This window comes from Taudactylus pleione, unplaced genomic scaffold (assembly GCF_031769625.1).
Source record: "Taudactylus pleione unplaced genomic scaffold, aTauple2 ptg000007l, whole genome shotgun sequence".
Classification (NCBI taxonomy): Eukaryota; Metazoa; Chordata; class Amphibia; order Anura; family Myobatrachidae; genus Taudactylus; species Taudactylus pleione.
In genome coordinates, this window is record NW_028284410.1 from 20,624,312 (window position 1) to 20,748,421 (window position 124,110).

The following is a 124,110-nucleotide window of genomic DNA, read 5'->3' on the forward strand; positions in this document are numbered from 1 at the left end:
TGAAGACTCTTTCTCAGGACTGTGTGGACTGATCAGGCATTGACCTGTTATTTATGTGTCTAATGGTCATTAGATGTGTCTAATGGTCATAGCCAGTAATGAATACACCTGTATACCTGCTAGGTCACCTTCAAATTGTGAACTGTGTGGTGTCCTGAGGACCGTTTGAGAACCACTGTCCTAGATTGTACTGATAATTGCAGGTACCCAAGGAACTTGTATGTACAAATCTGACGGTGGGGCATCTGTGCATGAATAGGACCCATTCTGCACATGAGCAGAGCAGGTCGTGCTTGATCACTTGCCGTGCCCAGTTTGGGGGCAGGAAGAGGGCAGCGACCGGGTCTGTTCCACAAATTGGAGCTATGTCGCCTCTGTTATGTGGGAATGCCAAGGTCCGGACCTGCATCTTCCAATGAAGACTTCCTGGCCCAGCAGCTTGAAATCCCCGACCATTCCACATAACCTGAATTCCCACAAAACAGAGGCGACATGACTCCGGTTTGTGGAACAGACCTCGGCCGGCTGAGTGATGATGGGGTCTCTCAAGCCGGCAATCAGAGATGCACAAAAGAGGCCAGGAAATATTTGTCAGCTGACAGAGATCCTGGCCTCTTACCACCCCAAGGGCAGCGACAAGCCTCTCTTTGGGGAAACTGAGGCCGCCACCGCCTCCTTCCCACCCAGAAATGGCAGCAGACTTTCAATCACTGACAGTGTGCTGCCGTACTGCATGCAGGCACAGATCGGGTCATGCGCTTCTGCAGACCACTTACAATCGGAGATGTGTGCTAACAATTGGGTTAGTGTACATCTCTGGATCACTCCCAGAGTTCATAAGAATAAAGGTTGATGCTGGCACTTTCAGAAGTCAGTTAATAAATTTCAGTTCATGTATTAAAAAGGTGTAAAAATGGAATCAAAGGCACGCTCAGTGCATTCCAACAGTTGGGTCCCTACTCCCTTGTATTGAAAAATTGGAATATCCTAGATATCACCAACAGCGCCATAGCTAGGGTAGTGCGGCCGGTGCCATCGCACAGGGCACCACAGGTCAGGGGGCGCTGTTTGGGCCTGTCAATTTTCTGTTTATTATCATTCTTGTTTGTAGCTTCCTCTTATTTCATCCCCAGCATCTCCTGGCCTCTCCTATCTCTTCCCTGGCCCTTCCCCATGAAGCCATGGCCCTTTTTTGGGTGCATTATGTCCATTTGAAAAATTAGGGGGGCACCAATGCTCCTTCTGGCATAGGGCACCAGAAAGTCTAGTTACGGCTCTGATCACCAATTTAATTTTCAATGCAAGAGGAGCAAACTGCAACCTGCCTGGAAAGGTGCTCTGTCCACAGTGAAGCTGGAACAAAACCCAAACATCAGGATGAACCATGTTAACTTAATAGTTCTAACTAAATAGAGTGATGTACCTTTTGGCAAATGTTAATGCTAGTCAATTGTTGGAAACATTATAGGTTAAGTTTGATCTCAGTTTGGTTAGTAAAGAAATTAATTCTGTAATGCAACAAATGAGAATAAGCCAAAAAATACTTAGTATAAAACATACATATTTTATTTAATGAGGTAGGTGCTCTGGGTTAATGGTGTATATAATTAATAGATGCACGAGTAATCTAGTCTTCAAATTGAAAGCGATAAATTAGTATCTTACACAGACGGCTAATGATGTTAAAAACCTTATATAGAACCGGCATACTCAGCAGAACTTTACAATTTGGAACAAAGACATTAATAAACATTAATAAAACAAGAGCCCTGCTCTCAAGCTTACAATCTACAGGAAAATAGGAGTTTGATACATAAGGATAAGTGCTACATATTGCACATTGGTCCAGCCAGAAAATGGGAAAAGTGGGTCTCATTCAGACCCGCTCGCGAGCGCAGGACGCTCGCAAGCGGGTCGATGGTACCCAAATGCGCATGTGCACGACGGAGGGAGCTCCGTCGTGCGCATGCGCGAGACCAGGCGAGCGACGGGGTAGCCGTCGCTCGGGGTCTCGCTACAAAGGGGGCGTGCTGTCGATGGTGAGTGACAGCACGCCCCCTTTGGTGGGCGTGCCGGGGGCGTGGCTGCCAGACGGAGGCGTTCCCATGGGAACGCCTACAGTCTGGGTCCGGCCCCACTGACATCACTAGTGATGATAGAGCCAAAATCACTCCAGGGCTTGCGGTCACCGAGACCCTACCGCAGGGTCTCGTCGCAAGCCCGATGGTCTTGACCATCGCGACCATCATCATGGATGCTCGCATAAGCTGTGGGTGGTAACCCACAGCTATGCGAGTGTCCAAGAGGCCGCTCCAAGTTTAGGTAGGAGGGCCCTGATTCAGAGCGAGCGCTCTGGTCAGAGCGTCCGGCTCTGAATCAGGCCCAGTGCTTGTTAGGGCTATATGATCCAGTCACTCAGAAATGCAGTCTATTGTTTGTATGTACAAAATGTTACATGAGGGTGGTAATCAGGTAGAATATTTAGAAAAGGTATAATAAACATCTGTCTGTCACTGTACAAATGTTTTTTTTTTTTCTGACTGTCAGTTGTCATGATTCTGTCTCTCAAAGTGTTCACTGCTGTGTAGGAAGCAAAGAAAAATTCTACAGATTACAGAAATGCTCTGTACAATATGGTAGAGAAAGTGATGCTTATGTTGTCATTAACACCACATGAAAAATCATCTCGCTTTTCCCGGAACAGTCCTGTTAATCATGTGTGGTGGGGTGAGCCTGGGGGTAGCCCAGCAGCTCGGGGGGCACCTGAGCATACTCCCAGAGTGATAACTATGGGGACGTGACTATGCCCCCTTCACGTGAGGCCACGTTTCACATCTTCAACTCCACAATCCCATATGTTGGGAGGTATGTAACAGGGTCATTTATGAAGCCATTCAATGACTGAGGTAATTCTCATAGCAATGGCATGGAATGGGTATGAAATACCGGGGGTCCCTAACCCTCCCTCTTTGGTGCCTAACCCTGATCTCCCCCCCTAGTGCCTAACCCTAACCTCCCCCCAGTGGTGCCTAACCCTAACCCCCCTTGCTGCACACTTAACCTCCCCCCAGGGGTGCCTAACCCTAACCCCCCCTTACAGCACCCTTAACCCTCCCAAGGGGATGCCTAACTCTAACCTCCAGTCAGGGGTGCCTAATTCTAATCCCCTCTCCCCGTAGCCTAACCCTAACCCTCCGGGGGAAGGGGGGGTGCCTAACCATAATTTCCTCTCAGGGGTGCCTAAACCTGACCTTCCCATACCCAGGGAAGCTGCGATACTTACTACATCCACAATGGCACTATGTAAGGATAAGTTTGAACAAAACAGTTCTCTGTCCTGACATTCAATGGATGGCTATAAAGTACGATAAAGTACAGTTCATCCTCTAAAACATATCAAAAAATTATTTCAGGCTCAGCTGTACATTAATTGTACATCAGCCCATAAATCTACTGTTAACATATTGGTTTTTTTTTGTTATAAAAAAATATTGCACTGATATTGTTTCGCCACTTCATACATGGAGAAACTCACAACAGTGTCATTCAATAGATTTTAACATTTTAAAACTCTATGTAGGGAATCTCACATGATCACAGGTGAATTATATCTGAACTATATTTAATTCTCAGAACCATTACTATATGTCATTTTTTAAATATTAATATTAGTAGTTATTCCATATAATCCTAGTTCTATTTGAAGATTATGAATGTGTTAGTTGGTCCTTGTTACACATACGGTACATGTCTTGATTCAGAGTTAGCAGCAAATAGAAAAAGAGCAATTTGCACCTTGGCTAAACCATGCAGGTGGTGTAGATTTAACATGTGCAAAGAGATTTGAGATTTATATTTGCGAAGGGTGCGTCGTAATTTTATCCATGAATGTCAATGTAAAAACAAAGCTGCCCAGTATTTGTTCATTACATGCAGAAGAGGCTTGCATGCAATAAAATATAAAATGCATTTACACCCCTTGTATTGAAATATGGTTTGTTCCAGGAGCAAATTGTTCCTATGTTGCTCATGTTTTTCTTAATTGCTCTCATCTCTGAATCAGTCCCATAATGAGTTTTGTCAGCGCTCAGCTGGGAAGAGTTAAAGACAAGAGGGGGTATTCAGTGCAAGAGATTGTGGCATCTGGTTGTATCATTCTAAACTGCTTACAAGTTACAACGCAATGCATCTCAATAAGACACTAACCACTCTTTATCCTTTCCAACATCTTCAGCTAATCTCTCTCAAAAAGCAGCCATCAACAGTTGCTGCATAGATATATACTAAACTTCTTCAGCTATGTTAAGCATTACCCTATTATAGCATTAGTTCTGGTGCCTTACCTCAAGTACTATTATTACAGTATTACACATGTAATCTAAATTTGTTTAGATTACATGTTACCTGTTCTCACACAGGGCGGGATGCATCAAACATCGCATTTTGCACGTGATGCATCCCACCAGTCATTGCATGCATACTGGCGTAAATAACACCGGTATGCATGGATTCAATCATAAAGGACAGCTCTCATGGTAAGAGTTGTCCTTTGCGAAAGAAGGACTTCTGGATTTATGACCCAGAAGTCTTTCTGCACATGCATCGAGTGGCGAACGCGCCACCGGGGGGTGGGGGGGACTGGGAGGGTGCCGATTGGATCCTTCTCAGGGGTAGTCGCAAACAGAAGCCCATAGACATCTATTGGGCAACGCCATCCAAAGACGACGTTGCCCAGCGCATCCGAGCCCTGGAATGTATCGCAATCCGGAACTTGATGCATATGTGGTGAGCAGCCAAACCTCTGAAAACATCATTTTTGAAGGTTCGACCGGATGCCTGCAATAGTGCATTCTGCCCACAATGTAATTATCAAAACATAACCTTCTGGAAGTACACAACTTATGGGTTAATTACAGATAATACACACTTCTCCACCATCCTGATTTCGGTAGGACTTCTCCGTGAGAATATGTCAATGTGTGTTGATCAGGGCGGTGTCTGGATGGACACCGCCAATTTTTTTTTTTGTTCCAATTTTTTTGTATAAAAGTTTACAGGTTTAGATAATAAATTACTTTAGGAAAAGAAAACACGCATTTAAAATTTCCTTGTCGTATTATTTCTCTGTTCATAACCTGAGCTCCATTTTTTTGGTGGTTTTCCATCTTTAGCAGTTCTGTTGGAATGAAGTATGTCAGTAACGTCAATGCTTAGTTGCTCAAGGGAATCTTCAGATTCTGTAAGGAGCTGTTTAGAAGAATCATCATCTGAAATTTCCTGCTGGTCATTATTGTCAGCTATGCACAATGTATCAAAGTTCACATTCCCTAAGTCATTCAAGACCAGTATGCAAGGACTGGTAAATAGGTGGTGCTTATGTCTGTTTGTAGGTGACAGAGTTTTAATTCCCACAGAATCAATTATATTGCTCTCTTGTTGGATATCATTTAATTGCATTTTATCCAATTTCACTGATATTCCTGTATTTGATCCTGATGTATTATCACAGTTACAGTCAGAGGAAGACTTATCACTGTTGGAGAGACCATTAGAGGACGTATAATCACGAAGGGAAGAACTTCCAGTCTGATGCATATTATGTAAGTTATCTTGCATAGTACGTCGCTGCATGTAACTACAGACACTGAGTGGATAATCTTTTTCACCAACGCCTTTCTCACTATGTTGCACAAGTACGGCTGATGACACTTGATCCAATTTATCATACTTGGTAACCCCGTGTTCATTCTCCAAGGACAATTTTGAAGCCTCCAAATGACACTTTTTTAATGGAAAATCCTATTGAAAAAAATAAGATAACTATATTTAGGAAATTAATATTAGGCATGTAACAATATTGTATGAATTTCATCAATTATTTGCTCCCTCCTATTATTTTTTTAGTTTACATTAGTCTTACAGGAAAATGTGATTGGTTGGGTTGTACATATCCTTATGCAGCTTATACTAAATACAATGTTTTTCTGGTCTTCATCAGGGGCCTTGGAAATGACATGCTATGCTATGCTTTTTCATGCTTTTTATACAATGGTATTCCATGTGTTACAGGCACAGATAATGAAAATAAACACATGTGAATGTGTTCGTAACAGTGGGCCTTACTCAATGCTTAGTAACAATGGGCCTTACTCAAAGCTTAGTAACAATGGGCCTTACTCAATGCTTAGTAACAATGGGCCTTACTCAATGCTTAGTAACAATGGGCCTTACTCAATGCTTAGTAACAATGGGCCTTACTCATTGCTTAGTAACAATGGGCCTTACTCATTGCTTAGTAACTATGGGCCTTACTCAATGCATAGCAACAATGGGACTCACTTAATGCTGGAGGCAAATGAAATACGCAGAAAAACATATTTACGTGTGTACATGGAGTCAGACATGCCTCAAGATGTGTCCAACTCAAAACAATAGCAAGCCACAGACAGCAGGTAAAGTGTGTATATTTACACCAAATGAAAGCATAGAGATGTGGCTTTGTTAATAGTAAATGTCACACTGTTCTATTTATACACAACAGAAAAATGTAATGACGTATCATACACACAACAGAGATTAGTGTCTTAATAAATGTGAGATGTATTTTTCATATAAAATGTATGTTACCCAAATACTCATGTATAGGACTTGGGGATGAAGATTTGGAGGCATATTTGACAAAGTGATATAGGGTTATGGGCATATGTGAGAGGGTAAGGACATACTACTGTGTTGTAGGTTGGGGGAGGGGCTGCATGTCACATGTACATTATGGACCTGATCCTGAATTTGTGTACGGCCAACGTATCCTATGGACGAAGATGTGCTAATTAAGCTGCACGTCTAAGTGCATTTTTGTTTGAATTCATGCATCCTGGTGGCACCGTCCACTGTAATTTTGCATCCTTTCTTCAGCCGTCATCATTGGTGTCTGCACTTGCGCCAGTCCCATGCTGGGTGCAAAAGATTTGCTTGAAACAGTTGTCATAACTGCATCCGAACACCGAGAACGGAAGTCAGACTACATGCCCACATCACTCCCATCAGACACAGCCACTCGGTGCATTTTAATATTAGCCGCTCATTAATGTCTACTAGACCTTAGTCATTGCTCACGCTCATCACAGGGCCGTGCTCCAGTGGGTCCAATGTGATCACCCTACCTTTAAAACTTCTCCTCTGCCCAGTTCCGCTGGCCACTGTATATCAGTGCAGCGGCACATCAGGCAGGGAGAGAGAGGAGACTGCTAAACAGTGGCCAGCGGTAGTGGGCAGAGGAAAAGTTATACAGGTGGGGGAGATCGCACTGAACATCCCTCCCCTTGGTCCGTCCCTGCCTCAGCAGTGCTGCAAAGAGGGCCAAGTTACACTTAGCAGCTCACCTGGGCCCCTCCAATCGGCACTGGCTGGGTAGGTAGACAAACTTCACCACCCTCTCGGTGCTTCTGCTTGCTACACTACAACAGAATGCTATCCCACGTTGTGTATTAGGACCACTCACACAGCTCATGAAAGGTAAAGAATCCAATCAGCAAGCAACATCAAATGCCACATGCTTATGATTTTATGTAAAGAGTGTACAGTAAATATGACATTCATTCTTCCTTGCAGTGGCGTATCTATAATTGGTGCAGGGTCTAGGGGGGCCCCGCACCGCACACACTGCACCCATATTATTTTAGACTTACCTGTCCGTGGTCCCATGTCTGCGCTGCTCAGATCACAACGGAAAATGGCCGCTGCGGCCATTTTTCCGGTGTTCTACGCATGCGCAGTAGACTCCGGTGCCCGGAGTCTAATAAGGATCGGGTGGCTGGCTAGCTGCGTCAGTCGGCTGCCGGCCACCGGGGAGAGAGGAGGGGGCCCCGCACAGGGAGTGCACACGGGCCCCCTCCTCTCTTAAGACGCCCCTGCTTCCTTGACTGTACTAGGGGAAAACATCAGTAGATGCTGATTTGCACTGTGAGCTGTGAATAAGAGTAGACCAGGCTATGTTTCTGCGGACGCTGCAGTTGGTACATACAGTAGCTTTCTGAGCAAAATTGCAGCATTTCCTTATTTTTTTTGTTTAGACCAGACTCAGTTATCCCTAAGCAGCAAGTTCAGTAGATATAAAGTTCTCCTTATACAAATTGCGCTCATCTTTACAGTCCACCCATTTTTCGTTTTTATTTTTTTAATTATTATTATGCAGTACTATCATAAGCCCATAACCCAGTTTATTACCACCATTAGTTAGAAAGGTGTAAATTACCCAGACAATACATTATGTACTAACTGCAGTGTTTTTTTAAAAGTGGCTGCTTTAGTCATTAATGACAGTGGGCTATGTAGGTGTACAAATATGCAGACAACACATAGTATAAATACACATATATATTTTTTTTTTCAGACCACACTGACTGTTACGGAGATAATAAGATGTCAGGCATGGTCAGATAAACGATTAAACAAATCATAGAATTTTATGTTTCATGCAGATCCTACGTGGGAGGAGTCAGAATGCTTAAGAGGTACCAGGGCTCAGTAAAGGAAAGCTGCTGCAAGCTAGTCAGAGTGTCTGTGTGTAAGTTTGTATGTCCATATAGGGGTGGAACTAGCGGTGGTGCAACCGGTGCCTAGCACCAGGGCCCGCTGTGGTGTAGGGGCCCATAGTCCCTGCATCCAACAGCGCCGCCGCCGCTACCCGCCGACCCGGTCCCCATTAAGTAAATGGATGGAGCCAGAGCGGGCGCGCTCTGGCTCCACTGTCGAAGCTGGATTAGTGGCTGAGATGGAATCAACGTAAAAATTAGCGTGCGCAACGCCATCTTGCGAATTGCAGCTAGACTCCATTTTAGAAACAAGAATATGCAAGACGCCATTTTGCGACCAGGGCCATTTTAAGTTACAACTCATGAGCTAAGTACAGATGGCAATGTTTTTGATAATCTACCAAAAACAATTAGAAAAACAGCCCCTGAGAAAAGTAAATAGAATAGACAATACACCAGAATACTGTGAGTGTTTTACATACAAATTGGGAATCCCTGTATATAGACAAGTATAGTTGTGGCAATTGTAATATAATCCAGACATTGATCTACACAATTGAATTTGTCTGAATCCTAAACAGGTTTTAGTCCCACACCCAGACAGAATGGCCCCGGCTTCACAGCTGGGGTTAACACATTTGCATTACAGTTTGAAACTGTAAGTAAGGAATGAGATATATGTGTGTGTGTGTGTGTATATATATATATATATGTATATATATATATATATGTATAGAATCTCATGCATAAACACCGCACATTATGCACAGTTGAGCTGCTAACATGACGCTCAGTAGCGAATGCACAATACCCTGAATGCGAACGCTGTTTATTAGCTACATGCGTGCACATCTGCCCCAAATCAGATAAACCTAACTAGCGTCTTTTCCCATATCCCTAATACTTACATAATGCACACTTACACAAAAGGTTCCATAGCTATAAAGTAAAAGATCCAAGTTTTATTCATTTATTACAAATGCTGTGAAATAAAGACTATTTTGGTATCTAAGGTTTAATACATGATAAGTAAGCCGTGTTTGATATTATACTGATCCGCACTTTATCCACAGCTTTCCGGTATCAACAGTGTGAAGATCGGAACATGCGTTCGCAACTTATGGACCGTAAAGACATAAAGAACCAAAATGTATTTTTGTGCATGCAGGGGAAATAGAGGAGGCAACAAGCTGTTAGAGGCTGTTCTGTGTCCATTTGAACCAACCTGTTAAATGCCCTGTAACAAATGCACCCGCACTGGGAACCAATTGGATCAGCAACAAACTCCTCTATTGTGTTGTCTATTTCTGGGGGGGTATAAATATGTGTGCTCTGACCCTGGGTGTCTAGTCTTGTTGCTGATTGACGGAGGTTATCTTGCTGATGCCGGGATCTGGCCCACAGCGCTTGCGTATGTATAACTGCACTTGGGTCTGTATAAATTTCTTTGCGCTAAATTGTACTTAGATCATAGCGTGTAACTGACTGTACTTTTACTTGAATAATACTTTGTGCTTTGGAACCACAGGTTCAAGGTCTGGAGTCTTTATTTACTGTATGACTGCATACGCAAAATAGCGTCATCCTTAGAGGTTTATAGGAAGGATATTAGAAGGTATAGGCAGGAGTGTATAGAGGTTTAAATCCAGAATCCTTACCACCAACATGACAGACACCCACCGCGGGCCGACTCTTGTTTTGACAAGTCATGACGTCATGCACGCAGCTGGTGGGAGAGGGATAATAGCTACGGATCTAGAGGAGCAGCGCTGGGGAAGAAGCAGACTCTGACAAAAAGAAGTCCAAGGAAACAAGGTAAGTGTAAGTGGTAAAAAAAAAAAACCTGGACGGGCGCAGGGCTGGGGGATAGCGGACGGTGTAAAGTGTGAAAAAAAGGCTTGACAGCGGGGCGGTTGCGGTGTACAGTGGTAAAAAAAAAGGCTGGGCAGCGGGGGGTTGCGGTGTACAGTGGTAAAAAAAAAAGGCTGGGCAGCGGCGGGGGTTGCGGTGTACAGTGGTAAAAAAAAGGCTGGGGAGCGGGGGGGTTGCGGTGTACAGTGGTAAAGAAAAGGCTAGGCAGCGGGAGGGTTGCGGTGTACAGTGGTAAAAAAAAAAGGCTGGGCAGCGGGGGGTTGCAGTGTACAGTGGTAAAAAAAAAAGCTGGGCAGCGGGGGGGTTGCGGTGTACAGTGGTAAAAAAAAAAGTCTGAGCAGCAGGGGGGGGTTTGCAATGTACAGTGGTAAAAAAAAGTCTGAGCAGCAGGGGGAAGAGAGTTGCGCATTGAGGTGGTAAAAAAAAAAGGCTGGGCCATCAGGAGTCAGGACAGGCATTGGATTTGATGACTGGGGGGGGAGTGAGGTGGTAAAAAAAAAATGGCTGGGCAGCAGGACAGACACTGGATTTAATGACTGGGGGGCAGGGCTGGATTAAGGCTTGTGGGGGCCCTGGGGCAACTGAGTTGTGGGGGCCCCTACCAAGCCACATGGAGCTTCCCCCCTTCCCCTCCACATGAAGCCTACTGCTACCCCTCCTGATTATTTACCTTTTGGCTCTGTGTTGTGAATGTAGCACATACATACATACACATGAACACATATATACACACAAACACATACATACACATAAACACATACATACACATGAACACATATATACACAGAAACACATACATACATATGAATGTACACAATACACATACATACACATGAACACATATATACACATAAACACATACATACACACATATACATATACATACACATATATAAACAATAAAACAGTACATACACTTACATTTTATGGAGCTGCTGGTACCTTCAGGCTCCGCCCCCTCATGCAAAAATCCCGTGATTTGAGGGTCATATGGGGGTGGGGCTTGATGTATTAGCTCCACCCCATTTTGGCCAGGATAGCAGGGGAAATTGCTCCCGTCAGCGTGCCGTGCTCTAGTGGTGGGGGCCCCTCTGTGTGTGGGGCCCCAGGGACGACCACCCCTGTCGCCCCCCTTTAATCCGGCCCAGCTGGGGGGGGAATGAGGTGGTGAAAAAAAAAGGCTGGGCAGCAGGACAGACACTGGATTTAATGACTGGGGGTGAAAAAATAAGGCTTGTTTTTCTTCTGTGGGTTTGTGTCAGATGTTGGGGTGCGGGGTGCCAGGAATGGGGGGGGGGGTGCCCAAAGCATATTCTTGCACTGGGCCCGCCACTCTCTAGTTCCGCCACTGTGTCCATATGTGTGTATTCAATGCATTAATACTTTTAAATATAAGCTTATGAGAAGTAAATTTTAAATTCTGTTTCTATGTATAAGAGCACCTTGCCTAGTCTCAAAAAGTGATTTAAATGTTCTTCTGGGCTAAAGTAGGGTGTGCATTATTTCATATATTCTGTAGGCAGCTGTAAAAAGAACATTAGCTCACATTATAATTATACATTTTCATTAAAACATTGTTCTCAGAACTCATGCAGTACTTACCAATACTTTAGGCATCTTATTTTTTTTGGTTGTTCTAAACCAGATTACGTAACATATAGCTAAGACACAGCCGATAATAAACAGTATAACTGCATTTCCAACCAGTAGCTGGTAAGTATAGCTTTCTAAAAAGGAAAAACTTACATTTAGACTCATATTAAAGGCAAGATCTTAATGCACACTGTGTAATATGGACAGGCATTTTAAAAATATATACTGAGGGCATATTTACTAAATGTATTTCTCCCTAAAATGATGAGAAAACAATAAATTCATGCATAAATTAATAAATATGCCACTTATAGACATTCTCTAAAGATTGCTCATCTGAATATATCAGTACATGTTTCTCTTCTACTACACAAGTTGTCCTGACATGGAAGAAGTTAGTCCCTGCCCATATCAAATTAAAGCTAATAAATCATGTCCACCTATATTTACAGATCAGCCAAATTTATAAACATGTAATTGTTTGGATTCAAAATAATGCACCCCTGGTTTTACGTCCCCGATACAGTGCTGACATTGATATGGGGATCACAAACCAAAATGTCATATTGATATTGGAAACATTATTACGAAATAAGGGGATACAAAATGTTCCAAATGAATTAAACAATTTGTTTCCAGCATTTGCTACTATTATTGTGGTACATCTACAATATGTTAGATACAGTATGTCAGGATAACTCCCACCGGTACCCAATGTGACACTGACTACCCTCAGCATAATGTGAAAATGCACAATTTTCATTCGTGAATTAAAGGGCTCACTTAGAGGTGGTCTGTATATATTCAAAATGAACGAAGGGAATATACATATGGTTAAAAAGTGTATTTACCTTCATACTGCATGTTGAGTGGGCTCAAAAGTGTGTTTACTAACACTCTGCTACAGTGTAAGTAAGTGTCCTGAAAGTTCTTGTAAGAAATACAAACATCTGTTTCTTCTATACATGCTGTAGTGTAAGATAAAGTCCCTGGTAGGCGTCTGTCTGTGTGTTCCGGCTAATCTCGGGAACCTCTAGACTGATTTTGATGCAGTTTTCATTATTCTATAGAGCATTTGTCGAAGATGGTTTAGGTGTATGAAATATTATGTATGACAAAAGGGAGCCGAGCAGTGATGATTTTAATGAAGCAAGTCAATGAAAAAATGGTCGTCCAAGAGCTTTCTTGGCTTACGCTGCCTAAGTCACAACGATGGACTTTATTTTATACCATGTAGAGATTGATACGTATTATCCTGTTTCTCCAGAAACTGATGTAAGCCCTGTTTATTGATACAAAATTTCAGTTTTTCCATTTTTTTTATACCGTTCCTATTTCATTTATGTGTAAAATTAATCTTTAATTTCAAACGAGTCCAACTCCCGGTAAGAGTCTGCTTTGACATGACAATAAATAAAGCACAGAGACAGACACTTAATGTGGCTTGAGAGACTGTTTTTCTCATGGAAACTTTACGTGGCCTTTTTGCATGTCACATCAAAACTAATGTTTTCATGTTGACGCCGGGATGAAAAACGACTAATGTCGTCTAAAAAGAAATCTTATAAGACCTCGGTTCAAAATAGACTATAGTCGTAAATTCAAAATAGCTCCCGAGTGAAACAGGTCTCTCGTTAAAAATAAAATATTCATCTTCTTTTATAGGTAATAGTTGGTAAAAATGCCAAGTAATGCAAATATAGGACAGTAAGCAATTTAGGATCAATATGCCAGTATGCAAGTAGCCAATCAGAAAAAGCTAGATATTGCTGCTGATAGAAATCATCATCATTGCACCTAATACACCTCCAGGACCTTCACATCCTAAAAGGTATATCTGCAGATGCATTCACATCTTATTGACTCACGATTATGTGAGCTCGTCTTTACTGTACTCAACCAATGTCTCCTTGCCCTTGTCTGCCCCTGTTTTGCACAAACATATACAGTATACAGGCATATGCATTTCAGATGCACATGTGCAGTGCAGAATTAGAAGTATCTTATGCAAACAAATAACATATGTCAGCCCTAAGTGGGCCCCTTAGTAATGAATGAGACATTTTAGCAGGAAGTAAATAAAAAATAGAGATGATGGGTCACTATTGTATAGCCAAGTGCTCAAGCATTGCATATGTGGTATTATGCAAACGGAATGTCTCCGTACAGAAAGTCAATATTCACAATGTAGAGAGCAGAAGGCCGATATTGATGTCAACATGGTTAAAATGTCAATATCATTAATGTCGACACCTGTAAAATGTCAACATTGAAAATGTTGAAATTTTCTTAATGTCAATAATTCAATTAGCCTTAAGGTTAGCTTTAGTATTAGGGTTTTCGGTAAGCTCAGGTTTTCCACTAGCGTTAGCTCTACCATTAGGGTTACCATTAGGGCTTGGGTTAGCATTAGGGTTACTGTTAGGATCTGTGTTGAGGTTACTATTAGGTTTTGGTTAGCATGAAGATTGCCATTACGGTTAGGGACAGGATAACAGTAAAAAGACTATGTTGACATTTCAACAATGTCGACATAACATCAGTGTCAACATGCTGAATGTTAATATTATCATGTCGACACAATGACTGTCAACATTGTGAATGTCAGGAAAATATACCACACCCGCATATATAGTACATGGATAGCTGAAAAATACAGTTAGAACTTTACCTAGGCTTTAACATTAAGTCAGGTTTTAAAACCTGCATGCCAGCTATACTTATACAATTAATTACAAGGGTTTTCAGTGTATTTCTCTCCTTATTATCAGCAATACTTTGATGCAAATCGTTATCTATCATACAAAAGTTTATGGGCACTGGGCCTGATGCTGAGACGGACGGTAATGCAAATGCAACGGCATACTCTCAAAGTTCGCAGTTGCTAAAATATGCTAATGCTTTCCAAGCACAGCCGAGCATAGAGATGCCCAATGCTGCCTTCTCATATCCATACAACGAAGTGCAACAGCGTCAACATCGGTACCATCATGGACAGCAGGCAGTCACGCAACATGTCAGGCAAGTCTGACCAGCCGCAAACACTGCAGCTTCTCCTGACTGCGAGGTCTCATGCTGCACAGAAGATATGACTAATTTATGAACACCTACAAAAAGGCTTTTTAAACTGTCAGACACTCCTACGTTTTTCTAACCCAACCCCAAACCAACCCCAAACACTGACCACCGGTCACTCATTTTTTGAGTGGGTACTACACATTAGCAAACAATCGCTTGATCTGTGTAAAAATCGCCATTGCATCCATCTCTGAATCAGGCCCACTGTACATATTCTCTTTGTATTATGCTGCATTAGCCACTTGCCTATAACAGTGATACTGACCAGTTCACTTTTGCCATTTGGTTTTGAGGGGTGCCGTTCTCATTAAAATTAGTGTTTTTAAATATATATTATAACTGTATAATAACTTGCCTCCACTCTTGGGACCTCCAGGACAGGTAGCGAATCTCAGGTGGCTCTTCAGGATGCTGGGAAACGTAGGAAAGTCTCCCGGAGGCCCCCTGCAGCCGCCCGCTGCCATCCACTTCCCGAGTGAAGTTGGTGGTCCACGAGGCTTGATGATGCAATTTGTGCTGAATCTCATCATCTTGGCCTCACCCCTCGCTTTACAATGCTGGTAATAGCGGCATTGTATACAGGGGCCAGAGACGCGATGATGCCATTGCAGCCATGCCAAACCGCACATTTCACAAGGCTGTCCCTCTCCGAGATGTCAAGTGTAATTATTTGTAAACACGATTTATGAAAAGTATGTTAGTATACTTTTTCATATGCACCAGGATCATTACTCTGTTCGCAATCAAAATCCTTTAGTATGTATCAGTTTAAGCCTGAACACATTTAAGCAGCTTCTTATACAGCTGAAACATGGACGAACAGTCTTGTGAATGCTTGTTACTGTATGACTCACAAATGTAGCTAGTTTTTTTTAATCATTGCACCAAATTTTTAGATTGGTATACATAGGAATGCACACGGGTGGTACCTTGTGTGTACAGACACACCCTAATGTCAGGCACCACCCACACGCCAGGCAGCCTACTGCATCTATGAACAGCGGCACAGCAGCGAGTGCCAACCCTGCGAGCAGGTCCGCCCCTCGGTGAGCAATATAAGCCACCACCTGACATCATAATGTCATGTAAGGGCCAGACAGAGAGAAGAGCAGCAGCACACAGCACAGCCTTCCAGGATACTACCGCCACAAGAATGCAGACTTGGGAGGTACAGTATATAGGTCCTGATTCGGATGTGGACGGATTTAGCATTGCATCTTTAGACATATTCAAAAGCAGCAGAAGGCGTCTGTAGTAGAAAGTGATCTGCAGCTGCGTCTATGGACATAGCCATTGGATCACTTGCGTGAACATCGGCCACCTAAGTAACCCTCAGGTAACGCAGGATGGCCGGTGGTTTAACGCTGCTGGAGCAAGGAAGTCTGTGTCAGAAGATGCAGACTCTGGACTCAGCACACCCACAAAACAGAGGTGACAAGCTACATTTTGTTTAAAGGACTCGGTCGCCGCCTCCCATCCCGTCAATCAGGCTGCGGATCAGGGGGCACTGCGAGCGTTCACACAGGACGCGCTCTGCACATGCACAGACACCCCACTATTGGATTTCTACAGTACATAAGTCATCGGGTTTGCATACAAATACAAATCATGCCCATAATGACAAAATAGCGACTGATGCTGGTGAGATTTTTGCTAAAAAAGGTTCTATAAAAAAAATTTACTTTAATATTCTCAATTCTAGATTTTGGTAGCATGTTATTCCTTTTAGTTTAAAATAGCAAGCTATATCATACAGGGCCTCATTTAGCAAGTGCACCGCTGAACGCAGATTCCCGATTATCGGGAATCTGCGTGTGTGCATGACCCATTCAGTGCATGTGTAGAATAGGTCCTGCATGATCGTACGCAGAGCGGCAACAGACTTTCAGCGATTGGCAGTATGCTGCCGTTTGTGGGCAGGGAGGGGGCAGCGACGGCCTCTGCTTCCCAAAACGGAGGCGTGTCGTTGGGGGGGAGGGAAGAGGCCAGCGTCTCCCTCGGCTGACAGGGATTTCCTGGCCTCTTTCTATCAGCTGCGACGACCAGCTACTGCAACACCATGGTCACTCAGCCTGCCGCGGATCACGCGGAACTGCAAAGCTACTTGTGTGTGGCTTTGCAATTCCGTCCTTTGCTGAATCAGGCCTGAAGTTTGCTAATATAAACTCTAATAACAAGCTACCAATATAATTATATAATTGAAAATATTAAAGTGTTATTATTTTGTTATAGGACCTTTATTTTTATAGTACGGTACCTTTTTAATAAAAGTGTTATTTTATAGAACCTTTTCTATTGCATCTCTCTCTCTCTCTCTCTATGGGCTCTATTTATTAACATTATTTTTACTAAAATAAAGTGAAAAAGGGTGTTTTCACACCCTTTTCACATTATTTTAGTATCACCTATAGTTATTACAGGGCAATTGGAGTAGAATTCCTAAAATTCTACTCCAACCCCTAAGTATCACTTATTTTTAGCAAAGCAGATTGCATTTCCCATAACTGTAATGGGAAATGTGATCCAACCAGAGTTACTAAAAAAAAATGTGAAAAAAATATCGGGGAAAGCCCTGTGATAATAACGCCACCTGGAGGTGGCGTTATCCAGGGTCTCCCCCGGTTACCGGACTCCTGGCCTGCTCTAACGGGGAGAGCAGAGCCGGGAGTCGGTGCCAGTAATCAGCTGTGTGTTCTAAACAGACCGCAAGCTGATTACTGTAAAAAAAAGAAAAAAAAAATAGTAAAAAAAAAAAAAATTACTTACCTGACTCCAGGGACCGGTGATCGGGCCTCCGGTGATGACTCCCCTCTGGTCAGCTGGTCTCCCATAGTGCACTGCTGCCCGGGCATCAGGTGATCGGGTCCCAGTGCAGTATGGGAGATAACCTGACCGGAGGAATGGAGAACATTACCGGAGGCCTGGAGCATGCAGGTAAGTGTAAGTAAGGGAGAGGGGGGTCCCGGTGGGGGGGAGGGGGGGTCGCAGGGGGTCCGCGATTGCGGGGAGCAGGACTTAGTGCCGGAGGGCGGGGCTTAGCGCCGGAGAGGGGGGGTAGCAGCGGTGACCTGTCGGCGCATGCGCGGGCACTTAATCACGGTATTTTTTGTGAAAATACTGTGATAAGGCTCCGAAGGGGATTCGCAGGGACAGAGCTTTGTCACAAGCTCTGTCCCTGCAAGGGATTTGTAGTAAATCCCTGTGATATTCAGTCAGTAATATCATACTACAATCTGCATTACAAATGCGGATTGTATTAAATAGAGCCCTATACGAGGGTAGTTCAATAAATAAGCTAAAAAGACCTCTCATTGCGTAAATTTATTCAACTCGTACATTTATGTATAATCAATAGTATGGCCTTGGTACAGATTATTTTCCCCATACTTGTCTAAGCATTTGTTCCAATGGTACACCAAGGCATTTATCCTGGCATAGAATTGCGAATCACCTTCCACCCAAGTGCTTCTTCAATTGTCCAAAGAGTTGGAAATCACTCGGTGCTAGGTCAGGGCTGTAGGATGGTCCAGTACCTCCCAATGGTAACGCCGTGCCAACTCACATGTGAGGTTGGCTGAGTGTGGCAGGAATACAATGCCTGTTCGCAGCAATAATTGATTCACAGTATCTCCTTTGGTATGGAAATCAAAAAGAAGCACGCCATTGTGGTCCCAAAACACTGTCACCATGATCTTTTTTGCTGATGGAGTAGTTTTGAATTTCTTTGAAGGTGGGGACGATGCGTGTTTCCATGTCATGGATGCTTGCTCAGTCTACGGTGCCACATGATGCACCTGTGTTTCATCGCCTGTAACAATACGCTGCAGGAACTGCACTCCCTTCTCATGGTATTGCATCAAGTGCATGAGGGACAGTCCTATCCCATTAATTTTGTGAACATCTGTGAGTTGCTTCAGTACTCAGCGTGAACGCTCTTTCCTGTACCCCAGTTGCTCATGAACGATGCTGTGCACAGAACCCACTGAGATGTTCAGTTCATCAGCAATATCACTAACTGAAATGTGTCTGTCCTTTCCGAATCAGACCTTCAATGCAGCACAAATTGTAATCTGTGGTGGACGTGCTTGGCCAGTTGAATTGCTGCTCATATTGAAGGTCTGTACTGCCGTTATCAAAGGCAGTGCACCAAACCCAAATCCGTTTCTGTGACATGACGTTATCACCGCACACCTCAACAAGTTGGTGACGAACTGCAGCTGCTGATGTGCCCTTTGCAGAAATGCAGAAATCTGATCACACTACCCACCTCAATGTTTCCACCAGCCCCGCCATCTTACAACTGATGTTGGGACAGTATGGCTGATATGAGGTGCAGTCTGATGGCTGTGAGGGGTAGTAATGGTCTACCTGCTATGGCCTGGTGTGAAATTATAATGAAATAGAGAACATTACACACGTGGGAGGTCTTGTTACCTTTCTTATTGAACCAACCTCATATATACATCCAGTACAGGATATAGTTACGGGATGAACAGGAACAGAATGTAGGTGTCGGCATGTTGACAATGTTAACATGTTACTTACAGCAAGTTAACCAGACTGCAAGTACAACTTTAAATATGCTATCTAATCAGAATGTTTACAGCTCTAAAGTAACTGCTGTAACCCACCCTTATAGGGTAAATTAATGTGCCTCTACACAAGCTATATAGTATTAATATATGATTATCTAGGCTCACCTGGGTAAGCCTATCTACACTATACTATGGATTTGTGACTTTCTCTATTGTGTAGAGTGTACAAATATTTGCATAATCCAATACATCACAGTGTCCACAAGACATTAACCACCTGTTTCTCTTTCCTCCTCAGATCCAGATGAAGCTGACTACGCCTTAGGTAAGTAATATCGCAAAAGAAAAATATCACTTTACAACATACTACTGTTCATACATAGCTTAATGAAAATTGTCAATATACAAAAAACAGTGCCTCAACCTTACTACAATGTATATTATTTGTCTACTTAACTGGAATAAACATTTTAAATTAAATCCATTAATAAGTTACCTTTTTGAGCAAAAAACTTGCACACTGGTTTAGATAATGAGCTTTCTTTAATGGCGTGCATACTATATATTGTCTTGGCGGCAAAACAATATTCTCCTTGATATCCATGAGTTTTGATTGTGATTAACGATCCATTGTTTTGTTTGTCCTGTATGATCTAATAGGAATACAAAGAGAAAATCAAATGCAGAGAGAGTTTTTAATGGAAGAGACTACAAGGCAATGATTGATTTAAATTATATAATTTTAGTATGTTTCAAAATTCTAATTCTATGGGGGAGATGTACTAAGTCTTGCTGAGAGATAAAGTGGAAAGAGATAAAGTACCAACCAGTCAGCTCCTAACTGACTTTTTTCACAGCCTGTAAAGTGACAGGAGCTGACGCACCGCTTAGTCTGAAAAATGACAGTTAGGAGCTGATTGGTTGATACTTTATCTCTCTCCAAGGCTTAGGGCCCAATCCAATTAGCCCCGTTAATTTAATGGAGGTGAAAAAGGGTGGTAACCTCTGGCTTTAACATCTGGAGCTCTTTAACCACTTAACTGACGAATTCTCTCTCCAAAAACCGCTCCGAAATTGTCTGTTTTTTTTATGATTGAAATAGGTCAGTAACAGCTTTTTAAAACTTATCCAACACGATTTTCTAAAATAAAATAATTTTTTTAAGCGCTGTATACCATAAAAATGGCAGTTTTTATGCTATATAGTACTGTTGGCCATCAATAGAAACATCAATTGTGACCACAGCTACCAATGTTTCCTTAACATCGGTTGGGGGCTGCCATCTATATACGTGTATATATATATATATATATATATATATACACACATGCATATATATACATACATATACATTTACAAATATATGAATAAGCGCCAGGCCAATCGTCAAGGCTCCTCTATACTGGCGTCCCTAGCATTAAGGGGTTCACATCCGAGAAGCAAGGCACCCCAAAAAATTCCAGCCAAGGACCATCCCCAGGGCATCACACAAAAAGGGGAAAAACGTGATAGTGAAGTGTAAAGAATAGATGTGTAAAGATAAATCAATAAGTGTTAATGAAATGATAAAGAATTAAAATTACATAAATAATGTACAAAAATTAGAGAAGTGATGTAAGTATTCTATGTGAATTAAGTGGTGATGCCATGAGAAAGGCCCAGTCAGAACCCCCCCGGGGGCACCACTCCCAAACGCTCACCCCAAAATAATTATTGCTACATAATGGTAGCACCCACTCTGGGTCATATAATTACAATTGATGTACTGCATGATAACAGTACATATATAAGCTGAGAGCTAACTTACCTTGGAGGTACCACAAAAAACCTCCACATGGCACTATAAGCATCAGCACCTCCTTCTAATGCTGACTGCCTTCATGCCTCTCCAAACTTACAAAAAAAATGGTAGTTGCTCAGATCAGCTTAATTGCATAACACAGGTGCTTGTAAAGGGCGTTTGTTTTTTTGCGTATCAGATACGACCATGTCACGGAAAGCCCAGTCTGGTATGGTCGTATCTGATAAGACCATGCCAGGCAAGTGGTTAATTCCAGACCATTTTTCACCTGAGACGCTTTTTAACGTCCATTAAATGAACGTGTTAACAAACATTAACACATGTTAACGGGCGTTAACACATAGAATCCGTGATAAGTTCACGGACCTAAGCATTAACAGGGTCTTTCACCCGTTAACATGCTACTTATCCAGGATTTCTTTTCAGGTCTGATCAATTCGATTTTGCATTCAATTTTATGTTCGATTGAACTCACCTGAAATCGAAGCAAATCAAATGTAGATATCACTCTCAAAATCCCACATTTTCAAAAAATCGATTTTGTAATACTTTTCTAAATCGAATTAGATATGGTTTGACTTTGACTAGTGATTTCTTGTTCAGTTTTGGATAGAGATGAGCATTTCAGATTACCTTAAATCCGAAGTGCTCCGAATTTGGGGATCTGAGTCCAATCTGAGCCCTGGCTCGGGTGTTCCCATCAGGCTTGGATTTCACATCAAGGCTAAATGTCATCCTCCTGATGTTGGTTTCTAGCGGGTTTTGAATTCTATAAAAGATGCCTCGGCTCTGCTCCATTGCTGCGCTCTGCTCTGCGGTGTCCATCAAGGCTGTGCTGCTGTTAGTGTGTCCATCAAAGCGGCAGTGCTGCTGACAGTGTGTTCATCTAAGGGGCTGTGCTGCTGTCAGTGTGTTCATCTAAGGGGCTGTGCTGCTGCCGCTGTGTCCATCCACAAGATTTGTCCAGTATTCTAATTTCATCACAGGCCCCACCCACTGAGTTCACATATTTCACAACCAGGACCTGCTCAGGAACCCCGTGCTGGTTGTGCAAAATTACGGGAGGCCCTTACTCTTTTTGTTCCCCGTACTTTCACAACCAAGGCTGGCACAGATGATAAATCGCCAGCAGGAAACAGGTCTATTAGTTTGGGAATGTTGTGTTAGATTTTGTGTTCGATTTCAATTTGAATATTAGTAAATCAGGGGATCCTATGTTGGTCTATGTAAAGGTACCGAAGTTTAGACGATATTCGATTTTGAAGGGGATTCTGTTTTAAACTCGATTTCCCATTCGATTTTGACTTTAGTAAATCTCTGATGATCAACATTTTTGGGTAACCCCCCGCACTCCCAGATAAGAATAGTCCTATCTCCAACATTCTGCCCACTGCCTAGTGAAGTGGGCAGGATGGGGAGATTGTAACGTGAATTTTCGGGTTTGCGAGTAGGGGGAGGGGCTACAACTATGCAAATCACGTAATTTAGCCCCGTCCCATACGTGCAGACCCGCAAATCACGGCGTTTCCCTGTGGTGGGGCGGGGCCTAATGACGTATTCGGTCCAGCCCCGTCCCCCAAATTAGTCAACAGAATCTCCTCCCTGTGCTTCTCCCGGGGAGGAGATATATGAAATCAGCAACTATGAATCAAATGCAAAATCACCAGATATGCTAAATCAAACTTTGATAAATATACCCCCAAATGTTAATTAGTGATCATCTTCATCCCATGTTGCAGAGCATGCTTGATCGCCCAGTGGTTTGAGGAGCATGACTAATTTTGGGAAGAGTTACCATTCAACAGTATCAAAGTATAGACATTTCTACATTTTACAGTTCTACTGCTAGAGGTTAACACTGAAAAATATGTTACATGTACCAGATTGTTATTTCTTGTCACTTCCACAGAAAACTTCAAATGAGATAGGGAAAAGATTTCTGGCAAGCAAGTTGGTCTCAAAACAGAGAAATTAATAGATACACTGCTTTCACCTTGTGTTAGGTGTAGGGATGGTGGGTCTGGCTCCACTGTAAGAAAGCAAAAAAAAAAAAAGCATAGAATGATAAAACATGTCTCCTTCATCTGTGAACCTGTGCTATACATTCTATTTACAACATGCACAGTGTTAAAGGTATACAGTCGTATAATCTGTTTCTCATGTACACCTAGATCAGTTCAGCTTCTGATTGAATACAATATTTTACAGTCCAGTAGATGTACTAAGCCTTGGAGAGAGATAAAGTACCAACCAATCAGTTCCTTTCACTTTACAGGCTGTGTTTGAAAAATGACAGTTTGGGCTTAGTACATCTACCCCTAGTCTTCTATTTGTGGCTATATCTAACAACCAGTATTTTCTATGCCAAGAATACACATGCGCAGGGGAGTACAAGGGACGTCAAAACATAACAGGAGGGTGTGACCACTTATGGTGGCGTGTCCATGCCTTGTTGGAGGCCCTTGGAAGAAGCCAGGAAAGGACTGGGCCAACAGGGATTCGGTGAAATCCCCGTTGGGCCCCGCTGATCTATAGCCATGCCCACTATCGCGGGAGGGTGTGGCCTACAGCGCCATTCATTCATAGCAGGCTGCAGTGCAGCTGCTTGCCGGGCAGTCATCAAGGCTGTGACTGACACGGACAACTACTACATCCAGGGGACTAGAGCAGTGGTGGTGAACCCTGGCACTCCAGCTGCTGTGGGACTACATATCCAGGCATGCACTGCCACAGTTTTAGCATTCCCAAATAGCAAAACTCTGGCAGTGTTAGAGTTTGTAGTCCCACAGCAGCTGGAGTGCCAGGGTTCGCCACCACTGGACTAGATCATACCACAGTCAGACTCAGCACTGCAGTGCACTACTGGATAATACATTCCAGTAGTCTCTGCAGTGGGGTCAGAGGAGCATGTGCTGAGCTCTGATTGGATGAACCTATCACATGCTCCTCTTACCCAAGAAGATCAGCAGCAGCACAGCCTCATGGGAGTGACTCATTGTGAGGCTGTGACTGCTGCTCTGCCGGCTGCTGTTGCTTCTGGTGTGTTCACTGTGTGGGCACTACAGTGTGGCATAATGTGGGTGGGGGGCACTACAGTGTGGCATAATATAGGGGGCACTACAGTGTGGCATAATGTGTGAGAGCACTTCTTTGTAGCATAATGTGTGGAAGCACTACAGTGTTGTATAATGTGGGGGCACTACAGTGTGGCATAATGTTTGGGCACTACAGTGTGGCATAATGTTTGGGCACTACAGTGTAGCATAATGTGTGGGTGCATCACAGGTGGCATAATTGTGGGCACTACAGTGTGGTATGTATGAGTACTACAGTGTAATATAATGTGCGGGTACTACAGTGTGCTATAGTGTGCGGGCACTATAGTGTGGCATAATGTGTGGGCATTAGAAGTAGCATACTGTTTGGTCACTAAAGTGGTATGTGGTTGGAGGCACTATAGTGTGGTATAATGAAGATGCACTAACATGGGGGGCACTACAATGTGGCAAAATGTTAATACATGTGTAGTGGTCTCATTTACCCACAATTGACCAGCATTGCAAGGGTTACTGGGTGGCTTACCACTACCTCCCTGACCCCTCCATACTCACCACTACCTATATGCACTACTCCCTTGACCCTTCCATACCAAACACTATCTCTCTGCTGTTTGTACTATGCCCCTGGCCCCTCCATACCAAACACTGCACTGCCTACATGACCCCCTTCATTCCCACCACAACTGACCCCTGCCCACATAACTGACTGACATGCACAGGAGTAGATCACTGACCTTTCCCACTAATAGAGACATAGTTTTATAATGTTCTATTTTTAGTATATAAATGGGTAATAAATTAGACCAATAACTTTTACAATTATAGTTGGCCACACCCCCTCCAGTGACTGGCCACACCCATTTGTGGGCCTCTATTATTGCATTCCAATGTGGGCCCTTCATGCTCCAGTCCAGCACTGGAAGAAGCTAAGGTGGTCAACTTGGCACAAATATATTATTAATTTCCAAACACAGTTGTAAGGGCCATGCTGATAATCATTATCATCAGGGATCTTAAGGTGCGTACACACAGTATGATAAAAATGCACGATTTGAACGATAATGATATCGTTCATATCGTTATCATTCAGATCATTAATTTTTTGGTGCATCCAACCCTCAAAGACCAGGGATGCGCGGGCACGTATGGATGATAACGATATCGTCCATCGGCTGTGCATGCAGGCCAACCTGGTCAATATAGAGCAGCTTACATAGGGACCCGCGATCAACGATCGCGGGACACTGGCCCGTCGTTGGTGGGTTGGTGGTGTGCTGGATGATCGATATCGATCATCCAGCACACCGGGAAGGTGCAGGGAGACCAGTCAGCGATATCGTTATCGCTGACTGATCATACCGTGTGTACGCACCATTACACAGAAGGGAAGTATCAGCAACAGGTACGCTTCCCATGTTCTGCCTCTCTAGACTTAGAGAAGTGCAACGAGCGGATACAATTTGCACTTCTGTTTTGGACTTGAATCCAACTCTACATATACACACATTATAACTTGTAATAGCAGACTAAAATAAGATACTGCACTTTATTAAAAAAAATGCAGGGAAGAAACAAAACAATTACAAGTAAATTGCAGAAATAAATTAATCAATATACATTTAAAAAAATCATATTTTGACACCACCCTATAATCACACAAAGGTATTTGCTCACTGCCCCTAATAAAGTTTTTAGGGTTATTTTGCAGCATTTTGAACAGTATGTTGACAGACCAGGCCTTGTCTTGTGTGCTTAACTGTTTAGCAGGTATGCGTTCGGCATCCCGGCGGTCTGGATGCCAACACGCGTATTACCGGCGCTGGGATACTTAAGGTAAGTATCGGGGTGTTAGGGGGGAAAGTTAGGGTTAGGCACTAGGGGGAGGATTAGGGTTAGGCATGGGGGAGGGGGAGGTTAGGTACACGCACTAGGGAGGGAAGGTTAGGGTTAGGCACCAAACAAGGGGGGTTAGGGTAGGGAGAGGGGAAGGGATAGCATACAGACCAACAAGTGTCGGTATGTTAACCCTTTCAAGATGCCGGCTTCAGGATTTCAACCACCGGAATCTCGAGCACCGGCATCTCATACCAATTCCGTTTAGCAGGCTTTAAGCTGTCCTAAAGTATGTTTCTGCTGCATATAAATGCCTAATAACTTAAACTGAAGTGTTTTAGAGGCCTATGTATCAAGCTGTTTGTTACATAAAAATATGCAGAACTATGTACTAATGGCACAATGCAGGAGATTTCAGAGAAATCTATGGCACTGCAGATCGCAATCCCCATTGTTATAAATGGGGAATGCTATCTGATCCCTTTGTACCAAACTCCAAAAAGCAAAACTTTTCAGAGTTTGGCATATGTAGTTTACACTATCTTTAGATGGTGTCAAATGCTTTAAGCCTATAGGGGCTACAGGTGCAGGAGAGAGATTTATCGGTCTCTCTCTCGCAGCCCCTGGCCAGGCTTCCGAAGCTGATATTGTGTGCAAGACTTCTACAATTTGCAGGGGTTATAACTCGCAGGGACAGCGGTTACCGCAACTGCAAGTTCCCGTTTGTACATAGTGGGGATATTTTCCTTTTTAACGAAAATATCCCCTGTGATATGGATAGATAATACTCACTGCAGTTCTGCGATTATTGGTACATAGACTCCTTATAAGCAGAATATTAAATTGTCCATTTGTTGATTTGTAAAAAATAGTGATCGGGTGCTTTGGTGCACTAACACTCACCTGTAAACATGTATGATATATTCACATGTTTGACCCATGGAGAGCTATGCAGCAAATGGGAGACAGCCCTTACCCGCACCATATGTTGCCAATAGCGTTCCTTCATAAGGAAACAGGTAAGATCACACACTGGCACAGTGATATTTTTGCATGTGGAGACACTTTTCCATCTTAAAAAAGGATAAAAAAAAAAATTAATTCAAGGGTAAAAAAAAAAAAAAGATATTAATTCAAGACAAATTGCTAATTTCTACCTACAAAATCAATATCTCGAATATTCTGGAATGGATGAAATATAATTATGGCTTTCAATAGATAACCTTTGGAGTAATTTAAGACCTTATTACACGGACTAGCAAAAATGTGTTTAAGACATCCCAAGATCACTTTATAATGGCATACAACATCACAGTACAGTTTGCATCATAAAACAATACATTATTTTTTAATGTGATAGAGATGCACAGGTTTGGATCCACAGGAATTTTAGGTCCAGCAGCCAGAAGTGTTTGTGTCGTGAGGTGATGTTCACCTTGGCTGAATCTAGGGGGAGGGGATGCTGGGACATTATGTTTTTGTTATTAGAATTGATATTATTATTATTATTATTATTAATAATAATAACTTTGGTTGAGTTGTGTCCATTTGACCTAAACTTTAACCAACCTCCAGTACCCTTTGGTATGTCCCTCGTGCTTTGCATTAGTGGGTGGGTTGCTATGGGGCCCAGAGGCTTAGGGGGCCCATACCCATGTCATATAGTTGTCTGAGCTAATCAGTGAGGTACTGTTGGAACGTAGGCTTCTCCTTGATTACAGCCTTTATGAAATGAGCGAAGGGGGTAAGTATGAGCTCTAAACTTAGGACTGTCCCAGAAAGGGACAGCGTGCCAAAATTAAGAATATCTCCACTGAAAGTGAAGTTTCCCCCAGGTAGGAGCTGGTAGGAAAAAAGCTACGAATACAGATGGGACACTTGAAGCGTTGACACTGGCAAATAAGGTGAGATAAGTGATTATATCCAATTGACCTTTTATCTTATCAAACTTCTATTTAGGAAAAGGCTGCCTAATGGGGAGACATTCCATTTTCAGTGAGTGGTGTGCGTATTGGATGTTATAATGTTAAGGGGTGGGTAGTAGTGATTGTTCTGCTGGTAAGCAGGGTGTGTGTAGTGGCTGTTATAATGTACTGGGGTACTGTAACATAATATGAACTTGGAGGCACTGTAATGTTACATAATATGAACTTGGACACTATAGTGTGGCATAATATGAACTGGAGGGCACTGCCATGTAGAACAATATGAATTGGAGGCACTATAGTTTGGCATAATATGTACTGGAGCAACTGTAATGTTGCACGGTATGACCTGGGGTTACTGAAATATTGCACAGTATGAAATGGGGGCACTATAGTGTGACAAAATATGAAGTGAGGGGACTACAATGTAGCACAATATGTTCTGGGGACACTGCAGCATAATGTGAACTGGGGCACTGAGTGGCATAATGTGTATAGGCAGACCTATATTAATACATATTGTGGACTGAATGCACTACAATGTGGCATAATATGATGGCCAGAACTGTGTGGTGTAATGTGAACTAGATCACTGGGGCATAAAATGAACCAGGGTACTACTATGGGCATTATATGAACTAGAGCACTACTATGGAGCATAAAATGACCTAGAGCACCACTGTGCGGCATAAAAAGACAAACCACTGCGGAGAGAGGTGTGTCATGGAAACAGGGGTTTATTTATTTATTTATTTATTTTTAATCCAATTAATTTTTATTGATTTTTAAATGCATAATAAATTTACACTGTAAAAAACATTGTAAATAATACAATAAAAATTTCTAAATACAAAAATCAAAAAGGTAAATGTGTGTGGTCTCACTTCACAACATTTAAATTACAAATGAATTATATTCCTTCCTTCACATGACTTGCAAATAGTAAATATATAATTTGACATATACGGCAATGCCTTTTCACACAACAATATTCGCGTATTATGGTATCGTAACTCCCTGGAGTTATGCACTGAACAAGTTAGGCACAGTCATCCTTGAACAACTATGTGGTGAATCGAGCCATCTTTCCCAGGTAGCATAGTATTTCTGTACTGCGTTTCTGGCAGTATAAACATACTTTTCATGTGCAGCAACCGCCCCAACCAAGGATAGCAATGTTCCCAGGTTTGGCCCAGAAGTCGCCATCCACTCCCTTGCTATACATACTTTGGCAAGCGTACATAGGTTATTAGTGTATCATATGGCATGTTTATCAATTGTGTCTGCATCAATCACAGCCAAAATGCATGTCATAGGGGTAAGGATATCTTGAGGTATACCCGTAGAAATAATAACACAAAGTACCCCCTGCCAAAAGGAATTTACCAGAGGACATGACCATATTAAATGCCAAAAGTTACTCTCAGATGAGTTACATTTAGGACATTTTGAGTCCGTCCTGCCCCCTATTCTCATTAATCGGACAGGTGTCATATATACTCTGTGTATTATAAAGTATTGTATCTGCTGGTATCTAACGGACGTGGTAGCAAAACGAGGGCTAGCAAGAGCTGCTCTCCAGTCATCCTCCTCCATTACTCCAACATCATTTTCCCATTGCAGTTTTAAAGATAATAACTCAGACTTATGATGCTTGTTCAACAAGTTAGAGTAAATCCCAGATATTAAGCGGACAGAACCAGCAGATTGCAATAAAGTTTTAATGGGAGACTCCTGTAGAGATAGAGGAACTTCAGAGAACTGGGCATTGATAGCATGTCTAAGCTGGAGGTATCTAAAGAAGAAATGGTTGGGGACATCAAACTCTAGACGCAACTGGTGAAAGGACTTTAGCCTTTCTGCCTGAAATATCTGCCCAATAGACACTATACCCCACTGGCCCCAGGCCTCACGACCTGAAGAGCAGAGAGCTCCCTGAGACAATTAGCATTAGGAAGAGGAGTATCTGGATCTATGCCCTCTGCTTGTAATAGACGTGAAACCAGTCTCCAGATAGTGATGGCCTGCCTAATTAAGGGCATATTAACTATATGTATATTATCACTCAGCAATAGTCACAATGGAGATAGGCCTGTCTTATAGTGAGCCAGGACAAGGTAAGGCAAGGAATTATCAGTGTTGTTAGTAATCCATTCCCATACATGTGTCAATTGTGCAGCAAAATAATAAAATTTAAAAAAGGGTAATGTCAAGCCACCAGAATCACGAGGCCTAGTTAAAGTATCTAATTTGATCCAGACTCTTTTGTTGGCCCACAGTAGAGAGGATAAAAGGCCATCAATCTGTTTAAAAAAAATCTGAGGAATGTACACCGGAGAATGACAAAGATTTTAGGTTGGAGAACCATTTTAACAAGGTTCACCCTTCCCGTTAAAGTTAGTGGCAGTTTACTCCAAATTGGGACACGAGACTTAAGATAGGCAATTTGCGGCAGTAAATTCAGTTAGAAACAGGGGTTTATTGCTTCGGGTCAGAGATGCTTGGGCTAGCTGTATGAGCTGGAATGTGGATGAAGCTGTATAGTTTAATAATTTTTTCCTCATGTAGGTTTAATAACAGTAGAAGAATGATGTTGGAGATTGGTATTGAGAACAGATGCAGACTAGCAGGATTAATTTGCGGCTATAGAAGTGTGTAGAATATTCAAAGGCAGACTGCAATGAACTAGAACTGGGAGCCGGAGGCACAAATGATGCAGGCCACAATAAAATATGGAGCAGGTTTTCTGGTTAGCACTTGAGCTGAATGCTGTGAAGCAATACTGGAGCAGGTTTTTGGATAGCACTGGAGCTGAATACTACAAAGCAATACTGGAACAAGTATATTGAATAGATTTGGAGCAGAATGCTTGTGAAGTAATTACTAAAGCAGGTGTGCTGAAATACACTGAAGCAGAATGATTGTGAAGCAAATACCAGAGTAAGTTGCTGGAACACACTGAGGCAGAATGCTGAGAAGCAATACTAGAGCAGAGACTGAACCAGGAGCCAGGGTACCGATCCTCATAGTGAGATGTTGTTCTGGCAATGTGCTGTTGGCAATTCTTGGGTTAAGTAGGGTGCGGACTGGTTCATAGAACAGGTCATGTGATCACTACCAAGAAGGCAGCACCCATGGTTCAGAAATTCAGAAACTCCAGCCACATTTGCACATGAGTGACCACAGGTCTCAGGGATGCTGCAGACAGATGGCAATAAGGTGACACCACCAGACCCGGTAACTGGGACCCAGGCTTAGATGTGTGACCTTACTCACTTAGGAGTGGCCACTGGACACTTGGCTTGCAGCTTTGGGAATGGAATACAACATATTCAGACCAGTCCTAGTGCATGCACGTGGGAGGTGACCCAACCTCTCTCCTCTATCCTTTCCAGTCTATGAGGTACTGAAGATGACAATGTCTAAATCTGGAATCATGGATGTTTTTGACCTTATTATCCTCTAAACGCAGAGTCTGAATTTTTGAAAAACCCTGATAGAGAGAGTAAAAGCGGTTCAGCACCAAGTGTTTCAAGAGGGAGATATGATAAAACAAATTGGGAAACCGGAGATAAGGGGCAAACTGGAGCTTGTTTAAGATGGGATTAATCACCTGAGATATATAGAATGGCCCGATATACAGAGGTGCAAATTTCATTAATGGTACCCAGAGGCGAAGATTATGGACCTCATTCAGAGTCGGTCGTTGCGGCCGCTTGGTCGTAGGGGAAAGGGGCCGGATATGCAAATGAAGTGATCGTAAGTTGCATCGCTAAGATGGGTTCGACCGAGGGTAAGAAGCGGTCGTAAGACTAAATACATGCCCCCTTCTTGATCGCCACACACTTCATCTCCGGGGATATAAGGATTAATCAAGACCATCGGGACCTATCAGAGCTGATCGCAGAGCTAAAGGCTGACCATACCATCTCTTAAGCACTACGATCTAGTCAGTGTAATAACCACCCATGTCACGTGTGCCATGACACTACTTTGTTATTATGCACTCCCATTAAACTCCCCTCGCATAGTCAGGCACGCCTGCGTTCGGATCTCCACACCCCCGTTTACAAGCACCTTCCCCTTTTACCACCCACCAACGGCTCATTCTGTCACTCAAACTAACGACCTGGCTGTGTTCAAGAAGAGAGCAATTTCTGATCGTAACAGCTAGTTTGCGCACGCGCATTGCAAATTTTATGCATGCGCAGTTTAGCGAACATCGGTTGCGTAGACCGAGCGTCCAGAACGACCGACTCTGAATGAGGTCCTATGTGTGGACAGCCGAACTGTTGTCTTTAGGTTGTAGACTTATAGATAGTTCTTCACTTCTTTTCTGCATGGCATTTATAGCATTGAGACACTTTAACAAGATAAGTCTTTAAGTTTGGAGGAAAGACTGAGAGGCCAGAACATAGGCTGATGGCATAGGAGTGATTGATGGTAAGCAAGGGTGTAGTCCACATAATGTATGAAATGGAGTGGATGCAGAGGACTTGTGATAGTAATTATTTTGGCCGAATTCCGTGGCCAATTGAGGATTACCTGAACTTTCTCTGGATCCATTTTCAATCCAGAGCCAGAGATAATATACCTGAGGAAGGGAGAACAGGTTGTTTTGTCTTAACAGAAGAACTTCATTTACATGTTGCAATGACACTCAACGTTTTGAAAAAAAGAGGATGTCATCCAGATACAAGGCCACAATTACATATTGCAAGTCCCAGAAGATTTCATTCACAAAGCTCTGGAGAACAGCGGGAGCATTACACAGACCGTAGGGCATCACCAATCACTTAATGTCCATCCTGGGTATTAAGGGCTGTTTTACACTCAGCACCCCAGCGGATTCTGATGAGGTTGCATGCACCTCTAAAGTCTAACTTTGAGAAGATGGTTGCTCATTTGACTAATTGTGAGATCAGTGGAAATGGATACTGATTTTTGATTGGGATGTCATTCAAGCCACAATAATCACTATGTGGACGTTGACCCTCTTTCTCTTAACAAAGAAAACCCTACTCTGGAAGGAGAGGTACACCGGAGGATGAAACCTTTTTCCAGATTCTCCTTTTCTCAGATTCTCAGTCATTGCCTGGCTCTCTTGGAAGAGATAGAATACACCCTTCCTCTGGTCAAGAGGGAGAGACTTGCCCGTTATCAGATCTATAGGGCAATCCCAGCCTCAGTGTGGGGAAAGAGTATCTGTGGCTTGTATACTGAAAATATATTGGAACTCCCTGTAAAGTGGAGGAATGGTAGGACTCTCAGTAAATGAAGTGGTGCATTGAGGAAGAATCTGAGGCACCTCCTGGTGCAAGAGGGTCCACAGGACAGGACCTGAGGAGTAGTCCAATAAGCATGTGGATTATACTGCTGTAGCCAGGGAAACCCAAGGATGAGCTGAGGCTTTTGATATGACTAGGATAGAGATGGTCTCAGAGTCGAGTATGCTTACAGTGAGAGTCACTGGGGAGTCTGCTGAGCGATGACGGTACCATCCAGAATGCAACTATCATCTACCATGGTAAGTTAGATTGGATGGAAGTGAAGGTTAAGGGGATGGCCAGTTTCTTAGACAATGCTGCGGTCATGAATTTCTCAGCTGCTCCAGAGTCTAGAAGAACAGGTAAATATTCAGACTCCATAGGGTGTTTAAGAGTTGTATGAATGACATAGTATTGTTTGCATTGAGAGTGAGTAGACACTCATAAACTGACCTTTGCACTATCAGCTAGGAGTGGGCATTTCCTGACTGTTTGGGAAAAGATCCAAGCATGTGGCCAGGACAGGCACAATAAAGACATGGGTTTCCTCGGAAGCGTCTTTCTCATTCTTCAGGCATGACCTATTTATATGGGTAGCTCAGACTTAGGAGGAGAAGCCTGAAACTGTGGAGTAGGACAAACTTTGGGACAATCCACCCTACCCCTTTCCTGGGCAATTACATGGAAGCGGAGGTCCACTCTCTTGCAGAAGGATATCAGTTCGTCTAGGCTAGTGGGCAAGTCTCGAGCAGCCACTATGTCTTTAATTCTGTTAGAAAGGCCTTGCCAGAAGACTGCGACAAGTGCCTCATTATTCCACTGAAATTCTGATGACAGAGGACCTGATTCATATTTGGGAATAGGGAAAGAAAGAGCAAGTAACTGTGCATCTTGGTAAAACCATGCTGCACTACAGGTGGGCAGATGTATAATGTGCAGAGAGATTTAGATTTGGGAGGGGTGTGTCAAACTGAAATCTAAATTGCAGTGTAAAAATAAAGCTGCCCAGTACTTGTGAACTACATGCAAAACCAACCAGTGTTTACCCTGCATGCAAAATAAAATGTGTGTATTTTCACCCCTTGCATTGCAACATGGTTTGTCCAGGTACACAGTTACTTGCTCTATCTTACTCTATTCCCAACTCTGAATCAGGCCTAGAGCTCGGAATTGCACAAAGTATTGTCCCACAGTATGTGAGTCTTGCCGAAGTCACAAAATGTCAGATGCTGCAGAGGTGGTCTGTCTTAGTCTAATAGGATTGGTTCAGAAATTTCCCAGAGCAGAGATGCCCATGCCTGGGGTTGCTCAGAGAGTAGCTAAAGTATGTAAGCAATGTTAGTTCTTGCTGCACTGGTTCAGAAATCTCCAGCATGTTTTGGGATCACCATTGTACCTATTCAGAGTAGGTAAGCTGAGCCTGGATGTTGAAGCCGGAAAACAGGACCTTATTGAGCCAAGCAACTCTGGAGTGGATAGATCCTGCAGGAATTGCATGCATTGACCTTGATTAGCTTCTTGCTCTTCCAGTCTGCTATCCAAATATTGGAGTGGGTCCGTCTTTGGGGTTGGTTGCCCTGTGAAGCCATAATGGAGCTGGCTTTCTGGATAGCACTGGAACAGAATGCTGTGAAGTAATATTTTGGCAGGTCTTCTCGATAGCACTGGAGCTGAATGCTGTGAAGCAATACTGTGAATACAAGTTTTCTGGATAGCAGAATGTTCATTAACCAATTAGTGGAGCAGTTGTGCTGGAACACACTGAGGCAGAAGCAGAGGCTGACCCAGGAGCCAGGGTAATGATCCTCATAGTGAGATGTTGTTCTGACAATGCACTGTTGGCAGTTCCTGGTTCCTCATATCCTGGGTAGGACATGTGACCAAGGCTGTGGAAGCTGGTTCGTAGAACAGGTCATGTGATCACTCACAAGATGGCGGTGCCCATGGTTCTTAACGGTGGGAACTGCCAAGAGGAGAAACGCAAGCCACATTTGTACGAGTGTCAACAGGTTTCAGGGCTGCCGCAGGCCACAAGCTGGGGACCCAGATGGCAGTAAGATGACACCACCGGATTCAGTAACAGGGACCAGGATCCCGATGTGTGACATGGTGTCTCGCTAGAAGCATTGGTGTGGGGCATCTTCAAAATGTTGCTATAAGGCCCACAAAGTTCTGGCTATGCCCCTGTTTACAGCTATTCTGTAGCAATGAAAAAGAGGCTTGCTTGGGCCATGAAGTAGTCCCAGTGGGACTACTGAAGACTACACAAAGGTCTTATGGACTAATTAATCAAAATTTTAAATCTTTGGTTCATCACGCAGGGTTTTATACACCATTAAGTAGGCGAAAGGATGCTGTGTGTGGGTTTAAATATATTTAATTTCAGCATTTAAAAGGCCAATACTTTTAATAGCAAAACATCACGTTTTGTGGGTTGGGTACGGGATCCTGTACGGGATCCCAACGGCCAGGATGCAGACAGATTTTTGGTAGTATGATAACCCTTACCATTTAAAAAAAAAAAAAACAGAAAATGCACACCTAGACACAGCTTTGCATTCCAAAATGTCAAAAATATATTTTTACTGAATTTGCATAGTAAAAATATTTTGAATGATTTGTTTCCCATAATAGAAGAATATGTGTCTGCTATTTCCTCAAGACTGTAATAAATATTTCTGAACAGTGCAAAGTTTAAACCTGTCATAGAAACCCCTAGGGTCCTCCTCCCCACTGTCTCACAGCCTTCTTCTCTAGCATTTCTATGACAGCCTTCACCTTCCCAGCTGTATTGTGCATGGAGAATTGTGTTGCTAATTGTTACTTGTGCTCTGTTTATAAGTTGGTTACTGTATTGTAATGTAATGTTCTGTGTACCCTTTACTGTATGTACGGCGCTGCGGACCTCTTGTGGCGCCCCATAAATAAAATGTAATAATAATAATAATAGAAAAAGTGCAAGATGGGGACATTTATACCTTTGATCACTACATTTTGTATCATTACAGACAGTAAATCATAAAGGTGATGTCTAATAATTATCAATATGAATGCAATTAAATGAACCTTCTGCAATCTAAGATACTCAAAAACTGACAGATTTTAGTGAGATTGTATAATGAACCAGATGGGTTCATTCTATATAATCCTCTCCTGCTATCAGTTTTTTCACCTGTTTTAACAGGTTAGGCTCTGTATATACAATCACCTGCAGCAGATTTTTCTTCATTCAACATTGATTTTTTAAATAGAAATATAATTTGGGCCTATTTTTTTCTAACGTAAATAAATACTTTGTGACTTATATAAATTTTTACTTTCAGTAGCATTATCCTCAATTTATAAATAAATCATATAAACATTATTGTATAAACCAGCGGTAAAATAAAAAGTTGTAGTATGTCCACAATTACCCTTTTTGTGTAGCTGCATCGTAACCAGTTTTGCACTGTACTTGGTAAGTTACAGTAGGTGGATTTGCAGGATCTGGAAGCCATGTTAGATAGAGACTGAAGTTTCTGGATTCCACTTTGAGATTTACGGGTTTATGAAGATTACCTAAAAACAAGAATAGTACACCATTATAACGACAGAATTAGTGTACCCTTATATCCGCAAAAAAACCAGTGCAATTTTTTTCTCTCTTTTTTCTTCACATTAACCACTGTGTGGCACTAACGCAAGTGGTGTATACAGTTTTCCACAACTGTGACATAAATTATACTCTTTGGACAAGAAGTACTCTATGAAAAAAAGCTATTCTTTAATGCTATGCTTTATATTGATAATGCAAGATTTTATTCAAATTATTGCCTATCAAACCACATTTTTGTACCCTCAATTCTGTAGGTAGAGATGTTTATATTAATATTGAAATATTTGTTTATATCCTGTACAAATATGCTAACTGCACACCCTGGTTTAAAATGTAATTCAGAGTTGGGAATAGAGAGAGATCTCTCTCAACTGATCATCTTGGTGAAACCATGCTGCACTGCAGGTGGGGCAGATTTAAAATATTCTGAGAGATTTAGATGTGGGAAGGAGGTGTCCAAACTGACATCTAAATTGTAGAGTATTAATAAAGCTGTGCAGTATTTGTGGGCTACATGTAAAAGCAGCCTATATTTATCCTTCATGCAAAAAAAAAAAATTATGTGTTTACACCAATTTCATTGCAACATGGTTTGTCCATGTACTCAGTTAAGTGCTATCTCTCGCTCTATTCCCAACTCTGAATCAGGCCCTATGTCTGTTAGGTAATCCTGTTGAAATAAAGCCATTTAAATGACATGGATTTTGTGTCTGTTGTCTGAGAAGTTGATTTCCTGATAGACATATTTTATAAATTTACATATAGTTGAACAGGTTATAGTTCTGGAGAAAAGGTATACAACAGTATTTCAACTAGTACTTGGATATATATATGGCATATCTGAAATAATCAATTGAGATAGGCAAATAGATTTGGGCCATTCTGAATTTCTCGATGGATTTCAGAGATTCAAAGTAAATTAGCAAATTTGTAGTGTATGTTACATCTCATTGTAATTTCAATAGAGCTAGACACACCACCATGGGACATGCTAGACCTGCCCCCAGGTTGGTGGTAGACAGTTCCTCCGAATCTAGATTTCCCTGGCTGCACACCCTGGTGAAATGTGCTGCGCATTCCTATGCCGCATTGCCAGTGCCTGAAGCCTGAGTAAATGAGCAATTTTCTTTTCCACCACTGGCAGTGTCAAGGGAACCACTGTGCTCACAGGGCATGCCATGTCAGGAGGCTCCCACTGTGTACACCACTGACAATGGGTTCCTGGCTTTCTCCCAAGATTCTTTTTTTGCAGCAGTTTTCCTCTCTGAGTTGATATGTCTGTGATATGCCTATCTACAGTGGAGTCACAAACCCAGGATAAACCAAGTACACAAAGGTATCTTCTTTAGCTCTTGTGGAATAGCACCACCCTAACAGCCACCTCCAGAACCATCCACTTAGTCAGTCAATCATGTTTCCCTCCATCCATCTTACAAGCAAGGGGTGGCCCTAAGATTTCATTACAGACAGCTGTAACCCTTCCCACATCTTTAAATCGCACCCTGATTGCATCTGATACAGGCAAAAAAAAGCTGAAACTTTTGTCAATACAGTATCTGTATGAGGATACAATAGCATATAAGGAGCATTAGAAAGAGAATGGTTTTCTCACAGATGGGGCAGATGTAAGTGGACATCTGTTTGTGCCCACCTGTGATGTTCTTCTCAGGCTCCCTTTGACTTACCCAGACTCTCTTCATCCCTGGCCTGTGTGGGTGGAAAGGTACAAATGGATCCTTGTACATGCATATTTGGAAACCGATGGAAAGTGGGACATCATAGACAGATTATTACAGCTCACAGTAAAGGTGGTATAACCATGGTGACCAAAGACTTGTGGGTAATTACATCCCCTTTACCCCAGTTCAATACCCACCATAGCAGCTTTCTCTCCTAAATTCCCACTCATAGGTGTCTATTTCTGAAAATCTGCCCAGTCCAAAATATGAACATTGCTAATAGGATCCCTCATGCAGTAACAAAGTCTTACCTGCTTACCAGGCACTATCTGCTAGTCCGTGTATGCCAGGACAATGATTAGAGGTACTCAACTCTGTGCACTCGAACCTAGAATCTCATCACTTACTGATTGTGATGTCAGATGCCTAGTGCAGTAGCGGGTGCAGAGTGAGGTGCGTCTGAGTATTGTCCCAGCAAACCCGGACCCCGCTATTTGTTGGAAGTTGGAGAGCACAATTAAATGCAGTCTTAATGATGCTCCTTTAGGGAGGTTTCAGTACATAACCCTTTAGGGAGGTAGCAGTACATAACCAAGATGGCCGCCGTTTGTGAAGAAGCACCACAGTGGGACAAGGACGTGTTCCACTTAGCTTAGTGAGACCCTGCAATATACTTCATTCCACACCGCCATCACCACTTGCATCCTGCACCGCTACCAACATACAGTCACCGGCTGGTGGTCTGTATACTCCGCTGAAGCACCATTCCTTGCTGAAAGTTTGTAAAGTGCAGAACTGTGAGTACAGCTGTACGTCCAGATTACTCCACTGGTTAAGCACTGGGCTGTTTCGTGACTTTGAAGGATCCGTTGGTGTATACTATTACTCTGCTATCACCATCGCCAATTGTACACACATATTTCAACAGTAATGTAGCCTATAGGCAGGGCACCCATAAAAATAATGAGCCCCTGACACATTTTGATCTTGGGCTCCCCCCTCCTTCAAAACTAAGCTTGAAAATTGTTATCTTTCACAACCCCTCCGCCCTTGTAGCATTATCCCTCCTCCCTTGTAGCATTATCCCCCCTCCCTTGTTGCATTCTCCTCCCTGCCCTGTGGCATTATCCCCCCTCCCCTGTTGCACTAACCTATCCTATCACCCCTGCAGCAATTCCATCCTATCCTGGTGACCAAAGATCACTATGTAACATTATCTCACCCACCCCAGTGTTCATAGACCCCTCGGTAGAATTAGATTCCCCCTCAAATATGTCTTCTCAGCAGATTCACTAGACAGTTACAGACATGGACTGTACAAAAGTATCATACGATCCCATTTTTCAAGTGTAAAGAGAGGAATGCATCACATATTTCAGATTTGGAGGTGTCCCCTTGTTAAATAGCCCTGATACTCTAAAAGCCTGATTAGAGGTGTACACTGCCGATGTCAGATGTAGCGGAGCAATTTTTTGCTACTGCTCATGCATCTAAGTCACACCGCGCATGCGTCCCGATTGTGTCCATTCAGAGTCTCAGTTGTGATTTCAGGTGCACACAGGAAGTAATGTACTGTTAATGTAGTGGTCTTTCCTGGGCTGTGACAGGGAGGTGTCTTAGTTCACGCACGGAGATGTCCATCTTATGTTATGGGGAAGCTGCGAGCGTGTCAGTGAAAGTGGTGGCGTACACAAACACTCGACCACTCACCTAGGAGGCCATACACGGACGGAGAAACTGCACCTGCCATTAGGCTGGTACAAGTTTCGATGGTGCAACCGATGTTGGCATCTAAAAATGCACCAACCGGTATTACTGCATGCACGAATGCTGAAAGTGGGTCAGATGCACAGATTTACACAAGGGAAGGTCTCTGGAGTGGCATTTGCACCAACAGCCAATAGACGCTGCTTTGATCTCTTCGGCGTCCCCCTATTGGTCCCAGAATGCTTGCTTATGTGTTCAAGCCTCTGCAGTTCTTTGCAGTTTTCAGGTAAGCTCCCATGACACTAGTGTTTCCCCAGACTGCACCATAATAATGTGCTTGGCACCTGTACAGATCATTAACCCAATGTAGATGTGTAAAGCTGTATTGGGGGAAATATAGTATGACCTCTGGCACTTTGTAGGATCATATTTTCACAAAGGTTGAACTTGTTCCAGTTACATTTGGCTATTAGTGGTTGTTGCTTATTTGAATGAATGTCAGGGTCAGCTCTGGTTTAAACCAGCACCGCCAACAAACATTTTATGTGCTTGAAGAATACAAATTCAAATTGTCACAGTTCTCTAATATCAGTTACATAACACTTATTGGTTTTTAAAATTTCAATTCACATAGTATGCCTGTGTGTTGTATACCACAAGACTCATGCTACAAGTATTTTACAATAAACAGAAATAACCAGCGCAGAACATAGCAACATGGGGCCACACCTCTCTCCACAATGACAGTTCATTTTATGCTGCTAGTTAAACTTTATGTTTGATAGTAGTGTCATTTTCAACGGTATACCATATAGTAGTGAACTAGTTACTGTTATACCCCATAATAGTGCCATGGTTCATATTATGTCCAATACTAGTGCCCTAATTCACATTATACCTCACAGTACCCCCAATTCACATTGTGCCACATTAGAAAATCCACTTAAACCCATTACTATGATAACATCCACTTCACACACCACTCAGTAACCCCATTAGGCAGCCTTACCCTACATAGAAGTCTCATAAGAGATTTCTCTGTGGGGCCGCATGGTTGGTGTAATGGTTAGCATTACTGCCTCACAGCACTGAGTTCTTGGGTTTGTTTCCCACTATGGCCCTAACTGTGTGGAGTTTGTATATTCTCCCCGTAGTTGCGTGGGTTTCCTCTGGGTACTCCGGTTTCTTCCCACACTCCAAAATATACTGGTAGGTTAATGTTGACTCCCAACAAAAAAATTAATCCTAGTGTGTATGTGTGTGCAAGTATTAGGGGCTCTAGATTATAAGCTCAGCTGGGGCAGGGACTGATGTGAATGGCCGAATATTCTCTGTAAAGCGCTGTGGTATATGTGTTCGCTATACAAATAAGTTAATAAATAAATTATCTCGCATTAGCTGATGATTGAAGTGCTGTAAGTGCTCCATCCCTATTGGCAGTTTATGAATCTTACAAGGCAGGGAGTATATGGACACATGAGGGTAAACCGGTCAGCTCCTTCCTGTGTGGGATATTTCCTAATGCGTTAAGTACCACTTGACTGGAGATCTTCATTAGGTCTCCATTGACGTAACAGGGAAAACACAAGTGTGAAAGCCAACAGACACAGTTCTTCATACACAGTAAATAAATGATAATATTTAATGCACTGAAAAATATTAAGCTATTTTTCCTGCATGTTGGAGTTTAACCCACATTAGATTGTGAATGGACAAGAATCTGCCATCTGCAACAACCATTAAGGCTGCTCTGTTTTGCAACTAGTTTAAGGGTGGTGGGATCACAGGTGACTTTTCCTCTGGTAATGTGTGACACAAAATATTTACGTCTAAAGATTACCTTTCCCCTCCTCACACGTTTGAATGTGTGCTCCAGGAGCGGAGCCACGTATTGTCTAGTCAGCTGTTTCTGCTTGTGGCTTTAGAAATATTTGTTCTGTCCAAAGTGATGGAAGCCTATGTGCAATGGGGACAGGGGCATCAGAGGTTGGTGTCCCTGTAGCAATGGTTCATCCTGCACACACTGTGGCTACGCTTCTGGAAATAACATTCCCCAATATTGAACAGGAAAGAGACTAGACTGCTAACCCTAAACTCAATTTAACCATCATGAAGATCAAACACTCAGAAGCCAGTTTCTCCCTTATCTTCTTATCCCCTTATCTATAAAGTGATGCAAACTGAGGTTTGACTTAAAGAAAATTCTATGCACATTCTTCATTGAAGGTCAAATTACATCTTCGCATTTACTAGCTAATTGTCTCATGGAAACTTGCTCTTCCAGATATCATGTAGTGTTCAATCACTGAGCAAAAGGTTAACACTAAACATCAGTACAGACTCACTTTAGCTCTTCCTTTACATATATAATTGAACACTCGAGGCAGTAAATATCTTTCACATGAGTGGGAAGGGTGAGGTTGGAAACAAGGTTTCACCAGTCAAAACTATTTTTTAAAACAGAATAGAAAGATAATAAAGGTTATTTGTATAACAATAACCAGAACACACATTAGTGGGCATGCACTAACTTTCTCTGTAACATAACTTTCACAAGCGTTCATCTGAATTTGCTCACAACGTTCAGGCTGGTTATATTACGTAACAGTGGTAATTATGGTTAAATTCCACACTAGTATACTTTTTTTTTATTAAAATGTAACTTAAATGTTCAATGACTAGTTTGATGTATATAGCCACATACATGTAGGTAGTTTGCTTTTAAATAAAGGAGTTATGAAAATCTTATAGTAGGTAGGCAATGTCAAATGGTATCAGTATCTGCAAATTCAGATCCATTTGTACAAATCTTTATGTTAAAAATAATTTTCTGTTAATAATCTAGCATGATGACTTAAAAAACTGTTCGCTCACACACCCTCGGTTAAGAACCACTGACATACAGTAGATACTATTTGGTAAGGTACAGTCAGGTCCATAAATATTGGGACATTGACAGAATTTTCAGATTTTGGCCTCTATTCACCACCACAATGGTTTTGAAATGAAACAAACAAGATGTGCTTTAACTGCAGACTTTCAGATTTAATTTGAGGGTAATTACATCCAAATCGGGTGAACGGTGTAGGAATTACAACAGTTTCAATATGTGCCTCCCACTTTTTAAGGGGCCAAAAGTAATGGGACTATCAACTCAAAAGCTATTTCATGGACAGGTGTGGGCTATTCCATCGTTATTTCATTATCAATTAAGCAGGTAAAAGGTCTGGAGTTGATTCTAGGTGTGACATTTGCATTTGGAATCAGTTGCTGTCAACTCTCAATATGAGATCCAAAGAGCTGTCACTATCAGTGAAGCAAGCCATCATTAGGCTGAAAAATCAAAACAAACCCATCAGAGAGATAGCAAAAATATTAGGTGTGGCCAAATCAACTGTTTGGAACATTCTTAAAAAGAAAGAACGCACCGGAGAGCTCAGCAACACCAAAAGACCCGGAAAGACCACGGAAAACAACTGTGGTGGATGACAAAATAATTATTTCCCTGGTGAAGAAAAACCCCTTCACAACAGTTGGCCAAATCAAGAACACTCTCCAGGAGGTAGATGTATATGTGTCAAAGTCAACAATCAAGAGAAGACTTCACAAGAGTGAATATAGAGGGTTCACCACAAGATGTAAACCATTGGTGAACCACAAAAACAGGAAGACCAGATTAGAGTTTGCAAAACAACATCTAAAAAAGCCATTACAGTTCTGGAACAACATCCTATTGACAGATGAGACAAAGATCAACTTGTACCAGAGTGATGGGAAGAGAAGAGAAGGAAAGTAACTGCTCATGATCCAAAACATACCACCTCATCAGTGAAGCATGGTGGTGGTAGTGTCATGGCGTGGGCATGTATGGCTGCCAATGGAACTGGTTCCCTTGTATTTATTGATGATGTTACTGCTGACAAAAGCAGCAGAATGAATTCTGAATTGTTTCGGGCAATATTATATGCTCATATTCAGTCAAATGCTTCAGAACTCATTGGAAGGCGCTTCACAGTGCAGATGGACAATGACCTGAAGCGTACTGCAAAAGCAACCAAAGAGTTTTTTAAGGCTACAAAGTGGAATGTTATGCAATGGCCAAGTCAATCCCCTGACCTGAATCCGATTGAGCATGCATTTCACTTGATGAAGACAAAACTGAAGGGAAAATGCCCCAAGAACAAGCAGGAACTGAAGACATTTGCAGTAGAGGCCTGGCAGAGCATCACCAGGGATGAAACCCAGCGTCTGGTGAGGTCTATGCGTTCCAGACTTCAGGCTGTAATTGCCTGCAAAGGATTTGCAACAAAGTATTAAAAAGTGAAAGTTAGATTTAGGATTGTTTAGTTTGTCCCATTACTTTTGACCTCTTAAAAAGTGGGAGGCACATATAGAAACCGTTGTAATTCCTACACCATTCACCTGATTTGGATGTAATTACCCTCAAATTAAATCTGAAAGTCTGCAGTTAAATCACATCTTGTTTGTTTCATTTCAAAGCCATTGTGGTGGTGAATAGAGGACAAAATATGAAAATTCTGTCAATGGGGGTCATTCAGACCCGCTCGCAAGCAAAGGACGCTAGCAAGCGGGTTGATGTTCCCCCACTGTGCATGCGCACGACGGAGGGAGCTCCGGCGTGCACATGCGCGATACCCGGAGAGCGACGGGCTCTCCATCGCTCCGGGTCTCGCACCAAAGGGGGCGTGCTGTCGATGTTGATTGACAGCACGCCCCCTTTGGTGGGTGTGACGGGGGCGTGCCTGCCAGACGGAGGCGTTCCCATGGGAACGCCTACCGTCTGAAGCCGGCCCCACTGACATCACTAGTGATGTCAGTGGGAGTGATTTTGGCTCTGATAGACTCCTGGTGTCATCCTCCTCTACCAGTTCTGCTTCTGGGAGCACAGTGTATGTACTCAGTACGTCATCCGAGTACAATCTCCTAGTGTCATCCTCCTGGCCAGTTCTGCATCTGAAGTCATAGTGTGTGTACTTAGTCCATCATACAATCTTCTAGTGCCATTGTCCTGTGCCAGCCCTGTGTCTGGATCAACAGGGTGTGTACTAGTACATCACCCAAGTGCAAAACTTCTAGTATCATTCTCCTGTGCTTTCCTTGTGAAAGTGTTCTTCCATTTCTCACTTGTGCCGGATACCTGAGCTTCCTGCTTGCTTATATCCAAATCCCGCTTGGAGGGGGTCACTGGTGAACACCTCCCAGTAAGTTATACTCTGCGCCTTTGGTCAGGTCTAGCTAACATCTGGTACTTGTGGATGAGAAAGACATAAATCCAGGCCCCTCGCCTCAGACTCTTTTCTCAACCTGGGTCCACGTCTTCCAATACTTCTACAGAGGACTACCATAGCCCAAACGTGACACATCTATGATCTGGAGAAGAGATTCACTATTTGAGCGTGGAGAGTTTGTCAGAAGATATTATGCAATGTTTGCACCATCGCACAGAGATGTTGGGCAGTATATGGGAGCAGGCTCACTGAAGCCCACTTGTGTGTGTCCCATCCTATGTGAACCAACCACCTTAAACCTGATCACCTGAGTGATATCTGCAGAGCACCTGTCGTTAAAGCACAGTGAGGGCAGCCATTTTGTGCCACATCCTGATTCAGTTCATATATGCTGTATTTTTTTTATACATCTTATAGAAATGCGGTGGCCTTGTTTATGCAGTTGCACACTGTAAACAGACATTTACTTTGTGCTCAGGGTTGTTAGGGATAATGGGTCCAAGACTTGCTGTTTACATCAGAGGAAAGCAGCCTGTAGCTCTCCGGCTGAACTACAACTCCCAGCATCCGTGCTGTTTGCCGGGCCTGCTGGAAGTTGTTTGTCAAAATGGGTGGAGGTACTCAGGTTAACTCAGCCTGCTTTACACACTGTATGTGCCATGTAAATATGTATGTATGTTACCAATATACACAACAAATTTTTGTATTAAACATATGTGATGTGCGCTTTATTGCACATATCCTGGCAGGAAGATGCTCTGTGTTGCTGCTCATATTTCTGGTCTCTCGCATGACACCCACCATCTATATTATCCAGTTATTCTGCTTAGAGTCACCTACAAAGGAGGCAGGTGTTTATTGAGCTGAACCGTTATAACAGCCTATCAATTCACCAGGGTCCTAGGGCAACCGGTTGGGAAGCAATTAAAAAACTGGGTAAATTTGAAAATCTACCATGTTTTGCCCACCCAATCAACTTGGTGGTTCAGAATTTATTTTTTTAAATGAAAGGGGCATGCAGGAGATGCTGTCTTTGGCCATAACAATTTCTGGACATTTTTTGGATTCATTAAACGCATTTAAAAGATTTCATGCTGCTGTGGCAGCGCGACTTCCAACATGGCACATAGGAAACAAGAGTGGCACTGAGTGGCAGACAGGATGGCAGTTTAATAAACTATAAAAATGTTTGTCATCTACGCAAAAAGACAGTCAGCAATGTTCCAAACAGTGCATAATGCAAAGAAAAGAGGTGCAAGATGGAATTGTCCTTGGCCCCTCCCACCAACCCTTATGTTGTATACAGGGCCACAACTAGGGGGGGGCTGGAGGTACATGTCCCCCGGGTGCACCACTGCACCCGTTGCCAGTGTCCTCCAGCCCGGCACCGCAGGGGAGCTCCAAGCCGGGCACCGCTGAGATTTTATTACCAACGGGCGCCCAGCTCCTTCCCTGCAGTGCTACGGTAGCCGGAGCCTGGACTTCTCTCCTGAACTCTAGCTTCTGGCTCTCCCCGCAGGCACTATGGGAGCAGCAGGCATAGCGCTCAAGGATTCTTTTGAGGAATCCTGGATAGGGGAGGACTCAGTTAGCCTTATCACTTCCGATCATGGTTGAGGACATTGTTGATGAAGGGAAGGTGCTGGTGGTGGAGATGGCAGGTGCTTGGATCTAGCAGAGAGAAGGAAGCTAGCTCATGCTGTACTGCTTTACTTTTTTAGCCAGTTTCTGGTTTTCCAAAAAACTTTTCATGCATGCTCTGCAACTGATGCAACAGGAAGGAGGTTCCTAAATGGGTAAGGTCTGCACCTCTACTTACTGTGGCTTTGCAAATGCTACAGATGGTTTGACAATTGTTGTCCAGATATGGGTAGAAACAATTCCAAACATAAGAGGTGGATTTTTTTGCCTTATGCCCAGGCATGACAGTGGCCTTTTTCCAATCATGGGAAATAACTGCTTCACTTACACAAAGAACATCGAAATCATCAACATTCTCATCATGAATATCCTCACTAGTGTCTGCATCAGCTACACAAATATCCCCCTCATCCTGTTGCACTTCTGCCGTAGCGTCCTCAATGTTTAGGTCAGCAACTTCTTGACTTGTGTTGCTCATCCCCACATTGGCAGAGGGTGCATAAATGGAGAAATGAAGCTTCTCTATGAGGTCATAAAGGTCAGGCTTACACATAGCACTCGCGGACACACTAAAAGCTCATACACACTAGATGATGTGCTGTATGAACAATATTGGTGAAAGATTTCCCTTGAACTTTCTGTAGTGCAGAACAAACTATATTGGGTGTACACACTGAAAGATATCTATGATATATATCTTTCAGTGAAGTCATCCTGCCACATCTCTGAAAAGGCAATTCTTGACGATATCGTCAGATTGGCCTGCATGTACGGACAACAAAAGACATTGTTAACAACCCGCGGGGACGCGTATCGTTGGTCGTTTACTGCATACACACTGAACGATATGAGCGATATATCTTTGAACGATATCGTTATCATCCATATTGTTCATAAAACTTGTCTAGTATGTATACGGCTTTAGACTCACCTCAGGGATTTGTGATATTTCTGTTTCTGAACACAGTTTGTTCTACTGCTTTAGTGGTTTTCATCTTTTTGACACCTCTTCAAAATCGAAATGAAAAGGTCTTGCATCCTCGTGAGAAGCAGAAGAAGATGCCTCACTGACAGTTGCAGAACCACCACTAATAAATACAGGCCAAGGCCTCAGCCTTTCCTTGCCACTGCGTGTGGTGAATGGCATGTTGCCAATTTTATGTTTTTCTGCACTAAACTTTCCCTGTGTTAGAGGTGTTTTTTCCTTTACCACTGTAAAATATTATTTACTATATGTCCTGACTGAAAGCCTCTATAACCTTGAGCATCGGCTTTAGTAGATGATATTGAAGCAGTATCGTCACAATGACTGGTGGTGGGAGCAGCTGCAGTGCTAGATTGCTGCTCCTGCTGTTCTTTTGATTGATTGTCATATTCCATATGGATGCTTGAATTTTTTTTCACAAAAAAAACCCTGTGCCAACTGACTGTGACACACTGTGTGGTAGCCCTTGATCTACTGACCGTTACTGACTGTTATATCTCACATGGACAGTATCACGGATTAAATTTTATCACAAACAAAATATATTTTTTATAAAATAAAAAAACATGGCCACAGACTGCGACACACTTCGTGGTGACCCTTGATATACTGACCGCTACTGACTGTTATATGTCACACAGACAATATCGCGGCCTGAATTTTATCACAAACAAAATCATTTTTATTTTATTTATTTTTCACAAAAAAAAACCTGCCCATTGACTGCGACACACTGTGCAGTGGCCCTTGATGTACTGACCAATACTGACTGATATATGTCACAAGGACAGTATCACAAACAAAATAAACAACATTTTTTTTTTCACAAAAAAAAAAACATACCCATCGACTGCGACACCCTTGACCTACTGACCATTACTGACTGATATATGGTATTAAGGTCTGACGTTACAGCATCAAATAAAAAAAATTAATTGAGCCACAAATACAACTATATTAAAATTATGTTCCTGTAGTATAAAAAAAACAAACAATGAATTGCTAACTGCCTATCCACAAAACTAGCTTAGTAAGTATTTATTAACAGTTTATTTATTAACAGTTTCTTATATAGCGCAGCATATTCCGTTGCGCTTTACAACTGTAAACATTAATAGAACAAAACTGGGTAATAACAGACAGATATATAGGTAGGAAGGCCCTGCTCGCAAGCTTACAATCTATAGGGAAATAGGCATTAATACACAAGGATAGGTGCTATATATTGCATTTTGGTCCAGCCAGAATGCACAGTTGCATGACCCATATACAACGGAATGTCGGCCAAATGTCATGAGGATATGAGAGAAAGACGATGTGTGAGGTTGTGTGTGGACTGTGAAAGGGGATGTAATTACATATGGAGGCTATGAAGGTTATGTGGGTGGTTCTGGGATCTGATAAGCTTGCCTGAAGAGGTGAGTTTTCAGGGATCGCTTGAAGGATTGGAGACTAGAGGAAAGTCGTATTGTGCATGGTAAGGCATTCCATAGAGTGGGTGCAGCCGAAGAAAGTCCTGTAACCGTGAATGGGAGCAAGTAATGCGTGGGGATGAGAGACGCAGATCTTGTGCTGAGCGGTGAGGTCGGGTAGGGAGATATTTAGAAATGAGTGAAGAGATGTATGTTGGTGTGGTTTGGTTAATAGCCTTATGTGTAAGTAAGAGTATTTTGTATTGAATACGGTAGAAACCGGCAACCAATGGAGGGACTGACAGAGCGGGGCAGCAGACGATGAACGTTTGGTAAGGAAGATAAGCCTTGCAGCTGCATTCATAATTGACTGTAATGGAGATAGCCTGTTTTTGGGAAGACCAGTAAGGAGGCTATTGCAATAGTCAATACAGGAAATATTAAGTGCATGGATTAGAGTTTTTGCAGTGCCTTGTGTGAGATATGGTCGAATTTTGAATATGTATTTTAGATGTATGTAACATGATTTTGAGACAGATTGAGGACCTCATTCAGAGTCGGTCGTTGCGGCCGTACGCCACCGATGTTCGCTAAACTGCGCATGCGTAAAGTTTGCAATGCGCGTGCGCAAACTAGCTGCTACGATCTGAAATTTCTCTCTCCTTGAACACAGCCAGGTCAGTAGTTTGAGTGACAGAATGAGGCGTTTGTGGGTGGTAACAGGGGAAGGTGCTTGCAAACGGGGGTGTGGAGATCCGAACGCAGGCGTGCCTAATTATGCGAACGGCGTTTTATGGGAGCGCATAATTAACAAAGTAGTGTCATGGCACACGTGACATGGGTGGTTTGTACACTGTCCTGATCATAGTGCTTAAGAGAGGGTATGGTCAACTAGTGTTCCCTCTAGCTCCGGCGGGAGGCAGGGTGCTGGAGCTAGAGAGGGCATGCCCGTGTGCGCGCCGAAGGCGCGCCCACGACCGAGAAGGGGGCGTGGTCATCGGAAAAGGGGGCATGTCTATAAGACGCGTCCCCTTTTCGTCACTCTTGGGGGCGTGCCCGGCACTTACGGACACGCCGGGCAGCCCCCAAGCCCTGCAGACAGGGAGAATAGATGCCGGGCGCATGCGCCCAGCGTCTATTCTCCGGCGGTGACAGGGTCACCGCATGTTTCTCCACCCGCGGGACACAGAAGGAGGGCAGGGAACGCTAGTCAACCTTAAGCTCTACGACCAGTTCCGATGGTTCCCGATGGTCTCGATTAATCCTTATATGCCCGGAGAAGACGTGTAATGCGTACGAGAAGGGGGCATTTTTTTTGTCTTACAGCTGCATCCTCCCCTTGGTCGGCCAGCTAACGATCCGATCTTAGGGACGCAACTTGCGAGTCCATCATTTGCATATCCGGCCCCTTTTCCCTTACGACCATGCGGCCGCAACGACCGACTCTGAATGAGGTCCTGAATGTGGGGAACAAAGGACAGTTCAGAGTCAAGGATGACACCAAAGCAGCGAGCTTGTGGGGCAGGGTGGATTGACGAGTTATCAACAGCGATAGAGAGATCAGGTTGTTAACTAATTACCTAGGAGACTATCAATGACACTGTATGCGGCACTACCCATCATGGACAGTGTCACTAAACTTGACTGTCACTATCACTGTCACTATTAGACTGTCACTAGACTAGCTAAGCTAAGCTAACTAGCCTACCTTCCTTCCCCTCCCGCGGTCCTGTGACAAATGACGGAATCACCGTCGGAGGGACATATCGGATCCAAAACTCGCGAGATCCGATGCCATGAAGATGACGTCGTGCCTCATTTTCAGATCCGAAAATGGCGCGGATATCCGAGGAGTGGCTTGGATCTCCTTGGATTACGCAAGTTCGGGTGGGTTTGGTTTTCAGATATACAGTATGTGCCTACTGGAAAAGGGGACCAATTGGCGCCAGGGAGAAAGTGTAGTGTGAGTGAATGTGTAATAAAATAAAACATTCTGTGTGTGTGTGTGTGTGTGTGTGTACTGTCACTATTTTAATATTTTCTTTATAGGGGAACTATATGTTCCAGCGGGCTCTTAATACTCTGGCTTGCTGACACTTGTGGTTATTCAAGTGCCAGCAAGCTGGGCAGGCTTGCTGGTATCAGTAGTAAAGAACAATATTAGTATAAATCTAATTTTTACACACATTAAGCCCGCACCCACTGCCCATGGTGTGGGAGATAGCCCCTGGGTTCAGCCCAGGCTTGGGGTATACTTGGGAGGGGGGATCCCTTAATTGGGGGGGTCCCCACTTCTCAAAGAATCTCCGGCCTGGGCTGACTAATTGGGGGCTGTTTAATACTTTGTCCAGGGACCCGGTCAAGAGGGCCCCAGCTGTGGCATTACCCCCCCTCTCCCATGCTAATTGAGCCTGGTACTGGTTTATGGAAATACAGGGGACCCCTGCGCAATTTTTTCACCAAAATTTCCAGAACTGGGAATGGCTCAAAGAGCCCAGATCTGTGCATGCTTCTGCTAAACATGCTGCTGGTGAGGTGGTGTGTTTGAAACTTCAGTTTTGGATCGAGTCTGCTTAATTTACACCCGTGTTTGCAATCATGATTCCTGGTAAATACCTGTGTTGTATTCTTGCTAATGGAAAGTACTTGCGAGTTTGACCAATGGTGTATTTATTTCTATTTGTATTTTCACCTGTGTTTTACAGAGAGAATCATGATTTTACACCAGTGTTTGCCTTTAGTAAATCCGCTTGAAAATCAGGGGAAACTGTCACTGGAATGCAATCTCGGCCAGACACGATTCTTAGTCAATTTAGCCTTTAGAAGCTGATTGGTTAGTACTTTATCTCTCTCCAAGGTTTGATACATCTCCCCCGAAGTGGAGCGAGATAAATTACCATCCAATCAGCTTCTGTCATTTTTCTAACACAGCCTGTAAATTGATAGGAGTTGAATGGTTGGTACTTTATCTCCCTAAACTGTATCTTTCTCCTTTACTTGATAAATCTCCCCCAATGTCACTAATAGCACAAAGTACTGAAACTCACAGTCATACACAAAGTAATCACTAGTACACCTGACGTACTAAGTAAAATACAGGATGTAATACTGAATAAACATACGTGGCTTATAACATGCGATATAGAGAGTCTATATACAAGTATTAATCATGGATATGGCCTAGGAGCAGTTGATTATTTCTTGAGTATGGGCCAAAAGACGGACTTCAGTAAATTTCTGATATCTCTCTTAAAATTTGTCCTCACCAGAAACTACTTCGTATGCAACAACAGTTTCTACCTCCAGGTACGAGGGACTGCGATGGGGACCACGTGTGCCCCCACGTACGCAAACCTCTACCTGGGATGGTGGGAGAGAGAGATGGTTTTTGGTGAGGAGAATGATTTCTATACCAACCAGATAATACTCTGGCTGAGATATATTGACGATCTCTTGATTTTGTGGGAAGGTGATATACAAGTATTCCAGGAATTCTTGACAAAATTGAATAACAACAACTTAAATCTCAAACTAACATATGAAGCAAGCAGAGAGAGCATCAATTTTCTGGATATCACTTTAAAAATGGAGGAAGATGGGCATCTGTCCTCAGATCTATATCGTAAAAAAACATCCACAAACAGTATACTGCATAAGGGGAGTTCACATTTCCCGTCGGTATTAAAGGGCTTACCTAAAGGGGAATTTCTCCGAATGAAGAGAAATTGCTCCGAAGAATGCACTTTTTTGAAAAGGTCAGAAGAACTAACAAGAAGACTAAAAAGTCGAGGATATAGCAACAGAATGATTAAACGAGGGTATAAAGAAACTCATCAATACACAAGAGAACAACTGCTGACACCTAAAAAGAAAAAAGAACAAGATGAGACTGTCAGATTCATAGGGACCTTCTGTAGAGAATGGCGATTTATTCAGAATGTTCTACAGAAACATCTCGGTATACTGAAAATGGATAATGATTTGGCCACAATTGTTGGAGAGAGAATATCAGTGAGCTGGAGAAGATCAAAGAATTTGAAGGATATTCTAACTAGAAGCCACTTGGAAGCACCGGCCAAACAAATTTATTTCAAGAAAGGATCCCGCAAATGCGGAACATGTAAAGCCTGTCTAACTATGATACCAATGGAATCATATGTTGACAGGTTTAACAAGAAATGGTATATTAAGGATTACATTACTTGTAATACAACAGCTGTAATCTATAATCTGCAGTGCCCATGTCACAAAAGCTATATCGGAAAGACCAAAAGACCTTTCAAAAAGAGGATATTTGAACATCTAAACAGTATCAAGAATGCAGAAAGAGACCGTGGAATGTTTAAACCTTTGACCCCAATAGCGAAACACTTCCTAAAATATCATGGGGGGAACCCCAGTGGATTAAGAGCATACGGAATGAAGAAAATCAATTTGAACATTAGAGGAGGGGATGTGGATAGGGAATTATTGAAACAAGAAACTCGTCTGATTTTTCTTATGAATACACTAAATCCTATGGGTTTGAATGAAGAGAATAGCTACATACCTTTCCTGGGGGAGTAAAATATAAAAAGGATACTTGAATGTCATTAGAATATGAGGCAGTAGTAAGAACTATGATGGAATCAATTAATTGATAAAAACTGGTTCATGGAATTAGAATCTGCAATAATGAGATCAATGGGACTACATTTCTAGATTTAAGAGTATATCTACATCACCAGATATATGAGGAACTTAAGATTTATGATTTATGATTTTCCTCTCTTACGAACATTAGGCACTTTTTGGCTAATTATTAATTTAGGGTCTTGTTATCAATATCCTTTCACTTTTTTATTTATTTATTCCTTATTTATTGATTTGGTCTTACACATTTTCACACTTTTAAGTTTTAGAGATGAGTACATTTAAGATAGGTATTTTTCTAACAAACTTTTGACACTTTAATGGGTAATATGCAGCAGGAATATATATATATATTTGTGCATGCCTATATTTATAGAGGTACGTACTTATGTGTAATATACACTTACATGTGGTATGGGCCGAACACGTATATATATGGACACTAATAATTCACACACGTTGATGTGGATGGATATATTAATTAAAATCACAAATGGAGATTAATAATCACCTTACTAAATACGATTGAACCTTTATATTGATCTATATGGGTGTGTAGAAAATTCAAATTATAAATGATATATTATATTAAATAATGGGATGGGAATTATATTATTTTATTATGAGTTATCTATTTTATTGAGATATCAAATCGAAATGTTATGAACTAATTTACAGGATAAAGTATCATTACATGAAGTAGGAAAGAAGCTAAAAAACTCCCTGATCTTATTATTAAAAATAATAAAAAATTATTTCATTACCATAGGAATAGATGTATTATAGATTCTCCTATGAGAATGATGAAATCCATGTATCTGCAATCACCTTACCAACCTGAATAGACCCTATACTGAGATAGACTCCATGTACTTAATATTTCCACTTTTATTTGATAATGGAGATTTCCATAGCAGATAAATAGGTTTGGAGACATTCAGTGTCATCATAATACATATAGAAATAACTTCTTTATAACACAATTATATGAGTAAATGTAAGAACTGAACAATCAGGATTTGATTAATCTGGTCTGAAATACGTGAACAAGACTCATTAATATTCACTGAAATGGAGTGAGTCTGTCAATCTAATAGAAGAGGGGAGGTATTAGGAAACATGGAGCTACTGGATTGGAGAAGCACAGTCTAAGGAGCTTTGGATTGGATATGTGAAACTTGGAAGGGTATTTAAGACACTTCCGGTAAGCAGCTCGGCTTACCTTGATAAAGCTACCTAGCGAAACGCCGCGTCGGTCAGCGGCGCTCCTTATACCACTATGTCTAATTAAGATACCATGTTAGTAAATGCTGCAAGATAAATAATGTATGTTTAACTGAAATATGTATGTACAAACGGCAGCGCTACCTGCATGAGACTGTCTGTTAGCTAAGGGCTGTACACACTATTGAATAGCAAGTGGGCATGACTGTGGAATCTGTTGAAATCAGAGGCATGAAAAAATGAAAAACATGCCTATATAATGGAATACTCTGATTACTGAGGACACATTGGTTTGGTGCGGTGCTGAGTCACAGAGGGAACCCCCGGACATACCAGAGAGATATGTGAACACAGCACAATAGTGTGAATCACAGACATGCACTATCTGCATAAAGTAATTCCCAGCAACACTTGCATATAGATTGATGAAAATTTGTATGATGAAAATACACTGAATAAAGTTGAATAAATTTATGTGGGTGATATATATATATATCTATTTTGAGAGCCAAGATACTAAATGTGGCTGAATATTGAGGATATAAGCATGGAAGCCTATCACTATAAGAATGGAAGATAGTGAGAAGAATCACATCACCAATGTGCAGAGATAATTAAGTGTTAATATCAGAAGTAAAAACACCATATTTGTGTGTAATATTATAATAGTGGATCGCTTCTCGGCCTTTTGGCTAAGATCAAGTGTAGTATCTGTTCTTATCAGTTTCGACTGACTGGACTGTGACTGCACTCGGGCTCCAGAGGACCTGCTGCTGCTTTTTTTCTGGACCTGCACCGGCCGAGGAAGCTGAAAGAGGACTGCTGAGGGGAAGAAGGATTCGACTTGCCGAGGGTTAGACTTGCTGCTCTGCCCTCTGAAGAAGCGACTGCCAAGCTCCGACCAGCGTCCCCCAGACTGCCGACTGCGGCGAGGAAGGACTACAAGTAGCAGAGGGTCAGACTTGTTTGCTCTGCCCTCTGTGAAACCGACCTCCGACCAGCGACGACCAGATCCTGCGACGAGGAAGGACTTCGACCAGCATTGGGCTAGACTTGTTTGCTCTGCCCTCTGCGAAGCCGTCTCCCGACCTCCGACCAGCGGCGAACAGACCCTGCGACCGCGACGAGGAAGGACTTCGACTGGCATTGGGTTAGACTTGTTTGCTCTGCCCTCTGCGAAAGCGACTTCCGACCTCCGACCGCCGCAGACCCTTCTCCAGCCCAACTTCGACCCCGGGCAAGAAGCAGGAGAGATGGCCTCAGCTGCCCCAACCCCGGTGCCAGCCTCAGCCTCCACTCCAGCCACCTCCGCCAGGAAGAAGACGGGAAAGAAGGGACCGAAGCCGGCCGAAGCTCTGCCCGACCAGGTCCCATCCACCTCCAACGCCCCTCCAGCAACAGCCCCCGAGAAGCCCAGCCAGACCCAGCCCAAGGGTACCCCAGCCTTGGAGCCCTGGATGAGGCAGACCGTCGTGATGAAGCTGAAGGAGGTGGAAGGAAAGATGCCGGACATGACGACGGAGACCTTCGGCAAGAAGATGGTCCTTGAGCAGGGGTTCTCGACTGCTGAAACCCTCAGCATACAGAACTACCTCAAGGGGATCTTTTACGTGACCTTTGCCTCCATTGCCATTTGCAAGAGGTATTGGGAAGCGGTGAAAGCGGCGAGGCCTGAATCCCCTTTCTCTCGCTTTGTGGGCAATTGCCCTATTCAAAGAGAGGAGAGGCGGGTGACGGTTTCAATGCGGAACCCACACACGCCTGGCAAGGACATCGCCACCTTCCTGGGCCGTTTCTGCACGGTGATCAAGGAGCCCTCCAAGATCCTGGACAGGAATGGCTTCTGGACAGGCAAGTGGGCTGTCATCGTCAAGCTTCTAAAAGACAACTGGAGCCCCGATGGAGTTGTGCACCTGCCACAGTTCTTCTCCCTGGGCGCATCTGCTGGATTTCTCAGTTATCCGGACCAGCCGCGGATCTGCAAGACCTGCGGTGGGAAGGATCACATTGGGAGAGACTGCAAGGTGGCAGCCTGCAAGAAGTGCAAGGTGGCGGGACACGACACCAAGGATTGCCCCACCCAGAAGACATGCAACCTCTGTGGGGAGGTGAACCATGTCTACAGAGACTGCCCCAATAGGGCAAAATCCTACGTGGCAGCAGTGACTGGACAAGGCCAGCAGAGGCGCCAGGAGGGTAAGAAACCTTCCACCCCCACCCCACCCCCCCGCACCCGTCCTACCCTTCCTACCCCACCCCTTCCCACCCATCCTACCCCACGCCCTCCTCCCACTGTGACAGCAGCTCCCACCCCCACTGCTGGCACAACCCCTCCCCCCTCTCCCTCCCGCTCCCTTCTCCATCCCACTGTCTCTTCCACCCCCCCTGTCTCTCTCCTCTCCGAGGAAGAGTTTCCCCCTCTTGTATCCTCTGCAGGCACTCAACAGTCGAGCAGGAAGCGAAAGGAGTTTGACAGCCCAGCTGCTGACCCCGACCCTTCCAAGAAGTTGGCGGTAGAACAGGTCGAGAACCCTCTTCCACTAGAGGACGAGATGGAGGCGATGGTGGAAAGCCTCGTAGAGGAGGTAGTACCTGACCTGAATGCTGACAACTTAATCGAACAGCTGATCCAGAGCTGTATGCAGCCGCCCCAACAGGGCGACCCAGCAACCGTTCAAGAGGAAGCACCGCCCGACAAGAGTGGTAGCTAAATGTATTTTCCGTGTTCTAACCTTTTTTCTCCCAACTAATGGTGTCTTTTTCCCTTTTTACCATTAATGTGAGGAGTATTAAGGATAAGTTTAGAAGACAGTCTGTGTTTGCATTTTTAGATACTCAGAAATGTGATGTTTACATGTTGCAGGAATGCTCTATTCCTTTTTCCAGGTCTTATAGACATCTGGGCCGGCAGTGGTCTCACGGTCCGTCCTATTGGTCTGGTGGGGGTGAGTGTAAGTCTGCAGGGGTCGCCATTCTTATTAGGGGGAGCCTCTTCACACTAGATTCTGTTCAGGAGCTCGTCTGCGGCAGATTGCTTATCGTAGACGGCTCCTGGGCAGGTGAGCCTATTAGGCTAATCTGTGTGTATGCACCCCCTGGTAAGAATGAGCGTTTGGAGCTTTTCCAGACCCTGCGGCTGCAGCTCGCAACCACTAGGGCAGTAGTGATGGCCAGAGATTTCAACTGCCCCATGGAGGAGGATGGACGCAGCACCTGCAACACTGCTAAGCTTGATTTGACATCTAAACTGCTCATAGAAATGGTAACCGAAGCTTCTCTGCGGGATGCTGTGGGCTCCATGGGGGCTGGCTCCGTGAATTACACGTGGAGCCGCCCCGATGGCTCGGTGCATTCCCGCATTGACTTTGTGTTTTCCTCTAGAGCAGTGAAGCAGAATAGGCATGCTATGGTTCCCTGCTTCTTCTCTGACCACAGAGCCATTCTCTTCCAAGGAGACCTGGGCAATGGTTTTCCTCCTGGCCCAGGCTCCTGGAAGTTGAACTGTGCTCTGCTGGAAAGGGAGGAGGTGCTGGCCGAGCTGAAGGATGCCTACATCACATGGAAGAATGATAAATGTTATTTTGAATGCATGAGTGATTGGTGGGAATATGTTAAGGCTAACATTCGCAGTTTCTTTCAGGTCAAAGGAAGACAACAGGCGTGCGACCGAAAGAGGAACTTCAAGGGACTGCAGAGACAACTGCAGTCCCTGCAGGACCTCCAACGGTGCGGCTGGGACGTGAGAGATGATCTGGAGGAGACCAAAAAGAGCCTGAAAGGGCACTTCGAGGAGGAATCCAGACGCATCGTCTTCCGTTCCAAGGTGGAGAACCTGGAGAAGGGTGAGAAATGTAACTCTTTTTCAGGAAGCTCCACTCTGGCCACACGCCCCTGACTGAGCTGCGAGATGAGACCGGTATTCCCAGGCAGGGGAAGGAGGGCGTCATGAAGGTCATCACGGACTACTATGGCGACCTCTACTCCCCAAAGACGACGGACAGTGCTGTGGCTGATGAGTTCCTGTCAGGTATCACTAACACTATTGATCCTGCAGGTAAAGCAGCCATGGATGCTCCCTTGGTGTTGGAGGAGTTGCACTCTGCCGCTAAATCCTTTAGGCAGGGCAGGACCCCGGGCAGTGATGGTCTCCCAGCAGAGCTCTATGTAGCGCTGTGGGACCTCATTGGCCCGGACCTGCTCGAGCTGTACAAGGAGATGGTGGTGGAGGGCAAAATGCCTCCTTCACTGAGGGAGGGACTGATCACGATCTTGTATAAGCGTAAGGGGGAGAGATGTGAGCTGAAAAATTGGAGGCCCATCTCTCTCCTGAACGTGGACTACAAGATCCTGGCCAAGGTACTTGCCAACAGGCTGAAGGCTGTCATCGGACAGATCATTCACCCGGACCAGACCTGCGGCATTCCTGGCCGCAGGAATGCAGATAGCCTTGCCCTCCTCAGAGACACGGTCCATTACATCAAGGACCGGAACGTGCATGCGGCTCTGGTCAGCCTTGACCAGGAGAAGGCCTTTGACCGTGTCTCACATGAGTTGATGGGTAGGGTCCTGCAGAGGTTTGGGCTTGGTGAAATGTTTTGCACGTATGTTAACCTGATGTACCTTGATATTCACAGCTCGGTGTTGGTGAACGGCTGGAAGACTGACCCCTTTCCTATTCTATCCGGGGTCAGACAAGGCTGCCCTCTTTCACCTCTTCTTTTTGTTTGTGTTATAGAGCTCCTGGCTGTATGCATCAGACGGAAACCAGAGATCAGAGGGGTCATCGCACCGGGTCCAGACCGTAGAGAGGCCAAGTGTTCGCTATACATGGACGACGTCACTGTCTTCTGCGCTGACCAGAGTTCGGTGACAGCACTCGTCCAGACCTGCGAGAGCTTCGGCCGAGCTTCAGGGGCAAAAGTCAACTGCGGGAAGTCAGAGGCTATGCTGTTCGGGCAGTGGCACCTGTCATCCTCCGCTCCATTCCCCTTTGCTGTCAAGCCGGACTTCATCAAAATTCTGGGAGTCTGGCTTGGTGGTGAAGGTGCGGCCCTGAAGTGCTGGGACGAAAGACTTGCCACTGTAAGGCAAAAAATTGGACTGTGGAGCCTCAGAGACCTTACCATCGAAGGAAAAGCACTTGTACTGCGCAACGAGATCCTTCCCGTTCTGCAGTACACAGCGCAGGCCTGGCCACCTCTGGTCACGGTCTGCAGGGCCATCACAAGGGCAGTGTTTCACTTCATCTGGGGCTCCAAGATGGACAGAGTAAAGCGGACAGTTATGTACAAGGAGCCCCTCAAAGGTGGGAAGGGAATACCAGATATCCCCACCATGCTGCGAGCCTTCTTTGTTTGCAACTGTATCCGCAGGACTTTGTGTGAGACTGATAATGACTCTGCAGGAAACTCCATGTCTCGCTTTTTTCCTCCTACCCCTTTGGAGGGCCCTAGGCTGGGCTAAGTGGGACAGCTCCATCCCTTACAACTGGAACACTCCCTGGTTCTACCTGGATGTGTCCAAGTTTGTGAGGGAGCACCAACTGGAGGGAGTTAAACCTGACTTGTGGAAACCAAAGACTATCCACAAGCTCATCAGAGCAAAAGACGTTATGGAGCCTATTCCAGGGCTCCCTTCAGCAACTGCCAAGCAGGTATGGGACAATGTGGCCTCCAAAAGGCTCACAAATAGACACAAGGACATGTCATGGATGGCAATCCAAGGGGGTCTGCCCCTAAGGACATTCATGCACTCCCGTAACCTGTGCAGGTACAGACATTGCCCCTGGTGCATCTCTCACGAGGAAACATCTATGCACTTGTTTTGGGACTGTACTTATGCACAGTTGTTGTTAGATGCCCTGGAAAATGAACTCAAAGACTGTGTGCCAAGGAGCAACCTTTCGTACCACTCGGTACTTTACGGACTGTGTCCTGGCACCCACACCTATGGGGCAATCCAGGAGGCCTGGCGCCTTATGAACTGTGTTAAGGACGCTTTGTGGCTTGCCAGGAATCCCCTCATTCTGCGGAGGGAGAGGATGTCTATCCAGGACTGTCGCAGGCTGATTCACAGCCTGCTAAGAGACTATTCCATCATGGACAGCCCTGAGGAAGAAGAGGACTAAACCCCCCTTCTTCTGCCCCCCCCCATGCTTGATTGTCCAACAAGGACTGGGACAGTGGCCCCTTCCCCCATTTTTCACAGAGACTGATGTTTTGTTGATATGTCTTTCTATTTATTTACCCTTCCCATATATGTGTCCGTCTTTCAATAAAAACTTCAGTTCTGTGATTCCTCCCTCCCTTCCCCTCTACCCTCCACACCCATAGACCTTGTTGATTGTGGTTTTTGTTTAAGTAGTGAATGAATAATGCAAAGTACTATGTATAGTATAGGATGTCTTGTGCTATATGTTTTGCAATGCATTATATTGTATGTTTGATTATGTTTGATAGTGTATTGGGTTTAGGCTGTGCTGCGACACAGTACACTTGTATGTGTGATTTATGTATGTTTTTTGCCATCTTTATGTTAATAAAGAATGCTTTTTTCAATCAAAAATTATAATAGTGGAAGTTTTATGAACTCTATTAGAATTGGGTGATAATCTATGAACAAACACCAATAAGAGAGTTATTCTGCACATATCATCATTTAAAACAGTGAAATGGCAATCCTTACATGCTCCAATTGATGATACAATTCAGGTAGCGTAGGCTGTGATATTAAAAGGACAGTATTATATTACTTGCTATAAAGGGAACAATTTAGTCCTTATTGGAATGTAGATAATTCAACAAATATCTGCTAGGGAACTAGATCCCACATGTCACGCCAATATTAACCTACATGATATAGATTATATAATATTCCCATATATGGATCCTAGTAAGAAGAGGATAAGGTTTTTACCTACCCTGGATTACACTTGCTAACCAGTCTAATAATACCAACATCAGGATACATAGTGTAAAAGGAGCGCACGCTTTTTTATTAATACACTCATTCATAACACACATATCACCATTCCCTTTTTAATATTTCGCTTTTTAGTCCTTATATTATTCATTAATTAATAAAAGTTATGTTTTATGTTATGTTGTTTGATTAGTGCACCGCAATGGACATTTCCTTCTTCTTTTTTGTATTATTCTGTGGTTATATAATTATACACCCACACACAGAGATAAATCATTGTGAGTCTCTATTTTTAAACTTTGCTCTGTGCAGAGATTAAAAGAAAGTGGATTCACCTGGTCAAAGGTAGCTTTACAAACATAACATGTTAGAAGTTTAATAACTGAAGTGAAATACATTTTCCCAGAGAACCTGTACATACATGTGGGAAGTCGCTGGAGGTTCCAGATTTTTTGTATAACCCCCCGCAGCCGCGGAAGGGTAGGCACTTCTCCCGCATTCTGCCCACATCCTATCCTAGTGAAGTGGACAGAATAAGGAGAATTTTCTTGCGGACCGGTAGGTCCGCAAGTAGGGGGCGTGACCGAATGACGCGATTATATGAGATTTGCGTCATTTGGCCCCGCCCCTTATTTAAATATTTGCTGTTTGCGGCAAATTGATGTGAGGGGGTGGGGCTTAATTACACAATCTGTCTGGCCCCACCCCCAACACCTTCCACCTGCATTCTCCTCCCCGGGCTTCTCCTGGGGAATAGAAGTCAATTATCGGCAAGTATGGATATGCATATTTAGGTTATACTCATAGAATGAATGGCTTGCACAATACTTTTGGTTAAAAATTAAAACATCATTTTATGTAGGCAAATAGCAATCATCAGCCTATTGTATTCAATGTTCAGTAATTCCTACAGAAAAAAGTAAGCACAATTGTATTTGTATTCAGGGCCGCCAGGCAGGGGGGACTGCCGTCTCTAGAGTCCGGTGCCCAGCAGACATTTGCAGAACTGGAGGGGGCCTGCTCCTACCACTGCTGCACAGCCTGCACTACCCCCCATGGACCGATCCCCCTATTCAGTCTACGATCACAATGGGGTGGAGCCAATGTGACAAACCCCACCCCCATACACCCACAAATCGATGCATTGCGGAGGGGACAGGGCCTAATGGCGCGATGTGCAACCTGCTGGTGCATTAGAAATTTATGCTAAGTTTAAAAGTTGAACAATGTGTCAATTTGAAATTTGTAGTAAATTGTTTTCCATATCAAGGGTGTAATTTTGCAAGAATGGGTTCCAGAAGGCACAACAGTTAACCAGCATTATTATAAGGAAGTTTTGAATAAGCTGAGAGAAGAGTCAGAAAGAAACGGCTACAACTGTGGAAAATGGTTTCATCCTTCACCAGGACAATGCGCCTGCTCACCAGGACAATGCCCCTGCTCACACAGCACTTTCTGTGAAGCACTTTGTGACCGACAATCACATTACTACACTTCAACATCCTCCAGATTCGCCCGATTTAGCACCTTGCCACTTTTATCTTTTCCCAAAAGTTAAATCAGTGCTAAAGGGACACATTCTGAATCAGTTGATGCTGTAAAGAAGAAAACAGCAGATATGTTGAAACAACTAACAGAAATTGATTTGCTCCATACCTTCGGCCAGTGGAAAACAAGACTACAGCGATGTATTAGTGCAAATGGGGAGTACAGTATATTGAAGGGGACAAACATTACATTTGTAATACCAATAAATAAAGATGAGTTATTTAATCAGTCTTGTTATTTAATAGACATACCTCGTATGTATGTGTTTTAGTGTGTGTATGTTAGTGTGTATATATGTGTATGTTAGTGTGTATATATGTGTATGTATGTATGTGTCAGTGTGTATGTATATGATAGTGTGTATATATGTATGTATGTTAGTGTGTATATATGTGTCAGTGTATACAGTATATTTATACATTAGAACAGCCCCCCCCCCCCCCCCAGCCAGACCTGGAGGAGAAGAAGCCAGAAGGAAGGAGCATTCTTCAAGGCGATAAGGTAAGTTATGACTCATGTGACTTAGTGGTAGCGGCAGAAGGTGGAGGGGGTCCCAGGGGCCTTGTCTATTTTGGCAGTACCGGACACCACAATTTCTGATGGCAGCCCTGCTTGTATTTATCTTATGCTTATGACACCAAGGGCTCTATTTACTACAATCCACATTTTATATGCAGTTTGTAGCGTGATATTACCGACTGAATTCAAGCAATATAACAGGGATTTACTAAAAATCCCTTGCAGGGCCAGAGCTTGCGATAAAGCTCTGTCTCTGCGAATCCCCTCCGCACACTTATCACGGTATTTTCGCAAAAATCACCTGATGACCGGGTCCCGGTGCAGGGTGGGAGACCAGCTGACTGGAGGGAGGACATCACCGGAGCACCGATCTCCGGTCCCTGGACTCAGGTAAGTTATTTTTTTTTTGACATTTTTTTTTTAGCAGAGATCACTAGGGTCAGCTCCGGGCTCTGCTCTGCCTGTTAGAGTGGAGCAGGAGTCCGGTAACCGGGGGAGACCCTGGATAACGCCACCTCCAGGTGGCGTTATTATCACAGGGCCTCCCCCAGTATTTTTTTCACAATTTATTTTTAGTAACTACCAGGCAGATCGCATTTCCCATTACAATGATGGGAAATGCGATCTGATTACTAAAAATAAGTGATAATTATGGCTTGAAGCAGAATTTTACGAATTCTACTCCAATTGCCCTTTAGTAATTTTAGGTGAAACTAAAATAATGTGAAAAGGGTTTTCACTTTATTTTACTAAAAATAATGATAATAAAGACCCGTGGATAATCCTCAATATAGGCTTGTATTTACATGTATCCCATTCACTAATGTTCCAATAAAAAACAAACCTCACAAAACCTCACAGTGATATTAGTGTGTGATACGAACAAATATTAAATCCCAGGTGCTGCTAAGTGGTCCGGTCCATGCACTGACCGGCACATCCTCGTTGTGATGCGTGTTACGCATATTTGCCAACTTTCCCTCATTGTCAGGGAGACTCCTGAAATAGTAACAATCTCCCTGACTCCCTGAAGAGTCTGGCAATCTCCCAGATTTCACCTTACCCCCATTATGAAGCTGTTATATTTAAAAAAACAGATATATACAGTACATACAAATGGGAGTATCATTTCCCAGCAATGGTTATAGAGCACAATAGGGTAGATGTATGATAGCGGCACTTAACGTGCCGCTATACCGCTTCCTGCTTCGCCTTTTTACCGAGGCGAAGCAGGAAGCACTACCGATGAGATGTAAGAACATCTCATCGGCCGGAGTGGGGGAGCGTTAACTCCCCCCTCCGGCGCTAGCCGCTCGAGATAGCAGCGCATCAGCCTAGTGCGAGATTCCCGCGTGCAGCCCTGGAGCCGGCAGCAGCCCCAGCAGGGACATCGCTGTCCCTGCTGTGGGGATAGGCTAGCGCCAGGCTGTAGCTGTCGATAACGACAGCTACAGCCGGCCGAACGATCATACGGTATGACCGTTCGTACATGGCCCTGCCACTCGGCGATGCTATCTTGTAGATAGCAGCGCCGATAATGACAGGGGCGCATAGCACCCCTGTCATTTACCGCCCACACTCCCGATCATACATCGGGGAGAAGCGGTATCAGCGCACATAACGTGCTCTGATATCGCTTCTAGGCTTCGTACATCTACCCCAATGATCCCTATGGCTACATGCATTTTCTGAAAAGTATCAATGTGTTTTCACCAACAAGTAGATCTTACTAACTGCTTTGGGTCTCATTTACATTTGGATATAAGTCAATTTTATGACACGCCTCTCATATGTTGCACTGTAATGTGCGCTCATAGGTGGTGCTTTCACAATCTCCCTGAAATGCTTTTTCAAAAGTAGGCAAGTACGGCGTTTCGCCAAGCAGTGGCTTGTTCACACTGCCCTCGTTGGGGAGCGGGTATCCTCCTTATATTCTATTGTCAGACAATGACATTCGTAAAAATCTGGATTGAGCCTCAATCAGGTAGTGCTCATTTGTTGCTTGGCAACCGCATCAACTGGCCAGTCGGCAATAACCTCGCCCCTAGCCAAGGCCACAGGAACCAGTACCTATAGTGTTATGATGGTAAAAGTCTGGCTCGCTCCACAATTCACAAGTATTGAGCAGCGGCTGCATTCACCTGTTCTGATACAAATCTCTGGCTATCAGCCAGCTCCACTGAGTCCACTCCACAAACTGTAGGGGAAAAAAGAGAACTAATGGCATGAAATAACATATTGTATACCAGGGCCGGGATGCATGAATCTCCTGGCCGCCGAGCTCCGATGCGGAGGGTAACGCCAGCTATTGCTGGCATTACCCTATAGAAGCCTATGGGCTTCTACCGCATCGCGCTGCTATGAGGGATCCGATCAGATCCCTCCCAGCATGCCTTGCGGCCGTCGCGTCACTGCGCATGCGCAGATGGACTCCCGGTTCATAAACCCGGAAGTCCACTATGCAGGAGAGATCGCAAAGGACAGCTCTTATCGGAATAGCTGTCCTTTACTGTACAGATCACATATGTTAGTGCATATGCGATCTGTACATTTGCGATGTCCGGCGGTTAGTATTAGTGCATCCCGCCCCAGATGTTTAAGCCCAGCCTGATAGCCGGGTATCAAAGATACCTGAAACTCATTGCTGTTTCCCTTTATCAGTAAAAGAAAGTTGACAACTGTAAGCAATCTTGAAAAGAAATCAGAGTATACACAATGCCAAAACCCTGGACTGGGTGGTTCAGCGTTTTGTGGGCATCAAAATAACACAAAAAACAGGAGGTTGTTCCGATACATTAGCAAAGGGCAAAATAATGATGTGATTTGTAAAGACATCCCAGGCAATAAAAACTTGCAGGATAGGTTAGGGTGAGGTATGTATTCTTGGAAATAAGCTGTTGCTGGTTCGTGCTTTCAGTCAGTAAAGAAGCCCAGCCCACACAGTATATCTCCCATTAGTGCTAAGGTGTCATAACACACAAAATGTCTCTCAACTGTACAAGGTGCCAGATTATGTCATGGCTATGACACTGCACTATGATCAGTAACACACAGCTCACAGCAGAAACTGAGAGAATGACTGTGACACATCCTCTGACTGACTGTTTTTCCAATATATTTATAGAAAACATAAGGATAAATAGGAAATACAGTACCACAGGTGTGAATAGACAAGGCACAATATATACTGTATACATAAAACATACAGCCTGGCTTTGTTAATAAACTCTCACACCTTAAAGTATAAAGAGGAGGAGATGCACCATGAACAAGCCTGTTCCAGAAGATGTCCACTGTTGCTGTATGAATGGAGACACACTGTTTTGGCTATTGCTGTAAATGGTCACTGCTGTTGTCCTAGACAAGGGGGAGACACTGTTATGTGGGCTTAGGGGTCTATTTACTAAGCCTTGGATGGAGATAAAGTGAACAGAGATAAAGTACCAGCCAATCAGCTTCTAAATGCCATGTCACAGGCTGTGTTTGAAAATTGACATTTAGGAGCTGGTTGGTTGGTACTTTATCTCCATTCACTTTATCTCCATCCAAGGCTTAGCAAATAGACAGCTTAGTGCCGGAGGCTGCCACTGCTGCCGTCTCCGTATGATGGCACTCAGAGGAGGCACACTGATGCGCTTAGAGGAGGATAACTATAGTGAAAAAGTACCCCTCCCCGATGGCCATGTTGGGGAAGGAGACAGCCTAATCCAGAGGACGGCACTCTGAAATCTCTACACAAGAGCCAGCTGCGTTTTTTTCTGTCTAAACTGAAACCACCGTTGATACCCTTCGGTTCTAAACGACAACACGCCGTGGCTTGTTCTACAGTATATGGCAGCGATTGCTATTGAAACCACTGTGGATTACAAGATATTCTATTCATATTCATTTAATGATGCTTTTAAACAGAGGAGTCACTAGAGTTAGTGTCACCAGGTGTGGTAACTCATGGTGTCTCCCCACTTTTTAATTCACTTCTCCCAGGTCACATTTTGTAGAAAATTTGCAACCCCTCACCACGAGTACCGCAATTAAGCATTTTTAAATGGATTTCGCATTTCTTAGGTATACACATTAATGCGAAAAATGCGTGTTTCATGACAAAAATTTTCAGACTTGCACTTATTTGAATTCCCCTAAATGAGGTAAAAAAATGAAATATTGACTTAAGCTGGGTACACACTGGACGATATGGCGTCCAAACCGGCATATCAGACCAACATATTATTCACCTCAGCGCATAAAGGGCAGTGTGTATACCCGATATGCGCGTCCCCGCCATAGTCAGCAATGTCTTCTGTACGGCCCTGATGCAGAGCCGGCCAGCAAATGTCGCTAGTTATGCCATGCTGCCGAATGCAGCATGGCTTCCCTCATCGCTCTCCTGTATCGGCAAGTGTGTATGCACTTGCTGATGCACAGTCACCAACGCCAGCGATGTCGGATTGGACACATCATCTAGGGGTGTGCCCAGCTTTAGTCAAATATATAGCTTTTGTCAAATATTTTTTTTTCTGAAATAATACTGGGTTAATATTGAAATTAACCATTTCTTTGTTACAAACAAATGGTAATTTTAACACAATCCACTTTTACTTCAGGAAAAAAATATATATGCCATTAAATGACAGTATAGTATACATGGTAAACTGTAAATATTATTACTAACTTTCAATACATACTTAACACTAGCAGGCAGCTGAAACGGCTGACAGCTGAGCCAGACAGGGTCTGGGATTGACAGAAGACTGAGGAGAGCACTGGGAATGCAGGTCCTCCCTTTTGGCAGTGTTCAGCCTCCTCCCACTTCTCCCTCCCAGAATGACAAGCGGAGCCAGCATGCGTGATGACATCATGCGGCATGACGTTACTGCGGCTGGCGTCCTGAGAGGCTACAGGAGTATAGACGGAACCCCGGTGGCATGAAGGGCCAGCGGACTCGATTGTAAGTGAGTCTATCAAGCTCATGGAGTCGGCAGGGGTGCGGACGTTGCACTTGTTACCGGGGAAGGGGGATGGGGAAGCGGATGTGTCTGTAAGTGGATGGGGTGCAGGTGTGAGTGCGGCTCCTTTTGGTGTCACCCCCCTAGTGATGCCACTGCTTTTAAAGAAACAACATTCAATCAATGGACATCATAGAAACAGACCAATGTGGAATAGAAGCTATTCTATTCATATTCATTTACTTGTGCTACTCTATTTGTTATAGAAAGCACCATTCAATTGATATAATGGAAACAGATTACTGACAACTTTCACTTTATCAGTTTGTGAGGAATTCATACTTGTCTACTTTTGGAAACTATGGCCTCAGTGATATTCTTGTTATCACTCATTAATAATCTTAAAAGGTGCTCCAACCAATTATCTCCTAACTATCATGTGCCTGAAAAATGATAGTTAGGAGCTGATTAGTTGGAGCACAACAAGAATACCATTTGTTGATAAATGAGGCCCCTAGTTTCAGGGAGATTCTTTATAGTATGAGAGTTGGTACAGCACACAGCTGAGGGGGCATATCATGCTCCGCCTAAAGGAGGTTTCTAGTTCCAACTATGGGCGTGTCTTTTGCTGCTCACGGGAGTGTCCTGCAGTGGCATGTGGAAACTAAATTACTAAGTGCAGCATGCTGTCAGAGAGGGCATGTGCAGTCTCAAAATATTGCTAATTCATGTGGTCATTGTCAATGAGTCCTCTGACAAAGGGGGGAATTCAATTACAGACGAAAGATGGGAATTGCTGTTGCCTCTGCATTTAAACGCCGGCAACAACAGCCCGTCTCGTACCCTTCATCCGCCGGCCGAATGCCCAGCTGTGTGCTGGGCTGCTGTGAGAGAAAGAGGAGGGAGGGGGGCAGCGCCGGACCCCGGTCCCCCGCTGGGCCCCTCTGGAAGCCCAGGCCTGGATAAATTGTGCCCACTCCCCCCCCTCTTGGTGCCCCTGTACACACACATGGGTTAGTGCCAGTCTACACACACACAGAGGTCAGTGGCAGACTACACACACACAACTATGCGCACACACACACACACACAGTGGTTAGTGTCAGCCTACACACACACACAGAGGTCAGTGCATAACTACACATACACAGAGGTCAGTGAAAGACTATACACACACGGGTCAGTTCCAGCCTATGGAGCCGCCGCTGTAGAACCACAGGCACTCACCTTGGGATGGGCACTTCTCCTGCTCCACCTCTCCTCCGAACTGCAAGACATAGCCGCCACAGAACTGCCAATCTTCCCACCAGACCAGAGCTGCTCTCCATATCAGGCCAGCTCCCCCCAACACTCTTTCTCCCAGATGTCTCACTCCCCATTACTCGCAGCCCTACGGGGATGCGAGTAAAATTCAGCAAATCCATGCGGCCATTGTTGTGATGACTCGCACCGGTGAGTTCATCGTGGCTAATAGGATTGACCCTTATTTATCATGCTTTTTTTTTTTTAAATCATTTTCTTTGTGTGTGTCTATTTGAAGGGTGCTTTCCATATAGTCTGTTTTGTTTCCTTTTTTTTCCCTTTTGTTTTCTTTGTGTGTGTGAGAGTGATTTTTTATGTTTTATATTTTTGTTTTAAAGTCCAGTCATGTTTGTTGAGAAACATCCTAATCCCCCATAGCCCAATTGGAAGATATTCCTATCAATATTTCCTGTCAAACACAATTAAATTTACCTGCTGTTTCAGCAATCATGCCTGTCTCATCCTAGGCATTATTTTGGGCAAGTGTTTGCTTTTAATGGTGGTTTTTAAAACCGCCATTTGATAAATTAGGGTTTTTATTCTACCGTATATACTCGAGTATAAGCCGACCCGAATATAAGCCGAGGTACCTACTTTTACCCCCAAAAACTGGGAAAACTTATTGACTCGAGTATAAGCCTAGTGTGGGAAATGGCAGGAGCTGGTAGTGCCCCCAGTAGTAATTCCCCCTGGTTGTGCCCCCAGTAGAAATCCCTCCTGGTAGTGCCCCCAGTGGTAATCCCCCCTTTCAGTGCCTCCAGTAGTAATCCCCCCCTGGTAGTACCCCCAGTGGTAATCCCCCCTTTTAGTGCCCCCTGTAGTAATCCCCCACTGGTAGTGCCCCCTGTAGTAATCCTCCCCTGGTAGTTCCCCCAGTGGTAATCCCCCCCTGTAGTAATCCCCCCCTGGTAGTGCCCCCTGTAGTAATCCTCCCCTGGTAGTTCCCCCAGTGGTAATCCCCCCCTGTAGTAATCCCCCCCCTGGTAGTGCCCCCTGTAGTAATCCCCCCCTGGTAGTTCCCCCAGTGGTAATCCCCCCTTTTAGTGCCCCCTGTAGTAATCCCCCCCTGTAGTAATTCCCCCCTGGTAGTGCCCCCTGTAGTAATCCCCCCCTGGTAGTTCCCCCAGTGATAATACCCCTTTTAGTGCCCCCTGCAGTAATCACCCCGTGTAGTCCCCCCTCCCCAGTAGAGAGAGACGTGACAAGAATAAAAAAAAAAAATCACTTACCTGAACTCCGTCCGGTCAGCGCTACACTTGACTCGAGTATAAGCCGAGGGGGTACTTTTTCAGCACATTTTTTGTGCTGAAAAACTCGGCTTATACTCGAGTATATACGGTAGTTTTCTTCTTTTTTTTTTGGCAGCAGTTTTAAACCACCACTTGATAAACCTGGGCTTTCTATTCTATTTTTATTCTTTTCATGGTCTAAAACATCGATGGTGCTTTAATTTTCGATCTCAGTATATGAACAATTGATCGTCTGTGTATACAAACACTTCAGCAATGTGCCAGCGACACTCACAAAGCACACCCATTAGATGGACCATCTAGTGTACATGCTTCTGTGTAGCCACCTGCCAGTCACCACCCAGGAAAGACCTGCATTTTTCCAAGACATGTCTGATATTGTTCGTCTCAACTGCAACAGTGCCTTTGTGTAACGCATGTGCCATAGGAGTTTTAGGGATTTCGCGCATATGTAGTAGGGATGTGCGCCGGACCATTTTTGCCGGATTTGGATTTGGTTCTAATTCGTCGTCCGGCTTTGGATTTGGATTTGGATTTGCCAAACTGCGGTGACTGGCTTTGGATTTGGATTTGGATTTTTTTACAAAAATTGACAAAAAAAGCTAAAATCACATAAATTGGTCTTTTTTTTCTTCCTAGAGTATTATTAACCTCAATAACATTAATTTCCAGTCAATTTAGACCATATAACAGCTCATAATATTGTTTTCAACATTATTGGCCAAAGGTTGCAGTGAGCTGACTGGTTCCTAAGCGACAGAGCAGCGGCACAACGACACAGACACCACAGTATAAAGTACATCTATGACACATTGCCACACAGCAGTGGCAGAAATGAAAAGTAGTGCACCCACCCAGTGGGGTACGGCCAGCAGAGTCACAGTACTTGTTTACATAGTGGGCTACGGCCCAAGGAGTCACAGTGCACAATCTTATTCACATTACACCGCACGTAGGGCCTGATTCACATTACACCATAAAGTAGTGTCTCTTATTTATGTTACGACACACAGTAGTGACCCTTTTACACAATGCCCACAGTAGTGCCCCTTTTACACAATGCCCACAGTAGCAGTGTTCTTTACACAATGCCCCCAGCAGTGGTGCCCCCTATGCAGTCCCCTTAGTAGTAGGGTCCCCTATGCAGTGCCCCCAGTAGAATGCCCCCCAGTAGTATGCCCCCCATTAGCAGGCCCCCCCAGTAGTATGCCCCCCATTAGCATGCCACCCAGTAGTATGCCCCCCTTTAGCAGGCCCCCCCAGTAGTATGCCCCCCATTAGCAGCCCCCTCAGTAGTATGGCCCCCCCAGTAGTATGGCCCCCCCAGTAGTAGGCTGCCCCCAGTAGTAGGCTGCCCCCAGTAGCAGGCCCCCCTCAGTAGTAGGCTGCCCCAGTAGTAGCCCCCCCTGTAGTATGGCCCCCCAGTAGTAGTAAGCCCCCCCAGTAGTATGCCCCCCCCAGTAGTAGTAAGCCCCCCCCAGTAGTATGGCCCCCCAGTAGCAGGCCCCTCAGTAGTATGGCCCCCCCAGTAGCAGACCCCCCCAGTAGCAAACCCCCCCAGTAGTATAGCCCCCCCCAGTAGCAGGCCCCTCAGTAGTATGGACGCCCAGTAGCAGAGCCCCCCCAGTAGCAGACCCCCCCAGTAGTATAGCCCCCCCCAGTAGCAGGCCCCTCAATAGTATGGACCCCCAGTAGCAGACCCCCCCAGTAGTATAGCCCCCCCAGTAGCAGACCCCCCCCAGTAGTATAGCCCCCCCCCAGTAGCAGGCCCCACCAGTAGCAGACCCCCCCAGTAGCGCCCCCGGACCTTTGACAAGTAAAAAAAATAAAATAATAAAACTTACCTGATTCCCCGCTCCCGCGCCGTCCGCTCTGCTGTCACACGCTGCGGAGGGAGCCGGAAGACGGAGCTCATGTGTGAGCTCCAGCCGGCTCCCTCCGTACAGCAGCCAATGAGAGTCTGTGTGACTCTCATTGGCTGCTGTGACAAACAGACAGCTGCCGCTGGCGGCTGTGTGTCTTTGTCTGTGTAGGGCAGAGCGCTATCACTGCGCTCTGCCCTACACGCGAGGAGACCTGATGTCGGATTCTCTAGTGAGAATCCGACATCAGGCGGCCGCCGTTCGGCCACGAACGGGGATCCGAGTCAGGCGGTGAACACCCGAACATGGTTCGGGTGGACTCGGATCCCCAATGTTCGGAGCGGTTCGGATTCCACTGAATCCGAACCGCTCATCTCTAATATGTAGTACATGAAAAACTCTCAACTACATGAACATGCAGCTCTGAATTAGGCTGTATATATTTATCTTACTACTTTCCTTTAACTTACTCTTTCTCCACTTAAAATTTTTACAAACACACAAAGTGAAAGCTGCCAGTTGTGTTGCTATGATATCAATTGAATGGTGCTTTCTATAACAAATAGAGTAGAACAAGTAGATGAATATGCACAGAATAGTTTCTCTTACATGGGGCTCTATTTACTACAATCCGCATATTGAATGCGGACTGTAGCGTGATATTACCGAGTGAATTCGCATTGCGAATTCAGGCAATATCACAGGGATTTACTATAAATCCCTTGCAGGGACAGAGCTTGTGATAAAGCTCTGTCCCTGCGGATCCCATCCGCACTCTAGAAAAAATACAGCGACTAAGAGCCCGCGCATGCGCCGACCCACCGTCGCTGCTACCCCCCACGATGCTAAACCCCGCCCCCGCGATCGCGGACCCCCGCGTCCCCTACCCTCCCTTCATTACACTTACCTGCATCCTCCTGGCCTCCGGTGATCTTCTCCGGGCTTCCCGATCAGGTGATCTCCCATACTGCACTGGGACCCGATCACCTGATGACCGGGCAGCAGGGCACTGTGGGAGACCAGCTGACCGGAGGCCTGATCACCGGTCCCTGGATTCAGGTAAGTAAAAAAAAAATGTTTCAATTTTTTTTTTCTTTTTTTTACAGCAATCAGCTTGCGGTCTGTTTAGACCACATAGCTGATTACTGGTACTGGCTATTTTACTAATTCTACTCCAATTGCCCTATAATAACTACAGGTGAAACTAAAATAATGTGAAAAGGGTGTGAAAACACCCTTTTTCACTTTATTTTAGTAAAAATAATGTTAATAAATAGAGCCCATGGTGTTTTGTTTCTATGATGTCACTTAAATGTTGTTTCTATAAACAAATTAATATAGAATAGCAAATAAGCAAAAGTATAGACAGCGCTGGTAAAAAGGACAATATTGCAATAGATATAAAAATGAAAATAAATAATTTCATAATAAGAAAACATAGAAAATAAGAAATGCAAAGAAATATTAAAATTCAGAATAAGTATCAATAAACTTGTAAAAAAGTTAGCACAACATTGGTAATTACCGGCCAGTAAAATTTACATACAATTTTTCATCCAACCCTAAGGGTTTGTTAGAGGATGGTAATTCAAAAAAATCCCTTATAAAACTTCCAATTGGGAGAAAAATCACTTTATAGCTTCAGTCTCAAAGAAATAGCAAATTGGTAACTACCGTATATACTCAAGTATAAGCCAAGTTTTTCAGCACATTTTTTGTGCTGAAAAAGCCCCCCCTCGGCTTATACTCGAGTGATGCTCCAGGACCAGTGGGCCGCGGTGCAGACTGTGTCTCTGTGACACAGCTGCACCGCGTGTGTAGCGCTGACCGGGCGGAGTTCGGTCAGCACTACACAGTGCCAAACATACAGCCGCCAGCAACGGCAGCTGTGTGTTGTAATTATCAGCCGATGAGAGTCTGTCAGACTCTCATCGGCTGCTGCTGCTGCTCCCACTGCGGGAGCCATCTTCCGGCTCCCGCAGTGGATAATGGGAGAGATGTCATGATGTCATGAATTCTCCCATAATGCAAAGCGGCCGGAGGAGCCGGTAGCAGCGTCGGGACCAGGAGCGGGGTTTCAGGTAAGTGGTTTTTTTTTTTTTATTACGTCTCTCTCTACTGAGGGGGGGGGCTACTACTGGGGGCAGTGCCAGGGGGGATTACTACAGGGGCACTACCAGGTGGGGATTACTACTGGGGGCACTACCAGGGGGGGATTACTACTGGGGGCACTACCAGGGGGGGATTACTACTGGGGGCACTACCAGGGGGGCTTTACTACTGGGAGCACTACCACAGAGGGATATTACTACTGGGGGCACTACCAGGGAAGTATACTACTACTGGAGGCACTACCAGGGGGGGATTACTACTGGGGGCACTACCAGGGGGGAATATTACTACTGGGGGCACTACCAGGGGGGGATATTACTACTGGGGGCACTACCAGGGGGGATATTACTACTGGGGGCACTACTAGGGGGGATTACTACTAGGGGCAGTACCAGGGGAGGGGGATTACTACCAGTAGCTGCTGTATTTCCCACCCTAGGCTTATACTCGAGTCAATAAGTTTTCCCAGTTTTTTGTGGTAAAATTAGGTACCTCAGCTTATATTCGGGTCGACTTATATTCGAGTAAATACGGTATATAGTTAATGTCAGTCAGCTTGAGATAAATGATAAGCCAAGCAAATGTTCATGCATAAAGCAGAAAGTGGTGATTAGTTTGCTGAAGAAGTTGGCAGGCTTTTATATTTGCAGAATAATAGGTTAGTAGTAACAATAGACCAAGAACGCATACATGTGTATGAAAATGCTTATTCGTTCTCCATATTCATTCTGAAGCCTCTATACAGCATGTGCAGTCTCACGTTATTCCGCTTGCAGTACTTTCCAAAAAAAGCTTTCCCAGGAGGTAAAAGGAAGGTATATAGTTATATACCAGCTGGTTTAAAAGGAGGGAGCACAATCCTTTACGTGTTTCTCCGCCTTCATATACACTCAGCGGCTTCCTCAGAAGTGTGTGATATATATGGAATATAGAATAGAATAGCTGGTAATCTACAGTGGTTTCTATAGAAACCGCTGCCATATAGAACACACTGGGGCGGGTTGCCACTTCTCAACTGACAGGGTATGACAGCGGATTATGTTTAGATGTCAAAACCGACCTTTAGTAAATGCTACAAATTTGATATGAAAACCTCCATCAATTGAATGACACAAAACCCGCAGGCCACGACCATTTCAGGGGCATGTGACACCAATATGCAAGAAATGTGGCTCCGGTGTCTCAGTTCCCATTCGCCGCCATAGACTTACTCAGTACTGTGATAGTGGAATGATCTGTGACTGATGCTTTGTTTTTGTACCCAGATGGTTGGATTTGCAAAGCTGCCCGTGGGCATCTCAATATATCTACTGACGTCTACGACATTTGCATATTAACGCACAGTAGCTGTGTACAAATTTGCAGCAGTGGTAGCATTAGTGTACAACTCTGAATCAGGCCCAATGTCATTTAGTACCAGACGGGTGCTGATTGTACTTTTCTCCCAATGGTCCAAAGGACCAGTGGGGACTCCTGGCGGTCGCCTTGCTGAATGGGGAAACGCTATCGGCCAAGAGGTCATCTTTGTAAAGAAAAAAAATGGATGAAAAGTAAGGTGGAAGTGACTTAAGTCCCACTATCTACTAAACCACACCACCTAGAAAGATGGAGTCACACTCATGTGAAAGAGGGTAGCATATCTCCCAACTTTTCTTCTTCATGAAAAGGGGGTGGGGCTTCACTTGATGGGCATGGCCTCTTGAAAATAGGGCGGAACCTCATGGCAACCCCCGTTAATGTCACTATAGGGGCAGCCCCCAGGCTCTCCCTACACAGGTTTACAGATGCCGTAAGCAAGGGCACTGCATTTGTTCACCTTCTGCACACCTACTGCTCTGCATAGCAGATTAGCAGTATGTGCTCTCCCCAACTCCCCCCCCACCACGGGAGACTGCGGCCCGTGGGTGGGACAGCGGGACATTCCCAGAAAAACGGAACTGTCCCGTTGAATGCGGGACAGTTGGGAGGTATGGGGTAGTCCCCTGTTTCAAACTAGGTGGCTCCTTTAGAGATTATTGCCTGGACATCAGTGTAATCAACAAGCAAATCCCCTTGCACTACAGAAAAATCATGGATTGGGGAAGGACTCCACCAAACCTGGCACACATAAAATAAGGGGCACCCATTTAAGAAAGAGTGGAACCCCCTTAATACTTCACCTGTGATCACCAGACACTGTTACCCTGCTTTATGGAAAATGCCCTCCCACCCCCATAATGACATGGCAACTTTGATGACAGCTATATTTGAAAGAGGAGAATCTGCGCTTTCAAATTATGTGGCCCACTAGTAGCTATTGTCTTGTAATCATTGGTGATCACTAGACAATATTACACTACAGCAAACAGACGTTGTTCGTTGTATGGGTGGGATGGCATTATGAAAGTCCTTAGCTGTATCGTACAGTGCACAATACAGAAAACGGACTGTGTTGACCAAGTGTTCACCTCCACTTATCTTCTCACACCACTACAAATGTCATCACCGCTATATGGTTCATCTAAGGACTTTCTTCACTTAGGAACTTGTTATCAGTGACCAGTTGCAAGACGTATGGCTGAGCAGTGCCTCTAGGTGCAGCAAGCACAGATGCCGAGTCCTCGGTCCTGCCACCTATTTCATTTATAGTACTCATAAATACCTGGACTATTTTCTGCCTGATACATTGAACCACAAGGTAATAAAACTGTATATTTACTACTGTCACAATAGTACCATTACCCCCATCAGCAATTGATTCAGAATAATACTCCCGAGCTCCAAGCTTGTGGACAACTAATAGCTTATGGTTTATTTATATGCAGTACAGGTTTAGTCTCCCATATCCAAAATGCTTGGGACCAGGGGTATTTTGGATATCGGAATATTCCATATTTTGGAATAATTGCATACCACTATGAAATATCTTGGGAATGGGACCCCAAATTAATCACAAAATGTATTTATGTGTTATATACACCTTATATCCACAGCCTACAGGTCATTTTATACAATATTTTTAATAATTATGTGGTTTAAACAAAGTTTGTGTACATACATGAAATTAATTTATGTTTCATATTCACCTTATACACACAGCCTGAAGGTAATGTTATACAATATTTTTTAGAATTTTGTGCCTTAAACAAAGTTTGTGTACATTGAACCATCAAAAAGCAAAGGTTTCACTATCTTGGTCATACTACAAATATTCCATATTTTGGAATATTCTGTAGTGTGGAATATTTGGATAAGGAAGACTCAACCTGTAGTTAGTTGCTGGCCAGTGGTATATCTCTTGCAATATTTTAAACACAATGGGCCTGATACAGAGCTGTAAGTATATTGGGCATACATTGCTAAATATAAACGTGCATGGAAAAATGTTGCCTGGTTTACTACTAGTCATCATTATTAGTGCAGACTACCCTATTCCACAGTAACTGCAATAAATACTTCTCCAAACAATGGTACTTACGCTTACATCCAGCTATACATACACACCTTTGCGCGAACAGCACTCACTAAACTTTGCTTAGATGAGGATGCTTAGTTACAGCCAGGTTCCACCTTTGGGTTGAAGGAGTAGACGCGTTTGAAATTCCTACAACTCTGATCGCACATACTTGCATGTGCCCATTTCTGAGCATGCACAGTGCAAATTCACACAAGATACGCTCCACAAAAGGGCATACGTTCATCTCTCCATATGTCCAAATAGCCTATATGCAGGAATTGAATTTTTTTGCTCTCATAAAGGGGCCTATTCATGATGTTAATTATCGGGCCCCGATAATTAACATTCTAATTCGCCGCGGCCATCGGAACAATTCAGCATTGCTCCGGCGCAGTGGCAGCTGATGTGAAATCAGCTGCCCCCGCGAGTGGCCTCACTGCTCCTTTTCGGAGCTCCTGTCGGAGCAGTGACGGCGGTGCACATGCGTGACCTACAGGTCACGCATGCACACAAGAGCCCCGACGTCTGGCGGAAGGAGCCAGACAGGGGCGGAGAGATCCGAAAGGATCCCTTCTCGCAACCCGGACCTATTTCCCATAGGGAAGAGTGGGTTGCGAACCCCAAGCGGGGGTATTCGCCATCTGAAGATGGCGAATGCCTCTGCAGTCAAGCTCTAAAAATATAATATTTTCGGAGCTTGATGAATTCTGTCACCATACTAGTGTATGGGGACAGCGGGCCATTCCGCAAACAGAAGGTAAGTAGGAGATATCTGTGATACTAGTGTATGGGGACAGCAGGATATTCCGCCAGAGGAAGGTAAGTAGGAGATATCTGTGATACTAGTGTATGGGGACAGCAGGATATTCCGCCAGAGGAAGGTAAGTAGGAGATATATGTGATACTAGTGTATGGGGACAGCGGGCTATTCTGCAAACAGAAGTAAATAGGAGATATCTGTGATATCTCCTGCTTCACCTTCTTAATGAATTGCCCGAATACTTAATTGTCACAATTGCAGGTGAAAATGTGCTTTTTCACCTGCTTTAGTGACAATGAAGTGATGATGAATAGGCAACTATGTAACATAAACAATACACTAGAGTCGGACACAAGTGCAGAAGCGGCCGTATCTCCCGATTTGCCGCAGACTGCGCATGCATCAAAAGCTGCAAACAGGGTCTGTGCATGCATTGCAGGATGTGTCCACAGTAGTCAGTATCTCAGTGAAAGCTACATTTAGAGTGGAAACTGCCTAATGTGAAATGGGCATTTCTGGGCAGCAACCAGGCTGGAGCGACTCATACGGATACTCACATAGGGACTATTCATCATCACTTAATTAATACAAAAGCAGGTGAAAATATACATTTTTACCTGCAATTGTAAAAATTAAGTTATCGGGCCATTCATCACGAAGGTAAAGCAGGAGATATCACAGCTATCTCCTACTTACCTTCCTCTGGCGGAATGGCCCGCTGTCCCCATACACTAGTATCACAGATATCTCCTGCTTACCTTCCTCTGGCGGAATGGCCCGCTGTCCCCATACACTAGTATCACAGATATCTCCTGCTTACCTTCCTGTGGCGGAATGGCCCGCTGTCTCCATACACTAGTATCACAGATATCTCCTGCTTACCTTCCTCTGGCGGAATGGCCCGCTGTCCCCATACACTAGTATCACAGATATCTCCTGCTTACCTTCTTCTTGTGGAATGGTCCGCTGTCTCCATATACTAGTATCACAGATATCTCCTGCTTACCTTCCTCTGGCGTAATGGCCCACTGTCCCTATATACTAGTATACTAGTATGGGGACAGAATTCAGAGCTTGATTGTGGTAGCATTCACCATCTTCCTATGGGAAGGAGTCCCGGGTCGCGAAGAGGGATCCTTTCGAATCCCTTTGCCCGTCTGGCTCCTTCCGCCGGATGTCGGAGCTGTTGTGCGCACGCGTGACCTGTAGGTCATGCATGCGCACTGCTCTCGCAAGTAGTGAAAAGATTCACTGCTCCGAAAGGAGCAGTGAAGCCGCTCGCTGGGGCAGCTGATTTTCGAATGATGAATTGCTCCGTCGTCTGCTGTGAGTCAGGGAGTTAATTATCGGGGTCCGTTAATGAATAGGCTACATAGACAGGCTGATACTCACATTAGCATAAACTAGTAAGTAGGCTGCCATATATGTAAAAGCATATGTGGATGACTGCGACCCATAATCTGGTCCTAACTGTGTAGTTGTGGTGCTTATAATGAAAGCAAGTTTAATACATTGCTATTTCTGGAGAAGGAAGAAAAACTAGTTTATTAAGATTGTAAATCAAAAGTGGTAGAAGGAAGGACTATCTTACATTACATATACTGTATACATCACATGTATAGTACTGTACGCTTGGCATACAAATAGGCCAGACAGACATACTGTATATTTGAGTATTGGCTGGCCCTGCTTTTCATCCAAAGAACCAAGTAGCATGGTGATTTGGGCATTCAAGCCAAGTCTGCGTCTACTATTCACTTTCACTGGGGCCTGGTAACATGGGGAGAAGAAGATCACATGCAAACAAGCTTATAGCAATCATCTTCCCACTGCATAGACCATGTGCTAATACATAATCTTACTATTTTTGAACATTATTTTGAGGCATTTTGGAGCCACACATTCTTCCAATGCCCAAGATCACAGCTTATATTAGAGCATATACAGTCCTTCTTTTGAACCCAAGTACTTAAGTTTAGCTATTCTTCCAAACTGCCACTCTTTTATGTAGAGATTTGATTGACCATATGCCTCCATTACCACCCAAAAGTATTTATTTGGGTCTTAAATGTATTATAGTAACGTACAGGGCTGTACTTGGTCTACTAGCACCCTGTGTGAGAGATTTTGAGGCCCCATCCCACCACCCCTATCTAACTCCGGAGCTCATTCAGACCAGCTCGCTAGATGCATTCGCTCGCTCCCAGCGTATGCAAATCCAGCGCACGCCTAGCAAGGCAGGCAATCACACGTCAAGGCATTAGCACGCCCACTATGTCTTTGCGTGCAATCACATTGTATATGCAGACAGCCACCAGCCATTCATAAGATGCCCACTTGCGCATGTCATCTCCAGGAAGTGCATGAAAACACTGGTACATCGATCACCATCAGATGTGCTCGCAGCACTTGTGGTTGACTATACCCTTCCGCAAGCACTGCGATCACTTCAGTGTGAAAAACAACCAGGTCATGTGTACTATGACGCTGCCTCAGAAAACGGCGTTGAAAAACTCAGGCACGCCTGCGTTCGCACCTTCACTCCCCCGTTTCTAGTGACCTGCCCCTGTTACCACCCACAAACGGCCTCTCATGTCACTCATCCAACTGGGCTGTGTATGCTGGGCGACCGAGCGCTTCCCGATCATTCGCAGTGGTTCGTGCACACGCATTGTGATTAGGGGTGAGCGGGTTCGGATTTCTGAAATCCGAACCCCCCCGAGCCCCCCCGATCCGAGTCCGATCCGAATCAGGCTCGACTTTTCCCGCCTGACTCGGATCTGAAATCGAGGCAAAACGTCATCATCCCGCCTTCCGAGTCTCGCGGGTTTTGGATCCTATATAAGGTACCCACGTCGGCGCCATTTTCTCACTCGGCTGTGGACAGTGAAGAGGGAGGGTGGGAGTTAGGGCTGTGTAGTGTAGTGTAGTGTAGTGCTGCTGTTGTCCACTACTTCAAAGTCCATAGGGGCTGGCTGTGTTGTGCTGTGCTGCTGTTGTTAATAGGGGCTGTGTCCACTACTTCAAAGTCCATAGGGGCTGGCTGGACTGTGTTGTGCAGTCAGTTCTCCATAGGGGCTGTGTCCACTCCAAAGTCCTGTGCAGTGTCCCAGTCCTAAAGAGGTGCTGTAGTGTTGTCCAGGGGGTGCTCTGTCCATCAGGGGTGCTCCCCCCAAGTGCTAAAAAAATAATATATTTTCTGTGTTTGTGAATTGTGTGCGCAGTAGCCGCACGTGCATCAACAAAGTAGTGCCAAGCGTGCGCCTGTGTCATAAGTAAAGGGCCGGCTGGCTTGACCGTTAAGGGTGCTGTAACCCCCGAAAGTACACTCCAGTCCAAACCAAAAAAAAAATTATTTTCTGTGTTTGTGAATTGTGTGCGCAGTAGCCGCACGTGCATCAACAAAGTAGTGCCAAGCGTGCGCCTGTGTCATAAGTAAAGGGCCGGCTGGCTTGACCGTTAAGGGTGCTGTAACCCCCGAAAGTACACTCCAGTCCAAACCAAAAAAAAAATTATTTTCTGTGTTTGTGAATTGTGTGCGCAGTAGCCGCACGTGCATCAACAAAGTAGTGCCAAGCGTGCGCCTGTGTCATAAGTAAAGGGCCGGCTGGCTTGACCGTTAAAGGGTGCTGTAACCCCCAAAGTACACTCCAGTCCAAACCAAAAAAAAAATTATTTTCTGTGTTTGTGAATTGTGTGCGCAGTAGCCGCATGTGCATCAACAAAGTAGTGCCAAGCGTGCGCCTGTGTCATAAGTAAAGGGCCAGCTGGCTTGACCGTTAAAGGGTGCTGTAACCCCCAAAGTACACTCCAGTCCAAACCAAAAAAAAATTTATTTTCTGTGTTTGTGAATTGTGTGCGCAGTAGCCGCACGTGCATCAACAAAGTAGTGCCAAGCGTGCGCCTGTGTCATAAGTAAAGGGCCGGCTGGCTTGACCATTAAAGGGTGCTGTAACCCCCGAAAGTACACTCCAGTCCAAACCAAAAAAAAATTATTTTCTGTGTTTGTGAATTGTGTGCGCAGTAGCCGCACGTGCATCAACAAAGTAGTGCCAAGCGTGCGCCTGTGTCATAAGTAAAGGGCCGGCTGGCTTGACCGTTAAAGGGTGCTGTAACCCCCAAAGTACACTCCAGTCCAAACCGAAAAAAAATTATTTTCTGTGTTTGTGAATTGTGTGCGCAGTAGACGCACGTGCATCAACAAAGTAGTGCCAAGTGTGCGCCTGTGTCATAAGTAAAGGGCCGGCTGGCTTGACCGTTAAAGGGTGCTGTAACCCCCGAAGTACACTCCAAACCAAAAAAATATATATTTTCTGTGTTTGTGACTTGTGTGCACTGTGGCTGCACGTGCATCAACAAAGGAGCAGCGCCAAGCGTGCGCCTGTGTCCCATAAGTAAAGAGCCGGCTGGCTCATTTCTTAAAGGGTGGTGTAACCCACAAAGTGCACTACTCTCCAGCAAAAATAAAAAAATATTTTCTGTGTTTGTGTGCGCTTTAGCCGCACGTATATATATCAATATAACATAAATGGAGGACCAAACTTTCTCTGATAAAAATAAAATAGGGAAAGATCAAGAACCACTTCCTACTAGTGCTGTTGCTGCTGCTGGGAGTTGTTCATCATCCCAGAGAGGAAGTAGGAACATCACTACTTTTACTAAACAATTGACCCTCCAACAGTCCCTAGCGATGAGGATGAAGTACGACAGCAGTCATCCTGAAGCAAAACGTATAACTGAGGCCTTGACTGCTATGTTGGTGTTAGACGTGCGTCCGGTATCCGACATTAGTGCAGTGGGATTTAGACAATTGATGGAGGTAGTGTGTCCTCGGTTCCAAATCCCGTCTAGATTCCACCTGCATCCTCAAAGCAGCAGCGACAAGCGTGCGTCTGTCTGTTAAAGGGTGGTGACACCCTCAAAGTGTGCTACACAAACAATTAAAATATTGTTCTTTTTTTTTCTGTCTTTGTGAAATGTGTGGGCTGTAGCCGCACCTGCATCCTTAAAGCAGCTGCGACAAGCGTGCGTCTGTCTGTTAAAGGGTGGTGACACCCTCAAAGTGTGCTACACAAACAATTAAAATATTGTTCTTTTTTTTTCTGTCTTTGTGAATTGTGTGGGCTGTAGCCGCACTTGCATCCTCAAAGCAGCAGCGACAAGCGTGCGTCTGTCTGTTAAAGGGTGTTGTAACTCTCAAAGTGCTCCAAAAAATCAAAAAATTTTTTTTAATGTGTTTGTGACTTGTGTGCGATGTAGCCACACTTGCATCCTCAAAGCAGCAGCGACAAGCGTGCGTCTGTCTGTTAAAGGGTGGTGACACCCTCAAAGTGTGCTACACAAACAATAAAAATATTCTTCTTTTTTCTGTCTTTGTGAATTGTGTGGGCTGTAGCCGCACCTGCATCCTTAAAGCAGCAGCGACAAGCGTGCGTCTGTCTGTTAAAGGGTGGTGACACCCTCACAGTGTGCTACACAAACAATTAAAATATTGTTCTTTTTTTTTCGGTCTTTGTGAAATGTGTGGGCTGTAGCCGCACCTGCATCCTTAAAGCAGCAGCAACAAGCATGCGTCTGTCTGTTAAAGGGTGGTGTAACTCTCAAAGTGCTCCACAAAATAAAAAACTATTTTTTTAATGTGTTTGTGACTTGTGTGCGATGTAGCCGCACTTGCATCCTCAAAGCAGCAGCGACAAGCGTGCATCTGTCTGTTAAAGGGTGATGACACCCTCAAAGTGTGCTACACAAACAATAAAAATATTCTTCTTTTTTTTTCGGTCTTTGTGAAATGTGTGGGCTGTAGCCGCACCTGCATCCTTAAAGCAGCAGCGACAAGCGTGCGTCTGTCTGTTAAAGGGTGGTGTAACTCTCAAAGTGCTCCAAAAAATAAAAAACTATTTTTTTAATGTGTTTGTGACTTGTGTGCGATGTAGCCACACTTGCATCCTCAAAGCAGCAGCGACAAGCGTGCGTCTGTCTGTTAAAGGGTGGTGACACCCTCAAAGTGTGCTCCACAAACAATAAAAATATTCTTCTTCTTTTTTCTGTCTTTGTGAATTGTGTGGGCTGTAGCCGCACCTGCATCCTTAAAGCAGCAGCGACAAGCGTGCGTCTGTCTGTTAAAGGGTGGTGTAACTCACGAAGTGCTCCAAAAAATAAAAAACTATTTTTTTAATGTGTTTGTGACTTGTGTGCGATGTAGCCGCACTTGCATCCTTAAAGCAGCAGCGACAAGCGTGCGTCTGTCTGTTAAAGGGTGGTGACACCCTCAAAGTGTGCTACACAAACAATAAAAATATTCTTCTTTTTTCTGTCTTTGTGAATTGTGTGGGCTGTAGCCGCACCTGCATCCTTAAAGCAGCAGCGACAAGCGTGCGTCTGTCTGTTAAAGGGTGGTGACACCCTCAAAGTGTGCTACACAAACAATTAAAATATTGTTCTTTTTTCTGTCTTTGTGAATTGTGTGGGCTGTAGCCGCACCTGCATCCTTAAAGCAGCTGCGACAAGCGTGCGTCTGTCTGTTAAAGGGTGGTGACACCCTCAAAGTGTGCTACACAAACAATTAAAATATTGTTCTTTTTTTTTCGGTCTTTGTGAAATGTGTGGGCTGTAGCCGCACCTGCATCCTTAAAGCAGCAGCGACAAGCGTGCGTCTGTCTGTTAAAGCGTGGTGACACCCTCAAAGTGTGCTACACAAAGAATAAAAATATTCTTCTTCTTTTTTCTGTCTTTGTGAATTGTGTGGGCTGTAGCCGCACTTGCATCCTCAAAGCAGCAGCGACAAGCGTGCGTCTGTCTGTTAGAGGGTGGTGTAACCCTCAAAGTGTGCTCCACAAACAATAAAAATATTCTTTTTTTTTTTCTGTCTTTGTGAATTGTGTGGGCTGTAGCCGCACTTGAATCCTCAAAGCAGCAGCGAAAAGCGTGCGTCTGTCTGTTAAAGGATTACATCGGTGACAGCATCCAAGTAGGCATGTCAGACAGTCCGTACCTGTACTGGCAGGAAAAAGAAGCAATTTGGAGGTCCCTGTACAAACTGGCTCTATTTTACCTGAGTTGCCCCCCCTCCAGTGTGTACTCCGAAAGAGTGTTTAGTGCAGCCGGGAACCTTGTTAGCGAAAGGCGTAGGAGGTTGCTTCCACAAAATGTGGAGAAGATGATGTTCATAAAATGAATGATCAACTCTTCCAGGGAGACCAGCCTCCAGAACGTACAGAGGGACCTGTGGTTCCAGCAGGGACGAATTAATACTCTGTGAGGATGAGGATGTACATAACACTGAAGAGGGTGAGGAATCTGTGGATGAGGAGGATGAGGACGACTTCTTGCCTCCGTAGAGCCAGTTTGTGCAGGGACAGATTAATTGCCAGCTTGTTTTGTGGGGGCCCAAACGAACCAATCATTTCAGCCACAGTTGTGTGGCAGACCCTGGCGCTGAAATGATTGGTTTGTTAAAGTGTGCATGTCCTGTTTATACAACATAAGGGTGGGTGGGAGGGCCCAAGGACAATTCCATCTTGCACCTCTTTTTTTTCTTTGCATTATGTACAGTTTGGGGCCTAGTTTTTCAATGCCATCCTGTCTGCCACTGCAGTTTCACGCCTAGATGGGTCACGTGTTTGTGCCGCCCACTCGTGTCGCTTAGCATAGTCATCCAGCTACCTCGGTGCAACCTTTTGGACATAAAAACACTATTGTGAGGTGTGAGGTATTCAGAATAGACTGGAAATGAGTGGAAATTAAGGTTATTGAGGTTAATAATAGCATAGGAGCAGAAAAACCTACAAATTCTGTGATTTTAGCTGTTTTTATGCTTTTTTTCAAAAAAATACAGATCCAAAACACAAAACCCAGAACCCAAAACACGGAAGGGTGGTTTTGGCAAAACCAATCCAGATCCAAAACACGAAGAAAGATCCAGATCCAAAACCAAAACACAAAACACGAAAAGTGGCCGGTGCACACCCCTAATTGTGATGCATATGCATGCGCATATTGCAAAAATCGACCAGCAATGAGCGATCACTTCCTAGCGAGCGGGTCTGAATCAGCTCCTATATCCATAATTAATATGTTTATTACTATTACTTTCAATATTAAAAACAAACACACATAAGCCCCCACAAGAAAAAAAAGAAACACATTGGCCCCTCGAAAAAAAACACCCACGCATTGGCCCCCGTTGGAACAAAAATTAAGCACATTAATTACCCCAGCCCCCCATAGAAGACTGAACTGACCTATCAGTAGCAGAAGAGGAGAGGGGACATCCCAGTCCCTCTCTAGCACTGTGCAGATGGGACTACAGGTGGCTGCGTGACCTATGATGTCACGGCCCAGGTCATGTCAGAGCTATCCAGAAGAGCCTAATGCTGCCTGTGCCCGAAGATAGCTGGAACGGCTCTTGATGGTGATGTAATGTATTATATTAACTCAGGTGCCTATTCATCAACACTTAATTTTCACAAAAGCAGGTGAAAATACACATTTTCACCTGCAATTGTGAAAATGAAGTGTTCGGGCCATTCATCAACAAGGTAAAGCAGGAGATATCACAGATTTCTACTACTTACCTTCATCTCACAAAATGGCCCGTTGTCCCCATACACTAGTGTATGGGGACAGTATTCATCAAGCTCCGAAAATATAATCACTGCTCCGACAGGAGCAATGAAAGGATTCACTGCTCCGAAAAGGAGCAGTGAAGCAGCTCGTGGGGACTGCTGATTTCGCATCAGCTGTCATCGCGTCGGAGCAATGATGAATTGCTTCAGCAGCCGTGGCGAGTTAGGATGTTAATTAACATGATGAATAGGCCCCTTAATGTCTATGTTTTACTGCTTTGAGGTTATAAATCTGTGTGTAGGTATAGATAACCGTGCCCCCCTATCGCATTTCAAAAGAAGAATGTGCTATAACAGGTTTCAGTTTCGCAACATGTTACTTTCACTAAGTTTGTGTGAGACATTGCATAGTAATAATTAGGGGTGAGCGGGTTCGGATTTCTGAAATCCGAACCCCCCCGAGCCCCCCCGATCCGAGTCCGATCCGAATCAGGCTCGACTTTTCCCGCCTGACTCAGATCTGAAATCGAGGCAAAACGTCATCATCCCGCCTTCCGAGTCTCGCGGGTTTTGGATCCTATATAAGGTACCCGCGTCGGCGCCATTTTCTCACTCGGCTGTGGACAGTGAAGAGGGAGGGTGGGAGTTAGGGCTGTGTAGTGTAGTGTAGTGTAGTGCTGCTGTTGTCCACTACTTCAAAGTCCTTAGGGGCTGGCTGTGTTGTGCTGTGCTGCTGTTGTTAATAGGGGCTGTGTCCACTACTTCAAAGTCCATAGGGGCTGGCTGGACTGTGTTGTGCAGTCAGTTCTCCATAGGGGCTGTGTCCACTCCAAAGTCCTGTGCAGTGTCCCAGTCCTAAAGGGGTGCTGTAGTGTTGTCCAGGGGGTGCTCTGTCCATCAGGGGTGCTCCCCCCAAGTGCTAAAAAAATAATATATTTTCTGTGTTTGTGAATTGTGTGCGCAGTAGCCGCACGTGCATCAACAAAGTAGTGCCAAGCGTGCGCCTGTGTCATAAGTAAAGGGCCGGCTGGCTTGACCGTTAAGGGTGCTGTAACCCCCGAAAGTACACTCCAGTCCAAACCAAAAAAAAAATTATTTTCTGTGTTTGTGAATTGTGTGCGCAGTAGCCATACGTGCATAAACAAAGTAGTGCCAAGCGTGCGCCTGTGTCATAAGTAAAGGGCCGGCTGGCTTGACCGTTAAGGGTGCTGTAACCCCCGAAAGTACACTCCAGTCCAAACCAAAAAAAAAATTATTTTCTGTGTTTGTGAATTGTGTGCGCAGTAGCCGCACGTGCATCAACAAAGTAGTGCCAAGCGTGCGCCTGTGTCATAAGTAAAGGGCCGGCTGGCTTGACCGTTAAGGGTGCTGTAACCCCCGAAAGTACACTCCAGTCCAAACCAAAAAAAAAATTATTTTCTGTGTTTGTGAATTGTGTGCGCAGTAGCCGCACGTGCATCAACAAATAAGTGCCAAGCGTGCGCCTGTGTCATAAGTAAAGGGCCGGCTGGCTTGACCGTTAAAGAGTGCTGTAACCCCCGAAAGTACACTCCAGTCCAAACCAAAAAAAAAATTATTTTCTGTGTTTGTGAATTGTGTGCGCAGTAGCCGCACGTGCATCAACAAAGTAGTGCCAAGCTTGCGCCTGTGTCATAAGTAAAGGGCCGGCTGGCTTGACCGTTAAAGGGTGCTGTAACCCCCAAAGTACACTCCAGTCCAAACCAAAAAAAAAATTATTTTCTGTGTTTGTGAATTGTGTGCGCAGTAGCCGCACGTGCATCAACAAAGTAGTGCCAAGTGTGCGCCTGTGTCATAAGTAAAGGGCCGGCTGGCTTGACCGTTAAAGGGTGCTGTAACCCCCAAAAGTACAGTCCAGTCCAAATAAAAAAAAAAATTATTTTCTGTGTTTGTGAATTGTGTGCGCAGTAGCCGCACGTGCATCAACAAAGTAGTGCCAAGCGTGCGCCTGTGTCATAAGTAAAGGGCCGGCTGGCTTGACCATTAAAGGGTGCTGTAACCCCCAAAGTACACTCCAGTCCAAACCAAAAAAAAAATTATTTTCTGTGTTTGTGAATTGTGTGCGCAGTAGCCGCACGTGCATCAACAAAGTAGTGCCAAGCGTGCGCCTGTGTCATAAGTAAAGGGCCGGCTGGCTAGACCGTTAAAGGGTGCTGTAACCCCCGAAAGTACACTCCAGTCCAAACTGGAGAGGAAGTCTTGGCCCTCATCCGGTCCTCCCCTCCTTCCACCTCCCCTCTTGACCCTATCCCTTCCCGTCTCCTCTCCCACTTGTCTCCTTCTGCCTGTTCCCATCTGGCTCACCTCCTTAATCTTTCCCTATCATCTGGCACTGTCCCTTCTGCATTCAAACATGCTCTTGTCTCCCCCATTCTTAAAAAACCTACCCTTGATCCTAACATACTTTCAAACTATCGACCCATCTCTCTTCTCCCTTTTGCTTCCAAACTCCTTGAGCGTATTGTCTACAACCGCCTTACCACCTTTCTTTCCTCCCACTCCCTCCTTGACTCATTTCAATCTGGCTTCCGATCTCTCCACTCCACGGAAACTGCCCTCACGAAAGTCAGCAACGACCTCCTTGCTGCCAAATCCAAGGGTCACTACTCTCTGCTCATTCTCCTTGACCTCTCTGCTGCATTTGACACTGTAGACCACCCTCTCCTCCTGCAAATCCTTTACTCTCTCGGTTTACGTGAAACTGCCCTCTCCTGGCTTTCCTCCTACCTCTCTGATCGTTCCTTCGCTGTGTCCTCTCATGACTCCTCTTCCCCTCCACTTCCACTAAAGGTAGGAGTTCCCCAAGGTTCTGTTCTTGGACCTCTCCTTTTCTCCCTATATACATCCTCTTTAGGTGAACTCATTAACTCCTTTGACCTCCAATATCATCTCTATGCAGATGATACTCAAATTTACCTTTCCACCCCTGAGCTCACCCCTGAGCTCCTTACCCGTATCTCCAACTGTCTCTCTGCTGTCTCTTCGTGGATGTCCCAGCGCTTTCTTAAACTTAACATGTCTAAGACTGAGCTGATCATCTTCCCACCCTCTTCCACTACATCACTTTCCACAATTTCGTTATCTATTGATGGCACAACTATCTCCTCTAGCCCCAAAGTGCGCTGTCTTGGAGTTATCCTAGACTCCTCCCTCTCCTTTAAACCGCACATTCAGCACATCTCGCAGTCCTGCCGTTTTCACCTAAAAAATATCTCCAGGATTAGACCCTTCCTCACCCAGGATGCCACTAAAACCCTCATCCACTCACTGGTCATATCCAGATTGGACTACTGTAACCTTCTCCTAGCTGGCCTCCCAGTCTCTCACCTCTCTCCACTACAATCTGTTCTCAATGCTGCTGCTCGGCTCATCTTCCTCTCCAGACGTTCTATATCTGCTTCCCCTCTCCTTCAAGCCCTACACTGGCTCCCCTTCCCCTTCAGATGCCAATTCAAGGTTCTTACATTCACCTACAAAGCCCTCACCAAATCCTCTCCCGCATACATTTCTGACCTTCTCTCCCTTCACAATCCCACCCGCCCACTTCGCTCAACTAATGCATGCCGCCTCTCTTGCCAACTGATTACTTCCTCCCACTCCCGCATCCGAGATTTTGCCCGTGCTGCTCCCTACCTTTGGAATGCTCTCCCTCTCCCTATCAGACTCTCCACCTCTCTACAAATCTTCAAACGGGCTCTCAAGACCCACTACTTCATCAAGGCCTTCCAGCACTCCTCCTAACCCACCTCATGCTCTTTCCTTCCTATCTTCCCCTTCTGTGTCACGCCTGTCTGTCTGCCCCTCCCCTTAGAATGTAAGCTCTCATGAGCAGGGACCTCTTCCCTCATGTGCTTCTCTTTACATTTTCTTCTACTCTCTACTCCCCATTAGGGCACCTAACACGGGACCGCCAACTCCCGGCAGCTTATTGTGAGTGCTTTAATCACTATTTCAGCAATGTATATAAGTTGTGTCCCTGTCCTGCACTGTAATGTACTGTAAGTTACTTGTTTCTTGTTCACTTATTAGTTCTATGTACTATGTAAGGCGCTGCGGAACACTTGTGGCGCCATATAAATAAAGGATAATAATAATAATAATAATAATAAACCAAAAAAAAAATTATTTTCTGTGTTTGTGAATTGTGTGCGCAGTAGCCGCACGTGCATCAACAAAGTAGTGCCAAGCGTGCGCCTGTGTCATAAGTAAAGGGCCGGCTGGCTTGACCGTTAAAGGGTTCTGTAACCCCCAAAGTACACTCCAAACCAAAAAAATATATATTTTCTGTGTTTGTGACTTGTGTGCACTGTGGCTGCACGTGCATCAACAAAGGAGCAGCGCCAAGCGTGCGCCTGTGTCCCATAAGTAAAGAGCCGGCTGGCTCATTTCTTAAAGGGTGGTGTAACCCACAAAGTGCACTACTCTCCAGCAAAAATAAAAAAATATTTTCTGTGTTTGTGTGCGCTTTAGCCGCACGTATATATATCAATATAACATAAATGGAGGACCAAACTTTCTCTGATAAAAATAAAATAGGGAAAGATCAAGAACCACTTCCTACTAGTGCTGTTGCTGCTGCTGGGAGTTGTTCATCATCCCAGAGAGGAAGTAGGAACATCACTACTTTTACTAAACAATTGACCCTCCAACAGTCCCTAGCGATGAGGATGAAGTACGACAGCAGTCATCCTGAAGCAAAACGTATAACTGAGGCCTTGACTGCTATGTTGGTGTTAGACGTGCGTCCGGTATCCGACATTAGTGCAGAGGGATTTAGACAATTGATGGAGGTAGTGTGTCCTCGGTTCCAAATCCCGTCTAGATTCCACCTGCATCCTCAAAGCAGCAGCGACAAGCGTGCATCTGTCTGTTAAAGGGTGGTGACAACCTCAAAGTGTGCTACACAAACAATTAAAATATTGTTCTTTTTTTTTCTGTCTTTGTGAATTGTGTGGGCTGTAGCCGCACCTGCATCCTTAAAGCAGCAGCGACAAGCGTGCGTCTGTCTGTTAAAGGGTGGTGTAACTCTCAAAGTGCTTCAAAAAATAAAAAACAATTTTTTTAATGTGTTTGTGACTTGTGTGCGATGTAGCCGCACTTGCATCCTCAAAGCAGCAGCGACAAGCGTGCGTCTGTCTGTTAAAGGGTGGTGACACCCTCAAAGTGTGCTACACAAACAATAAAAATATTCTTCTTCTTTTTTCTATCTTTGTGAATTGTGTGGGCTGTAGCCGCACCTGCATCCTTAAAGCAGCAGCGACAAGCGTGCGTCTGTCTGTTAAAGGGTGGTGACACCCTCAAAGTGTTCTACACAAACAATTAAAATATTGTTCTTTTTTTTTCGGTCTTTGTGAAATGTGTGGGCTTTAGCCGCACCTGCATCCTTAAAGCAGCAGCGACAAGCGTGCGTCTGTCTGTTAAAGGGTGGTGTAACTCTCAAAGTGCTCCACAAAATAAAAAACTATTTTTTTAATGTGTTTGTGACTTGTGTGCGATGTAGCCGCACTTGCATCCTCAAAGCAGCTGCGACAAGCGTGCGTCTGTCTGTTAAAGGGTGGTGACACCCTCAAAGTGTGCTACACAAACAATAAAAAAATTCTTCTTCTTTTTCTGTCTTTGTGAATTGTGTGGGCTGTAGCCGCACCTGCATCCTTAAAGCAGCAGCGACAATCGTGCGTCTGTCTGTTAAAGGGTGGTGACACCCTCAAAGTGTGCTACACAAACAATTAAAATACTGTTCTTTTTTTTTCTGTCTTTGTGAATTGTGTGGGCTGTAGCCGCACCTGCATCCTTAAAGCAGCAGCGACAAGCGTGCGTCTGTCTGTTAAAGGGTGGTGTAACTCTCAAAGTGCTCCAAAAAATAAAAAACTATTTTTTTAATGTGTTTGTGACTTGTGTGCGATGTAGCCGCACTTGCATCCTCAAAGCAGCAGCGACAAGCGTGCGTCTGTCTGTTAAAGGGTGGTGACACCCTCAAAGTGTGCTACACAAACAATAAAAATATTCATCTTCTTTTTTCTGTCTATGTGAATTGTGTGGGCTGTAGCCGCACTTGCATCCTCAAAGCAGCAGCGACAAGCGTGCGTCTGTCTGTTAAAGGGTGGTGACACCCTCAAAGTGTGCTACACAAACAATAAAAATATTCTTCTTTTTTCTGTCTTTGTGAATTGTGTGGGCTGTAGCCGCACCTGCATCCTTAAAGCAGCAGCAACAAGCGTGCGTCTGTCTGTTAAAGGGTGGTGACACCCTCAAAGTGTGCTACACAAACAATTAAAATATTGTTCTTTTTTTTTCGGTCTTTGTGAAATGTGTGGGCTGTAGCCGCACTTGCATCCTCAAAGCAGCAGCGAAAAGCGTGCGTCTGTCTGTTAAAGGATTACATCGGTGACAGCATCCAAGTAGGCATGTCAGACAGTCCGTACCTGTACTGGCAGGAAAAAGAAGCAATTTGGAGGTCCCTGTACAAACTGGCTCTATTTTACCTGAGTTGCCCCCCCTCCAGTGTGTACTCCGAAAGAGTGTTTAGTGCAGCCGGGAACCTTGTCAGCGAAAGGCGTAGGAGGTTGCTTCCACAAAATGTGGAGAAGATGATGTTCATAAAATGAATTATCAACTCTTCCAGGGAGACCAGCCTCCAGAACGTACAGGGGGACCTGTGGTTCCAGCAGGGACGAATTAATACTCTGTGAGGATGAGGATGTACACACTGAAGAGGGTGAGGAATCGGTGGATGAGGAGGATGAGGATGACATCTTGCCTCCGTAGAGCCAGTTTGTGCAGGGACAGATAAATTGCCAGCTTGTTTTGTGGGGGCCCAAACGAACCAATCATTTCAGCCACAGTTGTGTGGCAGACCCTGGCGCTGAAATGATTGGTTTGTTAAAGTGTGCATGTCCTGTTTATACAACATAAGGGTGGGTGGGAGGGCCCAAGGACAATTCCATCTTGCACCTCTTTTTTTTCTTTGCATTATGTACAGTTTGGGGCCTAGTTTTTCAATGCCATCCTGTCTGCCACTGCAGTGTCACGCCTAGATGGGTCACGTGTTTGTGTCGCCCACTCGTGTCGCTTAGCATAGTCATCCAGCTACCTCGGTGCAACCTTTTGGACATAAAAACACTATTGTGAGGTGTGAGGTATTCAGAATAGACTGGAAATGAGTGGAAATTAAGGTTATTGAGGTTAATAATAGCATAGGAGCAGAAAAACCTACAAATTCTGTGATTTTAGCTGTTTTTATGCTTTTTTTCAAAAAAATACAGATCCAAAACACAAAACCCAGAACCCAAAACACGGAAGGGTGGTTTTGGCAAAACCAATCCAGATCCAAAACACGAAGAAAGATCCAGATCCAAAACCAAAACACAAAACACGAAAAGTGGCCGGTGCACACCCCTAGTAATAATGTAGTATTACCTCTCCGTCTCTGTCTCACTCCCTTTTTCTGTTCCTTTCTTGCTCTCATTTTATCTCTTTTGTGTCTATATTATATGTTTCTCTCTTTCTTCTGTTTTGCTCTCTACTCCCCTAATATAGCATTTTTTTATTGCAGCATAGTATAATTTCTATGTTCATTTTCCTTTATTATGTCATAAAGAGTCATGCAAAACGTACTTATATCTATACAGCTAAACACACTATACAAATGTAATTCTTAAATAACATACCTGTTACAAGTCCGACAATGCAACCAATAACCAGAAGTGTCCATCTAAGCTGGGCAGACATTGCTACGTTACAACAATCTGCTTCAACAAACCCATGTTTTTCTGTCAGGTTTTCCTGACTCACTAAGTTACCAGACTGCACCTGTCTCACCCACTGTATACAAGCCCGCCCATTGGGGAAGTCCATCTGGGAGTGTACTCTACATAGATATAACCCTTTCCTCTCAGGATCTTACACCCAGCAACAGTATGATGTCTGGTTAGACTATACAAGTTAATGTTGTTAATAGGATTATGTACATAATACCAGTATGGACTGGAAGTAGTAATACAAGCACTACATTATTCATTAAAAAAGCACTAACATATTGCAGATAATAGCATATACTGTACCTTCCACTGTGCAATTTATAAGATCCTGAAATTTCAGTGTTTTATCTATGCTTTGTGTCTTTGGGAACAATCTCCACTTGAAATAAGATCACTGCCAACCTGTAATTCCAGGAGACATTTGGTCATCTGAAACGAATTAGAAGCTGGCACAGCTTTCTGAACCCCAACTCCCACCTTTGTCTCTCTCCCTGTATCGAACATGAAGTTCACTCCCCGTCCGTCCTTTTATATGGAGAAAGGTAATACAAGGATGACGGCAGGAAAATGGCGGTATTTATACACCTTAGAGCGGTTTCTTCCACTACTCCAGCCCCAGATCCCTGAATGAAATGCAGGATATAAACCTTGTATAGAAACCTGGTATTTTAATGAAGGTCCTCTGGAGGGATGACTCACTGGTTTGGATTCTCTGGAGGGAAGCACTCACTGGTCTGGAGGCTGATCTCCTGCAACTAGCAATGCGGCTGTCTCTGACAGCTCAACAGGTGAGGTCACTCAGACTTCTTTGGTTGCTGGCAATGAAAATGAATGAAAGTGTGTTGTATTTTTTCTTCCTGTGGGGGCCTAATTGAAATAAGGGGTTTTATTTTTTTCCTGTGGGGGGACAAAGTCTGTTTTTTTTCCTGTGTGTGTGTGGAAGGGGCCGCTCCAAAATGTCTTGCACGGGGTGTTTAGTAGACCTGGGGCCAGCCCTAAACCGCATTTTTGTTTGGAGGTTCCTGTCACAAGGGATGTGGCCTTTAGAGTCGCAAATCTGTGAATTCACCTTGAGCTGGAAAGAAAATGTTCTCAATGTAAAGGGATTTACCGGAGAGGCACAGCCTGCTGGCTGAGATTAGGAAGCATCAGGACATAAGTGTGTCTTAAGGGGAATCGGTGGATTCCAACACCAGCATCCCGGCAGAAGTGGAAATCCTGATCGTCCTCAGGTAGGTATTAGCTAACCTAATTCTACCCTGTAACCCTAACCCTCCCTTAGGGGGGCCTAACCCTAACCTCCCCCCAGTACCTAACCGTAATCCCTCCTCTAAGTGCCTAAACCTAACCGCCCCTTCCCCTAGCCTAAACCTAACCTCCCGGGGTGGTGCCTAACCCTAAGTCCCCCCCGAGAACCCTAAACCTAACGCCCCCCACCCCCGCGCGGCTATCCGCGCTCGGGATGCCGGGCGTCGGGCTCTCTGCGTATCTCTGATGACAGGCGTCGGCATAGCAACGCCTGTCTTTAGACTCTTGCCGGGATATGACAGTCGGGAAGCCGGCTGTCGGGATTAGGTTCGCCAGCTTTCCGACTGCATACCTCTTAAGGTGCCCACACACTAAACGACTAGCAAACAATAAATGTCGATAATTCCCTTGAACTCCCCGACAGCTCCCTGGCAGTCCTGGACAAACTATTTTGTGCATAAAGTGTTCATTTTGACAACGATTTACTTATGACCTATAGTGCGTTCTTAACGATTTCCAGTGCAGATTGACAGATCTTCCCTGCAGTAGGTAAGATCTGAAGATACGATTAACGACCTCCGGGACCGCGCATCGGATCCTTATAGCTCAGTGGAAACTGCACGATTTGCACAAATTTGAACAATTTATCTTTACGATGCATAGAAGGCTGTCTGTGGGCATTAGGAAGGTACTGTAGGTTTTTAAATGGTGTCAAATGGCTGATTTGTGCTTTTTTAAAAAAAAATGCAAGAAAATTATAAAAAAAAAACTTTTCCACTTAATCTCAAACGAATTAAACAAAAAATGCACAAAAATGTATGAAAAAGCTGATTTTGCTGTACTTTGAGGACACCTTGCAAAAGTGAAAAAAATTCTAAAAAAATAAAAATAATTTTCAATTAAAAAATATTGTAATAAAAAAAATTTTTTACCCCCCAAAATTACATGTAATTATTGAATTAATAAAGCTAATCGGAAACTTCCAATTGCCTAATTAATAATTAGGGGGGTGTCCAAGGGGTTCAGCACAGTGTCCGGATATTTTAACCTTAAAATAAAGATTTTCCTCTCCATCTCTCACCCTCAGGGAGGTGCGAATGGAAAAATGCAAATTCAGTCTGACTGATTCAGTGCGAGTTGCTAATTGGTTGTGCAAAATGTGAATTCAAAGAGAAAATAGCAACTTGCACCTCGCAATTTGCACCTAATTGGATTGACCCCCAAGTCTGGAAATGCTGGCAGCGGCACTGTGGCTCTTCCCCTTGCGACCCGATCCCGCCCTATGGAGCTATTGACAAAAATCAGTGAGTCCTGAGCTACTTGAAGTGCGGCATATAGCCACACTTCCTTACACTGCAAATCGACTTGCGGCTACTTGAATTCCCCCCCTAAATGTTTGGAAAGGTCACTCCTATGGCATTCTGTAAGAGTCTACTGCCCGCTCCATGTCCCCAGCGACTTCTCTACTGCGCATGTACAAATCTCTGGGCAAATGGTTACCTCGCAATTTTCCCAATGATATCTGCTGCTGCGGCACAGATGTGGAAAATATGCACTGTTAGGGGTGCACTGGAATATCATATAATATATTACACTATACAGTACATAAGGAGACCAATCTGTACATACAGCATATGTCCAGGGCAGTGCTAGGTTCCGCTGCTGCTCCCCCAGACTCCCGGACTTGCTCCAATGCTCTGGTATGGTGCCCACATCTAAAAAAAAACATTCTGCTCAGACAGGATGGACCTACTACTGCCGCATCTAATGGCTTACTATGATCACTGGTTCTGTATATGCAGGAATTATGCACTACAATATACTTTGTATAATGCATATTAAAGCTGGTTAAGTGCTAATTATGTCCCTTCATGGACTGGCCACACTCAGGGCCTGATTCAGAGCCGGACGCTATTTGCGCTCGCTCGTTCTGAAAAAGGGGCTGGCTATTTAAATTGAGCGCTCGCTCTTTGCGGTCTGTTGACGCCTCTATGTCTGAGCGAGCGTCTGAAACATGCGCTCGCTATTTTGTAAAGACGCCCCTTGGCCGCTCGCATCATACGTCATCTCTGCTATTTATTTGATTAATCGAGTACATCGAAATGCGTATGAACTGCTCGCTATTCTTGTGGTAGCAATTTCCTACTGCAATCATGCGAGCAGTTCAGGCTAAAAGACAACCAAGTGACGTGGTCGATGACGCTGCTTTGTTAATTATGCACACCCATTAAACGCCCGTTTTGACCGTTTGGCGCGCCTGCGTTCGGATCTCCACTCCCCGTTTTCAAGCACCTTCCCGTTACCACCCACAAACGCCTCATCCTGTCACTCAAATTAGCAGGCACTCGCTATTTTGCGAGCACACGATTTCCGACCGCACTGACTGGTTGGCGCATGCGCATTACGACCCATACGCATGCGCAGATGTGCGAACATCGCTCGGAGCGAACGAGCGGCCGCTTACGAGCGGCTCTGAATCAGGCTTCAGTCTAAAATCAAGCATTTGGAAACCCCCCCCTCTAGAAATCCTGCGTTTGCCACTGGTAGGAATCTCAATGTATTTCCAGCCGGCTACAGAATTAGCTTATTTTAGTACAGCAGTTGCGTGCGGGATCACAGCTGAGAATGCATTAGAGTACATATCTGAATCAGACCCATACTGTAGTTGGGCTGATTCAGAGTTTGGAGCAAAGCAAATAAAACAAGTATCTTGTACTGTCCCTTGGCAAAATTATGCTGCACTGCAGTTGGGGCAGATTTCAAATGTGTAAAATGATTTAGATTTAGGAGAGGTGCATCCAAATTTAAATCTAAATTGTAGTGTACAGTAAAAATTAAGCTGACCAGCATTTGTGGGCTACATACAACAGCTGCCAGTATTTACCCTGCATGCAAAAACAATAAGAAATACATTGGTTTATTGCTTCTACCCTTAACAACCTTGTATAGCTTACTTAACTTAAACTAATAAATAACGACACAGACAACAAGCTAAAAGGCTAAAAGGTCACAGCTTTTATTTATAATTAATTAACCTAACCAGGGTGGCAGAGAGACGCTGCAGGCTCAGTTCTAGCTTTTACTTTGCTCAAAATACTCGGGGAACGACTGACACGTCCCCCCTCTAGACGCACTAACGCTGCGAGGGTCCCACTTCCCTCCTGGGCCAATCCGAGACGCTTCCGTACCAAAAAGCGCCCGGGTCCCCCCGTGCGGAGCAGGACAAATTCGCCAGGTTCATCGAGGGCAAGTGCCCCCACAACGTATCTTACGCCACATAAAGCCACTGAGCTGCAGCGTACTCCCGCCAAAGCCAGACTCCAAAGGAAACTGGCCCGCCACCCAACATGACCTAGCCCAAAACAAGAACTCCTTAATAAGCAAACTGAATCCAAGTCATCATCAAGATTGAAAAATACAGAGTTAAATCGCCAACTAAAAGCTATGACTCACAACCAAGCCACCCAGTGACATTGCATAACAGGCTTCTGACACATTCACCTTCTTCCTTGTCCTGTCTAACGCACCATGCTTATACATCACTCTCCAGTCAAACTATGCACCATACAGATCACACATCCTCCAATTTGGCCTTAAGCCCAACAAAAACCTCTCACCACGAACGATCTTTCCATACCTTTCCACTGACGCACATCGTTGCTCCTGACAGGCAACACCTCCTAGTCAGGCACATCCTATTTAGTCACCGAGGACACAAGAAAATCAAGCACGAAACTCTACACCTAACCGCGCACATCATTCACAACCCAAACTATCAACTGCTGCAAACCCAGTGAGCAACCAAGTTCCATACCATGAATATCACACCAAACCCAAACCATCCCGACACAACTTTAAGAAAACACATAGCAACTAACTAGCAGGGATGCACAAGAGGGGAAAACAAGTAACCCGAGTGAAGGGGAAAAACTAAAAAACCTACCCGTGAACCAAATTGGGCCGGATCAAGGCTCCCGGGAGGAAAAATGAAAAAATCCCTTCACCACCCCCCAATTGTTGAATGCTAGCCGTTCAACGATTGGTTGGTAAACAACGTTTCAGGTTGGCGCCAGGTGCGCAACTAGCTCTAGTCGCAACTGCACATGTCTCCTAGGCAGCCGTTTGCACACCCTAAACTCTGCAGAAAATGTCCCCGCAATCGCTGCGCCAATTTGAAGAAAATGAGTACTAGAAGCTGAAGCATAGAAACTGCCCCAATCAAAACTTTGCCCAAAAACATCAGGGAACTAAAATGTGGTACGCAGGATAAGATTGGGCCTGTAAACCAACCTCGTATTCCAATTGAACTGTAGTATGCAGGATAAGATTGGAATGTAAACCATCTTTGTGCTCAACTAGCAGGGCGCCACATCTATAATGCACCACAAGGCGTACCGGGCAAATTAACCTCTGGATGTTGAGAAAAGGAAACTATCCACCCCCCCCTGTATGATCTCAACTGCCCCATGAAAAATTGCAAAGCACCACTGATCTCATGAAAACAATATCTTGAAACAAAACACTCCAAAATTGCAGCTGAAAAGTTAAAATGTAAAAACGAGGCCTAACACCCGTGAGAAGCCACCTGACCCGTAACCACAAGCAACGCATCAAAAACTACACATCAAAAGGCCTCCGGGAGACGCTGCGAACGGGGAACCCAATTAACCCAACATGTAATAAATGACTGGGTATGTACATATATACCTTTAAGCTTACTATAGATGAGATACCCGTTGGCGCCGCCACCGCAGAGGCTTTGGACCCACCCTGCTACGAATGGTTTCAAACTATGAAGTAAAGCAAATATTGTAAAAAAAACTCACCCTCCGTAGATGGCTTAGCCCATAAGCTCGCCAAAAATTGCCAGGCAGACGGTTACGTCTGTGGTATCATTGGGACTAGAGACCGAAGCGCAATTTACATGACGAAATATAATATTCTGTACCTAAACGCACAAAAATAAATGACAAAGGAAACGCAAAAAGAACGAGTTTCGGATGTAGATGGCATGAGCTACACCCAATTCTGTAGATTAGAAAAGAATTAATCCTCAGTCGCACTGACCAGCCTATATGGCCATGAAAATTGGAAACAGCTCCAACAGTAAAATTACTCATAAGACCTGCATCGTAATAAACTACCCAGAAAAATTTTCCTCTAACTGAAAGCTCAAAAAAAACCCGGCCAGCCAGCCGAACTGGTAAAAAACTGCAGCAAAAACTCATTGCCACTGAAGTACAAAATTAGTTCACCGATAAATTGAACCAGAAACCTGACCCAACAACGAAGTGCCCGCTCAAACTGCGTAAACCTATAAACAAGCCGCCTTTAAGCAAACAACTTACAAACCCAGTCATTTAAATTTTTTTTTTTTTTATAGTGTTTCTACTGAGACTCAAAACCTTAAATGTCAAGTGTGATATGCGGTCCATTTCCCACTATGCTACAAAAACCTATCAAACAACCATAACCTGCTATCGTGACTATCTCCATCACCAACAGACAAACTGGACACAAAAACTACATTCATATCAAGCGCAACTGGAACCCCCAAAACACGGAAAAAGTTGACTGTGCCAAAAGAGGAGGTCCCAACAGACGTCACTCCTTCCTGCACCCATGAAGAGAAATCAGTCCAGGCGATGTGCTACACCGACATGGTCTGTGCCGGCCTGAACATACAAAAGTAAGAAAAATTGGATTTCTCGATCTAGGTGTCGGAAACCGCGCCGCCCGAAGGCAAACAATATTGCTAATTCAACTGAACACCACTGAAACCCCATGCATAGCCCGTCCTACGAGTGCAAGACAACAAACCAAAAAATTGACCCAGAATAAACGTAACCAGAAAGTCAACATAACAAGGCTGCGAACGAAAACCAAAAACTAATAAAATGTGGAAACTGCTATGAGGAACCAACGGGGATGGTAGAATAACGGAACTACACAATGTATAGGATACTACCATGTATAGGATGCATGCTGCACAAAACCGAAACTAACCCACAACCTGCATGGGGCTATAACCACAGAGAAAAGCAACCAAACAAAAAATGGCGACTGAGCCTAACTAGCTCCCTTGGAGCTACCCCTGAGTCAGGAGGTAAACCCTCCTATACACCTAGGCTATACCCGGATAGGCGTTACTCCCGCAGGTGCGGCATGAGGGCAAACGAAAGCCCAACCTACAAAACATAGGGGGTCATAACCGGCAAAACAAATGCCTTATAAACCATTATTACACCCGCTTCGAAAAGGTAATGCGAGGCAGCCCAGTGACCAAGAAGGGTTGATGCTGCTGCGTAACCTATAAACAAATTGAAACACCTTTTGCACTCAAAAGGCATAACCGCCCTACCGTCATGGTTCCCCCCGCATTGGGCATAAAAAACACCCCATACCAAATTTCTGGACTAGACATACATGTAACTACAACACCGATGTATAATAAATCCCCCCATGCACCCTGTCCGCCAAATAGCCCATGGCAAAGGGGAGCATGACCCAATCCATTATATTCACAAAAATTGCGACACTCGCCTATGTTGTCTGATTCTGAACAAGAAAAATCAGCAAATTAACTTCTGAGGATCCTTATTCGCTGCTGCGCAAAGCACACAGCAAAAGCTGAATTTACACAATGTACAGTACCCTTGTTTCCTAACCCCTATAAGTGCGTCATAAACCACCCTGTAATTATCGCCTAAACCCCTTGACTAACCACTGCGCAACCCTCCTGACAATCTTACGCGGACGAGCAAACGGTAGATGAGAAACAAAAATGGAGTCATAACAAAATTTGTGACACAATCATACTCGCCAGCACCAGGTGGACCCAGAACCCCCTCTACAATGCTTCTGCGAGGCGCCATCTTCAATGTTTTAACGCGGCGGAGCCACCATGTTGACCGACATAAAAATCTCAAAACGCAAGGGATCACTAGCCACCGCAATGGAACAGCAGCTGCATGAACTTCAGCATCAACTTGAGGAGCCAACAGAGCCAGGCCGACCTGTAACTAAAGGAGAAAGGTGAGCAGGAGAAGGCGGGTGCAAGCACGGGGGTGGAGTATTCTTAGTTATACTCACGCTTATCCCGCCTTCGTATACTATAACTGAATTTGCATCCCTTGCAGTGCAACATGGTTTGTCCAGGTGCACAATTACTTGCTCTGCTTTGTTCCCAACTCAGGGGTAAATTCTCTAAGAATCCAGTCTGGGAGAGTTTGCTCTTTTTTCAACTTCCCTGAAACTTGGGTGATTTGAAGCTCCTGAGACTCACAAATGTACAAAGAAGTGACTTTAGCTGAGAATGAGATGGGCTATGGTGAAGCAGAACGAGATTTCTCCCCCCCGAGTAGAAGGTTTTGCAGGAGCTTTCTCCCCCGAGTAGCAGGTTTTGCAGGAGATGACTCATCCGAGATTGCAGTGTCTTCTCTCTGCAAAACTCTCCCGAGCAAGTAGCCTGCACATATCAGTGAGATATGTGAAGGCTGCTTGTGTTCTAGCCTGTAAAAAAACGGGTTAAAAGTAAAAAAAAAAAATTACATAGCACTATGCAAGAACTTCTCAGGGAGCTATCAAACAGAGGGCCTGATTCAGACCCGCTCGCGAGCGCTGAGCGCTCGCAAGCGGGTCGATGGTGGCCCAGTGGGCATGCGCGCGACGGAGCCAGCTCCATCGTGCGCATGCACGAGACCCGGATAGCGACGGGCAAACCATCGCTCCGGGTCTCGTACCAAAGGGGGCATGCTGTCGATGTTGGGTCACCCACAGCTATGCGAGCGGCCGGGAGGCCGCTCTGAAAATCAAGAAGGACGGCCCTGATTCAGAGCGAGCACTCTGTCAGAGCGTCCATCTCTGAATCAGGGCCTGAGGTTCTACAGTACAATGCATGGAATTGCTGCCAAAATAGCACTTTCATTTTTCTCTCTTGCAGATCGGAGCTTCTTAAGGGTGCCCTTGTCTGTAGGGCTTCCACTACCTTAACCAGATGGGGCTGTTTACAGGAGACTATAGGGGACTTCCACTTCACCTGATTTTATAATGGGGCCATTCCCAGGAGGACCCTTATCTTACAGGCCCTTGTCCTCTTCTAGAAACTGGTGCTGTTGTAGCAGCTCTATGCAACCCCTCCAGGACTTGAGATCTTCCTCCTACTGCAGTGTCCAGGGTCCAGCCAAAATGGCCGACTCCACTTCTTTATAGGTTTGGGTCCCCATTAAACCTGCAGCAGAACATGATTGTATGTGTTTGCAACTGCAGCTTGGTCATGCCCCCTCACAATGATGTAGCTAATCCTCATCACTGCCATTTACTATGATGCCTACTGGCAGGAACCGTGATTACCCTAGGAGTTGTGCTGCTCTGTCTTAGTGGGGGGCTCTGTCCGGGGGTGCGTGCAGTGTGCTGTCAGTGAGTTCCTCGTGTGGTGCCCAGGGGTACGGAGCTTCGGCAGCTTTCCCTCCGGCTCCGGGCACTGGGTGCGGCAATGGCGGCTTCTGCCCAGCTGGGTGGGTTGCTTGTGGGTTCTTGGAGTGGTGGAGGTCCAGGTGGGCTCGGGGTTCCCTGCCGGCCCTGGACACTGGACGCTATCCATGTTGGTTCTGGTCAGCTGATCACTAAGTGTCCAATGCTAGCCAGGCTGGTGTCCATATGACTGCACCAGCCAATCCCTGTGCATCACAGGGTATATATTCCTGGTCCTGTTTGCATTCAGCAGCCTGAGCTTCGTTGCTGATACAGTACTTCTCCTTGGCTCCAGCTCCCATTCTAGTGGTCTTAGATGTTTTGACAAATCCTACTCCGGCTCCAGTTGCTAAGTCCGGTTCCATTCCAGCTCCAGTTGCTAAGTCTGGTCCGGCTCCAGCTCCAGTTGCTAAGTCCAGTCCCACTCCGGCTCCAGTTGCTATCTCTGTAATACTCTGTCTCTAGTTGCTAAGTCTGGTCATACTCTGGATCCAGTTTAAGTATCAAAATCAACTTCATTCCACTTTTGCTGTGAACTCTCAGTCTGGCTCTACTTCGGATCCAGGTTATATATCAAATTCAACTTAATTCCAGCTTTGTTGTGAATTCTCAGTCCGGCTCCATTCTGGATCCAGTTTGTATATTGTAAAACCCTTTGGTAGTTAAAGAAAAGATAGAGACTACACCCATTTTGAATGCATGTTATTTCTATTTATTGGTTAAAGTTAAAATGGGATCTTTGAATAAATGTACTTTATTGAAATTAAATTCATGAATATGTATATGTTATAGATGAATACTTTATGTGAGCTTGTGATCTGTAATTTTATATTAAATAGCGGAAAAGGAAAGTAGGGGGGGTTGTAGTATGCACGTGATGCTTAGAGAATATTCTGGTAAGGAAGCTCGAGGCAGCAATTAGGAGGCGGGAGATGAGGGTCGCGTGACGGTCGAAAAGAGAGTGGATAAAAGGAGACACTGCAGCGGTTTTCGGGCAGACTGGAGTGAGCCGCCTGACTGGTGTTCACAGCACTGCTTAAGTACCCAAGTGGGGTGACAACGGCTGCTTAGGAACACCGTCAGCGGAGCCAGGGTGGGCAAAGGAGGAGCCATTAAGTACCTGTGCAGTGGGTACAAGTGGGGCAGCCACAGTAGCTGAGACCAGTGTCGGCTGTCAGCTGAGAGTCCGAGCGGTGCTCTTAGCTCTTGAGGCTCCATAGTTCTGAAGGAAGTGACACTGCTGAGGTAAAGAGGCAGGGGAGAGCACATCTGCTGAACATTGCAGTCAGCTGACAGGGGACCGGCTGTTAAGCGCATCTCACTAAGTGGCAGCATTACAGCAGCGGAGCTGTAGCCTACAGGAGGTGGCGAGCACAAGTTATATGGGCATTGAAAAGAAAAACACTCCAGCCGAGAGAGAGACTTATGGTGCATACACACGGTCAGATAAAAAGAACGATATAAACAATAACGATATCGTTTATCATTTTGTCATTTATATCCTTTTTTTAGCCCCCTCCAATAACCAAACGATGGTCGTTGCGCGGGCACGGATGGTCGATATCAACCATCACACATGCATGCAGGCCAACCTGGTCGATATCGACTGCACTGCACTCATATACCCTAGTATATAAAACAGGGTTACAATATTAAGTTCAACTTCATTCCAGCTTCATTGTGAACTCTCAGTCCGGTCCCATTCCGGATCTAGTTTATAAACCTCCCATCGTCTAAGGATTGACCAGCGCGTGAATCATTGACAATAAAACATACTCAACTGAAATAAAGACACAGAGACTTGTATTTGGCAGAATTGTTAGCTATTTTATTTAATAACAGATAATGAATTAATTACTAAAATTAATAAAATTAATTTAAATATGGTGGCAAAGAAAGAACGGCTAACAACAGCCCAAGCCTTAACACTATCAACACTCCAACCACAACACATACACTCAAGCCTTCTACCTTGACTACCCACCCGGAAAGGTGATGATGCTGCCCCCGGCAGGGTGGTCCAGCAGACTTTAACAGTTAACAAAGGTGAGCGAAACAAAAAGTAAACCAATATTCACAGTGCTAATAGGTAACCTGCCGTTCTTTCCCGCCAAAAGCAAGGTTCTGCTAAAAGAAACCTTGCACCGCCACCATAGAACTAACGCACAGAAACCACAACCTCAAACAGATCCTTGAGAAAAAGAACCAAACCTTCCTTAGCTAAGTGTACCCCAGACCAAAAAAGGTAAGTATACCTAAATTTAATCCTAGGATGTCTGACCACCGCCCCGCCATGTCTCAACACATATTTTGAAACAGCCAAGTTCACTTTTTTCCGAGCTTCATCGATGGCTCTGCCGTCAACCACACAACGCCAAAACAATCTAGGGACCATGAAAGACCAGACTATTTTGCAAGATGGCCAAGCCATCATAATCTGGCCCAAATCAATCATGCCTTAACTCCAGAGATGTCCTCTTGTCCAAATCATTCCCGCCTAGATGTATCACCAAGACTCTCGGTAAGCCATACCACTGAACCTGCTGCAAGAGTTTGGGCTTAAGGCTCTCCAACAACATACCTCTGATTCCTAGCCATCTAAATCCACTAGATCCCGGAAACAATGGCGCCTCCTGCGCGGTCATGAACTGAGCTGCCCAAAAAACAAATGAATGGCCAACTATCCATACAGTACAATCATCACTAGCCATTCCTAGAAATGAGGGAAAAAACTAAGAAAAGATTAAAGTTATTGTAAAAAACTTAGCATATTTAATAATGTATATCTAACGGGGAACATATTAGTGAGGATCTGCCAAAAAGAAAATTTTGATTTGAATCTTTAAAGATAAACAAGCTTCTGTGCCAATCTGAAGTGACATGAAGAGGATAAGTTAAAACAATAAAAAGGCAGGGGAGGGGGGGGGGAGTTTTTGGGATAACACAAATGAACCCGACCGGAGAGAAAACGTAAAACCTGCTGAGGGACATATAATTATCATTATTAACCAAATAGCTGGATTAAGGACCTCATTCAGAGTCGGTCGTTGCGGCCGCACGGTCGTAAGGGAAAAGGGGTCGGATATGCAAATGATGCACTCGCAAGTTGCGTCCCTAAGATCGGATTGTTAGCTGGTCGACCAAGGGGAGGATGCGGCCGTAAGACAAAAAAATACGCCCCCTTGTACGCATTACACGTCATCTCCGGGCATATAAGGATTAATCGAGACCATCGGGAACCATCGGAACTGGTCGTAGAGCTTAAGGTTGACCATACCCTCTCTTAAGCACTACGATCAGGTCAGTGTACAAACCACCCATGTCACGTGTGCCATGACACTACTTTGTTAATTATGCACTCCCATAAAACGCCGTTCACATAATTAGGCACGCCTGCGTTCGGATCTCCACACCCCCGTTTGCAAGCACCTTCCCCTGTTACCACCCACAAACGCCTCATTCTGTCACTCAAACTACCGACCTGGCTGTGTTCAAGGAGAGAGATATTTCAGATTGTAACAGCTAGTTTGCGCACGCGCATTGCGAACTTTACGCATGCGCAGTTTAGCGAACATCGGTGGCGTACGACCGTGCGGCCACCACGACCGACTCTGAATGAGGTCCTAAGTCCGTCAGATCAGGTAAAAAAAATCGTCAAAACTCTCCAGACTCCCACTGAAATCAATGGCGAGTAGCTAATCCCCGAGTAGGAAAGACAGGGGAAGAACAAACGAGACCAGAACCAATGACACTTTGTAAACATATAACAAACCATATGTAACATGTATGCCCAACATTAAACCTCAACGATTTGGCCGAATGTAACGCTTATAACTGGCCGATTTCCACCGGGCTAGAGCCTGAATCTCTGACTCAGGAAATCCCACAGCGGCGGAAGTGGCAGCACCGATTCGAAAAGAATGCGTGCCGAACTACCCTGGTGAGAGGCCCACGCTGCAAAGACATCACCGCAGCATCCAGCTAAACTCAAATTTTGTCAGTGGAAGCCCATCGTAATGCATAAGCCATGAGCCCTCCGCTGAGGGTCTAAACGATGCATAACGAGTGGCCAGGCCGATCAGACAAATTCGGCAATCCGCCGAGGGGACCAATGTTATCCAGCTGATCAGTCTTAGAACGACGCAATCTGCACAGCAAGGACCTCTCACCCACCTTCACATCCGAACGAAGCACAGTTGAATCGCGCGCCCAACCTTTCAAGGCCCTTGTGATAACAAAACACCTTGTAAGGTCAGGGATTCACTTCAATTTGGAGAAAAACTAAATACCTGCCAGGTACTGTGAGACTACTGCTCTCGATCTGCCAGATACGTACAGCTGCCAAATAAAAGAAAGCATCAATTGATGCTGACCCTTACCTCCAAGGCCTTGTCCGTGGGAAAAAACTTCCCATTCTTCCCAAGACCGACGGTAAGCCTTGAGGGTGCCCAGGGCAATGAACAGTTCTGCTAACCCCTCCAAGCCGGCTTGATAACCTGCCAAACATAAGAGGGGCACAGCACACCATCATCGTCTGCATCAGGAGCCAATGTACGAAACCTACCCCATTGACATCTGGACAGCGCATCGGCAATCCCGTTGTCAACCCCAGGTACGTGTTGAGCTCGAAACAACACATTGTTATGTAAACAGGCAAGCACCAGCTGCGCTAACACACGCAAAACCAGCAAAGACTTTGCTCTCTGACCATTTATCGCATGAACCACGCCCAGATTGTCACATCTGAACAAAATGCAGCGATTGCAGATGCGCTCACCCCAGACCTCCAAGGCCACCGTAATTGGAAACAACTCCAAGAGCAGCATATCTCTTGTCAAACCTGTACGAACCCATGCCTCCGGCCAAGTTGCGACGCACCAGGATCCCCTCAGGTAGCAACCGAACCCCGAAGATCCTGCTGCGTCAGTAAAAAGCTGCAAATCTGCATTGTCCACAAGAGGGGATAACCAGATCCTGACCCCATTAAAATCCGCCAGAAAGGAAACCCAAACTTCCAGGTCTGCTGATAAATGGATCAAATGGTGCGGTTTGGAAACCCCCGCTATGGCCCTCTCTAGCTTTTGGCAAAATACCCTACCCATTTGTATAACTCTACAGGCAAAATTCATACAACCTAAAAGCGATTGGGCCTGCCGAAGAGAAATTTTGCACGCAACCAAACACTCTGAAATGGATTTTCGGAATTTGTCAACTTTATCGCGTGGAAGACGACAGGAGCCAGCCAAGGTATCAATCTCGATACCTAAAAACGACAAACACGAGAGGGGACCCTCTGTCTTCTCGTCTGCCATTGGTACTCCAAAATTAAAGAACAGCGTTCTCATGGAACCAAGTGCTCGCTACAACGCTCTGAACCAGCGGGCCCCACACAGAGGAAGCGCTATCCCATGACCCCCACAGGAAAACTCCACGCACCAATGAAGGAAGGTGCTAAATTTGTAAAAAATGCGCATGAAATTGAACACCCCATAGGCAAGCACTTGTCTATGAAGTATTCCCCGCCAATGCAAAAACCCATGAACCTAAATAGTTCAGAGTGCAAAGGGGTCGTAATGTGCATGCACAAACCAGTCATTGCGGTCGGAAATCGTGCACTCGCAAAACAGCGAGGGGCTGCTAATTTGATTGACAGAATGTACCGTTTGTGGGTGGTAACGGGAAGGTGCTTGAAAACGGGGGAGTGGAGATCCGAACGCAGGCGTGCCTAACGGTAAAAAGGGCGTTTAATGGGAGTGCATAATTAGTAAAGGAGCGTCATCGACCACGTCACTTGGTTGTCTTTTAGCCTGAACTGCTCGCAGTGATAGCGGTAGAAAAAAAACTACCACAAGCACTGCGAGCAGTTCAGATGCCTTTCGATGTACCCGTTTAATCAAATAAATACCGGAGATGACGTGTGATGCGAACGGCAAAGGGGCGTCTTTACAGAATAGCAAGCGTATTTTTCGTTCGCTCGCTCAGACATAGAGGCGTCAACAAACCGCAAAGAGCGAGTGCTCAATTTAAATAGCCGACCCCTTTTTTGGAACGACCGTCCGCAAATAGCGTCCGGCTCTGAATCAGGCCCAGTATTCAGGAGGTATAGCGTCATTAACCGAGGACCCCGATGGATAAGACAGATGCTGGATCAGGCAAAATTTTCCTGGAGTTTTCTTGGGCACCGGGGAAAGAATTAGATTCCCCACTGGAGGATGTGCAAAGGGACCCGCCATCCGTCCTAACTGAACCTCTTTCTCAATCTTCGACTGAAGGACTTCAGGAATAATTCGAGCAGATTGTACATTTCTAGGGGAACCGCCTCAAACTTTGCCTATAACGGGTAAACGAAAACCCAACTTGAACCCGAAAAACAAAAATTCAGCGTCCAGTCTATTAGGGTACCACCCTAGCCACTTGGACATAGCATCCAAACGGATAGGGGTTGGGGTCCTATTTAGCGCCTGCGCTACCTCCGGCTTTAGGAATAGCTCCTCCTCCCGACTTGGATCCCTGTTGGGCTGACAACCGGAAGCAATTAGAGGCGGGGTGCGGTCCATTACAACACAAGCCTCTGAGACTCCTCCGCTCCACCTTTTGGTGGTTGTGTGACGTCAAACCACACTTCCACATGCTTGCACCCAAAATCTAAGCGTTTGGATCCGTCCTGCTTGCACCTAAACTCTTCATCATAGGTCCTCCAGGCGTTGCCAGTGGATTTACGCTGCATCCCGTGAATCAGGTGGATATACCGTATTACGTTCAGGTCCTCCCCTGGGCGGTCTTTCAAGTAACATGCTGCGAATACGCAAAACCCAGCAAGCCAGTTATCATAAGAGCAAAAAGCTTCCACCCCCACACCGCCTTTAAGTTTAGCTGCTTTAAAATCTTTTTTGGCTTGCTCGGTTAAGATAAACATGTCCACGTACTCGCCCTTCTTGATTTTCTTCCTGCAACAATCGCGCAAACCCCGCAATACTGCTGTATTGTCGCAATGCACTACGCCTGGTTGATGCTGATGCTTCTTGGACTTCCGCGAACTACTCCCCTGATGCCGCTGCTTGGCCCGCTTATCGCGCCTATCAGCCTCCCTGCGCACATATTTAGCAGCCCTCTTCCGCGCCTTTGTCGCGCTGCTGACAGAAGAAGCCAAAGAAGAAGAGGACGACGACAAGTCCGAAACAGAGGAAGAAGAGGAGACAGAGTTAGCAACATCATCCTCTTCTGAGGTCTCACCTGATGACTCAGACTGCTCACCCCTGGAAACGGCCGATGATGAAGCCTCCTCCATGCCGACATCCTGCTCCATAGCCTCGCCCTCACGAGCATCTGAAAAAGACGATAAAGCTGCCCCCTGGGCCGAAACCCTGGGCACGGCCGACACAGCAGGAGAAGACACAGCAACACTAGCCCCAGACGCCTCTGGCCTTGCCACCAACTGAGCTGCAGCGGAGCCCATAGCCCTGCAAGCCTGCATGAACTGCTCTACCGCTGGCCCCAGAATAGCAGAAAATGAACGCTGCCTCTTCACTAGCTGCTTGGCTAGGAGCCAATGCCGCAACCATGGGAGCAAAAGCAGATGTCATTGACGACATCATGGCAGTAAAAGCTGCAAGGTCAAAGGACTGACTTGCACCCCCACTAAGGACCTGAGTATCCGCAAAGCCAGAAACTGCTGCCCCAGAAATGACCCTGTCCGCTGAGTGCTGACTAGCAGTAATAGCATCCGGCTGAACAACTATGCTTGTCAGCCCATTGTCCACCGAATTGACCCTGACCTGCCAATCATCCTTGATGTTCACTGTAAGCCCCGCCCCCTTTCAGCAGCTCTCCCTGTCCTAAAATGGCCGCCCGCATCCCTGTCTAACAAAGCCCCTACTCTGCTGCCAGGGCTGCCCATCTCCCCTTCCTCATCTGACACATCGTGGGGAAAGTTCCACTGTCTATCCAGGTATAAACGGGGCTATTAACAGCCCTCCTCGCGGTGCGCGCACGCAACTAGGACCTCTGAACCCGCGGGGAGCGAGCATCTATTGTCCTGTTCGCGGCAGCTTTGCCCTCCCGCGGGCTCATTACACGCTCAGTGCAGCCGTGCCTGACCCCCGGTGACGGCTGTGCCTAGCAGCCGCGTCTCCTCTGTGATGGCTGCCACGGGCAAGCGCGGCTGTGCCTGCCCGCCCATGACGCCGTGGGGTCACGCCACTCCCACTGGCCGCATCAGACCCCTCTTCTTGGGAGGCAGGAGCCTCCCCAGGACTCCCTGGGCCTTCCTCCTACACCCTGTAACGGGTAGGGGTACGCAATGCGCGACGTGGGCGGGGCATGGCTACCAATGGGGGGTGCGCACAGCTAGTTTAGCACAAAGAGCAATGGGGGGGGAGGTGGGAACAAAGAAAGATAGATAGATGCAGAAAAGGAGGAGAAACAAATGAGGTGAGAAGGGAAAAAACAAAGTAGTAGATGTATGAAAGAAACTGCAACAGAGCTCAGGTAAGAGCACTTGCCCACTCCAAACACAGGAACAAAAGAGGCAGACTCCGCCTCCAACAAACTCTAATATCCCTGCTAAAACCTACAATCCTAAAAAGCCATAGGCCCTAATTATCACATGATTCCCCACACTGGTCCGCCCCCAGCCTAGGAGGTTTAACCCTCTCCACTCCTATACAGTCATTTTGTTTATCTATTTCAAGTTCAACTCAATTTCAGCTCCATTGTGAACTCAAAGTCTGGCCCATTCCAGCTCCATTGCTACGTTGTATGTTTATAGTTCAATCCCAGGCTGGGTCACAGGTTATGTAGTGCTGACTGCATTAGTATTCCTATACAGTACTGCTGCCTACTAAGACCGTCTTTACTCCTCCGAAGCCTCGCTGAAGCTGGTATCCAGCTCTCCTCCAGGAAAATCAGAGTCCCCAGCCTTGGCACCTGTGTTTCTTCTTCTCCTCTGCGCTCCCATTGACTGACAGCCAACATTACTGGGAGGCAGAGATAAAACCAACCGGCAAGGTCAGGCCCTACAATTACATGGTGTACAAGTGATGTTTTTCACACAATAAAGCATTTACATAACATATTCATTTTTAAGCAATAAGAAGTGTGTTTTATTTTATTTATGCATCTGAAGTGGTTTTAATATACAATAAGTGCAAATCACTTCTATAACTCACTTCTAAAAACTCTCACTTTAGTAAATTAAATTTACCCCTTAAGGCCTTTACGTTGTGTCTTTCTTGAGAATCCTGCAGCCTGCTTCTGCGGCTAGGAGTGGCTTTTCATCCCAGAAGGGATGAAGACATTGGCCCTCATTCAGAGCCGTACGCTCTGAGCAGAGCGCACGCTCTGAATGAGGGCCGGGCTCCATTTTCATGGAGCGTCCTCCTGGACGCTCGTATAGCTGTGGGTCACCACCCACAGACTATACGAGCGTGCTTTGTGATGGCCGCGATGGTCGAGACCATCGCGACCATCGAAATTGCGAGCCGGAGCCTGCGGTTGAGGTTTTCAACCGCAAGCTCCGGAGTGATTTTGGCTCTATCAGAGCCAAAATCACTCCCACTGACATCACTAGTGATGTCAGTGGGCCGGCTTCTGACGGGAGGCGTTCCCGTGTGAACGCCCCCGTCAGGGAGGCACGCCCCCGGCACGCCCACCAAAGGGGGCGTGCTGTCAATCAACATTGACAGCACGCCCCCTTTGATCGGACACAACGAGCGAAGGACTTTCCTTCGCTCGTCGCGTCTGGCGCATGCGCACGACGGAGCTCCCTCCGTCGTGCGCATGCTCAGTCCATAACATCGACCCACTTGCGAGCGGACAGCCGCTTGCGAGTGGGTCTGAATCAGGCCCATTGTTCTTTCTTCCCAACGGACACAGGGCCTGATTCAGAGCCGGACGCTATTTGCGCTCGCTCATTCAGAAAAAGGGGCCGGCTATTTAAATTGAGCGCTCGCTCTTTGCGGTCTGTTGACGCCTCTATGTCTGAGCGAGTGAACGAAACATGCGCTCGCTATTTTGTAAAGACGCCCCCTGGCCGCTCGCATCCTACGTCATCTCCGCTATTTATTTGATTCATCGAGTACATCGAAAGGCGTCTGAACTGCTCGCAGTGCTTGTGGTTGGATTTTCCTACCGCAATCATGCGAACAGTTCAGGCTAAGAAACAACCAAGTGACGTGGTCGATGACGCTGCTTTGTTAATTATGCACACCCTTAAAACGCCCGTTTTGACCGTTTGGCACACCTGCGTTCGGATCTCCACTCCCCGTTTTCAAGCACCTTCCCCTGTTACCACCCACAAACGCCTCATCCTGTCACTCAAATTAGCAGGCACTCGCAATTTTGCGAACACACGTTTTCCGACCGCACTGACTGGTTGGCGCATGCGCATTACGACCCATACGCATGCGCAGATGTGCGAACATCGCTCGGAGCGAACGAGCGGCCGCTTACGAGCGTCTCTGAATCAGGCCCACAGACCTGAAGAGAAAGAGATATATGTAAATAACTACTGGCAGGAAAAAGAGGCAATTTGGAGGCCCTTACACAAAACTACCTTTGCTTTACTTGAGCTGCCCACCTTCCAGTGTGTACTCAGAAAGAGTATTCAGCACAGCCGGGAACCTCATCAGTGATCGGCCTGAGACTACTTCCCCAAATGTGGAAAAGATGATGTCCATCAAAATGAACTACACATTCTATGAGAAAGACCTTTACTGTCAATTACGTGCAAAAATTACAGAGGCACCTGTAATGGTGGATTCCAGTGGGGACAGATTAATTTTGTGTGAAGAAGATGATGTATACATCACCCCAGATTATACCATCACCCAAGCCTATATCGTCATCCCATCCTGTGTTGTGTATAAATTACAGCTGCGCTCCCTGTTAGATTGGGGATTCATTGTCCACTTTAGTGGATGTGAGCTCCATTTTAGTCCATATCACCACACCCCGTACACATCTTCTGACCTTGGCTACAGGAGGAGCAGCTGCCCTCTGGAATATGGTTGCATGGAGTTGCCCCTCTGACTCTCTGAAATTCAGGTAGAGGGGCCATGGGTAGAGAGTAGGGACAATATAATCAGATAACGCAGTTTTAGCTGCTTTATTTAATTTTTTAAACCATATCCTCTATTTTCACCTTTTGGAAATGTTTATGCAAATCTCAGTTGAGGCGTTTGTGATGTCATGGCTAGCGTGCACACACACACAGAGAAAAAACACATTGATGAATTAATTTTTTGGGGGCACTTGGGAGGGAGAGCACCCGAATGAGGCAGCAGCCTCTTGATAAACGACACAGGCAGCACACCTGCGCAGCTATGTTCCTGGTGATAAATGTGCCTAATGCGCACACACACACACATAAAAAAAATAATATTTTTTTTTTCACACTGAGGGTGAAGATGAAGAGCACCCCCTGGACAACACAGCAGCACAGCCAGCCCTTATGGACAACAGACAGAAAGCCACTATGGACATTAAGCAGCCAGCCCCTGACACAAGTGACAACAGTAGCCAGTCCTATCAGCACAGCGATCACAGCCCCTCCTTCCTCTTCACTGAGTGTGTCAACTAGCCTAGCCAGCCCCCACAGCAATCACAAGCAGCCCTCTCCTTCCTCTTCACAGTGTCCTCTCTAGCTAGCCAGTCCCTCAGCACAGCAATCACAGCCACCTCCTTCCTGTTCACTGTCCACATTCGGAATGAAAATGGTGGCGATCGCAGGACCTTTTATACAATCCAACACCCGCAAGAATCTGACAGCGGGATGATTACGTTTTGCCTCGTTTTGAGATCCGAGTCGACTCGGATCTCGGCTCGTATTCCAAAGTGCGGGTGGGTTCAGTTCTAAGGGAACTGAGGGCCTGATTCAGAGCCGGACGCTATTTGCGGATGGTCGTTCTGAAAAAGGGGCCGGACATTTAAATTAAGCGCTCGCTCTTTGCGGTCTGTTGACGCTTCTATGTCTGAACGAGCGTCCGAAACATGCACTCGCTATTTTGTAAAGACGCCCCTTGGCCGCTCGCATCATACGTCACCTCCGCTATTTATTAGATTAATCGAGTACATCGAACGGCGTATGAACTGCTCGCAGTTCTTGTGGTAGCATTTTCCTACCGCAATCATGCGAGCAGTTCAGGCTAAAAGACAACCAAGTGACGTGGTCGATGACGCTGCTTAGTTAATTATGCACACCCTTAAAACACCCGTTTTGACCGTTTGGCACACCTGCGTTCGGATCTCCACTCCCCGTTTTCAAGCACCTTCCCCTGTTACCACCCACAAACACCTCATCCTGTCACTCAAATTAGCCGGCATTCGCTATTTTGCGAGCACACGATTTCCGACCGCACTGACTGGTTCGCGCATGCGCATTACAACCGATAAGCATGCGCAAATGTGCGAACATCGCTCGGAACAAACGAGCGGCCGCTTACGAGCGGCTCTGAATCAGGCCCTGAACCCACTCTGAGTTAATTAGTAATTGTGAGTAATATTCTTTCCAATAACCAGAAATTGTGTTTTTTTAATGATTGAATTAGGTCAAGAATGTCTATTTATAACTTATCCAATTCAATTTAAAAAATATATATATATATATTTTTTAAACACATAACATTAATACCAATTTTTTTTACACATCAACCTTTGATATATCGGATTATCGGTGATTGGACCATCGCGACTTTGCATTTCCCCAGCGGCTGCTCCTCCTGGCTGGGAATGTCCCTCTACCATTGGCAGCAGCTGGAAGATTGAAATAAACATACCAAAGGGGTACCGGCACCAAAATAAATCCTTGACAAAATATAAACCAAATGGATCTTCCAATCTTAAAACAAAAGGAATAGGAAACTGTAAATCCTAGGGGTAAATTTACTAAGGTGCCGCTATTTATTCTATGTCATCTGAGATTAATCCGTATTCATGTGTTTCATTTTTCGAACAGGTTACTGAATTTACTAAGCTGTCTATTTGTTGTCATTTGTGTTGATCGATGGTGTATTCATTCGTAACCATTAGTATTTTCATTCGCAATTTGCGTTTGATTTTGATAATCTTGGCCGAACATGGCAGGATGTTGCATCCGTTCGTATGGGGCCAATGTGTACACAATCACTATAACTCGGACGATTTTGCAAGTTCCGAAAGAGACTGTACATGATTGGTTTAAAGTGCCATACGTGTGGGTGGCACGGTATGATGTTAGGCCCTCATTCAGAGCCACTCGCTATCGGCAGTACACTCGTTCCGAGCGATGTTCGCACATCTGCGCATGCGTACGGTTTTTAGTACGCATGCGCGAACCAGTCAGTGTGGCCGAAAATCATTTGTACGCAATATAGCGAGTGCCTGCTATTTTGAGTGACAGAATGAGGCGTATGTGGGTGGTAACAGGGGAAGGTGCTTGAAAACGGGGAGTTGAGATCCGATCGCAGGCGTGCTTAAAGGTCAAAACGGGCGTTTTATGGGTGTGCATAATTAATATAGCAGCGTCAATGACCACGTCACTTGGTTTTTTTTAACTCAGAACTGCTTGCAAAATAGCGGTTGAAAAAACCAACCATAAGAATAGCGAGCAGTTCATATCCTGTTCGATGTACTCGATTAATCTAATAAATAGCGGACATGACGTATGGTGCGAGCGGCCAGGGGGCGTTTTTAAGAAATAAAAGAGCGTATGTTTTGCTCGCTCGTTCAGACTTAGAGGTGTGAACAGACTGCAATTTGCGAAGGGATCATTTGAATAGCCACCCCTTGTTTTTGAACGAACGACCGCAAATAGCGAACGGCTCTGAATCAGGCCCTTAGTTTGCTATTGTGTAATGTAATGTTTTGTTTTGTTGTTTTTGTTTTGTTGTTAAATTAAAAACTCTGGGTACTTACAGATGTGTCCACATACATCTATCCTCCGTGCGCTACAAGTCACACTACACATAAGGCAGGAACTCTATGTGATTCGGTTGCATGGAGCATCTTTTTGTGTGACTTTTTTTTCCTTCAAATGTGTCTTTTTCACACTGTGATGTGAAGCAGCTTCTGCTGTTTAAAATGATATGCAGCATGCCTATATTCTGTGAGCAACACAAAACATAGGCATGCCTCATATCATTTTAAACAGCAGAAGCTGCTTGTGCTACAGTACTTATTAGCATCACCGTGCGAATAAGACGCATTTGAAGGAAAAAAGGTCACACAAAAAGACGCCCGGTGCAACCGAGTCATGCCATGGCATGTATAACTTTGCCATCAGCCAATGTTGACCATGCTCAGTTTATGACCGTGGTTTCTTCCAGTCTGGTGGCAGAGCCTCAGGTATCTCACAGCCCCCACAAGATCTCCATCCAGCACAGAAAACTCTGCCATGCTTTGTTTCTCTCTGTAACAGGAGAGTAATATATGCATATGCTTAACCACCTTTTAGTGGCCACAGACTTTTGTTGTCAGTGATGGTTAAGTATGTTCAGATGTCAAATTGAAAAAAGTGTTCTATTTGAGATTTCTATTTGGGTTTGTTTTAGCGTCTTTTGCGGCCGATTTGCACTATATTTTGGCTGCTTGCTTTGAAAAAGCTAACTCAGTGAAACGTGTATCGGCTCATACCAACCACACGGCGCTCTGATGAGACCTATGTTTATAAGACAATAATATGTTATTTAAATAGATAATGACCTTACCATTAGTGGGACTTGAATGTTATGCGAGCGGTACAATGAGGGATTGAGATATAAAACCACTTTGTGATCAGTAGCGCGATTAGTTTGATCAGGGAAACAGCCAGACATGGACTGTCCCATTTGAACGGTGCTTTCTGCATATTAACAGTGCATAGTGAGAAAGACAGCTTGGGACATAAAAATCTCTCTAAGGGGAATTCAGATATAAGAATCCCCCTCTCTAACTAACACTGTGACTACATTATACGGGGAAAACGGCTAAAGATGGACGATCTCCCCTCGTCTGTTTTACAATATAACATACTGACAGATTGGGGCATTTTCAATTGGGTGCGAGAAAAGCAAAAAACCCGCACCTGCGAGGTTTTTCCTGCAGGTGCGGGTTTTTTGTTAATCAGTTAGGTGTGTGGTTTTTTTTTTTTCTTGCTATGAGGTTTTTTTTCACGCACCTCCTGAGCAAGCCAGATTTTTCCTAATATCGTTATTTTTAGGAAAAATCATTGGGACTTGCTCTGGCACCCTGGCGGCACCCCCCTTTAGGACTAATTAAGCAATTGAAAGTTTCCAATTAGCTTAATTAGGCCCTCATTCAGAGGCACTCGCTAGCGGCAGTACGCTCGTTCCGAGCGATGTTCGCACATCTGCGCATGCGTACGGATCGTTATACGCATGCGCGAACCAGTCAGTGCGGCCGAAATTCATGTACTCGCAATATAGCGAATGCCTGCTATTTTGAGTGACAGGAGGAGGCATATGTGGGTGGTAACAGGGGAAGGTGCTTGAAAATGGGGAGTGGAGATCCGAACGCAGGCGTGCTTAAAGGTCAAAACGGGCGTTTTATGGGTGTGCATAATTAATACAGCAGCGTCATTGACCACGTCACTGGGTTATTTTATAGCCAGAACTGCTCGCAAGATTGTGGTAGCAAAAACCAACCACAAGAATAGCGAGCAGTTCATACGCTGGTCAATGTACTCGATTAATCTAATAAATAGCGGACATGACGTATGGTGCGAGCGGCCAGGGGGCGTTTTTAACAAATAAACGAGCGTATGTTTTGCTCGCCCGTTCAGACTTAGAGGTGTGAACAGACTGCAATTTGCGAACGGATCATTTGAATAGCCACCCCTTGTTTTTAAACGAACGACCGCAAATAGCGAACGGGTCTGAATCAGGTCCTTAGTCCTTAAATACTCACCTTCCGAAGTGCTGTATTCTGCATCCAGCGTCGGTAGCTGGCTTTTCTGCAGCAGCTGTGAGTATGTCACTGTGTGTGGTGTTTGTAAGTGTGTATGAGTGACTGTGTGTGTGTGTGCGTGTGTGACCCCCCCAGTGTATGTGTGGCCCTCCCGGAATGATTGATGGGAGAACTACATCTCGCAGCAGCCCTTGCCCCTCCCACCAGCCCCTGGAGCCTCCCAGGAGTCCAAGGACTCCCAGCAACCCCCTCTCCAGTAAGAAGAGAGAGGGGAGGCCACCGGGAGCCATGGAGAACACCGGAAACCCCCGGGCAGTTAAGTGATGATTTTTAATTTTATTTTAATTTACGCGGCGCTGGGTGTTCAGACCTGAAAACCCCACGACTTCTATTTTTTAATTGAATACCGCGGGTAGCGGTACCCACGGTATTTCTAAACTGGGCGCAAGGGGCGCAAGGTTTTTTACTCGCTAAACCTCACGCCCAGTTGTATATGCCCCTCAGATAAAAAGATGCTGAGTTGGCTCGATGGTCTATTTGTCCGAAAACGTTACCGTCCGAATTTCAGGTGTTCTCGACCGATTTTTCCCTTTAGAATGGGACAAACTCGGACAATTTTTTAGTTTAGTAAATTTGCCAATATGCATTCAAATTCATTCGAGCTTAGTAAATTTACCCCCTTAATGTTGTGCACTTACTGACTTAAATAGACATATACAGCAGAAGAGAACAAGAAGTCAGTTCACAAAGGGTGCACTCATGTCCCTTAATAACAAAAAAGTTTTTTGTGTGTATTTATTTAAAACCAAATTTTAATAGGTATACTTTAAAATAGCTGTCAGAACTAGAAATTCTCAATACGTATTGCTATATTGCCCAATGCATATATGTTAATATAGAATCAATGATATACCCTAAATAGGACTGAAACTGTAAAGTATTAAAAGCATATAGAAAGAAAGTGATAAAGAAAAAATGAAAAAAAAGTGTGTTTAATTAGATTATCTTCCGGCAGCCACCTAGTGTGCGTTTCTGACTGGTCGCATTGTTTGCAACCAAGGTAGGTAACGCACAGCCAGTGGTTAAGTGTGAATACAACAGCTATTAAAATGGTGCATACTCTTCTAATGCAGAAGTCGAGAGCTCTGCATGTTGGCTTAAGTAAACTACTTTTGCACTTTGTATAATTCTGACGGAAATGCTGTTGATGCGTGACAAATGCATCTAGAGCTGTATATGGGTGAAAATATGCTACATATGTGTGGCCTTTATTTTCAGCATAAATTATGCCCATTTTGTGAACATTCAGCCTCAGGCCTCATGTCCAGGGCCGTAGAGAGCTCTGCCGGGCCCAGGTACAGAGGGGGCATGGCCTAATCGCGGGAGGCGTGGCCACACCCCCTTGAACAAAAATAAGTAAACACTTTTGCAGCACGGTGAAGCGGCGGTGCGCACCGGGGAGGGGGGCGCTGTGAGCCCGTCAGCCCGATGCAAAGTCAGGGGGGGGGGGGCGATCAGTGTGATCGCTCCCCCCCCAAAGACATAGGAGACTGCTGTGGCTGCTGCCCAGCAACTGCGAGCACTCTCCCACTGCAATTCAGCACACGCTGGGCTGCTGTGTGGGAGAGAGAAGGGAGGGGGGTGGTGCCGGGCCCCTCAGGAAGCCCGGGCCCGGGTAAACAGTACCCGCTTCCCCTCCCTCTCGGCACCCCTGCTCATGTCAGTAGCTGGGGTCACAGGTCATTCAGTGTATGGAGTTTGAAGTGCACTGGAATAATTAGACCACGGAAGTCATCCCTGTATGACAGGAGTACATAAACCTCTGGTCTGTCACGTGGCACACTCTGTTACACAAAGGTGAGCAGTTGGTAGATGGGTGGTGCTTAGGGTCTGTTGTC

General features: G+C 44.9%; 2 protein-coding genes and 1 pseudogene across 2 annotated transcripts; 2 read left to right on the top strand and 1 right to left on the bottom strand.

Annotated features, from left to right (window-relative positions):
• Positions 1–3,081: 3,081 nt before the first annotated feature.
• Positions 3,082–96,619, bottom strand: IFNLR1 (interferon lambda receptor 1). The gene is made up of 7 exons (XM_088460574.1): positions 96,524–96,619; positions 36,911–37,055; positions 27,209–27,378; positions 23,294–23,442; positions 20,109–20,265; positions 12,009–12,133; positions 3,082–5,799 (listed from the first exon to the last, which is right to left on the bottom strand). The coding sequence occupies exons 1-7, from the start codon at positions 96,582–96,584 to the stop codon at positions 5,098–5,100; spliced, it is 1,509 nt and encodes a 502-aa protein (XP_088316700.1). The 5' UTR covers positions 96,585–96,619; the 3' UTR covers positions 3,082–5,097.
• LOC148542953 (U2 spliceosomal RNA) lies at positions 56,294–56,393 on the top strand (annotated as a pseudogene).
• LOC148542954 (uncharacterized) lies at positions 56,875–59,766 on the top strand. The gene is made up of 2 exons (XM_088460159.1): positions 56,875–58,206; positions 59,262–59,766. Exons 1-2 carry the CDS (start codon positions 56,875–56,877, stop codon positions 59,514–59,516), a joined length of 1,587 nt encoding a protein of 528 aa, XP_088316285.1. The 3' UTR covers positions 59,517–59,766.
• Positions 96,620–124,110: the final 27,491 nt, after the last annotated feature.

Excerpts from the sequence above, each read along its gene's own strand:
- LOC148542954 (XM_088460159.1), top strand. The coding sequence starts at position 56,875 with ATGGCCTCAGCTGCCCCAACCCCGGTGCCAGCCTCAGCCTCCACTCCA. Across the intron at positions 58,207-59,261 it reads TGGAAAGCCTCGTAGAGGAG|GTCAAAGGAAGACAACAGGC; the intron begins GTAGTACCTGAC and ends AGTTTCTTTCAG.
- IFNLR1 (XM_088460574.1), bottom strand. The coding sequence starts at position 96,584 with ATGTCTGCCCAGCTTAGATGGACACTTCTGGTTATTGGTTGCATTGTC. Across the intron at positions 37,056-96,523 it reads CATTGTCGGACTTGTAACAG|GTAATCTTCATAAACCCGTA; the intron begins GTATGTTATTTA and ends TCTTGTTTTTAG. Across the intron at positions 5,800-12,008 it reads ATAAGATGCCTAAAGTATTG|GATTTTCCATTAAAAAAGTG; the intron begins GTAAGTACTGCA and ends TTTTTTCAATAG.